The sequence below is a fragment of the Perognathus longimembris genome, chromosome 23 (genome assembly GCF_023159225.1).
Source record: "Perognathus longimembris pacificus isolate PPM17 chromosome 23, ASM2315922v1, whole genome shotgun sequence".
In the NCBI taxonomy this organism is placed as follows: domain Eukaryota; kingdom Metazoa; phylum Chordata; class Mammalia; order Rodentia; family Heteromyidae; genus Perognathus; species Perognathus longimembris.
In genome coordinates, this window is record NC_063183.1 from 11,556,597 (window position 1) to 11,697,984 (window position 141,388).

At 47.9% G+C, this 141,388-nt stretch overlaps 4 protein-coding genes across 6 annotated transcripts; 2 read left to right on the forward strand and 2 right to left on the reverse strand.

Moving 5' to 3' along the window:
* Nucleotides 1-379: 379 nt before the first annotated feature.
* On the forward strand, nt 380-45,747 carry Tekt5 (tektin 5). Its single transcript, XM_048333083.1, has 10 exons — nt 380-946; nt 3,842-3,925; nt 4,633-4,703; nt 10,576-10,719; nt 12,598-12,820; nt 20,784-20,938; nt 21,776-22,115; nt 32,791-32,889; nt 34,636-34,783; nt 45,077-45,747. Exons 1-10 carry the CDS (start codon nt 380-382, stop codon nt 45,745-45,747), a joined length of 2,502 nt encoding a protein of 833 aa, XP_048189040.1.
* Nucleotides 45,016-73,426, forward strand: Emp2 (epithelial membrane protein 2). 2 transcript variants are annotated; one of them, XM_048332591.1, is made up of 6 exons: nt 45,016-45,088; nt 62,807-62,925; nt 64,014-64,104; nt 67,265-67,411; nt 68,489-68,707; nt 71,168-73,426. In XM_048332591.1, exons 2-5 carry the CDS (start codon nt 62,848-62,850, stop codon nt 68,677-68,679), a joined length of 507 nt encoding a protein of 168 aa, XP_048188548.1. In that variant the 5' UTR covers nt 45,016-45,088; nt 62,807-62,847; the 3' UTR covers nt 68,680-68,707; nt 71,168-73,426. The 2 variants fall into 2 exon arrangements, with proteins under 2 accessions (XP_048188548.1, XP_048188547.1); XM_048332590.1 differs by lacking the exon at nt 71,168-73,426 and having other exon boundaries at nt 68,489-68,894.
* A 6,101-nt stretch (nt 73,427-79,527) lies between these two features.
* On the reverse strand, nt 79,528-105,029 carry Atf7ip2 (activating transcription factor 7 interacting protein 2). 2 transcript variants are annotated; one of them, XM_048332801.1, is made up of 10 exons: nt 104,505-105,029; nt 100,062-100,875; nt 98,728-98,852; nt 92,944-93,039; nt 91,348-91,499; nt 89,202-89,272; nt 88,117-88,178; nt 87,273-87,342; nt 81,470-81,555; nt 79,528-80,200 (listed from the first exon to the last, which is right to left on the reverse strand). In XM_048332801.1, the coding sequence occupies exons 2-10, from the start codon at nt 100,870-100,872 to the stop codon at nt 79,781-79,783; spliced, it is 1,893 nt and encodes a 630-aa protein (XP_048188758.1). In that variant the 5' UTR covers nt 100,873-100,875; nt 104,505-105,029; the 3' UTR covers nt 79,528-79,780. The 2 variants fall into 2 exon arrangements, with proteins under 2 accessions (XP_048188758.1, XP_048188760.1); XM_048332803.1 differs by lacking the exon at nt 100,062-100,875 and adding an exon at nt 94,298-94,432 and having other exon boundaries at nt 79,529-80,200.
* A 6,290-nt stretch (nt 105,030-111,319) lies between these two features.
* On the reverse strand, nt 111,320-111,475 carry LOC125341023 (60S ribosomal protein L39-like). The gene has a single exon (XM_048333005.1). It carries the CDS (start codon nt 111,473-111,475, stop codon nt 111,320-111,322), a length of 156 nt encoding a protein of 51 aa, XP_048188962.1.
* Nucleotides 111,476-141,388: the final 29,913 nt, after the last annotated feature.

The following is a 141,388-nucleotide window of genomic DNA, read 5'->3' on the forward strand; positions in this document are numbered from 1 at the left end:
CCTTGGTGGTGTGGTGGTGGTGGTGGTGGTGGTGGTGGTGGTGGTGGTGGTAAACGGGATGGAGTGCCCAAAGGAGGGAGTGCTCAAGTGGTAAAGCTCTTGTCTAGCCAATGTGAGACCCTGCGTTCACCCCCCTGTGCAGGCAGCGAGTCCTTAGTGGCTCCCCTCCCTCCCCAGCCCTGGAGGGACTTTGCTTGGAACAACATGGCCTCAGCTAGCATGTGAGCCGAAGCCGGGCTCAGTCTCTCTCCCAGGCTTTATGACACCAATGCTGAGTCACAGAGGCACAGCTTGCCTTTAAAGTATGGCCTTTCCTCTTGCCCCAGGATGCCTTTGCCCCTTGGGTAGAGTTTTGCCTGTGTGGGGCAGGTGGGGGACGATGGAATTTCTTGGAACCACGCAGACAGCCAGCTACTGTAGCCCCAAGAAACCATGTGGCCAGAGCTCACTGGTCCCTGCCATGCAGGCTCCCCTAATCCAGGAGTGCTACCAACCCTACCACCTCCCCGGGTACCGCTACCTCAATGCCTGGAGACCCAGCGTCTTCTACAAGATCTCCACCACCCAGACGTGCCCCGAAGAGTGCCGCCCGGGTCGGCGCCCCCCCACCATCCTGCCCTCGCTGCGCTCTGCGCTCTTCTGTCGCTACAGCACCCATGACTGGGACCAGTCCAACGACCTGCAGATCCGGGGTGCCGAGGCCTCTCACCTCTGGGCCAATCGGCTGGCCGGGGACACTCTGCGGCTCTTGCAGGACAAGGACCAGCTCACACGCCAGATGCAGGAGGGCACCACCCGGAACCTGAGCCAGAGGCTGTCGGACATCGGCTTCTGGAAGTCCGAGCTATGCTACGAGCTGGATAGGCTTCTGACTGAGAACCAGAGCATGGATAACATCAAGAGGCGGCTCGAGTGTGCCGCTGAGCAAGTGAACTGTCCGCTGCAGGTAAACACGCATGGGGCAGGTGCAGGGGGCCGGCGGGCTGTCCACCACCAGCTGCTCCGGGCATGCGTGGACTGGAGAGCAGCTTGTAGGATGGCATCAGCTAGATCCTCCAGTATGATCTTTTTTTTTTTTTTTAAAGAGGAAGAAAATATATAATCAGAGGCTATTCAGGATACTATCCATGAAATGGAAATTTCCCAGACTGAATTGAAGTGTGTGTGTGTGTGTGTGTGTGTGTGTGTGTGTGTGTGTATTTAGATGTTTCCTCCCTAGGTTTACGTGAGAGTTTAGGGGCTTTCTTTAAACATGGTGAAGCCAGGCATAGTGGTTCATGCCTGTAATCCCAGCTACCCCAGACGTGGAGCGAGGAGAATTGTGATCTGATGACCAAAGTTAGCACCTGACACTCTCTGAAAACATGAACTAAAACCAAAAGGAGTGCAGCATGACCCAAGTAAGAGGCCAGGCCCTTCCATCCCCAGAACACACACACACACACACACACACACACACACACACACAATGGCATATGCTTACTTATTCCTGTACTCGTGTATATGTGTACATAAGACACATAATATGTGTGTATTGTAGTCCTTAGAAAACATACTTAAACATCCTATATATGCCTTTTAATGCACTCCATAGTTTACTTACCGATGACTAGAATGCCAGCTCAGCCAGGACAGTGATTTTGTGTTTAAGACCAGCACATAGGGCTGGGAATATGGCTTAGTGGTAAAGTGCTTGCCTAGCATGCGCAAAGCCCTGGGTTCGATTCCTCATCACCACATATATCGAAAAAGTTGAAAGTGGCACTGTGGCTCAAGAGGTAGAGTGCTAGCCTTGAGCAAAAAGAAGCCAGGGACAGTGCTCAGGCCCTGAGTTCAAGCCCCAGGACTGGCAAAAAAAGACCAGCATACGGCAGCAGTGACCTCATATGTCTGTGCTGGTGGACTCCTGTCTTCCTGCCAGCCTAGGACTGAGTACTGCATCTAGGAATCCCTCAATAAACCGGCACTAAACCAACCCCTTCCTATGACCTATCCTGACACCTGGGCTCTCAGCTCCCAGCTGTCACCTGGGCCCCTTAGGGCTGCTCTGGGCGGCAAGTAGTTGACCTGTGGTCAAGGCTTATGCATTGTGTCCTCTTCTGACGTCAGCCCGGCTCCTGCAACCTTCCTTGATACCGCAAGGGACCATCTCCAAGTTGGAGGCTCTTTCGTCCCGTAGGTGACCGAGCAGCAGGAACATTTAGAAGCAGGTTGGGGTGCGGGGCAGGCAGTGCCACCATGGTTGCTGCTGGCTGCCAGTGAGCAGCCGCTTTTCCCAAACCTGGCCTGTGTTTGCCATGAGCCCATTTGCTGGCACTGGCATAGACTCCAGGCTTCTGGGAGTCCTGCTGAGGAAACGTGTTTCTCTGTGTCTCAGCCCCCTCAGGCTGTGGGGGGCTGCTCTGGGCTCCCCAGAGAGCCTCTGGGGTCCTAAGGACCTGCAGGCCTCCTGTAGCCAGCCCCACGGCTGTTCCTGGTCTGGGCAACCAGGGACATGTCTCTTCTGTGACATGCCTCCCTCTGTCCTGCGCTGCATCTGCAGGTCAGGCTGCCTCTTGAGGCACCGTGGTGACCCCTCCTTCCCAGGCTCTGACTCCCGCTCCCTCCAGCCATGCTCCCCCCAGCAGCCAAATGAGCTCCACTGCCAAATGGATCCTGATATCCCCCCCACTGCCACTAGCTCCAGAATTTAACATCTGTATCCCCGAATTCTTGTACCCCTTCCTGTACCCCCATAGTGCTACTGCTCTAGCTGCATGTTCTCCACTCCAGTCCCAGGGGCTTCCTGTCTGTTCCTCTGATCTCAGGGCCTTTGCATCTGCAACTCCCTCTTCCTGCCTCATTGCACTTCCTGTCTCCTCCTTAGAGAGTCCCTCCTGACCACCCGGTCACCGTGTGTGTGTGTGTGTGTGTGTGTGTGTGTGTGTGTGTATTATATCACAGCCCATGTCATTTTTTTCCCTGTGTGTGTGTGTGCATGCGCGTGCACTTACATGTGTGCTGAGTACCTAAACTCAGGGCCTCTCACTCTTATGTTACTGTTTTTTTTGTTTGTTTGTTTTTTTGCCAGTCAGGGGACTTGAACACAGGGCCTACTGGGCTCTTTTATTCAAGGCTAACACTCTACCACTTGAGCCACAGCACCACTTCCATTTTGTGAGTGTGTGCGTGTGTGTGTGTGAGAGAGAGAGTAGTTAATAGGAGATAAGAGTCTCACAGAGACTTTCCGGCCTGGCTGGTCTTTAACCATGATCCTCAGATCTCAGCCTCCTGAGTAGCTAGGATTACAAATGTGAACGTGTAAGGGGGGCCTGGCCTCTGGTGGTTTCCTTTGTTTTTGTTTTTGCTAAAGGCAAAAAAGGTTGCTCTACCACTTGAGCCACAGCTCCACTTGTGATTTTTGCTGGTTAATTGGAGATCAGAGTTTCATGGTCTTTTCTCCCTGGGACTAACATTGAACTTTGGTCCTCAAATCTCAGCCTCCTGAGCAGCGAGGATTACAGGGGTGAGCCGCCAGTGCCTGGCCACCATGGTGTTTCGCTCCATTTGGTAGTGTGGTTTGGGGAAGGCTGGGGAGATGAGAGCGGTGTGGTCACACAGCTGCATCCCACTGCTCTCCCTGACCCTCCTGCCCTAGTGCATTCCCAGCCATGGAATTCCACACACACCCCCAGAGGGCACAGGAGAGGCGGATGCCCCCCCAAAAGCCCCGAGATGAAGCCCCAGGGTTCCTTGCAGCCAGTTTTCTCCCATTAGACATGACAGCTAAGGTCCATGAGCCACCTGTGCTGGAGTCTGCACACAGCCACAGGGACAACGCGCTTCCCCGCTGCTCCTGCAGGTGGCGCTCGAGTGCCTGTACTTTCGGGAGAAGAGGATTGGGATTGACTTGGTCCATGACAACGTGGAGAAAAACCTCATCAGGGTAAGTGGGGTCCCCAAGCTCGCCCAGCTCAGAGCAGGGAGGGAGGGAGGGCCAGCTGGCCCGAAGTCGCACATGTCACCCCATGGAAAGTTAAGATGTGGGGGAAGCAGGAGAGATGGAGTTGTGGACCTTCACCAGGTGTAATGGTGACTCCGCCACCAGCAAGGCTGCGGCTAGTGCTTATGCAGCTCCTGCAGCATGTCATACCCCTTGCCCTGCATTGCTTAATTTCATGATACAACAATCCTCAAGGGAACACACAGCCCACGGCTCCTGCTAGACTTTCCTTCCATCTGGAAGCATATAAACAATCAGCCAGGCATACCTAGAATCCCTGCACAGTGAGTTTGAGACCTTGTCTCAGAAGCAAAACAAAAGAAACCCAAATCAATGGGGAGGGTGTGGGGGGGGGGGGAGAACAGAGAAAAGAAAGGAAAGGGATGGAAGAGAAGGAAGGGGAGGGGGAAAGGGAGAGGAGAGAAGGGCAAGGAAAGGAAAAAGGGAAGAGAAGAGAAAGAAAGGGAAGGAAAGAGGAGGGAAGGGAGAATGGCGAAGAACCTGCATCCTCCACAACTTCCCTCCTGTGGTGTGATCTTGGGGTCATGGGGCAATCCAGTGTGGGCTGAGCAGGGCTGGCTGTGCTCTGACCTGTGAAGTTTCCACCTGCCAATGTCTGCTCTTTCTGCCATTTTTTTTTTCCATTCCAGGAAGTTGACTTGCTAAAATGTTGCCAAGATCAGATGCGAAATTTAGCTCAAAGAGTCAATGTCCAGATTCGGTAAGGGGGTCTCCCCTCCCCTCCCGCTGGGGTTGATTGGAGGACAGCCCAATGGGTCCCTTTGCCTCTGGGGAGTTCTTTTGGCCGTTGGTGGAGGGGAGAAGAAGAAAGCCTCCATCTCCAGGCCTGGCCCATTGCCGCTTGTGCACATTGCCGTTGGCTCCCTGCACCTCATGTCTCACACAGGGGCCTTGCTTAGTCTGGATCTCCCCCCAGGGGCCCCAGGCCAGCTCTGAACCTGGGGATGTCAGACGGCATGGGGCCATGAGGTGAGGGGCCAGGGCATTCCCGGAGGGAGCTGGTGGACGCCTAGAGCTGGGAGTCTTCAAAAGCAATCCACTTTGTTCTTGGGGGTTGACGTAACTGGTGTGATGACGCCCAGGGGGGCCTCACATAATTAAAGGGAGGCATGGGCCTTTACGGGGCCTCATCCCTGGAGTCAGCTCCACCTGGGCCCGGAGCCCAGTCCTGGCCTCTCAGGCTCTCAGGCCAAGCCACCATGCTGGTTCTTCCTCTCCTCTCACCCTTGACACAGAGGCCCTGGTGGCCAGGCTGCCTTTCCCGCTGCGTGGGGCTCACAGGCCGTGGGCGGGGGCCGGAGGTGTTGGGCAGCCAGCTCCTCAGCTCTGGGCGCCTGATGTCTTGGCCAGAAAGAGCAGTCACCTGCCCTGCCAGGAGCCCAGCTCCTCAGAGGAACCAGGACTGGACAAGAGGGAGTCACCCCACATATGGTGCAGAAAAAGGTGCTATCCTGGAGTCCACAAGGCGAGGGGGAGGGAGTGGCAGAACCCAGCAAAGCAGGGTCAAGGGAGGAGTCACCCCAAAGCAGGGCTGAACAAAGGCACCCCATGGTCCATTGATGACCTGTTTGTGGTCTATAAACTCACTTTAAGAACCTCAAGTACTTGTATTTAAACAAGCCACTGTCAACAAAAAGAGAGCTTCAATAGGCCAGTGTCTTTTCCTGTATTTTCCCTAAAGTTATTGGGGGGGGGGGTGGGGACGGGGGGGGGGGGTCGTTTGTGCTGGTCCTGAGGCCTGGGCCCAGCCCCTTAGCTTTAAGCTCAAGCTTAGCACTCTACTGCTTGAGCCACAGCTCCATTGCCCACTTTTTGCTGGCTAAGTGGGGATTAGAGTCTATAGACTTTCCTGCCTGGGCTGGCTTTGAACCTCAACCCTGAGATCTCAGTGTGTTGAGTAGCTAGGCTTGCCACTGGCACCCAGCAGAAGTTATTGTTCTAAAAACTCACTAGTGGAGCTGGGAATGTAGCTTAGCGGTAGAGTGCTCACCTAGCATGCATGAAGCCCTAAGTTCGATTCCTCAGCACCACATAAACATAAAAAAAGCTGGGGGCTGGGAATATGGCCTAGTGGTAGAGTGCTGGCCTCGTATACATGAAGCCCTGGGTTCAATTCCTCAGCACCACATATACGGAAAAAGCCACTGTGAGCCACTTGAGCACTGTGGCTCAAGTGGCAGAGTGCTAACCTAGAGGAAAAAGAAGCCAGGGACAGTGCTCAGGCCCTCCTGAGTTCAAGCCCCAGGACTAGCAAAAAAACACACACACAAAAAGGTGCTGATTTATTTTAACTGATATAATAAAAAATAATGTACTTACCACCCATGATATGACACACTGTAGAATACGCAGATAAGTGAATTAGCATATGCACTATTTCATTTGTTTATTTTATTTTGCCTTCTGGGCACTTAAGCTCTCTATGACTGTGATACATTATTACTCATTACACCATCTTGCTACAATAGAGCTCTTAAGTATAGTTCTTCTAACCGAAACTTTGTATCTTTTCACCACTCCACCCCTCCCCCCAGGCCCTAGTAACCTCCACTCTTCCAGAAATTAAGCTTTCTTAGGTTCCACATATGAATGCGAATCCTGGGCACTTGAGTTCACTATACCTGTTATATTTAACTTAACATGATGTTTCTTCCTTTTTAAAGGCTGAGTCATATTCCATTGTGTTTTTCCACCACATCTTCTTTATCCATTTATGTTTCAGTGGACACTTAGGATAATTCCATAATGTGGCTGAACACAAGGGTAAGGATGACTCTGACATCCTGATTCTTATTTCCTTTTGGTCTAAATACCCAGTAGTGGCATGACTGGGTCAGGTGGTGGTTCTAGCTTTAATTTTTGTGTTTTTTTGTGTGTGTTTTTTTTGAGGAGGGGGGAGCTTTCATGCTGTTTTCTGTAATGGCTGACCCAACTTCCACTCCTGCCAGTAGTATGCTACAGTGCCCTTTGTTCCACTCCTCATGAGCACTGATTATCTTTCATCTTGATAACAGCATTATACAGGCATGAGGTGATATCTCATTATGGTTTAATGTGATGTTGTGTGTGTTTTTTTCAAGAACCGGTTGGCCATTTGTATATGCCTCCTTTTGAGAAAAGTCTCACCAGAGCCTTTGCCATTTGAAACATTTGGTAACTTTCATGCTTTTAAGCGGTTCTACCTAAGTTTGTGATATGTTTTAGATACTCACCCCTTTCCTGATATATGCTTTACAAATATTTTCTACCATTCTTTAGATTTTTTTTTCTTTTTCTGGTAATGGTTTGCTATGCAGAAACTTTTTAGTTTGCTATAACCTATGTTTTGCTTTTGTTGCCTGTGTTGTCTGAGTCATATTTAAGAAAAACCCATTACTAGTCAGTGCTGGTAGCTCAGACCTGTATAATCCTGGGCATTCAGGAAGCTGCGATCTGGAGGACTGTGGTTTGAGGACAGCCCAGGCAGGCAAGGCGATGACACTCCATTTCCAAAATAACCAGCAAAAAGCAGAGCCAGAGGCATGAATCAAACGGTGACATAACAGTCAAGCAAGTGTACACGGCCTTAAATTTAAACCCTAATGTTTTTTGTTTTTTTAATCACTGCTGGATCAAGCAGTGTCTCCTCACATTTCCTCGAGGGTTTACAGTGTCAGGTTTTTTCCATCTTTGAATCATTGGGAGGTGGTTTTGTGCAAGGTGTGAGGCAGGTTCCCAGGTGTCCTAAAACCCTTTGGGGGGGGTGTAGGGGTAGGTGGGCAGACTTCCCCATTGGGGATACTTTTGTTGGAAAAAATCACTTGACCACTAGTGCATGGGGTTCCTTCTGGGCTCTCCATTTTCTCCTTTCTTTAATAGTGTGTGTGTGTGTGTGTGTGTGTGTGTGTGTGTGTGTGATTTGTTATTTGTGGTAAGAGAGATTGGTTTTCCAGGTGACCACCATACTAGGCACATGGCGCTAGGGTGAGGAGAGGGCAGAGTCTGGGAAGGGGAAAGATTTAGAGCTGACAGAGTGATCGAAGGGAAGCTGAACCCTACCAGAGCCATGCTGGTTCCTGGACCTCCCTCAGAGGGCAAAACAGGAGCTGTGAGGGAGGGGCACTGAGAGAAGTAGAAACAGGAGACAAAGAACTCTGACATGGAGGCACAGAGACAAAGCAGGCCCTGGTGGCTCGCACCTGTCATCCTAGCTACTCAGGAGGCTGAGACCTGAGGATCCCAGTTCAAAGCCAGCCCACACCGGAAAGTCCATGAGACTCTTATCTCCAGTGAACTAGCAAAAAGCTGGAAGTGGTGCTGTGGCTCAAGTGGTAGAGCACGAACTAGCTTTAAATGGAAAAAGCTAAGGGATAACACCTAAGTCCTGAATTAAAGACCTAGTACTGGCACACACACACGCACGCACGCACGTGAACAGGGAGATGGACAGAGATGAGGGGCAGCTGGAGAGAGATGGGTAGCCACAGAGAAAGGCAGAGGGTACTGGGATAGAGGCTGTGGGATGCAAGTGAGGAGAGGGGCACGGATGGACGTGGAGGGAGGAAGGAGTGGGGAGCAGGTGGGGAATCACCCCCTCTGTGGGGAAAAGGCTGGTTTGAGGAGTTGCTGTTGACCAGTGGCCCCTGTCTTGCCATAGGAAGGCAGCACAAGCTGCTGGAGGGGTGGGAGGACCTCAGCGGCCATTAGGCAGGCAGCTCCCTGCCGACCTGCTCAGGCCGCGGCACTGGCAGGGGCTGGGCCATGGGCTCCTGGTTCTCTGGGCCAGCTGCATCATCTGCACGGGGCTGTGTCTTCATTGGGGGGAGGGGCCAAGCGTGGCCCTTGGCCCTGGCTGGACCTGCGATCCTCCTGTACCAAGAAGGGGAGACCAGGCTGCTCCCTGTTTGCAGGGCCTCACAGGCAAGGGCCAGGCAGCAAAGCAGCTGGATTTGGAGCCCCCCCTTCCCCCGCCCCCCACCGCCTTAACTGCTAATGCCAGGACATGTCTGCTTTCCACGCTTTGGACCTCCCCTCATTCCAGTGCAGGATGGGGCCCAATCTCTCCAGGGCTCTCCAGCTTGGAAGACTGGTGGTTCTTCCTGCCCTGACATGACCTCCTACCTCCTACATGCTCTGAGAGGTGGGGACCCAAGCCAGGACTGAATTTCCCCACTCCTGCATCTCTCCCGTCCCTCCCCACACCAGTACACACTTGGGGAGGGGGGAGAGAAGATAAACAAGGGGAAGAGAGAATCAGGCTTTGCTAGAACCAAGAGAGCAAAGACAGTCAGACACAAAGAGATTAGGAAATGCTTCAGCCCCTGTTTGTATGTCTTTGTCAAGGATTAATCTTTTTCAAGGAAAGAAAGAAACAGAAAAGGTTCAGGCTGAGAAGTTTCTGGAGGCCAGAGCTGCTGGCCGGCTAGGCTTTAGTGTCCATTTAACTACTTAGGTCTGAGGTGGGCTTCTATTAATAGATAAGAGTTACTGCTTGCCTTTGAAAACAGGAATGTGATTTTTCCCCCCTTTAAAATGCACTTAGGCTTTAAAGATGATTTGAAAAGGAGGAAAATAACAGTGACTTTGGTATTTGGCAAGAAGTATGCAAGTGGTTGTCAAAAAAGTCTAGAGTTTGGCAAACAGTGGCTTGTCCAAACTTCTCAGCTCAGGTCCCAAGGCCCAAATCCTGGTCCTACCCACTGTCTTCCCACCCAGACTCAGCCTTCACTGGGCCTGGTCCTAGACCCGGCCCTCTCCCTGGCCACACCCACTCACCAGCTCCACCTACTCCCTGGCTCCACCCACTCACCGACACTGCTCCGTGGCTCCACCCACTTCCGGGCTCCACCCACTCACAGGTCCCGCTCCCTGGCCGGGCCTGCCTTAACCATCTGCTTTCCAGTCCCTGAAAACCTGGGGGTTTCTAGTTTGTCTGCTTTTGCACTCGTGGTGACCTCAGCCCTTCACACAGCTCTGAGCACCATGATGTCACAGGCTGGGTTTTACTTATGTTCCGTCCCTTTGTGCTCTGCAGCACCATTCTCCACAATTTGTTTGCGATGTGATTTGGGTTAACCTAGACTTTAGCTAAAGTGCAATTTGGTATCTAAGTCCAGTCAGCCAAGGACAGCTGGAGAGCCGAGTCTGGCCCACTGTCTGTGCTTCTCAAAGTTTTATTGAAGCAAAACTGTGTCCATGCACTTAGGTATCATGTGGGGGAGCTTCTGCGTGACAACAGAGCTCACGTGACACACGGAGCCTGAGATTTGGGCTTCTTGAGCTTTTGCTGTGAACGTTTGCCTATCCCTGTCCTGAAGGCGAGAGTTTGGTTTGGACTGGGGTGGGGGTGGGGTGTGTGCGAGTAGGGGTGGCAGTGGGCACGAGGAGAGAGATGTCAACGTGGAAAGAGGGGCTGACAGCCTCCAGGCATGGGGCTGTCTCTGGATTCCCACTTTCCTGGAAACCCAGAGATTGGCTTGGTTTTGGGGCTTGGCTCTGCACCTCACCCCTGTGGTGTGGCCTTGTGTGTGTGGGGGGGGGGGGGTGGCCCTAGGTTGTTGCTCAGTCTGGGAACAAATCCTTCTCCCGGGCAGGGATAACCGGGACACACAGCACGCCCTGGAGAAGGACATTGAGGACAAGAGCTCAGCCGAGTGCATTGATGAGAAGTGCTACAACCTGAGAAACACATCCGACTCCATCAGTTTCTTCCACGGCATGGAGAAAGTGGATGGCTCGTGAGTACCAGGCCCTCTGCCCCCAGCCCAGTCATGAAAGAGGCAGTGTGGTCTCAGGGGAATTCTCCCTCACAAGCAGCAGCAGCCAAACCTGCTGAATTAGGACTAGAGGGAACTTGCTAGAAGCCTAGGGAAGCCACAGGCTCAAGGGGAAAAGGAGAAGGGATGACTCTGGTGGTCACTTGAGGCAGAGAGTGGGGAGCTAGTCAGCTGGGCTTTCAGAATGCCATCTCTCCATCCTTTGCTCAACATCCAGATTCTAGACACAGAGAGCACGTGACTGACTTGGGGAGAGTCAGGTGGACAATGCTACTTGGCCAGGGTGGGTGGGGCAACAATCTAAACTCAGCAGGGAGGGCCAGCCAGGACTCACAGAGGGGGTGGTTAGGAGAAGGTGGAGTCTGTAGCCACCAGCCTGCCTTCAAATCCTGGCTGCCATGATAGCTGTGGGCAAGTAACATCACCTCTTTGGCCTCCATTTCTGCATGGGGACCATTGGACAGAAGGGATCCCCAAGCCAGGCACCGGCGTCCTGTCATCCTAGCTACTCAGGAGGATGAGATCTGATGACCACAGTTCAAAGCCAGCCCAGGCAGGAAAGTCCACGAGACTCTTAGCTCCAACAAACTACTCAAAACAAAAGCTGGAAGTGGCACTGTGGCTCAAGTGGTCGAGCATTAGTCTTGAGCACAAAGAGGCTCAGGGAAAGTGTGCAGCTCCTGAGTTCCAGCCCCAGGACTGGGGGTAAAAAAGAAAAGAATCCCAGAGATACAGCGAGTGTGGAGGCTGGGTGCGAGAAGCTGCCAGCAGACAGCCTGGCATCAAATAGGAACGCCGGCCTTGGCTGAGTGCCGATCATGTGGCCTCGGTGTTTCATCCTGTGGGTTCTGTCTGTGGCCTGGATCTCTGCAAGGCATGCCACCCACCATGGTGGGCCTCGTTTTCTCATGCTGCAGTTGCAAGTCAGCGGAAGAGGGCTGGACAGCGAGGCACCCTGGGCACAGGCAGGCATGGGGTCTGTGTTGGCTTAGTCCTCCACCCCAGTCTTGCATGTAGACTGGTGCTTGGGATCTATAGGCATGCCACATATGTTCCCTGAATGGAAGAAAGGAGGAAGGGAGACACCGGCCCAGCACTGGGTCACTTTCTAGGTCTCAGAAAATACTGAGGCACTGAGATGAGCCTGTGGGATTTCTGGCAGTGGCAACTTCTGGGGGTCCTCCTCTCTCCAACAAGGTGAAACCCCCACATCATGCACCCCATCTGCATGGGGAGTGTGGGGGGCCCTCCCTTTTCATAAACAGATACCTTCCCAGATATCTGGCAGCCAGGCTGGCTGGCTGCTCTGTCAGGGGCCTTGATGAACTGGGCATCGAGAGCTGCTGTTTGTGGTAACTGAGTTCTCCCCACATCTGTCCATGCTTTGTGTTTGAGGCAAGGCCACATCTGGGCAGATTAAAGAGGATGATCGGTGACTGTGAGGACTGAAGTTGTGTCTATGCATGATGGCTCTCATTGCTGTGGACTAACTGTTGATGATGATGGTGGTGGTGGTGGTGGTGGTGGTGGTGGTGATTGTGATGAAGGTGATGGTGGTGATGACGATGGTGGTGGTGATGCAGATGGTGATGTCAGCTCATGGAGGGCTCTGGGCTGTAGTGTGGCCCGGCACATGATCCTCAGGATCACTGTGTCCCCCTCCACCCCAGGGGAGACATTCGCGGCTGTCCCAGCTAGGTGTGGGGAGGTACTGGCACCCAGTGGGTGGCAGCCATGGCCATAGGTGTCCCCTAGGGCAACGGGATCCCCCACAGTGCCGCACAACCTTCACTTTGCCCTTGAACTTCACAACTTCACCTTGCCCTTGCCCTTTTGCAGGGTCTCAGTGCCTGAGACCTGGACCAAGTTCAGCAACAACAACATCAAACACTCTCAGAACATGCGGGCCAACTCCATCCGGCTGCGTGAGGAGGCCGAGCACTTGTTCGAGAACCTGTCCGATCAGATGTGGAAGCAGTTCACCGACACCAACCTCGCCTTCAACTCCCGCATCTCCGAGGAGACAGACGTGAAGAACAAACTGCAGACCCAGCTGGCAAAGGTCAGTGCTGGGCATCGCCGTGGTCAGTCCATGTGTCCCGGGCATCTGTAGCCAGCAGCAGGGGCTGTCTGCCTCCCTTGCTCACGGACGCAGAGCTCGGTGTGGGGCCACAGCACCCCACAGGCTATCATGGCTTCCAGTGTCCTCCCGCTTAGGGCCTGAGCATGCTGGGGAGCCCCCCCCCCAAACAGCATGGCCCTGAGTGGTCATCCCCACTTGGAAATGTGCCTTTGACTTTCCAAGACTTTCAGTGAAGGGCAGGTGTGGCCAAATGTGAGGTGTCTAGGATGGTTGGATTTGCCCACTGCCTCTTCCTGTTCCCATGGCAATGCACCTCTAGGATGCTGTCTTGTGGGGGTGCACCTCAGGGTGGCGCCGGGATCCTCCTCTGCATAGACTTTGCTCAGCACAGGGGCAGCCTGCATCCTGGCTGCAGGAAGCCATGCTGCCCGCCGGGAGGAAAGGGAGCAAACCATGGTTGCCTGGCTACCTGCCCTCAGAAGTCCGTCTTCCCAGTGAGAGGGACTTAGGGGTGACTATGAGTCTCTCTTTGAAAACATCAGCCCCACTGCTTGGGTGTTTGGGGGGAGATTTAGCAGGTTTGATGGGTGCTAGGGCAGCCTGCATCCACCTACATCAGCCAGGGTATGCAGGAAGCAGAGTAACTTACTCAAGCATGGCAAGGTGTGATCATATTAGGAGGGAAGAAGTGGGGTGAATGAGGGAGAGGTTCCGGGGGGGACCCTCCATGGTGGAAGCAGACAGGCAGGTTGTTGCCTGCAAGAGCAGATGGACAGGGTCCAGAGGCATTCAGAGGAGCAAGCAAGCTGAGAAAACTCAAGGCTCTACGTTCAAATCCAAGTACTGCCTCCAACAAATAAAAAGTAAAAATGGAAGCCAGGTGCTGGTGGCTCACACTTGTCATCCTAGCTACTCAGGAGACAGAGAACTAAGGACTGTGGTTCAAAGCCAGCCTGGTCAGGAAAGTCCATGGGAATCTTATCTCCAATGAGCTGCAGAACACTGGAAGTAGTGTTGTGGCTCAAAGTGGTTGAGTGCTGGCCTTAAGCAGAAAAGCTCAAAGACAGTGCCCAGGCCCTGAGTTCGAGCCCCATAACCACTACCACCAACAAAAGGAGCTTTTGCATAAAAAAGTCTACAGGGAAAAAATGGGTAGGAGTCCTCCTCTCCTCTCCTTGGACTGGAGGCTTTGCCCTCCAGTTAACCTCAGTCCCCAGCATCCCGATTACAGCCCCTTCACACATCCTGCTCTGGCATGCCTGTGTGTGTTAGCACACTTTGCTTTGTGTCTCTGAGGAGATACAGGGAAGAGTTGACACAGACCCCAGAGGGGCTTCGCATGTCACCCTTGAAAGGATGCCTTGGATGCTGAATTTTCTTTGGAGTCTTTTAAACAGTCGTGTAGTATCAGCAAACACGGCCCCCTTTCCTAGGAGGCCTGGGCAGGGAGGCACAGCAGGGCAGTGTCTGGTGGTGGAGGCCCAGCCAGTGATCGAGGTTCCCCCCACCTCCCGCCCTGTGCTATCTGCCCGCCTGCCCTTCTGTTTGGCCAAGGAGGTCTGGAACCCATTGTGCAGTGGGAAATGTGTTTGTGCTTTGCAAGCAGCCGGATCTCTTCCAGCGCTGGGGTGGGCGGCCAAGCTACTGTCGGCTGGCTCTTCAACCAGGACCGGGCCGGGTCCTGGAAGGGCAGCTGCTGCCTGCTCTGTACACACGAGACTGCCCCCAGACACCACGTGTTGAGTGAGCGATGGTAAAAAGCTTCCATCTGTTGGGAGCCAGTGGCTCACCTCTGCCATCCTAGCTATTCAGGAGGTTGAGATAGGAGGATTGCAGTTTAAAGCCAGAAAAGTCCCTATGACTCTTCAATTTTCTACCAGAAGATTTCTCTAGGAAAAAAAAAAAAAAGAAGAAAAAAAAAAGGGATTCCATGCTGTCTGGCCTCTCTTCCGCTCGCTGGCATCTGCCCTGAGCCAGGCATGGGTCTCCTTGGAAACCTCTGGCTCCATGGAGTTTGGAGAACAAAAAAAAAAAAAAAAAAAGTGCACGGCTGCAGAAAGCCTGGAGCAGCCGAGAGCAGGCTGGGAATGCTCAATCCATTCCTCCCGCCACATCCAAACTCTCTTCCTGGCCTTGGATGCCTTCTCTGCTGTCACAAGACGAGACGCAGGCACATAGTTTTACATGGGGCAGATGCCCTGCCAGGAACAGAGCAATCCCTTCAGCAACCCCAGCCAGGAGCAGCACTCTTCTGATGAGCAAGCAAGTAGGCAAGGCTGGTTTTGTCTAAGGCCACCTGACCAGTGCCTTCCTTTTTCTATACACAGCCAGACACCCTAACACCCCTGATGAGGGGTGGGGAGGTGGAGAATCCCCCTTTATGCTATAAATAGAAATTTCTACAAAGAAGAAAAGGGCTGTTAGTCTTGGGCTGGGAGCATGGTTCAAGTGCTAGAGTGCCTGCCTAGCAGGTATGAGGCCCTGAGTTCAAATCCCAGTACTGCCAAAGGGAGGTGTGTGCGTGTGTGTATGCGAGCATTCATCAGTGCAACCCATAGTTCTGAGAGTTTTACTTGGCTAATGAGCCTTTTCCTCCTATAAAGGAGGGCTTACTATCACCCCACTGTAGCCACAGCCCTAGTCCTTTTTGCTTTAATTATTTTTTAGATAGTTTCTGACGCTTTTGCCCAGGGCTGGCCTTGGGTGCTCTCTCTCTCTCTCTCTCTCTCTCTCTCTCTCTCTCTCTCTCTCTCTCGTGTTTTCAGTACTTGGGGGGGCACGTCACACTGTGGAGCTGTGTTGCTATTAGCAGGAACGTAAATGGGGGGGGAGCAGTAGGGAGGGTTGCTTGGGAGGGAAAGGAGAAATAGAAAGGTGGTTGAGATCCAAGGACGTTAAACACACAGTGGAAATGTCAGGGTGACCTCCCCGCCACCACACCCCCCCCCCAATTGGGGGCAGCTTAATAGCTTCTTCTCCAGCTCCTGCTGGAGGGCACAAGGAAGCTAGGACCTATACAATGTGCTTGAGGCTCCTCTTTGGAGGTGGGAAGAACCAGGGCAGAGATCAGAAAAAGGACAGCATTGTAGATGGCACACCCCTCAACCAGGAGGTGCTCAGGGTTTAGAAGGCAGAGTGCTGGCCCTGAGCTGAGGAGTTATTTACTTGCATTTCATTTCTTTCTTTCTTTGTTGGCCAGTCCTGGGCTTGAACTCAGGGCCTGGACGCTGTCCCTGAGCCTTTCTGCTCAAGGCTAGTGCTCTACCACTTGAGCCACAGCGCCACTTATGGCTTTTTCTGTTTATGTGGTGCTGAGGAATCAAACCCAGGGCTTCATGTATGCTAGGCAAGCACTCTACCGCTAAGCCACATTCCCCCCCACCCTCACCCCCCCACCCTGAGTTTCAGTTCTTATAGCCTGGATTCTCCACGGCTCACCAAGGTCTAATACCAGTTCAGAAATCTATAAATATCGTGTGACGTTTTATAGTAATGCAATTGTTGGCTAATGACTCCTTGTCCTTTTCTCTGCCTGGTATTCTTGACAGGGTATTTCTAAATATATGCTTTCGATCCTGCTAAATCAAAGAACTAGTTAGTATTTCGACAGGCATCAGTCACTTTCTTTCTTTCTTTCTTTTGTTTTGTTTCTTCAATCCTTTTAACTTTGGAAAAATTGAGCTGATCAATCCATAAACATCGATGACATATGGTTATCCCCATTCTTCTTCATAAACCTAAAAAAGAAAAAAGCAGGGGGAAGGGAAATGGGGAAGGGGAAAGTTGGGAGAAAGATGAGGGAGGAGGTAACAAGTTGGATTAGAAATGTACTCTGCCTTCTGTATGAAACTATAACCCCTCTGTATATCACTTTGACAATAAAGAAAAAAAAACAAAGCAGAAAAAAAAAGCACTTTCAGCTGGATGGCTGCAGAGGGCTGGGGAGATGGCCTGTCACTGTCACTAGCCTTGTGAGCACCAGCCCTTCCCAGCCCGATGCCTGGGTGCCCGGAGCCGCGACCACCTGGGAGGGGAGTGAGGTGAGCCTGGCTCTCACCCCACCCAGTTCCAGTGGAGTTCCCAGCCAGGGCCAGGGAAGGCAGCCAGGAAGGCAGGGTGGTTGGCCAGACCTTGGTGCTGGCCCCGCCCATAGGGTGACCCCCTGGGCCAATCCCCAGCCGCCCTGACCAGCCTCCAGCCTGCCAGGCTGAGCTACTCTTGGTATCCTCTGCACCTCCCTTTCCTGGGGACAGTAAGATTTCCTGTTCCTCTGCAGGAGTGTGGGGTAGGAGCCTGGTGGTGCCTTGTGGAGAGGTGGGCCCTGCCTGTCTGGAAGGCAGGTTTTGTGCAGGGATTTGTGACGTGTTTGTGGGAGAGACACAAACCCTCGGAATTACTGATTGTGACTGCAAATGTGTATATGTGTGTGTGCGCGCACACACACCCATGTTACCAGCTCTACCACTAAGAGTTCACATAGCCAGCTCAGGTTTTCAAGCCTTCCTTTCATTTTAGCCATAAGGTGAAGGAGGTAGGTGATGAGCCCCGTGGGTATCTCTGAAGGAGCTTCCCAGACAGAGGGCACAACTGGCTCCAGACAGAGGCTCCTGCCCAGGCACCCCAGTGACTCACCCTCCCTAAGTGATTCTGCACTGATATCACCCGTGTTTCTTGGTGCTCCAGGGTAGCGATTTCTTAGTGTCCACTCAGTGGGCACTCTTGGGGACATGCGGGTCCCCAATTGGGTCTTGGTGTGTTGGCTTGCCCCCTTCCTCCGAAAAACCATCAGTGCTCCAGCTTTCGGGACGAGGTGTGTGGCAGGGGCTGGGTCCCCTGGGTGCAGGGGCTGAGGCTTTCTTTCTCTCTTTGTGGTCCTGGAAGGGGGCTGAACCCAGGGCTCCCACCTGTGCTCGGCTACTTGAGCCACACACCCACAGCCCTTTGGTTTGTATTTTTGTTTCAGAGATAGGCTCTCCACACCTTCAGCTGGACTGGCTTTGAACTTGGGGGTTGCCCTGTCTCCACCACCTTGAGAATCTGGGATTCCAGGAGTGCACCCCTGGGCCAGGTGGAGACAAACAGGACCAGCGCTGTGCCTGCTGGGGTCCCAGGGGTAGAGAATCCTGGGGAAGTGCACACCCTTGTGGGCCTGGTGCATTGGTCTGGGGCGTGAACTGTGTTTGGGAAAGCCAGGACGTGCAGCGAGTAAGGGGGAAGGAGTGTGGAAAGTGGAGAAGCAAGGTGGAGCCCAGGCTGGGGCTGGGAAGGGGTGGGTGTGGAGGCTTCCTCGTGACCCCTGTGCCTTCGCCTCCCTCCCCTTCCCGCCTCCCAGTCCCCCCCCCCCCCCCCCAGCTGCCTTCCTCACCTACATTATTTGTCACCTAGACACACAGCTCCCAAACTCACTCTGGGCCACCTCCCCAGCCCATGCGCTACCTGGAGCCTTCATTTCTGTGAGTCCTGCTTTAAAAGGACTTACTCAAGTTAATACATTTATTTAGTTATTTATTTTGTTCCTGTTGGTTGTGGGGCTTGAACTCAGGGCCTGGGCGCTGTCTCTGAGCTTTCATGCTCAAGGCTCCTGCTCTACCACTTTAAGCCACAGCGCCACTTCCAGCTTTGTGGAGATAAGAGTCTCATGCACTTTCCTGTCCAGGCTGGCTTTGAACTGTGATTCTCAGATCTCAGCCTCCTGAGTAGCTAGGATGACAGGTGTGAGCTACTGCACCCATCTAGAAGACAGACTTTATGTCACTTGGATGAATAAATGGAAAACCAACAGCATTTGAGTACAAAGCACAGCCAGAAGGGAAAACAGAGCAAGGGACTGAAGCGCAGTGGGAGCCTGGGGCCTGCAGAAGTCTCTGGATCCCACGGCTGCTTGCAGGGGGTAGAAAGAGGGTTAGGCACCCCCGGAGTGGTGGTGGAAGGCTGGCTCTGTGCTGGGCTCTCCCTGGACCATGTTCAGCAGGTGTGAAGAGGAACTGCCATGGTCACACTCTCATCGTCCTCATCTGTGATAAGGGAGTGTTTCTAGAACCTTCTGTATAGACTTGGTCTGCTATGAATGTGAAATCCCAGAGCAAACACTCGGTGATCGTAGAGGTGTGGCGTGTGCACACATGGGAATTCCAGGCAGAAGTGGGCCCTGCTGGGTGGCAGAGGCCCCACCCGTGGGTCCCATACCATAGGTGCCTAATGAATGACTCCAACCAGAGGCAAAGGGACTTGAACTTCTTAGAGTACCTGTCCCTCCCTATCAAGCTAGGTGCCCTGTGGGCAGGGCAGGGAGGGACAAGTGAACTGCAGGAGGGCAGGGCTGTCCAGCTGTCCCATTGTCCTGTCCCCTGCGGAGTCAACTGCCTAGAACTAGTGCTTGGTGCTAGAGACTCAGTGAGCATGCGTGGACAATTGCAGAAGCTGTGAATGAGTGAGTGTGTGAATGCATGATGAATGGCTGTCTGCCCATCTCCTGGCCTCAGGGACTCTGGGAGTCAGGAGTCCTTGAAGCCAGGTCCCCGGGAGGCTGGCCACACCTTGAGCAGAGGGATGAGGGGTGCAAGAGCAGAGACAGGCAGCTGGTCTCTGCATCATGGGCGGGAGAAGAGCACATGGGAGCTGCCGTGGGTCACCAGGCCTGGATGTGGGTGGGCCACAGGGTACCAGTAGTCACATCTGTAATCCCTGAGCAATGGCCTCCTCTCATACCCCAGGCCACAAGGCTTCCCGAGTGGGCACAGCTGGACCACAGGGTGAGCACTAAGGCCTGCCCAAGCCAAACAAACAGGGGAAGAATTGTACAAAGAAGTGTTCATTTGCCACCTGTAGAAGAGGAGGCACCTGGGGGCTCCCCCATCCCACGTGCCCCTTTCCCCCATTCCCAAGGGGCAGCTTCAGGACGAGATCCTCAGGGTGGCCTCACACGAGGTTAGTGATTCGTGCTTAGGGGACAGTGCTTAGCCAGCACGCGGCCTGTCTGGACCAGCCAGGGGAGGGGCTGACCATTGGGTGAGATGGATTCTAGGGAGCTTTTATGCCTGAGCTGGGCTTGAACCATGATTCTCTAATCTCTACCTCCCAGCTATCAGATAATCTATTTTGGTGTTATTATTGTTTTTTTGGCAGGACTGGGGTCTGAACTTGGGGCTTTGGGCTTGCTGGCCACCGCTCCCCTCCCTTGCAGGTGAATTATAATGTGTTTCTACTGAGCTCACACCTGTGAGGCCTCATGAAGATGGAGTCCATTCTGGGCTGTCTGTCCCCAGCTGTCCTCCTCTTGCCCCTGGCCTGGGGTCCAGATGTGTAACAACCACAGGGCGCAAGGGTGGCATTTCATCAGAAAAAATAAGACTTCTAGGGAGAAATGTTAAAAGTTAGGATGTCGCTGGGTGCCGATGGCTCACGCCTGTCATCCTAGCTACTCAGGAGGCTGGGATGTGAGGATCACAGTGTAAAGTCAGCCGGGGCAGGAAAGTCCATGAGACTCTTATTTCCAATGGAACACCAAAAAGCTGGAAGTGGAGCTGCAGTTCAAGTGGTGGAGAGCTAGCCTTGAGCACAAAAGCTCTCAGAGATAGCACCCAGGCTCTGAGTTCAAGCCCTGGGACTGTGCGCGTACACCCCCCCCCCCCGAATATTTTCTTCCCATCTCTGCCTTTCCCTGTCCTCCCTTCCTTTCCCTTTCCCTTTCCCTCTCCTTTTCCCTTTCCCTTTCTCTTTCCTTCCTTTCCCTTTCCCTTTCCCTCCCCATCCTCTCCTTTACCCTCCCTCCCCTCCCCAACCCTCCCTTCCTTATACCTGTCTGGGTCCCTGCCTGGGGTGGGGGGGAGCAGCACTCTGCAGGTGCTGAAGGCTGGGGAAGGGGGACTATGGTACCAGGCTGACCAGAGCCCTGCTCCAGGCTGCACGGGAGGGCATGGAGTGACCGCCCATGTCTCCACAGACGCTACAGGAGATCTTCCAGACGGAGAACACCATCATGCTGTTGGAGAGAGCCATCATGGCCAAAGAGTGCCCGCTGAAGGTGGCCCAGACGAGGCTGGAGTGCCGGAACCGGCGCCCCAACGTGGAGCTGTGCAGGGACATGGCGCAGTTTAAGTGAGTTTCCCAGTTTCCCAGGGTGTGGGGGGGGGGGGAATCCCTCGGGAGCCTGGGGAGGGAAGGGGGTGGGATCTCAGGAATACCTACAGGCCCTTATGTGTAGAAAATGGACCCCCAATTAAGCCCCTTACTTTTGCCCCCATTCCCACCCCCAAGGCTTAACACTGCCCCTTAGCTTATCCACTCAAGATGGAGCTGTACCCCCTTGAACCGCAACTCCATTTCTGCCTTTTGGCTGGTTAATTGGAGACAGGAGTCTCCTGGACTTCTCTGAATCTCCATCTTCAGATCTCAGCCTCCTGAGTAGCTGGGATCACAGGCGAGAGGCACCGGCCCCTGGCTTCCTTTCTAACGTCCCTGGTGCTGAGGATTGAACTCAGGGCAAGGCCAGCACCCTCGTTTTCCTAATAGACTCTCCTGGGCTGGAGTTGGGATTACAGGCCTGCTCTACCACACACACCCCACCCAAAGACCCGAGGCTGTAGTTGAGGGGTGGAGCACTGGCCTAGGAGATGAGAAGAGCGGGGAGAGGACACAAAATACACAGAAAAGAATTCCTTGGGCGCGTTTGTTCACGCATTTCTCCACTGCACATTTGTACTGGCCACGTTCTCAGGTCTTGGGGGGTACAGACCTGGGAGTGCCCGACCCCCTGTTAGGTTCTCGGTTGAGTTAGCTGGGGAACCACAAGCCTCCTCGTCACACCACCCTGGGTGAGCCCGGCAGCGCCTGTGCCTGTCCAGGGCCCGGGTCCTCCCCCCCCCCCCGGGCCCCCCGCCGGCCCACCCCGCTGGCTGTGGCTCAGCCCGGCTTCTCCTGTGTACCCCGCCCCAGGCTGGTGAACGAGGTGTTCACCATCGACGACACCCTGCAGACCCTGCGGCTGAGGCTGCGGGAGGCGCAGGACACCATGCAGCTGCTGGCCATGACCAGGTCCCGGCTGGAGCACGAGCTGGCCATCAAGGCCAACACGCTGTGCATCGACAAGGAGAAGTGCATGGGCATGCGCAAGACCTTCCCCAGCACGCCGCGCCTGGTGGGCTACACCTGCCCCGCCGTCTGCTCAGGGACCGTCGTCTCGTGCGGCGCCGTCCCCTGCGGCGCGGGCTCCGCCCACTACGGCGCCGGCTCCGCCCCCTGCGCCTGCCACGGCCCGGGCGCCTGCGCATCGCGGGTCTGCTGAAGGCACAGGTGGGAACGCACCGGTGCGACGCGCAGCGTTTCCTCCCATCTTGAGAAAATATATAAAAAGCCAAAATAAGTGTGCCCACGTCGCGTCCCTGAGCTCACTCTTTGGGGCGGCTGGCTTTGGGGGAGGCCCTGGGAGGAGGCGCGGCGAGGGGAGCCAGCCCGCCTGCCCTCTGCCCTCCCTCCCTCCGTTCCTTCCTGCCCTCCCTCCTTCCCTCCATCCTTCCTCCCTCCATCCTTCCTTCCTTCCATCCTCCCTCCCTCCATCCTTCCTCCCCGCCATCCTTCCCTCCATCCTTCCTTCTCTCCCTCCTTCCTTCCCTCAATCCTTCTTCCCTTCCTTCCCTCCCTTCTTCTCCTTTCCTTCTTCCATCCCTCCTTCCTTTTCCGCTTTCTTCCTTCCCATCCTTCCTTTCTTCCCTTCATCCTTCCTTCCCTCCCTCTCTCCCTCCCTCCTTTCCCTCCTTCCCACCATCCCTTCCTTCCTTCCTTCCTTCCTTCCTTCCTTCCTTCCTTCCTTCCTTCCTTCGCTCTCTCACTTCCTCTCTTCCTTCCCTCCCTCCCTCTCACTCCCTCCCTCCTCCAGGACCTAGAGACATAGTTCAGGGGTACAGCATTTTCCTAGCATGATCAAGGCCTGGGTTCCATGTCTACCAACCACCTCAATAAAACAAAACCATAACAGGAGTGTACCCCCAGCAGCTTTTCCTGTGCTCTTTATGCGTGAGCTGTTGTAGATTTACAGATTCGTTGTGAGTTCATGGAGGCCCCTCCTGCCCCTCACTCCGCTTCCTGGAGTGTGAGCATCTTGCAGGGCGCTGGTCAGGTAGGAAGTGAATTTTGATGTGCTGCTGTCAACTACAGCTCGGGGCTGGCTTTGATTTCATTTTCCCGCCACTCAGGCTTTCCTGGCCTGACACTTAGTCTTCCCTCTTTCTTCATCACTTTGACAATTTTTTTTTTTTCTGTGCTAGTCCTGGGTGTTGAACTCATAGGGGTTGGACTCACAACTTTGATCAAGCCCTTAGCTTTTATTGCTCAAGACTACAGTAGCTCTACCACTTGAGCCACAACTCCACTTCCAGCTTTTTGATGATTAATTGTAGATAAAAGGCTTTCCTGCCTGAGCTGGCTTCGAACTGTGATCCTCAGGTCTCAGGCTCCTGGGTAGCTAGAATGACAGGTGTGAGCCTCAGCACCTGGCTGAAAAGCCATCACTCAAGGCAGATCTTGCAGTCCAAAGAGGGTGTGGCGAAGAAAAGCACCTGGGACCTGGAGCCGCCTCTGTGGCCTCAGCGATTGACCAAGAGGATGCCCGTCCAGCCTCAGAGGAGACAGGAAGGCAAATAGTAGAGATTAGGGCTGGAATGTCTACAGAATACCAAATGCCTTTCTTAGTCAGGTAACCCCATGAGACAGGTACCACCCACCCCATCCCACAGCTGGGGAAACAGAGGCACGGAGCACTCACAGTTCATTTTCCCAGTGACACGGCCAGGATGGGCTGGCCCTGGTCCCCCATCCCCAGATGGCTTCTGCCATTGCTCTGACTGCCTGCACCCCGGCCACTGGGGTGACTCCTGCTGGGAGGGAGGCAGCTGCATTCTTCTGCCCAGCCCAGAAATGTCAGCGTCACACAAAGTCCTGGCTGTTTTCTCCCATGATCCCCCATGGCTGTGGACAAGTGTCCCCTCATGCAGGCCAGGGAGGGAGGCAGGTTTGGAGCACACAATCCACATTCCTGAGGACTGCCGTGGTGCCCTTCCTTTCATCTCTGGAAACATACAGAACATTCCTGGTCCCTTCTCTGGGATCACATGACCCCAGAACGTGCCCTGAGCTGGAACTCTCTGTGTCCCTGAGACAAGACCCCCCCACCCCCCACCCAGTGGGGCTTCTTGGCATTCCTGGCGCTCCTCTGGGGGCAGGCTCGGGGGTGGCACTCAGGAGGGTGGAGCCCAGGGGCCCGAAGAGAACATGGGAGAGGCTCTCCCCTCCCCCACCAGTGCCCAGCCCATGCCACATGTGGGGACTCTTGTGTGTGCTGGGAGAGGTGGCCAGGCAGTTGGTGGTCTGGAAATTGAGAGTGGGCTGCACACTGAACTTGGCCTTCCTGCCTTCAGGCTTGTGTGATTTCCTGTTCCCACAGACAGGCCTGGCAGAACCATAGTGTGGCAGGTGAGATGCATATGGTTTGGAACCTAAGCTGCTTGGTCTCAAGTTCAAGTTCCTCTCCCTCACAGAGTCTGGAGGAGGGAAGTGGGGGGGGGACAGCTGTTCCATAGTGCAGATCTCCTTGAGGTGCTGAGAATGCTTCCATACCCCACAAAGCCACTAGAAGCCAGTCACATGACATTTGGATCACACACTTGATAACAGTTACTTTTAGACTGCATGGGTTTCATCTCCATTAGAAAAGAGAGAAGAGCTGCAGGCCCAGCTACTCAGGAGGCTGAGTTCTGAGGCTGGAAGATGGAGGATCAAAGTCAGTCAGTGAGACTCTTTATTTCCAATCAACCATCAAAAAGCTGGAAGTGGAATTGTGGCTCCAGTGGTAGAGCACTATAGCCTTGAGAAAACAACAAGAATAACAACAAAAGCCCCAGGACTGGCACCTAAACAAATGAGTAAATACGTAAATAAAGCCCCTGTCATAGAGATTGCCACACAACTGGCATCTAGGATGTGTGTGCAAGGTCCACCCCCTGCCCACAGTTACCCACAATGGGAACCCCTTCAAGGCCTGGACATCCTAGGACCCCTTTGGAGAAAGGACTCCTCCCCCAGTGCTCTGGAATAGGAGAGGCAGGGAGCATGGTGTTCCCAGGAGGGAAGTGATGGGGAGCCACCACCCTTGGACATCCTGGAGGGATGGAGCCCCCCCCATCCCCATTCCAGTCTGTCCATGTTCACAAGTTCACAGGAGGAGAAAGTCACTTTCCTCTTCACTCCTGCTCTGGTCCCAGCCACCTTCCCGGACGGAGTCCAGGAGTTCTCAATCTAACCACACATGTGATAAGGACACTGGCCAGTGGTGGGTGGACAGTGGTGGCCCATGGAGAACTCAGATGAAGAATGCTGGGGCCCAGACCCTCCCTGTTGTATGCAAATGAGGCTCACCCTGAGGCTCCACCCCCTGACCCCTCACCCCTTGAGTGGCACTTAGGGCAGCACCTGGCCAGCTCTGGTCAACCTGACCCAGCACACAGAGCACTGCCTGCTGGCTCCTCCATGGCCTCCCTCTGCCTGCTAGCCTCTGCAGGGTGGGAGGGGCTGGGGACACCTTGCTTCTTCCCCACTTGCAACCCCGGATTGCACAGGGCATGTGGGCTGTCTGTTCCCCTGAGCTCCCTGTACCCTCTACTGCTCGGCTGTGAGCTAGGGGTGAGGGTCGTCCTAGCCCATTGCTTGGCAATGGAGACAGAAAACAGATTTCTGGGTGCACTGTGCTCTACTCTGTCTGGAGGGGTGAGGAAGGGACTCAGCAGGAGGGGGTTAGCATGGAGCTGGACCTTCCCCTGGGCTCCCCCACTCCCCTGCACCCAGGCCCCACTGGAGGAGGGAGTCGTGGGAGGAGCGGATGCTGCCAGAGCCTGGCATGGGCCTGAGGCTCCATGCACCCCCTGCTAAGTGAGAAATCCTTTCCACACACTAGTAATGGCACACAACCTCTGCGTGGCTCCTCAGCACTTTGGGGGCACCCCCCCCTTGCCCACTTCAACTCTTCTGACACACCTCTCTCTCTCCTCCATCCTCCTGAGCGCCACTGTCCAACCACAGGGCCTTTGCTTGAGCCACTCCCTCCCTCATCCATCCCTGCTTAGCTCCCAGCTCTGCTCCTCCCCACCCCCTCAGGAAAGCCTTGCTTGACAAGATGACAGGTGGCCATCCCTTCCTTCCCTTCCCAGGGTGCAGCCTCCTTTTCCAGTTCTGGAGGCCCAGAGAAAGGAACTCAGTCCCCAGAGCCCAGGTCCCACAGCCTCACAGTGCCTTCTGTGCACTGGAGCCCTTCACGTTGGAGCTGCCTCCCTTCTCCCCTGCTCAGCTGTCTGCCCTGCACCCTTTCTCTCTCTTCCTTGCCCACAACTTCTCATTTGGGGGTATCTGGGGGGGGGGGGGCTGCACTAGCTCATGGTCTCCTGTGTCCCTGATTTCAGACAGCCCGCTTTTCCCCACCAGCCTCTTCCATCATGCCTGTGACATCCCATAGCCCTGGAGGAGGAATGGTGGGGGCTCAGAAGGCAGGAGGAGTTGGGGGACAGGGAGGGAGCCATCCCCTACCCCACCCAGCTCTCCCTGCTCCTGGCTTCCCACCCTACAGGCCTGGCAGTGGCTGAGAAGTTGGCAGGATGCCTGCTGGCCCGGGGGGCGGGGGGAGTTTCCTGTGGAGGGGTGGGTTGGGCGGAGGGTGGGAAGGGGACAGAGAAATCCAGAAGCATCCAGGCCCCACCCAGGCCTGCAGAGAGAGAGCCTGGGTCTGCCTCAGGGTCCTGGCAGGGGTGGGTTTGCAATGGGAAGAAGAGGTGAGAGGTGGAGGGGGGGGGTCGTCCTGCCGTCCCTGGGACCCTGGGGGTTGCAGTCATGTGACAGCCCTGGGGTGGCTGAGGGAGTTTAGGGGGGGGCCCATTGGCCTGTGTTGACACTAAGAACATCTTTACCCAACACCCACGCAGGAAGGCAGCCACCCACCTCCCCTTAAACCCAGCCCCCATGCCAGGCGACCCCCTTTTCTGCAGGAAGCTCTGAGCACCCCAAAGGTTAAAGGGCACTCCATGGGTGACCTCAGGGACAAGGAGGACACAGGGTGACCCCGAGCCCCTGGCACACACAACCTGCAGGGCAAGAGCAGCCCTGAGTCCCTGCCAGCCCCGCCCCCGGAGGGCCCCATGGCCCGCCAAGTGGGTGACTAGAGGCTGGCAAGGGAGAGGGCGGGAGGGCAGGAGGGAGGGTGTGGGCAGGCCGGGACGTGTCCTCCCCTCCGGGAGCTCCCGGGCAGGCCACAGCCAGATTCCCAGACTCAACCTGTTCTCTCCCCTTCCCAAACCTGCCTCCTCCAGGCCTGGGGGGCCCCCAGCCTGGGAACCCCAGCTCCAGGATTTGAAAAGGAAGTGGGGCAGGGCTGCACAAACTAGAAACAGGGTGCATCTGGAGCTCCTCTCTTCCTTGCTGCCCACCCTGGAGATATGGCCGCCTCTGGCTTTCATTCATGCAGAGGCTGGAGTGACACATTTCTGGAACCCTCTGCAGTGGCATGAGGGGCAGGCTCTCCTCCTCCTTGGGGCCCATGCAGGCCCCAAGCTTCAGCAAGCTCCTCAGTGGCGAATTGCCCGCAAGTGGCAGGGCTGGGCTTTGAACTCAGGCACCTGCTGTGAGCCAGCAGCCTGCCTTGATTCCTTTGAGAAGAAAACTGTTCTAAAGAGATTTTATGTCCATGTAATGTGGTGTTTGCACTTACTGTGATGGGAGGGGGCAGCAAAAATGTTTACTCAAGCTGGGCGCTGGTGGCTCACACCTCCAATCTTAACTACTCAGGAGGCTGAGAGCTGAGGATCGTGGTTGGAAGGCAGCCTGGGCCAGAAAAGTTGTGAGAATTTTATCTCCCATGAACCAGAAAAAAGCCAGAAGTGAAACTGTGGCTCAGAGGGTAAGAATGACAGCCTTGAGCACCAGGGACAGCGCCCAGGTCCTGAGTTCAAGCCCCAGGACCTGCACAATAAGAAAGAAAAGAAGGACAGAAGGGAGGGAGGGAGGGAGGGAGGGAGGGAGGGAGGGAGGGAGGGAGGGAGGGAGGGAGGGAGGAAGGAAGGAAGGAAGGAAGGAAGGAAGGAAGGAAGGAAGGAAGGAAGGACAGAAGGAGAGAAAGAAAGCCCTTCAGAAATGGGCTTTACGGTGCATTGCAGGGAGCAGCACACTACACGACGCAAATCTATGTATTTTCATATGTGCACTGTCGTGCAAAGCTCTCCCTCCCACCTCCCCCAGAAAACTAGTTCCGATGCAGAGTCCCAGGCTCTGTTCCCAGGCTCTGACCCGCCAGGCCTTCCACAAGGCCCAGGAACTTGTTTTCTAACAGGCACCTTGCCCATTCCTCAGGGACTGGCTTGTTGACCATCCCTGGACCCCAATACTGGCAAACTGGATGCTGATCTCCTGGGCCCTGAGCGACCACACCCAGGTCGATGGCCAGCGCCTGCCATGCCACACCTGCGTGTGGCCCGGGTTGGCACATGGAGGTTTCCCTGCCTGGCAGCTCTGGGGACTGCTCTGCCCCGCCCTGACGTGAAGAGGCCATGTCCAGGTGGAACCTGTTTGCCTGCTTACCGCACAGGTTTGGATGAAACAAACTTTTGGGGCTGGGATGGCTTCAGAGGAAGAAACTTGGCATTCAGTGCAGCCTAGAGCCTCGCAAGGCGCACCAGCCCCAGCCCGCGACCGCCCGTCGCGTGCCACACATGGTCAAGCGGCTCATCCGAAGAAACCGGGAGCCTCTTGCCTGGGGATGGGATTTGGCCACTGGCTGGAGGGAAGTGCCGCGGTCCTGCCCACCTCTCTAACACCTCTCATGCTGGCTGGCTGTTTGTGCCCTGCCCTAGTCCCATGAAAAGATTACACTCGCTTGCTTGCATGGTGTCCTCATGCCCAAGTCCCACTCATGCCCCATAAAACACCCTGAGGGAGACACTGAAATCAGCCCCTCCAAGATGAGGAAACTGAGGCTCAGAACGCCCCTCCGGGTAGCTTGCTAGCACTCTACCACTTGAGCCACCGTGCCCCTTCTGGCTTTTTCTATTTACATGGTACTGAGGAATTGAACCCAGGGCTACATATATACAAGGCAAGCACTGTACCACTAGGCCACATTCCCAGCCCAAGGTCACTTGCTTTTGCCCAGGGCCCAACTTTGGGTTCTGATTCATCTACTTCCACCTCCAGAGTAGCTGTTCTTACAGTAATGCTCTACTATGGGTGTGCCTGGCTTGGCTTTCAAAACCTGTGGGGTTTTTATGTCCCAGGATGCCGTATTTTAGAAGACTCATGGTCTTCTTTTCATGTTTATTATATGCTATAATGATAATACTTGAGATATGTTGGGTTAAAATACTAAAATTAATTTCACTTTTTTGTGTGTGCTGATGCTAGAACTTGAACTCAGGGCCTGGGTGCTGTCCCTGAGCTTCTTTTGCTCAAGGCTAGTGCTCTACTATTTGAGCCACGGCAACACTTCCAGCTTTTTTGGTGGTTCATTGGCGGTAAGAGCCTCAAAGATTTTCCTGTCTGGGCTGGCTTCAAACCATGATCCTCACATCTCAGCCTCCAGAGTAGCTGGATTAGAGGCATGAGTCATTTGCACCTGGCTTTGGTTTAGTTTTTTTTTTTTTTTTTTTTGGCCAGTCCTGGGCCTTGGACTCAGGGCCTGAGCACTGTCCCTGGCTTCTTCCCGCTCAAGGCTAGCACTCTGCTACTTGAGCCACAGCACCGCTTCTGGCCGTTTTCTGTATATGTGGTGCTGGGGAATCGAACCTAGGGCCTCGTGTATCCGAGGCAGGCACTCTTGCCACTAGGCTATATCCCCAGCCCCTTTGGTTTAGTTTTATTTGTTCATTTAATTCTGAGATTTGGTTTCACTGCCTAGTCCAGGCTGACCTCAGACTCTTGATTCTCTTGCCTATCTGCCTCCCCAGTGCTGGGATTTCAGGTGTGTGCTACCACGCCCATCTTATCTGTTTGTTTCTTTTCTTTAAGGAGCTACTAGAAAATAGAAAGTGACTCATGGGGCTGGCATCATCTTTCCCCTGGGCAGCATCTCCTCTGCTCCCTCTCCAGCAGGCCCTTGAGCAGAGGGACGGAGATTTCACACCGGCCTGCCTTCCGTGCTTTCCCCAGAGCCCTCTATCACTCACCCCTGTGGTGGTAACTAAGGAACCTGTTAGACTGTATTTGTCTCAGAGAGCTGCTGTAACAAGTAGCTATGTTCCGAGCACTGAAGCCAGTGCTGGGACTCGCTCCCCTCCCTGGGGGCCAAGAGCTCCCTGGTGCCCTGGAGACTGACAGGCAAGCAGAGAGAGACCTGTGTTCCAGCCTTGAGCAACAAAAACTCAGGGACACCATCCAGGCCCTGAGTTCAAGCCCCAGGGCCAGCACAAAACAATTAGCTGAGCACTCGTGTCTCATGCCTGTCATTTTATCTATTCAGGAGGTTGAGATCTGAGAACCAGACTTTAAAACTAGCCCTGGCCAAAAAAGCCCAGATGACTCTATCTCCAATTAACCAGCAAAAAAGCAGGACTGGAGATGTGGCTCAAGTGGTATAGAGTGCCATCCCAGAAATCCAATGGAGCCAACGCAAGTCCCTGAGTTCAAATCCTGACAAAGCAAAGAGACAAAAACAATTAAAACAAAATGCGGATATTTCTGTGAATTCCGGGGGAGGAGGCAGAAGTGTGAATTTGCGCAGGAGCTGGCTGGTGGACAAGTCTTCCCACACGCACAGCTCAGCCATGGGTCATTTTGGGGCAGGGGAAACTGAGTTCCAATTTCTCCACTCACAAACATAGGTCTCCACACCGCCGATGGGGGGGCATCTAGAGAAAGGAAGATGTGTCCAAAATGACAGGGGCCACAGAGGTGACACCCCTTGGCTTTCTTCTTTCCACATGAGAACAACGAGTCCCAGAGATGTAGAGTAACCCGTCCAAAGACAACACAGCCAGAAACAACTGGGATTCAAACCCAAGTCATGTGGGCAGGGAGCCGAGATGCCATGTTGGCCCCTGCTTTGCCACACAGACAAGGTCATGTCAGGTGAAGGGACTGAAGTGACCAAGGCCTAGGAGTAGGGGGGCCACTGCTCCCCAAACTCCAAAAGAAGGGGGCTTACAACCCTGGTAGAGAGACCCCCCCCCCCCCGCTCCTGTGGAACTCCAGCGGCTGTTGGCTCCCTCCATCTGCTCCCCCAGGTTCACATAGGTGGGGGCCCAGCACCGGGGCTCGGAAGAATCGAGTCTCGCCTCCCTCCCGGGGGCCCCAGCACACCTTGGGGACTGAGGTTCAGACACGTGACAAGCCAGCATCCCCAACCTGACAGAACCAGAGCCGTCCAGCCATGGGCTCTGGGCCAGGGCTAGGCTGGGGGACGGCCGGGGCTGGGGTCCACTCCGCATACCAAGTGGACATTCCTAAGCCCCCACCCAGAAACCATGGGGCACCCACTTCTGAGGAGTCAAGCCTTGCTCTCTGCCCCTCCTCGCCTCTCGGGGCTGGGAGGGGCAGGGCCGGGCAATCGGAGCTGCCATCTCTTGAATGATGGCCTTGGACAGTAGTGCCACCCCCACCGGTCCTCGGCGCCGCCTGGACGTCTGAGGCCGGCCGGCCCTAAGGCTGTGAGCAGGCCCAGGCTGTCGTCCACCCTGCTCTCGTCTGGCATGCATTCCTCCGGGGCTGGGATCTATCTGCACAAGGCGGAAGCAGATGCCTGCGTGCTGACTCCAGGGTGCTGCAGGGGCAGGTGGGGAGCTGGGCATAACAGCGCCCATCCCCAGCACAGGCTGACCTGGACTGGGGTGCCCGAGGCGTGTGCACCGGCCTCCCTCCTGTGGCTTTGTGGCTCATCTTTGTGGCTGATCATTGCTCAAGCTGGATCCTTATACAGAGGCAGCACTCACCTAGCCACCCCAGGCGTTGTGTGGCACCCAGGGGCCCGCTCCAAGCGTGGAGCCAGCTGTTCCCCAATGTGACCTTGAGAACAAGGTCATCAACTTTGGGTATCAGCCAGCCTCAGCTTTCAATCCTCCTAACATCTCCTCTCATGCTCTTGGGGTGTCTCTGATTTCTCCTTCTGCCACCTGCTAGACAAGACACTGCTCATTTTTGTTCTTTTTTTCAAATTCGCTTTTTAAACAAGTCAACTTATAAAAGTATACATTTATGATGTATGGCACAATGGACTTTTTTTGTTCGTTGTTGATGTTTGAACGCCAGGCCTTGCCCTTGTGAGCCTGGTGCTCTCCCACTTGAGCCACACACAGAGCTTTTTTTTCTAGTTATTATGGAAGATGGAGTCTCAGAGAATTTTTTTTTTTTTTTTTTGCCTGGGGTTGATCTTGAACCTTGATCCTCTGGGTCTCAGCCTCCCCAGTAACTAGGATTATAAGTGTGAGCCACTAGGGTCATATGTTAGGGATATATGTGTGTGTGTGTGTGTGTGTGTGTGTGTGTGTGTGTGTGTGTGTGTGTTAGAACAGCTAAATCTACCTAATTGATTTCACAAAGTTAGTTTGTTTTAGGACTGGGGCTTGAACTTAGTGCCTGAGCACTGTCCCTGAGCTTTTTCACTCAAGGATATCATTCTATCACTTGAGCCACAGTCCACTTTTGGCTTTCTCTTTGTGTTGGAGTTAAGACTTTCATGGACTTTCCTGCCCAGGCTGGCTTCAAACCATGATCTTCAGATTTCAGCCTCCTGAGTAGCTAGAATGACAGGTGTTTGGCCACGGGTACCTGGCTTAACATCCAGGCTTTTAGCAAGCTTTAGGAACACAGTTTAGTGTCTGAGTGTAATGATGCACACCTATAATCCCAGCCCTCGAGAGGCCTGGGGCTTGGAAAGCTGGTTTCCTCCCATGCCCTCTGAGACGAGGCTTGGTTCTGGCTCCTCTCCACAGGCCTGTAGCATCAAAGCCCTCAACCCCCGGGTGGACGTGGTGTGGGTCACCTCTGCGCCCCAGGAGGCCCCCTTGCTCCTCAGCTGTGAGGGTCTGGAGGTCTGGCCCAGCCTGACTTGAAGCTGGCCCCGTTCATTCTCCTCTATTTCCTCCCAAACAAACAGCTTCCCCTTCCAGGAGGGGACGGAGGCCTGGCCAGGGTGGGCAGGGCCGGATTTCTGCCCTGGACACTCCCCGGAGCTGGGAAGGGGGCCAGAGCAAGGGGTCGGGCAGGGTTGGCAGGGCCTGGCTCACCCTGGCCTCCAACCAGGTGGGCCATTTGGGCCCAGCTGTTTGTGCAGGGCACCATTGTGCAAAGTTCTCTCAGTCAGTCAGTCCATCTGTCTGTCTCTTTCTCTGGGCCTGGAACCCAGGGCTTTGTCCCTTGAACCACATTCCCATCCCGAGACCTTTATTTTTTACTCTAGTTATTTTTCAGGTAAGGAGCTTCTGTTTTTGCCAAGGACTGGACTCAGTCTGATCCATTAACCTTCACTTCCTTCATGGCTGGAGTGACAGATGGAAACCACCATGCCCAGATTTTTTTTTAATTGGTTGAGATCGGAGGACTCACTAACTTTTTGCTTACTCAGTTCTCAAATCTCTCATCTCTATCTCTGCCTCCCAAGTAGCTGGGATTACAGGCATGAGCTATAATACCTGAGCTCTCCTCTTTCCTTTTTGGGGGGAGGTTTTTTTTTACACCCCCCCCCCCGCCCTGGTCCCAGGGCTTGAACTTGGAGCCTGGGTGCTGTCCCTGAGCCTCTCTGTGCTCAAGGCTAGCACTCTAGCAGTTGAACTGGAGTGCTACTTCTGGCTTTTTCTGAGTAGTTTATTGGAGATAAGAGTCTCATGGACTTTCCTGCCTAGGCTGACTTTGAACCGTGCTCCTCAGATCTCAGCCTCCTGAGTAGCTAGGATTACAGGCATGAGCTACTGGTGCCCGGTTCTCTTTCCTTTTTGGAATAATGCAATCTAACAGGGGCCGGGCGGTCCTAGGCATTTGACTTTTATCATTCTATTATTGTATTTATAAACTGCTTTGATAATAAGTTTTTAATGACAAATTGAGCCAAGTGTCTGTCATCCAACTCCGGAAACTGAGATCTAAGGATCGAGGTTCAAAGCCAGCTGGAGGCAGAAAAGTCAGTGAGACTCTTATCTCCAATGAATCACCAAAAAGCTGCAAGTGGAGCTGTGGCTCAAGTGGTAGAACACCAGCCTTGAGTGAACGAGATCAGGGACAGCGCCCAGGCCCTGAGTTCAAGCCCAGCAGAGCCACAGAAGTCCTGGGGTAAGGGAGGGATGACTGGGGCAGGGCTCAGAGAACAGGGAAAGGGACACAGAATCGGGGTTGGATGTGGGTGAGCTTGGGGTGCAGTGCACAGCAGCCCCAGTGGTGGCATCCGCTGCCTCATGCCCCGGACCCTCTTCCCACAGTCCATTCTCTTTTGCATTCTCCCCATGCAGATGTGGAAGGGGGCGTCCAGTAAGAGGTTGCTCTTCCCATGGCCAGGAGGTGGGTGATGCCTCTGTGGTCATCTGGGTGGAGAGGGCCGGGTGATGGCCCCTCTGGCGCCCCTGGTAGGGGCTGGGAGGCCCTGCCGAACTCAGAGTCAGCATCGAGCCCCCCTCCAGGCCCAAGTGGGACCCCTGACCTCACTTCCTGCCCCGTGGTCTCTTGTTTCCAGCCACAGTGATATTTTATTTCCCACAAGACAAACTGCTTCTCACCCCAGGACGTTGGCACATGCCGCTGTTCCTTCCACTCAAAAAACAGTCAGCTCCACACCTCCCTTCTCGCAGTGGCTCCTTCTTGTCATTGTAGCTGCCATTGAAGGAGTCCCAAGAGAGGCTTCCCAGGGCCCCAGCAGCCCCTTGCTGACCCGGGCGGTCAAGGGCCCCCACAATTCCAGCTGCATTTTCTTCATCTCCAGCTGGGGATATCTTGCCGGTGGGTTTGTTGACTGGCTCTCATCTGACTCCTCTTGTTTGGCAAAACCCCCGCAAGAGTGCTTTGCCTTCTGTGGCCTCTCTGGGCAGGGCAGAGTCCCTGGCATATGACTGGCACATTCAAAAGGAAAGAGTTTGAATGAATGAACGAATGAATGAATGAGTGGGATGATCGAGTGTGTGTGGCCCCAGGTAAACCTCAGAACTCAGAGTTACCCTGTGGGAGTTCTTTGTCCCGTTTGTAGATGGGGAAACTGAGGCCCAGTGAGAGAAGAAGAGGTCACCCCAGAGCCCCTCCTTCCTTCCCTGAGGACCACACCTGCTCCAATGCCCCTGGGCACAAACTCTGGGTCACCTCCCCCCCATCGAGAGCCTGGGCACATAGCAGGAGCCCCCCGGGCAGGGGGCCCCTCCCCTCCCCCAGCACCTGGGCCTGGGTGGGGAGCAGCCTGCACGGGGGGGACAGGCGCAGGCAAGCCGGGTCATGCCGTGTGCCGTCCTGGATCCTGGCATGTGGGTGGTGTGGGCCAACTGGTCGGGCGAGCGTGGGGCGTGGCCGGCCCTGGTGCCAGGGCGAGGTGGCACTGCGCCCTGCAGAGGGGAGGCCCTCTGGGGCGACACGGGGCCTCTGCCTTGCCAGGAGGGGCGCGCACAGGGCCTGGCTTGGCAGTAGAGGCTGAGAAGCGCCGGAGCTGGACTGTGGCGGTCAGGAATGGAGGGCGAGGACCACTGACATTCGGGTGGGGGGGGGGACAGTGGAAGACCTCACTCTCACCGCCTGAGCTGCAGCCCGCTCAGACCATCGTCCTCCTACCGCCCAGTAGCTGGGACTGCAGATGTGACCCACCCCACTCAGCCCACACGGAAATGTGTGTTAACCTGAAAAAGAAAATCTTAGTGTGTGTGTGGTGGGGGTGGAGGAGGTGGGATGCTGGGAAAGGAACCCAGGGCCTTCCATGCGGGAAGCCTTCACCACGAAGCCACGTCCCCAGTCCTGAGGCGAACTTCTCAGACTCTCCAGCTTGAATGGAAGGAAACCAGGAGAATAAATATCACAAGGCAAAACAATGCGCTTCAACTCTGGATGCTGTCGCTGGCCTGAGGCCTGCAAGCTCTTTCCTAAGAGCAGATATCAGAAGCAGGAGAACTGTGTTGGACTGGGAGCAAAAGCATTGGGTTCTCAGGCTGGGCTGGCTCCCCGACCTGCTGTGTGACCTTGAGTAGGTGAAGCCCCCTCTCTGGGCCAGTTTCTTCCACTTCAGTGTTTTTCCAACTTGCCTGATGTGCTGAGGGGGTGAGTGGAGTGGACCCCAGGGTGAGGGTGGATGGGATGGACCTGCCCTGTTGAATGGCCAGCACCATCTCCCTCCTACTGAGTACTGCTTGCTGGTAGAACTAGGGTGAGCACCCAGGGCGCGCTCTACCCCTTGAGCCATGCCCCAGGCCTTTTGCATTTAGTTGTTGTTTGTTTCAGGCAGGGTCTTGTGCTTTTGCCCTGGTCTGGGTCAATCTGATGCAATCCTCTGAGGAACCTTACAACCTGAGCTCAGTCCTTCAGGTTCCGCCTCATTGTGGGACTGTGGATGAGAGGGGCATTCATTCTAGAATCTTCGAACCACTTCCTGAATGCCCACCCACCTTTCAAATTTAAAAAGCGAATGTCTTCTTCCACAGGCCTTCCCTGGCGATTCTGATTCTCCTCCCTCCTTTTCCCTACCCAGGAACTACAAATCCCTCCCCGAGCCTGCTTGTTTATCTTGCCATGTTTTGATTCCTTTATCGCTGATCTTCCTTGCTTCCTGAGGAGCGGTGGACAGAAAATGGAATTGTCTGTGTGCTTCTTTGCTTCCTATTTCATGCTCCTGCACCAGATTGTCCCCACCCCTCCCTGGTCAGGAACTACGTCACCATCATTCATTACTGTGTCCCCACGGCAGTCCAGCCCTGACAGACCCCTCAACAAACCACTGTCCTGGTAGCACACCCCTGGAATCTCGGCCCTGGGAAGTTTATCCCCAGTGCCTTACCCTGGATGCCCACTTCCCATTGGGAATCCAACAGGATGGGGGTGGAGGACCACAAATAGACCCGGGCTGCGTGCAGAAGGATTTTAATCCACGTAGGGGTAAAATTCCAGAGTTTCCAGGTATAAGGCCTTACGATCAGAAGTCCAGTCTGGCCACCATGGCTGTTGTCCGTGTCCGCCTGCCTGGAAATGGTCAGGAATTCCTGCTGTCTGTCTTTCTGTTTCCAGCTACGGGGCTAGGAGTGCAGTGCATTGAAGCTGGAGGCACAAGATTTCCTAGACAGCTGGACCTTCTATCCAAGCCCCACATGACTCCCCCCCCTTTTTATTTTGCCAGCCCTGGGCTTGAACTCAGGGCCTGAGCACTGTCCCTGGCTTCTTTTTGCTCAAGGATAGCACTCTGCCACTTGAGCCACAGCGCCACTTCTGACCGTTTTCTATATATGTGGTGTTGAGGAATCGAACCCAGGGCTTCATGTACATGAGGCAAGCACTCTACCACTAGGCCATATTCCCAGCCCCACGTGACTCCCTTTCAGGAGAGAGGGGGAAGGTATTTCCACAGTCTTAGAGTGAGACAACTCATGGATAAAAAGATACCCAGCCATCTCAGAAAGAAAAACAAAAGGATAATAAGTAGCACTGTCCAGCATTGTTATTCAGTCCCACAGGACTGGGACATGTTTATGTCCAGAGTCCCAACCAATGTCTGGCACAAAGGAGATTCATACTAAGTATACGTTAAATGGGGGACTGGAAAAATATTATTTCCTTGAGCAATTGTCTGGCAGATGGAAAGGAAAGGAAGGATGCTGTTTTGAAAAGCTAAAAATATTTAGAAAAGTACAAAGGATGTCCTCATAGGCTCCCAGAGCAAGGCTTCCAGGGGCGTGGCCCCCTCTCTCAGGACAGTAATAACAGAAGGGATTTCAAAAAAATATTTCTTGCCTATAATCCTTAGCTATTCAGGAGGCTGAGATCTGAGGATCAAAGTTCGAAGCCAGCCCAGGCAGGAAAGTCTGTGAGACTCTTATCTTCAGTTAAGTACCCCCAAAAGCCAGAAGTAGAGCAGTGGTTCAAGTAGCAGAGCACCAGTCTTAAGCACAAAAGCTCAGGCACAGCGCCCAACCCCTAGGACACACACACACACACACACACACACACACACACACACACACACAGAGAAAATGATCTTCAAGATGGTGATGCATTGTACTCTGTTCTTTTCAGAAGATAGGCCAAGGCAGCCCGCTGTGTTGGGGGCTTCTGGGGGATGGCTGGCTTCTGTGAGCCGCCCTGGCCTCCAGACATGGTGTGGCAAAGATGGCGGTGGTAGAGAGCACCTACTTCCAGTTCTGGTCACCTTTCCACTTCCAGTTATTTTCTTACTTCTGGTTACCTCTTCACTTTCTGTTTACTTTGCCTCTTTCTGTTACCTTCTCAAGGAAATTAAACTCTGGGAGAAAGAGCTCTATGCTCTAGCCTTACAGGGCCAATGCTCTTCCTGAAAACTGGGACCCCCCCCAAGTGAAGCAGGAGGGTTTGGGGTTCACAGTGCCAAATATCTCTGTAATGGGAACACCTCAGCCAGACATCTGTGCTCCTTCTGCGCACAATACAGCTGTTAAAAAATTTTATGGGCTGGGAATGTGGTTTAGTGGGAGAGAATGCTTGCCTAGCATGCATGAAGCCCTGGGTTCAATTCCTCAGTACCACATACATAGAAAAAGCTGGAAGTGGTGCTGTGGCTCAAGTGGTAGAGTGCTAGCCTTGAGCACAGAGAGGCACAGGGAGCCCAGGCCCCGAGTTCAAGCCCTAGGACAGGCAAAAAAAAAAGTATTATGATTATAAAGGTGATGTATAGAGTGGTGACACTTATGAAGTCAGGAAAAGAGTACATTTCCTTTTGGACAATGTAATCCCTTCCCTCACTCTCTCTCTCAGTTTTGCCCTCCTGTCCCCACCCACAAGTTGTATAGTTCAGTTTTACCAGAGTGTCTAGTGATCATAGCACAGTGTGTGTGCGCGCGTGCGTACATGCGTGTGTGTGTGTGTGTGTGTGTGTGTGTGTGTGTGTACCAAGGCTTTAATTCAGGAACTCACATTCTTGTTCTGCTTTCTCGCTCCTGGCTGGTGCTTGCTCTACCACTTGAGCCATGCCTCCAGTCCAGCATTTTCCAGATTAATTAGAGATAGAGTCTTTCAGATTTTTCTGCCTGGGCTGGCTTCTGAGACCCTTCAGGCCTCAGACTCCTGAATAATTAGGATTGCAGGTGTCTGACTGCACTGTATTTGGGATACTTGGTGGCTTTTTCTAGATGCCATGAAAAAGCCCAAGTCAAGACTCTTGCTTGTCACCACAGCTAGTCAGGAGGCAATGACCATGAGGATCAAGGTTCAAGACTGGCCCAGATAAGAAGATGTAGAGACTTCATGTAAACCATAGGCCCAGGGGTGGCAGTGTACACTTGTGATCTCAGCCGCTCAGGCAGTGGAAGTAGGAGGATCGTGTTATCGAGTTAAACATGGGACATGCTACCTGAAAAATAATTAGGAGTAAAAATGGGCTGGGGGCATGGCTCAAGTGGTGGAGTACCTGCCTAGCAAGCACCAAGCCATGGGTCCAAATGCCAGTACCACTAAAAAAGAAAAAAAGCCCAGGATAGTGTGGCTGTAGCACAGAGCTGGGAATTCTGTGCTCACTGTGTTTAATCATTAAACTTCTTGATGACGAGTCAAATGGGTGATATTTGTATTATTAGGGGTTTTTGTTTTGTTTTGTTTTTTACTAATTTTCTAAACTTTGGAAAGAACCACCATGAACGATGAAGGAGCAGAGGCAAATGGCCGTCCCAGCTCCCTCTCATGCTCTGCTCTTCAGATCTAGACACTCCCGCACAGAGGGTTCATTTCTGGGACTCTGTTTTGAAGACAACACTTCCACAGGAAGAGAGTGCTGGAAGCAGGAGCCATGGGGGCATGCAGACGCAGGCAGAGGCAGAGAGGGCTTCCTGAATTCCAATTCTCTTTGCAGGAAGTTCAAGACAGTAGCGTCGAGGCGGAAGAAATGGATCCTAGCCAGGTGCCAGTGGCTCACTCCTGTCATCCTAGCTACTCAGAAAGCTGAGATCTGAAGATCATGGTTCGAAGCCAGCCCAGGCAGAAAAGTCCCTATGCCACTCTTACCTCCAATGAACCACTCAAAAGCCAGAAGTGGCACTGTGGCTCAAAGTGTCAGAGCACTAGCCTTGAGCAAAAGAGCTCAATGACAGTGCCCAGGCCCCAAGTCCAAGTCCCATGACTGAAAAAAAAATGTTGGATCCTGAAGTTGCCTTCCATCCTGAGGAAAAGAAACATGGAGACCCAGGGCTCCCATCTGGATGTTGGGAGACACTGGGGCTCATGTTGTCTCCATCCAGCCCCCACACAGTCTGTGGAGGTAGGGGATGGGAGGAAATGGTCTCCAGAGGTCTCTATGTGTCTGGACATCCTGACCCACATCTGGAGGAGTAGCCAAGAGTCGCTGTTGCTTGGAGAACTTCCAAGGCATTTGTTGCATACCACATCCAGAAATGCAGACAGCTGTAGGGGTAGACACAAAGTCCCTGCCGGATCCTGAAAGATGAAACAGTGGGAGAAGGTAGCATGGGACTTGCTTTGTGAATGAAATGTGAACAGAAATTTTATTTTATTTTGTGCCAATCCTGGGGCTTGAACTCAGGGCCTAGGTGTTGTCCTTGAGCTTTTAGTGCTCTACCACCTTAGCCATAGCTCCACTTTGGGTTGCTGTTGTGTGTGTATTTAACTGGAGAGAAGAATCTCACAGACTTTTCTGCCCTGGATTGGCTTCGAACCACGATCCTCAGATCTCAGTCTCCTGAGTAGCTAGGATGACAGGTGTGAGGCACTGGCCAGCAGAAGCTTCTAGTAGTCAGGAAGTGTGGTTCATCATTTATTGTCCCTCATTCCTGCAAAAACAAATACCCTAGGTGCAGGCCTGTCTGAGCGCCTGTGTCCTGAAGTAAAGAGGAAGGGGCATGGTCCCATCAATCCAACACGATCATCCAGCATAAGAAGTTTGCATCTCTCATCCCCGAGAGCCACTGGTCACCCTTGGTTGGGAAGCAGAGCTTCACACTGGTGATGGACACGAAGATTTATGACTAGGACCTACCCCTGTCCCTCACCAAATCTGAATCATCAAGATTAATTCTATTCTTAGTGTGCATGTTTGTTATCTATTGCTATGTAGCAAATTACCCCATCATTTAGCAGCTTAAAGCAACACACATTTATGATCTCACAGTTTCTGTGGGTCAGGAGTCTGGGCAGGGTTTACTAGGTCCCCTGCCTTCGGGTTTCCAGGTGAGGTGTGGGCTACAGGTGGGGTCTCATCCAAAGGCTTGGCTGGGGAGGGTAGACCCCAGCCTCACAGGACAGTGGCAATCTGGGCCATGAATGGGATGGATCAAAGGCCTCTGCTCCTGGTTGGGGGCTGGGTGGAGCAGAATCTTAGTTCTTTACCATGTGGTAAAGCTCAAAGTTAGTGCTCTACCACTTGGAGTCACAGCCCCACTTCTGGCTCTTTGGTGATTCATTGGAGATAAGGAGTCTCATGGACTTTCTTGGCCCAGACTGGCCAGTGCTCAGATCTCAGCCTCCTACATAGATAGGATTACAGGGTGGGACCCACAGTGCTGATGCTAAGATGGTACTTCTAGCAGCCAGCCATTGCAAGGTGGCAACGAGCCAGAAAGCCTTGCAACAATAAATATGCATTTGTTACTCACCAGCCTGCAGCCTGGCTGGGCTGGGCTGTGACCTGGACTGCGTCAGGTTAACTAGAGGAATGCTATTCCACCTGCCTTTTGTTTTTGTTTCTGGGACTAGTGAGCCACCAGAGGTAGAGTCTGTTCCTGGGAACGGCATGCAAGAGGGCCAACTGCCTGCCAAGCCGATGTCCAGTCTTTGCACGTGTGCTGTCTTTTGACTTCTCATTGGTGGAAGCAGGTCACATGTCCGAGCCTCACCCCCCCCCCACACACACACCTGCATGTGCTGGAGTGAGAGCCCTTAGGACTACTTATACAGGTGGCTGGCATTGGGCATTCAGAGCTCCATCCGACACACCCTCCCTCCCTCCCACGGCATGCTGAAGTTTCAGGCTTATTGCAACACTCAAGACTGCAGATACAGGCAGATATGGGGCAGGTTTCGGAAAGACAGGGGTGTGTTGAGGGAGAAAAAAGAGGTAGGGGATGAATGGGGTGGGTGGGTGGGGCTCAGGGAATAGGGTTTGGAAACGGGAGTGGCTCGGATTGGTGAGGGTTCCCTTTTCGGTTTGGGACACACCCCACCCTAGGGAGGCCCAGCAGCAGGTGGCGGAGGAGAAGGCCACACCTGGTATCACGAGGCAAGAGCAGATTCCCTTTTCTAGTGATGACCCCAGAGAGAATCCTCTAGCTGGCCTGCTTTTAACCCAACAGGGCTTGTTTGGTCCGTGTGTGTGTGTGTGTGTGTGTGTGTGTGTGTGTGTGTGTGATCCTGAGGCTTGGGCCCTGCTCCTGAGCTTTGATTGTTGGTTTTTGTTCAAGGTTAGCATTCTACCACTTGAGCCACAGCTCCACTTCCAGCTTTTTTTTTTTTCCTTTGAGGAGCTTATTAGAGATAAGAGTCTCATAGACTTTCTTGCCCTCCTGGGCTGGCTTCCAACCTTGATCCTCAGATCTCAGCCTCCTGAGTAGCTAGGATGACAGGTGTGAGCCACCGGTGCCCAGCTATCCCTTCTCTGTTTTAGGGAAGCCTTAGGCTACCGGGCGTGCTCAGGTATCAGCATCTGGCTGAAGTTTACAAACACTTTTATTTTGGTTGTGTTTATATTTGTGAGGATATTTCTCTCTTTTCCTTTCTTTCTTTTTATTTTTTATTTTTGAGGGTGGCACTTGTTTTCTGTTTACCTTGGCAAGGGACGGCTTCCTTTTAAATAAATATATTAAACTAAACAAAGTTATTTTCCCTCCTGTGAACACCCCTTCAGGTGGGGTGGGGGTGGTATGGTCAGATGACAGCTTCAGCAAGACTGCTGGCCTTCAGTAGCTGCTAGTTGGGGACAGACAGGAGAAGGGGGTGTTACATAGTAGGTCTGAGTTCCCCTGTATAGAGTCTTTGGGCAGAGTATTTTCATAGCTTCTCTGAATCTCAGTTTCTTCATAAAGGAAGATAAAAGAAGGATTTATTTATTTATTATTTATTCTCTAGCGGTACTGGGATTTGAACTCAACACCTCATACTTGCTAGGCAGCTGCTGTGCCACCTAAGGGCGATTCCTAGATATTTTCTTGCTTTAGATCATTTTTCCAGACAGAGTCATTCCATTCTTGCCAAGAATGGCCTCAACCATAATCTTTCTACCTGTGACAACCGAGTTGCTGGGATTACCGACTTGAACTACGGTGATTGGTTTGTTGTTACATTGAAGGAGGATGTTTGTAAAAATAACTGTCCTAAAGTAAAAGTGCAGATGGCTCATATTCCTAGCTATGAAAGAGGCCAAGATCGGAGGATGGAGGTTGGAAGCCAATCTGGGCAGCAAACTCCATGAGAGTTTCATCTCAAATTAGCCCTTAAAAAGCTGGAAGAGTGCTAGCCTTGAGCACAAAAAGCAAAGGGATAGTGCCAGAGTTCAAGTCCCAGTATGGGTATTCAACAAATGGCAGAAACTTATTTCTCTTCCTGGAAGCTGCTGAGCTCTAAGCCAGCCTTCGTTGAAATGAATTCCTTTCTGACCGCTGCAGCTTGAACTCAGAGCCTTGCACTTGCTCTGCTTCTCACTCTACCGCTTAAGCCATGTCTCCTGCACATTTCTGGCTAATTGGAGATCGAATCTCTCAAGCTGTTCTGCCTGGGCTGGCTTTGAACTACTACCCTTCAGGTGTCAGCCTCTTGAGTAGGATTACAGGTGTAATCTTCCAGTGTTTGAACATCTTCAATGATCACATAATTTAAAAGGACTTTCAGAAGTGGAGCTGTAGCTCAAAGTGGTTAGAGGGCTAGCCTTGAAGGAAAAAGCTCAGAACAGGGCCCAGGCCCTGAGTTCAAGCCCTATACCTCCACACTCCCAAACAATAAAAATACTAGGACCTTAGCAGTCAACTGGGGAAGTTCAGAGGCTGGGAGTTTGGTGAGCCTTTGGGTGGGTGAGGAGGGGTATATTTTGCATCCCCTAAAAATGTCTAGAGCCTCAATAAGATTTTAAAAGATGCTTACCAATTTAGACATGGTGTCCACTCTCCTAGGCTATGGGTGTTTCTTATCAATGGCACAAATCAATTGCCTTGCATTTCTGGCCTGTGCAATGAACACACCCACCTGTTAAAAAAAGATAAAAACAAAAATCAAACGACAACAACAAAAGGCTGCAAGATGTCCTGGCCCTGTTTCAGAATTTCTTGGAATTTTTAAATATGGCCTTGCACACACTGTTCAGAGTTCAAGCTGCCTACTCAGGCCTCTGCTTTCAGATGGGGAAACTGAGGCTGGGAGGAAGGGCATCTCCTAGTCTTTGGATGATGTCAGTCTTCAGGGACAATGACACCAAGGGCCATGGGTTCAAAGGACTTGAGGTGTGTGTAGACTGTTTGGGGACAGCGAAGGCAGTGGCTGGAGAGTCTTGGCCTTGTCCCACGGCCCCGCTCCCCTGCTCCCCGGTCCCAGGGCCAGGCGCACATTTCTGGGGCACTTCCTGTGAGCGGGGCCGGGGTGTGTGATTGGCTTTCCAGCGTCAGAGGTCCTCTCACCATCCCCATTTCCAGAGGGGGAAACTGAATCCAGCGTCTAACAACGCGCTCCCCAAGTTAATCAAAGTACCAGAGAAGGGGCGCTTCTAAAGAGGGGCGCCCGGTTCCCTCACCGCTCATCCGAACGGTGGAGAGGAAGGGAGAAGCCAGGGGGGCAGCTGCAGACACCGCCCCCGCCCCTCCCAGCCCCCCCCCCCACCCCCCGGCTCCACGGGCCTGGCGCTCTTGACCCCGCCCCCAACTCCAGCCCAGCGCGGTGGCGGGCGGGGACCCGGGCGCCGCCTTTCCCGCCCCGGCCCCGCCGCCCGCCCCGCGGCCCGGGGTGCTGACAACAGGAGCAGGGGGCGGGCCCGGGGCGGGCCCGGGGCGGGGCAGGGCGGGCCCGGGGCGGCGGGAGGAGGCGGCCCCGTCCGGGCCCGGACCTTCCACACCGCACAGCGCCGCACCTCGCACCCCGTCCGTCTCCGTCCAGTCGCCCGCGCCGGTGAGTTGGGGCCGGGCGCGGAGCGGGGTTCGGGCGCCGCCAGGGGCAGCGGGGCGCGGCCGCGGCTCTTCGGGGCCCGGAGGGGTCGGGGTGGCAGGCGCTCCGGAGGGGGCGAGGCGCGGGCCGTGCGACGGGGACCCCCGGCGGGCAGGGCTCCCGGGGCGCCTCGCCGGCGCGGCCGCAGGGCCCGCTCCGCCCCGAGGTCCCCCCAGCCGCCCCGGGTCCCCCCTCCGTCCTGGAGTCCTTACCCTCCGTCCGGCGGTTCCCCCACCTCCGTCCGGGGGATCCCGCCTCCGCCGAGGGGGTCCCCACCCCGCCGTCCCGGGATCCCTACCCTCGGTCCCGGGGTCTCACTCCGCCGCCTGGAGTCTCCGGTCCGTCCCGGCCCCCACCCCACCGTCCCCCGACCGCACTCGTCGCCCTCCGCGCCGCCGAGGCGGGCGGGAAAAGTTCGGGGAGGAGCCCGGGCGGTCCCGGCCCCCTCCCAGCCTCCGAGAGTCGCGGGGGCTCTGGGCGTCCGAGCAGCCCCCGCGGATCCGGAATCTCGGCTCGCTGCGCCCCGGCCGGGCCGTGGGGTCCTCGCGGGTGCCCGCGCGGCCCCGGCTCGGCGGCGCCGCCCAGCGGCGGGGAGCGACCTGGGTGATGCCCCGACCCCCTAGGGGCTGGGTGGGTGGGAGGGGGTGGGTGGGGAATCCCACCCGGGGCGCCCAGGGGCGCGGGCGGAGCGGTCCGGGGAAGGGCGGCGCCCCGCTCACGCTCTGCTGGACCGGGAGGGACGGAGTGGCAGGTGCTGGGGCTCGGCTAGGGGGCCGTTGTTTTATTTTTTACTATTTCTTTTCTTCCTGTATTTGTATTTTAAATTTAATTTTGTTGTCAAGGTGACGCACAGAGGGGTTACAGTTACATACGTAAGGTAGTGTGAGTACATTTCTTGTCACACTTGTTATTTTTACTATGTCTTGTGGGTACACTATTTTTTGGTTGGGGAGGATGTTGGAGGTGTGACAGTGCTACTGCTAGACAGTGTTGTGATTGTATTTCATGGCGATTACAGACTTACATACGCAGACATTTATATGCAAATATCAGTAACACATGTAATATATGCATAGTAAAGTGCACATACATGCATATATGGAAACATACATGTTATGTGCATATTTTATATACATACAGAATATATTCAAAATAAATTTATAGCACAGGGGCTGGAAATGTGGCTTAGTGGTAGAGTGCTTGCCTAGCATGCATGAAGCCCTAGGTTTGATTCCTCAGTACCACATACACAGAAAAAGCCCGAAGTGGCGCTGTGGCTCAAGTGGTAAAAGAAGCCAGGGACAGTGCTCAGGCCCTGAGTTCAAGTCCCAGGACTGGCAAAAAATTAAAAATGTATATAGTACATATTACATAATATGTATATTAAAACATATATGTTAAGACATGTACATATGCATTAAAACGCTAACATACATATATATATATATATATATATATATATATGTTTTAATCACCACTTGGGGCAAAAGGAACCTCTCTAGTCCTCTGCACTTCAGCTAGAACCCAGGCACTAGCTTTCTCTTCTCTGGTTCCCCAGATAGGACCAAGGAGGGACAGGATCCCATGAGCAGAGGGTGGCTGAGCGAATGGCCTCCCCGAGCTGGCCCCTCCTTCCTCCTCCTGGTGAGCCCCACCCTGTGCCACTGCCAGCACTCTCCCTGGATGGCAGGTGGGGAAACCCAGGCCTGGGTGCCCGGTCTGTTACTCAAGGTCTCCAAAGTCTAAGTGCGGGCACCAGGCTGTGCACTCTCCCTGCAGGCTCCACCCCCACCTCCAATACCAATTTCTCTTCCTGGAGATGCCTTGGTGGGTTGCAAGTAATGAGGAGGACACTTGTGGGGAAGACCAGGAAAGATGCCCCACAGGGCCTTGGCAGGTCGGTGCCCAGCCCACAGCCCAGGGAGGGCCGTGGGGGTGGCAGGAAGGTGCAGAACCTGTTCTCCCACTGAAGGATTTTGGATTTCTACTGGCTCCACCCCCCACAGGGACAGGGGACTGGGTGGGAGCAGAGAGCAGGGAGAGCAGGCCCTGGACAGGCCCTACCGCTCCAGCCCCCAGCCATCTCTGCCCCTCAGTGGAGGAATTGACATCCACCTGCCATCTGGGAAGGGGAGGTGGTGTGGGAAGTTAGGGAGATGGACCCCACCCACGGAGGAGGACCCCTTCTCAGGCTAGGCACACACACACGCACATGTGTGTGCGTGCACGCACAAGGGCATTTAGTTATGAAGACAAGCCTGGTGTCAGTGGCTCACACCTGTGATCCTGGCTACTCAAGACGCTGAGAACTGAGGATTATGGTGCAAAGCCAGCCCGAGCAGGAAAGTCTGTGAGACTCTTATCTCCAATTAACTACCGAAAAGCTGGAAGCGGAGCTGTGGCTTAGGTGGTAGAGTGCCAGCCTTGAGCAAAATAAAGCTCAGAGACAGTGCCCAGGCCCTGAGATCAAGCCCCAGGACTAACACACACAGACACAACATTATTCATTTGGCCACACAAGTATTTGCACTCTGATTTTTTTTTTTTTTTTTTTTTTTACCTCTTCGGGCTGTCTCCTGTTTTATAGCAGGAGCTAAAACCTCTTGCATTTAGGCACAATTAGGTCAGTTTTCCAGGCCCCAGTGATGGTGACACTCGGGGACAATCGGCTGGTGGTTCAGCCAGGCCTACAAAGCCCTCTGCTCCCCCCCCATACGCTTCTGTACCCTCTGGCCTCTCTTGGGGGAGGGTCCCTAGTGGTGGAGATCAGTGAGGTTCAGGGTTTTGTCAGAGTACACTGGGACAGACATGACAGAGAGGAAGTCTGTCGAGACGAAACTATAAATACCTTTCCAGGCCAATGGGACGGCCTTGGCCCGCCTGGCCATCCAGCCTGGTGTGTTTGGGAGGCCAGGGTTGAGCCACCTCCCGGGGGAGGGGTCAGGGAATTGTGTGTGTTGCAATCTGTGGCCCGTGCCCAGCTCTGTGGCCTAGCGGGGTCAGGCCATCAGCCCCTCCGGGATTACTGTTCCATTCCTGGCACTGGTATTAGAGGGAGGCAGAGGCGGGCAAAGGGGGCTTGTGCAAGAGGGCACGTGTGTGCGTGTAAGCTCGTGTGTGAGAGCATGTTCCCGGGCTTAGGGTAGCGGGTTAACGGCAGTGGCAGCTGGATTGAGGGAAGAGGGTGCTGGCATGGCAGGGGAACCTGGGCTGTCTGTGTTGGCTGTGCTGTTGGCCTGGGCTTGTCCAAGATAGGGTGACATAGGTGCAGGGGGACAGGAGGAAGGAGTCCCCCCACCCACGGCCCCTGGCTCTCTCTGAAGCCCCCCCCCCCCCCAGTTCTCTTTACGCAGGACATTTAGGCGGGAATGGAGAATCTGTGCATCTGGCTCTGGTTAGCACCAGGGCGGGGGGGGGGGGGGGAGTCTAAAAATAACGAGGTAGGGCTGCCATGGTAACTTGACACCCTGGCCACACACACACCCCAAGACCTCCTCTGCATGTCACAGGCCCCTGGGCTTCAGGCAACCTAGCCTGGGTTAGAGCATGCAGGGTACACCCGCTCTGGGAGAACTGGGGGGTGGGGGTGGCTTAGATGAAGTCCCAGGGTTTTTGTTGTTTATATTTATTTTAATAGCGCCAAAGTTTGAACTCAGGGCCTTCTGCTTGCTAGTCCGATTCTCTACCTCTTGAACCACATTTCCAGTCTCCCTTCCAACTTATGTTTCCAGTGGTTATTTTATTTTATTATTTTTTTGCCAGTCCTGGGGCTTAAACTCAGGGCCTAGGCGCTGTCTCTGAGCTTCTTTGTGCTGAAGGCTAGGGCTCTACCAATTGAGCCACAGCACCACTTATAGTTTTTTTCTGAGTGGCTTACTGGAGATCATAATGTCATGAATTAGTTTCTGCCCAGGCTGGCTTCAAACCACTACCCTCATCTCAGCCTCCTGAGGAGCTAGGATTACAGGCGTGAGCTACTGGCGCCCGGCTTGCAGTGGTTATTTTTGAGGTAGGGTCTTGCTTCCTGCCCTTGGCAGCGTCTGGGCAGTCTGCCTATTTTAGGCTTCCAGACAAAGGCAGGGTCACAGAGGTATGCTATCTACCCCCACCCCCACCCCACCAGCTCTAAGTTGAGAAATGGGGAGGGGAGGAAGTCTCTGAAACTTTTCTACCCTGGCTGGCTTCCAGCCACAACCCTTCCAGTCTCGGCCTCCCAGGTAGCTAGGATCACAGCCGTGAGCCACCAAACGTCAAGCTAGGAAGTCTCAATTTGACAGCTAGGGAGGAAGAATGGATTGCATGAAAGTGCACATGGAGCTGGTGGGCAGAGCCAAGGTGTGGAGATCGGGGAAGCTGAAGGAGTTCAGTGACCCAGGAGTGGTCAGCGGGACTCCAGCCTTGGCTGCCCAGGGTGAGGGAGGACCTTTGTGGCACATGGCGATTGTATGGGGGTGCTGGTTCCCCCCACTCACGCCCTAAGGGGCAAAGAATGATGCTTAAGCAGTGGATCCGCTTCCCGCCGTACACAGCTGGCAGTCCCTGGGAAGCCCATGTGAGGCCCGGATGTAGAGCCACGGCCCAGGGAAGCGGGTGCAGAGAGCGGCCCCGCCCTCCCCCTGGTGCAGAGGTGTCCCTGGCGCTCACCCCGCAGCGCCTCTGTTGCTTAATGAGTGGTTGTTGGATGGGGACTTGAATTCCTGGGCCCTCACCTTCCTTGGGAAACTAGATTTCCCTGTGTTTTTAAGGGACGGAGGGAAGAGAGGGGAGGCTCCAGTTCTTACTCTCCACATCCAGGCTACATGCCATCGGCTTCTAGAAGGTTCCGGATAGAGAGCTGAGGGAGGGGACACTAGAGTGATAGTGAGTATTAAGACTGTCCTTAGAAATCCAGGGTGCTAAATAGCTGTCACCAGGCAAGATTGCAAGGGCCCATTGCCAGCTGGCCACTGTCTGAACACAGTTGTTTTCTCAGCAGCAGAGTCTCTCGCCTAAGATGGAAACCTTGTAGTTTCTCTCTCATTCATCTTCTGATGAATGTTTTCCCAAGTGTGCTTTGATTGGTGACGCCCCAGATAAGGGAAGATGGGCAGCCCAACATCAAAAACAAGGAAAAACGAATCGTGTGTTTTCCTTGGCTGGCCTTTGAAAAACATAGGCAAACAGCACAGAACTCTGTAGTGTAGCCAATAGTATCACTTACGGTTCAGCAGAAGTTGATGCCTTGAACTTTAAAATACTTTTTTTAGGTGGTTAAAGAATATAGTTAATAAGGGCTGGGAATAAGGCTTAGCAGTAGAGTGCTTGCCTTGCACGCATGAAGCCCTGGGTTCGATTCCTCAGTACCACATAAACAGAAAAAGCTGCAAGTGGTGCTGTGGCTCAACTGGTAGAGTGCTAGCCTTGAGCAAAAAGAAGCCAGGGATAGTGTTCAGGCCCTGAGTCCAAGCCCCAGGACTGGCAAAAATGTAAGTAAATTAAATAAAATGTTTTTTTAAGGTGGTAAAATAATACAGTTAATAAGCACAGAATGTAGCTAATATACTCGAGTTTGTCGAAAGTCTTACAATAACAGGGCCTAGGATGGATAGATTTTACACTTTCAATGGCAGAACTAATCTGGAGATGCCTGTGAGCCCCCACCCCTGCTCCTCTATTATGAAGAGTCCCTAAATTCAGTTTCAGACCCAGGCCTGCCACTTAGCTCCGGAGGGGAATCCCTTCATCCTTAGTGACCTGCTGGCTGTGCTGAGGATCACAGGAGATGATCTACTGATGTACATGAAAGTGGCTTGAACCAGAGTGAGGCGGCAGGAGGGGCTGGATTCCCCTGCTTTCATCTTGATAAGGGCATTTATTAAACAACCCTGCGCAGTGCGCAGAGCCCCAGTGCACCTCCCGGCCTTCAAAGGAGGTCAGAAGCTCCTGCAGGGAGCATGGTGACTCACATCCAGGGCCCTGAGAGGCTGTTGTAGGAAAGGTGTGGAATGGTGGTGGGCTCGTGTTTCTATAAGCCTGTGGGGCTGGAAATGGGCTTGGAAGGCCCCCGTAGTGGGCTCCTTAGCAGCAACGATTCTAACGAGGAAAATCTAAATATCTATCAGTCAACTGTAGAATCCTTTATGGCAATTCAAAGGAACAAGGTGGTCAGGCGTGGCAGTTCAAGCCTGTAGTCCCAGCATGCAGGGGGCCGAGGTAGGAAAATCATGACATAGCAAGAGTCTTGGGGAAAACAAACAACAACAACAACAAGAACCAGAAAACCCAAACCCACACTAAACAGACAGTCAAAAGGCAAGGTTCATCTCTAGGTACCAGTATGAATGATCTGCTTTGCATTAACTTTTTTTTAAAAAAATGCTCAAAACACTATGCGATAGCTGGGTGCCAGTGGCTCACCCCTGTCCTCCTAGCTACTCAGGAGGCTGAGATCTGAGGATGGCAGTTCACACAGGAGAGTCTGTGATACTCTCCAATTGAGCACTCCCTTAAAATAATAGAAAGTAGAAATACAAAGAAGAAGCTGGCAATGGATCTGTGGCTCAAGTGGTAGAGTGCTAGCCCTGAGCAACAAGACTCTGGGTCCTAAGTTCAAGTCCTAGGACTGGCACAAGCAAAAACAAAAAGACTACAACCCTCTGTGGAAAAGCACCTTGCTTATGTAACCACAGACATTGGTCTGCCAGGAACAGTGACCACCGTGGCCTCGGGGCCCATGTGGAGCGCAGGTTTTCCCAGTCCTGTGTGTCTCCTTTCTGGATTCAGTTATAGGGAACAACACTTGCCAGGTAGACGGGCACCTGTCCTGCAGGTGTTACAGAACTTTTTAAGCTCCCGTGGCTGGCAGGGGAGGATGTGAAGGTGAAGTGCTGGGGTGCACTGCCCGTGTCCCCCTCAAGGGTTGACCTTCATCTCGTGTAGAATCTTGGTCTTTGATGGTGCAGAAGGTTTCTTCGTGATCTTAGTTCCTGTGGGTGTCTGGGTGACACACGAGCTTCCTCCAGGGTGAGCTGGTGGTGGTCTCCGATCTTGGCCGGCATCCCCTCGGCCCCTGCTCCTCCATTCACTCTTATGACTGTGTCATTCAGATCGTCTGTGAGATGGTTTTCTTTGGGTCTGTGGTGGGCCCTCACTGGGGCCTCAGGGGAATGTGTAAAGCATCCAGAAATCCAGATGGACGATTGGGAAGTCCCTGGGCGTTCAGAGACAGTCTGGGTAGTGCTTGCCACCCGCACCTGCCACTGGCTTGCACTGAGGTCCCAGGACCGGTTTCAGTGTCAGTGGGATCCAGATTTTCTCTTCATCCCCATGGCCGCCATCTTGGTCGAGGCCATGGCTATCTTAGCCCGGTTCATCTTTATCTTGGCCCAGGGCGCAGCCACCTTGGCCCAGGTCATCTCCATTCTTGGCCCAGGTCATCTCCACCTTGGTGCAGCCCACCGCCATCCTGGCCCAGACATTCTCTCTTTTCCATGGACCACTGTCCCCACAAGCATTCTGATCTCTGTAGGCACTGAAGGGCCATACAGAGAATCAAAGCAGGCCCCTCACTCCCGCCGCCCACTTGAGGCTCTTCAGTGGTTTCGATTGCTCCTGAAAGCCTTGATGTGGCTCAGCCTTGGCCGGCTGCCACCAGCACAGCCTAGGGAAGGGCCACTCAGTCTCCACCTGGAAGGGTGACCTCAGCCCCTGGGGAGGGTGGGGCTGGGCACAGGCCACCCCAGGTGGTCTTCTCAGGTCCCACGTGGCCATTCTCCCCTTTGGGTGGCTTGCTCCAGTCCACTGGCCTCTCTGGGTTCCTCTAACAGGTCTGTCACTTCCCACTTCTTCTACTTGCTGTCTCCCACCCCACTCCACCCCATCCTCTCTCTGTGCCCTGGGTTCTCTTTCTTTCAGCCTTAAACCATTTTTCCTGGGGAGGTCAGAACCCCCGATTAGGTCACACCTCTAGGGCTGGCAGGCCTGAGACCCCGTGCCTGTGTCTCACAGGGAGCCCAGCCTTCAGCAGGCCCCAAGGGAGGAGGTGCACAAGGGGAACCCAGGCTTTAGGGTATCTGTAAGGATGTAGCTGCTGGGGCCAGGCAGCTGCTCCCCTCCCCCTCTGTAGTTCTGTCAGGGAGAGATGAGGTCAGAGGCCCCCAAAGAAATATAATTATGGGTAACCCCACAAGAGTGGGGTACCCATGCCTGAAGGTATTTGGAGATTATTTCTATAGCATACAACCATGTTCAAGATGGTAACACGTCTGAGTTTGTTTATTTTTTTTAAATATAGCTGTATTTATTTATTTATTTATTTTGCCAGTCCTGGGGCTTGGACTCAGGGCCTGAGCACTGTCCCTGGCTTTCTTTTTGCTCAAGGCTAGCACTCTACCACTTGAGCCACAGAGCCACTTCCGGCTTCTTCTGTTTATGTGGTGCTGAGGAATCGAACCCAGAGCTTTATGCACACAAGGCGAGCACTCTACCGCTAAGCCACATTCCCAGCCCGCCTGAATTTATCTTTAAAAATGCGTTACTTTCTATTTGTTTTCATAGCACCTCCCTCTCCTCTCTCAAGCCAGGCTTGAACTTAGGATCGATTCTCTTGCCTCTGCCTCTGAAATACTGGGATCACAAGTGTATGCCTCCATGCCTGGCCTGAAGTGTGTGACCTCACCATGTATTTTAAAGAAAAACATGGGCAGCCGGTGGTACGGGCTGTGCAGACGGGAAAGGGTGTCCATGGATCCACACAGGCGAGGATGCTGTGGAAACTACGCACTCTGGCTGGGGCAGGGCTGGGTTCAAGGGTCCTGTGGTGGCCGAGGGTAGCCCGCCACCCACACTGTGTTGGGTCAGTTTCCTGATCCCACTGTATAGCCACCCCATAAGAGATAGGGAGTTGAGGGGCTGCCTCTCCTCGCACCATGCCCCCTAACACCTCCAGTTATGCTCCTAGAGAGATATTACGGGGGGGAGGGGCACAGATGCAGGGGCACGTAAGGCATCATTTCCTTCTTAAATCGCCTTCAGTGCTCCCAAGAGGAAATCCTAGTTTGCGGCTAATTTGTCTTTCGCCCACCCCACGTGTGCCATCCTGTTTGCACAGAGAACTAGCAAGAAAAATAGAGGTACAAATAATAGAAATAGAAAGGAAGCCGGCCTTGGCCTCGAGCTGGCAGCCACCGGGATTGCTAGCTAGCTGGAATTTCATAAGGTGAACGTTGCCGTTTTTATTGTGTTTATCTTTCCAGCACCCGCTATTTATGGCGAGTGACAGCGACTTTCCATTTCAGTTGTGTTCTAAGGCTTCCTTTTATAAAAAGGCAAGTTTAAGAAGTGAGTAAGTAGCCAGGTGCTGGCAGCTCACACCTGTCACCCTAGCTACTCAGGAGGCTGAGATCTGAGAATCGTGGCTCCAAGCCAGCCCGGAAAGGAAAGTCAATGAGTCTCTTATCTCTAATTAGCCACCAAAAAAATCCAGAAATGGAGTTTTGGCTCAAGTGGTAGAGTGCCAACCTTGAATGTAAAGGCTACGAGCATGAGGCCCTGAGTTCAAGTCCTAGTCACAGCACAAAATTTTAAGAAGGAAAAAAGTAAGAGACATGATGTGTGAGGGTATGCAGGTGTACCTGCAAACAAGAGAAATGGACAGATTTGGGGAAGTGTCAGACAAGGAGAGTCTTCTGGTGTCATCTCTCCACCCCCCCCCCACAATGCCTGTGTGCACCCCTATGCCTTCCTGGGCTTTACTCGGCAGCTCCACCCGAGAATGCTGGCATAGGAGGAGGCAAGGCCCGGGAGGGGGCAGGCCCAAGGCCAGGTCCTTCCGTGGGACTCAAGGCTTTCCCCTCCCACCTAGCTTTTCCACTCATGAATGGCACTTGAGCCACCTCTCCACTCTTTTTCTGGGGGCGGGGACTTTCCTGTCCAGGCTGACTCTGCACCCAGATCCTCCGCTCTCAGCCTCCTGAGTAGCTAGGATGACAGCTGTGAGCCCAGGGGCTGCCTGTGGCTTCCCGACTGTGAGGATCCTGGGGCCTGGCTGAGTTGCTGGTGAAATGTAGCCAGTAAAAAAGGAAATGGCTGCCCAGCTGATCTCGGGGGAATCAGGAATAGAAGGTGATGGCCTGGGAAAGAACATTCTAGACCTGGTGGGCCAAGGAGGGTAGGGAATACCCTGCACTTGATACTTGCCTCACCCCGGGCACACCTGATCTAAGCCAATGCCACCTTCCTGCTGGGTGCTGGTGGGAATGCTACCTGCCTTCTCTGGGCCTCAGAGTGGGTGTGCTATACTGAGAGATTCTTGGCTGACGGCAGACAGTGGTGTGTGCCGCACAATGGCTGCTGTTGATTGTTCTGCAGCCACACACCAGCAAAACATCCACGCATGTCCTGAGCAGGTGAGACACTGAAGCAAAGGAGGCTCTCAGTCAAATCAGCAGCAGCACCATCTCCTCTGTATCAGTCAGCTCTTGCTGTGTAACAAACCTCCCCAGAAGGGGACAGCGTAAACAGAAAACAGGTGGCGTTCATGATTCTGCCGGTGGGCCCGGCTGGGCCAGGTTGGGGTCTGTGGTCAACTGGTAGCTGATTGGTCTTTGCTGAAGAAAAGTTTCTGTGCCTCCAGATCCCCCACCCCCATTTTCGTTTTGCATGGGTTATTGTTGAGGTAGGGTCTCACTTTGTACCTCACTTTGGGCCATCCTGCACTGCAGTCTTCCTATTGGTGCTTCCTGGACTTAACTTCCCCCCGCTGGCTTCCCGCCTTGATTCTCAAGATCTCAGCCTCCTGATGAGCCAGGGTTGCAGATGTGAGTTGGGTCTGGTGGCTTCTTTGGTGCACACAGCTCTTGGTTCAGATCCCAGCTTCACTGAGATGTTGAGCAAGTCGCCTAACCTCTCTGGGCCGTCAAACGGGGCTCGTTACAGTGTCTGCGCCAGTGTTTGGGTGCGTGGCTAGTGTGCACGAAGAGGTTTGAACAGTGTTCTGGCACATTCGAGGCAGTAAATACTGGCAGTGCAATACTGCTGTTGATGTCATTATTCTTTTGGAGACGGGCTCATCCTCTGCGGCTCTTGCCTTGGATCCCTCCCAAATTCCACTGTCCCGCCGGCGGCCATTTCCGGACAGAGTCAGATATTGATTCTATGCCCAGAGAGTCCCTGCTACCCTGTGCACAGAGCTGAGCCACCCCCAGGGCACCCAGGGCACCACCACCGGCGCCTGGAGCTTCCCAGAGGGCTGAGAGGCAGGCCCCAGGGCCGGAGGCCCAGCCGACCTCCACCAAAGCCACTGTCCTCCAGAGTGCCTGGCCCTGGCCGCTAGGGCTCGGAGCACCCGCTGTAGCAGAGGCCCCGGCGTGGTGCCAAAAGCATGGTCTGGCCCTGGCTCGCCAGCGTGCCAGTCCCTGGGTCAGCCAGGGTGAGGAAGGGCGGCTGGAGGGGCTCCCCCAGAGCCCCCCACCTCAGGGTGGTTCCTGTGCCTTCCATTCTGGGATGAGGCTCCGGCCCATCCTGCCTGCAGGACTCGAGGGTGGAGGGTGGGAATGGCGCCCAGAGGATGGAGTGGTCATCTGGATGGGGACAGAGGGCTTTCCGGTTCATTTTGGCGTCTGAAGAGGGGCCGGGCTCCCTACTCTGTCCCCCATCAGCCACTGATGAGATGCCCCTCCACTCATGACTGAATGTGGAGTCTGGGGGTGGAAGTCCGTGAGTCACCCGCAGGATTTTGGCTGTGGTTTTCTTTCGGCCCTAAGCCTGTGGGTGGAAAGGGCAGAGCAGAAAAATGCCTGGGTTTGGAGTGGGAACAGGGAAGGGGGTTGAGTGTGAGCCCTGCACACCCCGGCGAGTCACCCCAAGCCTGTTTTATGTAGGAGAGGAGGACTGGGGTCCTTCACTCTGGCAGCTTGAAGTCGGCACAGGAGCTGCCATCGAAAGCAAGCCGGGCTTCTGTCCTGCCAGGCTTGGCTCTCACGCGCTGGGATGACCTCCAGGGCCTTCCCCCAAGCGGCTGCTGTCGTTCCTCCACGCCCTGGAGGGCCGGAAGCCCGGGGTGGAATTTGCTGGTGTTCACGGAGGAATGCCATGCCTGCACAGCGCCCTCCCTGCCCCGTGCCAGCCGCAGCTGCTGAGGCTGCACATCAGAGCTCCGGGAGGGAAGGGCAGGGCAGGAGCTCGCGCTCTGGGCAAAGACACAGTCCGTGTAACGTGGGCTTTGCAGCTGGGGTTCCACAATAGAAGGCTCGGAGTGGCACATCAAGGAAGTTGAAGAAGAACATAGAGGGAAATGCTGTGTGGTGGAATCACGCCGGTCATCCTACCTACTCGGGAGCCTGCAGTCGGGGGACTGCAGTTTGAGGCCAAGCCTGGGCAGACACATGGAGACTTTCCTTTTTCTTCCAATTAACCAGTGGAAAGCTGGAAGCAGAGGTGTGGCTCAAGGGGTAGAGTGCCAGCCTTGAGTGAAAAAGGTTAAGGAAGGTGCTTAGGCCCTGAGTTCAAGCCCCAGGACCAGGGGAGGAAAACAAAGGAAAAGGAAGATGGATAAGAGATGGAGCCAGAGACGGCAAAATGCTAGAAAGCACAAAAGAAAGGAAAAGAAAAGCGATTAGGGCATACCACAGTAATAGGGGTGTTTCTCAAGGAGAAGTGTGCAGCTGAGATGGTGGCGTGAGAGCAACCCTCTTCCCTGCGCGGGGGAGCGAGTCAGGAGGTGAAGCCTATGCGTGCTCTTCGAAGGGATCTGTGTTTGTAAATTTCTTTTTTTCTTTTTTTTGCCAGTCCTGGGCCTTGGACTCAGGGCCTGAGCACTGTCCCTGGCTTCTTTTTGCTCAAGGCTAGCACTCTGCCACTTGAGCCACAGCGCCACTTCTGGCCATTTTCTATATATGTGGTGCTGGGGAATCGAACCCAGGGTTTCATGTATACAAGACAAGCGCTCTTGCCACTAGGCCATATTCCAAGGGGATCTGTGTTTGTGTTGCTCATGGAAGCAGTGCTGGAAAGGGGCAGGGACTTTGGGGGAAGTGGTCATGGAGCAGGGGGAAGATTGTCACTGTTCTTCTAGATGGTTCTCCTGCTGCAGCCCAAAGGGGGATTGGCGTGTGGTGGGAAGGCAGGATGCCGGTTCAGTCCTGGCCTGGTGCCTGCTTCCCTGTGGGGCTGGGCCAGGCTTTGGCCCTCGCAGGCCTCAGCTCCCACCTTGATAGTCAGACCTTCGAGTTTTCTATAGGCCTGCATATAGTTCTGCATGTTCTAGAAAGGTGACAGCTTTCTGGGCAGTGGGCATGGCAGGGAGGAGAGGGGAGGATGGACAGTAAACCAAGGGACAAGTGAGATGGCCTTCACCCAGCTCAAGTCCTCCCCGGAAAAGGAAGCAGAGGGCCTGAAGTGGTCCAAGCACCTTCTCTGAGGAGGGGATGTGTGCATGAGACCCATGGTGCTGGGGAATGCCATGGTGGGTGGGGGAGACAGCGAGGGGAAGGGGATGGTGAGGGAGAGGGGACAGCAAGCAGGAGAGGGTGAGGGAGGAAGCAAGCTAGTCCAGGAAACTGTGTTCCAGGAGACATGGCCAATCTGGAAGCCTGCAGTATCAGCATCCAGTATGATATTTTGTGTGTGTGCCGGTCCTGGAACTTGAACGCAGGGCCTGGGCGCTGGTCCTGAGCCTTTTCCACTGAAGGCTAGCATACTCCCGCTTGAAACACAGTTCTACTTAAGTTTTTTTTTTTTTTTTTTGGTGGTTAATTGGAGATAAGAACAAGGTAGATTTAAGTGCACAGGGAAATAATGCTTTCTGGAGGATTAATATTAAGTGAGAAAAGCTAAGTTGGAGGATGGAGATTAGATCTCAAATCCTACAGATGGAAGAGCAAAGTGTTGCACTAGGGCATCACAATGGACGTGAGCTCACCAATCCAGAAAGTGAACAATAAGTACCTCCTCCAATCAGGAGCAAAGGAGGGAGTAAGGGGCGGGGCATAAGGACAGAAGTGCTACTCTAGTGCCAGTCCCTCCATACAGAAACAAGAGGAGTAGGGACTAAGTGTTCCTCTCACAAATATCTCTGGGAGGGTGCACAGGGAACCTATTATAAGAGTGGTGGCTGCTGAGCTCTAGTGGCTCACACCTGTTATCCTAGCTACTTAGGAGGCTGAGATCTGAGGATCATGGTTCTAAGCCAGCCCAGGCAGAAAGGTCCATAAGACTCTTATCTCCAATAAACTACTCAGAAAAAAGTGGAAGTGGCACTGTGGCTCAAGTTGTAGAATGCTAGCCTTGAGCATAAAGAAGCTCAGGGATAGTGCCTAGGCCCTGAGTTCAAGCTCCAGGGCCAGTGGGGGGAAGAAGAGGGGAGGTTGCCCCTAGTAAGAAGACTGGGAGGCTGGCATCAAAGAAAGGAGATTTGTATAGCAATTCAGGAGCAAAGGGTTATTTTACTCCCTTCTAAAGATGTGTGGCATTTCCTCTACTTACAATTTCCTCCTGTATGTGTGTGTTTGTGGGGGATCACCAGCAATACTGTGGGATCATAAGTTCTAGCACTGATTGCCCTGATTTGTTTTGTTTTGTTTTGTTTTTTCCCGGTCCTGGGGCTTGGACTCAGGGCCTGAGCACTGTCCCTGAGCTTCTTTTGCTCAAGGCTAGTACTCTGCCACTTGAGCCACAGCACCACTTCTGGGTTTTTTGGGTTTTTTTCTGTTTATGTGGTACTGAGGAATCAAACCCAGGGCTTCGTGCATGCTAAGGTAAGCGCTCTACCACTGAGTCACATTCCCTGCCGTGTTTTGTTTTTGTTTTCCCCCCTTGCTGGAGATCTGAACATATGCTAAATAGATGACATCTATGTCTCTCTTCCCCAAGTTCAAAACAATCCATAGCTACCCTTGCCTGTCCCCAGCCCTTTGTCTTATGCTCGGTGCAAGACCTGACTTGACTGACCCCAGCTCCTGCTTCTCTGCAGGAACCTCACTCGGATGTCTCAATTTCCAGCTGCAATCACTTCCCGGGGTTAAAGCAGTGACACCAGACGTCATGCACTGGCGAATCACTTTTTCAGGACTTTTCCTAAGGCCAAGATCTACCTCTTTATTTACATATGATTTTTCTTAAATGACTGACTCTAAAACATTGATACATTTGTTTAAAAAGGCTATTTTATGCCACGGCTACAAATGGCATTAACTTACCTTAAGAAGAAGAAAGTACCTTATAAGCATAATCAACCCAGAACAGTGTTGTTAAATTCCAGCTGCGGGTGGAGGCATGGTTCCGCAGCTGCTTAAGTAGCACAAGGTCCTGAGATCGAACCCTGGTACTGAGCAGGATAAACTGAGGAAAATGACACCTGCTGAACACAAGTCAGAAACATGGCATTTAGAAACACAGCAGGCACTATCTTTGCCTCAAAGAGACACAGCAGGATGCATGCCTTCCTGAGAGGTGCCTTTCTCACCCTGAGAATTAACATTTGTCTGGAAGGATGTATGCCTTCCTGAGAGAAATGCTGCTTCCAAACCTAAGCAAACTCCTACCCCAAACCCGGATAACAGGGTGCCTTCCTTAGCTCAAGACTAAGGGTCTGTTTGGTGGCAGGATGCATTCTTACCTGGAAAGAATGCCCCAAACATCCAGAAACTCAGAAAATAACACCAGGAGTGTTTAGAGCAAAGATAAGGGGTTGGGGATTTAGCTCATGAAGAGCAGCTCTGGGGGGGGGGGGGGGGGAAGCAAAGATAATACACCTTTCTTTGCATAACTTTACCCTACAAATACCCATAATAGCCAAGAAGCTAGATGTCTCTCTCCTCAAGAGCACCCACCCTGTTAGAGTGTGCCCCTTCTCCTTTCTGCTGGTCTGTTTGCCTGCTTGCTTACTTACTCAATAAAGCCCTGCCAAGTTTTCTTACCATAGTGACTTGTCCAGAAATTCTTATTCTGCCATTGAAGTCAAGGACCCTAAGTGAAGGGTCCTTACTTTTAGAGGGAAACTTCAAAAACCTTTACCTGCATCTAGTGACAGTTTCAAAAAATCAATTCCATCCACAATCTACAGCTTAACCAAGCTCTCCCTCTTCTTTTTGTGTGCACATGGGATTTGGGTGGGGTGTGGAGAAAGGCTCATGTTAGTGACAGACTAGCACCAAAATGGTGGCTTATTTAGTTCATCAGAAAGGTTGGGAGGGGCTGTTCTCACTAGGTGAGCAGTCAGTTGTGGGGTTTGAACTCTGGGCCTGGGCGCTGCCCCAAGCTCTACAGGCTCAAGGCTAGTGCTCTATCACTTCCAGTTTTCTGGTGATTCATTGGAGATAAGAGTCTCACGGACTTTTCCTGCCTGGGCTGGCCTTGAACTGTGATCCTCAGATCTCAGCCTCCTGAGTAGCTGGGATCACAGGCATGAGCCACCGGCTGCCTTGTAATATTTGACTGTGATGCTTTCTAGTAAGGTTTGGTTTTGTGTCCCTGGGCACTGGTGTTATCTGATGCGAAGCCGGGGTGGCTCTGCCCATCGGGGCCTGATGAACTTGGCCCTTTGGCATGACAGCTGGCACGGAAGCATCGTGGCATTTCAGTGTGGTTTGCGAGCCGCTTTACAAGTGGGCAGCAATGCAAGTGTTTGGAGGCACGATAGCAATGGAGAATGACACAGGCCTACACAAAGGGGAGCTTGTGCCGTCAAAGGAATTGGAAGAATCTCTGGGCTGGGAAGAATCACTGGGAGGCTTGTCAGGGTGACGCACGGAATCGCCTTGGGGCGTCCCAGACTGAATTCCCCAGCCACACAGTTCCATGGGTGCTTCCCGACGAGCAAGCCTCCATCAGTGGGAGGGGAAGGGAGGCCAGTGAGGAGAAGGGGTGGAGGGTTTTGTGTAAGACATTCTCACTAGAGAGGGAGAGGACACATCAAATACAAGTTGGCCAGACATTCTACCGAACAAATGATCAAGACACTTCAATCATGCCACTGTCTTGAAAAAAAACAAAGGCAGAGCCAGGGGCTGGTGGCTCACCCCTGTCATCCTAGCTACTCAGGAGGCTGAGATCTGAGGATTGAGGCTTGAAGCCAGCCTGGGCAGGAAAGTCTATGAGACTTATTTTCAGAAAAAGGCAGAAGTGGCGCTATGGCTCATGTGGTAGAGTGCTAGCCTTGAGCACAAAGAGGCTCAGGGACAATGCCCAGGCCTAGAGTTCAAGCCCCAGGACTGGCAAAAACAAAACAAAAAACCTACATATAAGAAAACAAAGGCAGGGCTGGGAATGTGGCTTAGTGGTAGAGTACTGGCCTAGCATGCATGAAGCCCTGGGTTCGATTCCTCAGCACCACACACATAGAGAAAGCTGGAAGTGGCGCTGTGGCATAAGAGGTAGAGTGTCAGCCTTGAGCAAAAAGAAGCCAGGGACAGTACCCAAGTCCCAAGCCCCAGGACTGGCCAAAACAAACAAACAAGCAAAACAAAGGCAGATTGAGGGACCCTTCCACATTAAAGGGCACTGAAAAGACTCCATAAGAAGCTGTTGGATGGCTCAGATCCTGGGCCAGAAGCAAAGGAAGTTTTGCAGCACGTGGTTAGGATAAGCTGGGGAAATGTGAGTAGAGACCTTGAGCGGGTAGAACTCCATTGTGTTTCCTTTCTTTCTGCTTTGAATTTTGCTCTGTGGGTCACATGTCTGACTTGGTGTCCTTGTCACCCTCTTCAGCACAGCCCTCTCCAGCCCCGGGCCCACCCCGCCCCGTGACCATGTTGGTGCTTCTGGTCTTTATCATCATCTTCCACATCACCTCCTCAGCCCTGCTGTTCATAGCCACCATCGACAATGTAAGTCCCTCTTCCTGCAGACCACCGGGGAGCCCAGAGACAGGGGTGTCTGGAACATGCTGGAATCTTCCACGTTCAGGTTGGGATGGCAGGTTTGGGAGGACATGGGCCTTTGTCTGCTCCCCGTGGGTTCCTTCCTGGAGCTTGGTGGGCAGGCATCCCACCAAGAAACCCTTTGAGGATGGGGTGACAGCCCTGGGCTGGGTAATTGGTGGTGGCAGGGCCCTCCTGGGCGTCACACGTGGCTTAGCCCTATCTGTGGGTTGTTGTTGTTACTGCTTTGCCCACTAGGTGTCAGCACTTCCACCCATGCTCCGGCAACTAGCAATGTCCTCAGACATTGTCGGCTGTCCTAGGAGCAAATTTCCCTGCACTGAGGGCCGTGGCCTGAGATTTCCCCCCTCCTCCACTCCCAGCTAGAAGCCCATGTGGCTTCCTCCCCCTACCCATGCCCTCCCTGGCAGAGCTCGTGCTTGAGACTGTACAGACTCTCAGCAGTAGGGAAAGAAACGTGTTAACCATCTCTTTATGGGCGCTTCTCTAATCCTAAGTCCTCATTTCAATCCTCAACACTTCAGACTAAAGAGCTAGCTATTTAAAAGGAAAGTCTGTGCAACTCTCATCTCCAACCAACCACCAAAAAGCAGGAAATGGAGCTGTGGCTCAAGTGGTAGAGCACAGCCTTGAGTAGAAAAGCTAAAGTAAGGGACAGTGCCCAGGCCCTGAGTTCAAACCCCAGTACTGGCACATACACACACACAGGAAGGGCCTAAATTGGGATCTACCCATCTCTATTTCCTGAGGGTCTGGGATTACAGGTGTGTACTGCCACTCCTGGCCCTGACCACTATGCATCATTATCATTGCCTCACCTTACCCATGTGTGAGAGGACACTAGCCATCTCTGCAGATAGACAACCCGGTGTCCCCTAGATCCTGGTAGGTAGGTCCCAAAGCCCTAACTTAGCCACTTCACCAAGATCCTCAGGGCTGCAGGCTGCAGCCGGAGACCCTCTTCCCGCCATGAGGACTTGGTGTGGGCATCACTAACCGACAGCCTTCCTCTCTGTTTCCGTTTCTGGGTACAGGCCTGGTGGGTAGGAGAAGGCTTCTCTGCCGATGTCTGGAGAGTGTGCAGAAATGACTCGAATTGTACAGAAATCAATGATTCCTTCTCAGGTGAGTGAGTCCTTCTCAGAGCATGGGCGCTGTACTCAGGCCTGCTGGCTGTGCCCAGGGCCTCTGCACAGGGACACCAAGAGCTACCATACCCATGCACCAGGCAGGCTAAGCTGGGCTCCGCTCTTGTGTCTCCACCCCATTTCCTCCGCCTCAGCCCCTGCCCAGGGTTTTCTCCTCACTGCCCAGGCCCCGCCTCCATGCTGCTTTCCATCCGGTCATCTCCCTGCCATCGGGGGCTAAGCCATCCGATGTCCTGGAAGCTCAGTGTGCTCAGCTGAGACCAGAGCTGTAAAGTCCTCATTAAGTGAATCAAACCTACTTGTAGGACCTTTGTGGATGCAGAAAACCCTGCTGTTTCTTTTCTTTTTCTTTAGTAGTGGGCACTGAACTCAGGGCCTCATGCATGCTAAACTCATCCTCAACCATGCCATCCCCAAGCCCTGTGAAAACGAACAACTATAACCTTGACAAAAGCTAGGTATAGTAGCGCACATTTGTAATCTCAGTTGAGAAACTGATGTGAGATGTTGTTCAGGGTCCTGGGTGTGTCTGCTAAAATGAGTGCTGTGCAGCTAGACCTGGTATTCCAGAGCTACAGTGAGTTTGTTCTCAGGATTGCGTCCCACAGGTTAGGCTCAATAGACATATGCTCAAAATGGTTTACCCGATACGCAAATATAGAGGCATCCTATGTGCTTGTTTCTATTTGTTTGGCAAAATTGACAATGTATTTGGGGAGCACAGGGCTCTCACTCTCGGGGTCCCAGGCTTTCTCCCCATGTCTTCACCAGCATCAAGTCACATATACTGAGTTTTTGTTTTCCTGTGTGTGGGGGTGACCCCTGTGTACACCCATGACCTCACAGGACTGTGGGCCCCACTGTATGACAGGAAAGCTTTGTTACCCCCAATCACCCAGCCAGAAGTGACAGATGGAGCCAGGATGCCATTGAAATGGGACCAACTGAGGACTGACTGCCCTGGGCATGTGGTACAGTCAGTGCCACCTCCTCTTGGTTTTTGTTTTTCTGTTGTTGTTGTTGGTTTTTTTTTTCAGTACGGGAGTTTGAACTGGGGCCTTGTGCTTGCCAGGCAGGCACTTTGCTACTTGAGCCACACCCCCAGCCCTATCTCACGCTAAGCCCTGGTCATGGGAACAGCCACATTTCTGTGCTCTGTGGGGACCTTTGTTGGCGTCTGTACCCCATTCCCATTACCCCTGGGGGTTATGAACTTGTGTCCTCCCCCCCCCCCTTTTTTTTTAAGTACTAAAGGGTTGAATGCAGGGTTTAAGCTTCCTTTTGCATTGGTTACTTTTAAAGTAGGGTCTCCCTTTATACCCTGGAGTGTGTGATCCTCCTATCTGTACTCAGTGGTGTGATGGGGGATGCCCTGAGCGGTTGTGCTGCCCAAGCTGGGATAACCTTTAGTTGAGATGGAATCTTGGAAACTTTTTTGTTGTTGTTCAGGTTCTGGGGCTTGAATTCAGGGCTTGGGCACAGTCCTTGAGCTTTTTTAGTCAAGGCTAATGCTCTACCGCTTGAGCCACAGCTCCACTTCAAAGTCTTTTGGGTAGTGAGTTGGAGATAAGAGTCTCATGGACTTTTCTGCCTAGACTGGCTTTGAACCGCAATCCGTATATCTCAGCTCCCTGAGTATCAAGGACTACAGGTGTGAGCCACCATGCAAGATGGAATCTTGCAAACTTTTATACCCAAGCTGGCCTTGGATGGTGATTCTTCCATCTCCACCTCTCAAGGATTTAGGATTATAGGCTGCAGCCACCATGCCTGGCTATGTTTGTTATTTTCCTTTAAAATTAGGAAGCAAGCTGAGCCCATTCTGAGGGTGGTCCCTGAGCTAAGAGTGGTTCTGACATTTATAAAAAAAAAAGTTGCTAAGCCAAAAAGCAAAGACCAGGTGACAAGAAACTGGATGGTCTGCGAGCCTGAGGTATTTCCTGTCTGTCCCTTTCCTTTTCTATCATAAGTAACAAGCCAATGTCACTTCCAAATAAAAGCAGGGAAGATTTACAAAGTACTCTACTAGGACTAACGGTGTGGCTCGGTGGTGGAACACCTGCTTAGCAAGCATGAGGCCCAGAGTTCAAACCCCAGTTTTGCAACACAAAACAAAATTTGACAAAAGCTCAAGGCAGGCACTGGTGTGGCTCGTGCCTATTATAATCCTAGCTACCCAAGAGACTGAGATCCGGGGATTATGATTCAAAGTCAGCCCAGGAAGGAAAGTCCATGAGACTCTAATCTCCAATTAACCACCAGAAAACTGGAAGTGGAACTGTGGCTCAAAGTGGTAGAGCACTAGCCTTGAGCACAAAAGCTTAGAGACAGCACCCAGGCCCTGAGATCAAGCCCACAACTGATCAAAAACAAACCCCAACAACAGCAAACCCAAAAAGCTCGGAAAATCAAATGTTGGCCAGACATGCATCCCTCTCAATGTCTCTTGGCTCCTTCTGCGGTGAAAACAAAATACAAACAACCAAATCCCAGATTACGAGGGGTAAGAGTGATGGAGGGAATTTGCTTGAGGTACATTGCATGCATGTGTGGAAATGGCACAATAAAACTCCACCTTTGCACAGTGAATGGAGGCTAAAAAATTTAAAAAAAAAAAAAAAAAAAAAGGCCAGCCCAGTTGGGCACCAGGGGCTCACCTGCAATTTTACTTAAGGGTCCTTGAGACACTTACCTCCAATAACTGGCAAAAAGGTGGAAGTGGAGCTGTGGCTCAAGTGGTAGAGTGCCAGCCTTGAATGAAAACCGATGGCGCAGTGCCCAGGCCCTGAGTTCAAGCCTCAGTACTGGCACAGATTTTTTTCTTTGAAGCCCCCTGTCCCTGAGCCAGGCATGTCTCCATGACCTGAAGCAGGAAGAGCACTGGACAGGGAATCCTTTCTCCACCCATCTTTTGGTCAAGTTAAGGATCCTCCCTTTGAAAAGGGGTTGAGGACTACCCGCTCCCATGTGCTTCTAGAGAGAGGGGATCTGGAAGATTCCTTGGCTGTTCTTATCCTCAGTGTTCAGACTGCAGCCCGAACCCTGGCTCCTTGGCCCAGTCACCCCCAAGCTGGGCCTCCCCAGGCCCCCCGCCGGCACAGGTAGCCATCCTCAGCCTTGCCTCTCTCCACCCGCAGAATACGCCACGCTGCAGGCCGTGCAGGCCTCCATGATCCTCTCCACCATCCTGAGCTGCATCGCCTTCCTCATCTTCCTGCTCCAGCTCTTCCGCCTCAAGCAGGGAGAGAGATTCGTTTTAACCTCAATCATCCAGCTCATGTCGTGTAAGTGGGGTGCCAGCTCACAAGAGAAGCCGCCTGGGGTTGGGCCGTGTGCGCTTGGTATACTGGGGATATTTGGGTTGAGGTGGGAGTCTAGGGGCTGGAGGCTTGGGGTGGGGGTTGGGGGGACCCCAGGGAAGCTGGGCCAGGCCAGGGAAGCTGGGGTGTGGAGATGAGCCAGGGTGATCGTCTGGGACCCCAGAGGCTGTGGAGATGAGCCATCCACAGGCTTTCGGCTGGTTGGTGGCAGAGATGCCCACAGGCCCGGCCCACGAAGGGCATAGATTGTAGCGAGGCTGACCTCAGAGGAAGGCCATGTCGCCACACAACCATTTGTTGTTACAAATGGCCAGAGAAGCTCTGGGGTCCTCTATGTACAGAAGCTGCCGGTCCCCCAGGGCAAGACAGGCTTCCACCTCGTGCCACTACTGCTGTCTGTGCGTGCTGGCACTGGCCATGCTTAGTGCGGGCACTTGTGCTACAGAGCAGACAATATCCAACGGTGGATGAACTGAACTGTTCAGACAATTGCCACTTTCACACAATCAATAGCTTGTCCATGACACTGAGGCATTCCTACTCTTTCTATCCTCCTGTAACCTCCAAGTATCAGTGGTGGCACGCTCCACCCCTGCCCCATGATTCCAAGAGTGCTGCAGCAGCTCCATACCTTCTAGCTTAAACCTGACAGTACCTAAAGCAGTAAGTTGGGGAAAGGAAAACACTGGAAAATAAACAAACAGAACCCTCAACTTTCTCCTCTCTTATCTTTTTTCTGGGAATAATACTTTTCACAGAGTGGTATTTCCACAGCCAGAACTGGCCACACAGCCAGACCCACACAATGTAGTACTTAAAGAGGGCTGGAAAACTACAGCTCACAGGCCAAATGTAGCCAGTCGCATGGGTTGTGTAAATAAAGTTTTATTGAAACACAGCCACCTCCATTTGTCTATGGCTGCTGTGGTATTCCAGCCGGAGAGCTGAGTTGTCTTGGGCTGCAGCCATAAGCCCTGGGCTGTGTGGGGTGCTCTGTGATCCCCTGTGACTTACCTGAACCCCCGGGTTTGTTTCTGACAGGTCTGTGTGTCATGATTGGGGCTTCCATTTATACAGACCGGCGCCAGGACTTTCACAACAACAACTATGGCTATTATGGCTCCCTGATGGCGGAAGGCTACTACGGCTACTCCTTCATCCTGGCCTGGGTGGCCTTCGCCTTCACCTTCCTCAGTGGCCTCATGTACCTGGTCCTGAGGAAGCGCAAATAGAGCTGCGGGCGCCGCCCGTCTCCCTGCAGTAGGCATTCGCATCCACCTAACCATGTTGTATATAATCTGTGTGTGTGTGTGCGCGCGCGCGTGTGTGTGGGTTTTTTCTAGCAAACATATCGTTTCCTTTAAAAGTAAAAAAAAAAGATTAAAAAAAACAAAAAAAAAAACAAAAAAAACCTCACCCCCTCCAAAAAACACCCCAACAACAAAAACCAAAGCAATGAGCAAGAGGGGAATTCTTGCATTCTTGAGATCACAAGATAGACCATGAATGCTGGCTGTCCTCAGTTCTTGCCCACCAGAAAGTCTCAACAAGACAAAGGCAAAATCTGGAAATCGGTTAGCAGGATGCTTCTTGCCCATGCGGGGTAATGGCGGGCTGTGTGGGAATGTGATAAGAGCCCCGGCTCTGGGCCCCCACCAAGCCCCTGCTCCCTTACCCTCCCCTTCCCAAACCTCTGGTCAACAGGGAAGGTGGGGGCGAGGGGTAGGGTTCACAGGTGCAGCCAACCCTGGCATGGTGTCTAACGGTGGACCAGAACCCAGGGGGGCAGATCACCATTCCCCTTTGTGGGCTGTCTTCTAGGGGACTGTGATCTTTAAGCTGAGGGTCAGATTTAGGCGAAGTTTTCAAAAGTAGCTCCTTAGAGTGTTGATTCTAAAATCTCCCATTTGGGCCAGTCCCCAGACTCCCAGAATCTGCATTTCCTCTGACCATGCTTCCATACATTCAAGTTGGGGATCACAGACCCTGAGCCTTGGGGTGGGGGTGGGGCTATCCCATAAGCTTTAGCTGTCTTGTGTCAAGATGGCCCCCTCTGCAAGCCACAGCTGCACTTCACCGGCTCTTGTTCCTGCTCTTTCCTGGGTGTTTACATCTGGGCCACCCATACCCCACAATAAGGCCATGTGCCTCCAAACAGAACGGCTTGGAGTGGCCTTTCTCTTCCTGCCTTGCATGCTAGGCTAGCTGCCTCTACCAACCCCTGCCTTCTAGAGCCTCATAGGTTCCCTCCCTCCATCCCATCTACTGTTCATTCATTCATTCACAAATCAACATAAACCATGGCATGTTTGCCCATGGCAGGCACAGGGGATACGTTCCCAAGACCATCTTTCCCCACAAGGCTCACAGTCTAATGGAGGGAACGGACTAGAAACCAATGAGAAGGCAGAGCTGCGGTGGGAGGGAGCATGCTTTAGTCTTGCCCATGGGGCACTGAGTACAGCCTAAATATAGCTCTGCTCAGCTCTGACAGATGGCATTTACCAGGTCTGTTTCCTACCTGAGATCACTTCAGTGGAGACACCCCCCGCTCCCCTTCCCGCAAACATACACCAAGCCATGGTCCTTGAGCTTTAGTGGGCATGAGGTCACTCAGGAGAATGTGTTTTGAGACCCTCCTGAGAAGGAGGGTTGTGTCTCTACTTACATTCGTTTCTTTCTTGCTTGCTTGCTTGCCAGTCCTGGGGCTTGGACTCAGGGCCTGAGCACTGTCCCTGGCTTCCTTTTTGCTCAAGGCTAGCACTCTGCCACTTGAGCCACAGCGCCACTTCTGGCCATTTTCTGTATATGTGGTGCTGGGGAATCGAACCCAGGGCTTCATGTATATGAGGCAAACACTCATGCCATTCGGCCATATCCCCAGCCCCCTACTTACATTCTTTGATACTTGACCTGCATATAAAAGCGAGTGATCTGCCTTCACCGCAGTTCCATTGGAGAGTCATTCATTCATTCATTCATTCATTCATTGGTTTTCAACAAATAGTAATGAATGCTTACCATGTGCTGGGCATTGTAGGGAGACCTGAAAGTAGAAGGCAAATGTAGACATCTTCCCTGCCATCCTGGAGTTTGTGGGTTCTAAGATAGGAAGGCCCCTGGCTCAGTATAGAGTGACATGGAGCCAGAGACAGGGCAGTTGGCCACCTGGGGGAAGACTGTCAGCAGTCATGTGATGGGCAAGAATGAATTACAGCTGGGCGCTGAGGGTTCACACCTGTCATCCTAGCTACTCAGGAGGCTGAGATCTGAGGAACCTGGTTGGTTGTAAGCCAGCCCAGGTAGATTAGCTTTTTTTTCTTTAATTAACCAGCAAACATTTCAGAAGTGGAGCAGTAGTTCAGGTGGTAGAGCACCAGCCTTGAGTAAAAAAGCTAAAGGACAATGCCCAGGCCCTGAGTTCAAGCCCTGGTACTGGCACAAAACATGCACTGAAGTGTGAATCACATACTTAGGGAAATGCTGTGAGGGCTTCGGGAGGAAGGTGTGGGGGGGGGGGGAGCTTCTCTATAATGTTCTGACAGTCAGTGGAGGAAAAGGAAACACCTTAGAGCCAACCAGAGCTATGGGAAGTCTGGGGTTACAGGAGTGCCTGCAAGGTGTTGGATTCAATGGGAATGACCCAGATGACCCAGTGGGGTTTTCCTGGCTAGCTGCCAGTGTGTCCAGCAACAGTGCCCACATCTGTCTGTCATGCAGGCTTTTGAGACAGGAGAGAAACCTCTGCTGTGACAAGCATTTGGGAACCTGGAAAAGAGACACTGGTGTAAGACAGGAAGCATCTGGCAGATCCTCAAGGAAACACAATCAGCCCAGGCTTGTGGTCATCACCAGCTACCCAAGGTCATCTACAAGGTTAGCGAAGGCATCCAAGAAGCAAGTGTTAGGACCAAATCTGTTATTGTATCTGAGGGAACTGTAGTTTGCATATCTTATGTGACTTAAAAAAAATAAAGTACTGTAATTCATGGGGGGAGGGGTGAGACGGAGTCAGACTAACTTGTTTGTTTTGCATTAAAATGATTCTGGGTTTCTGTTGAAATGTGTTTGGAGAATGCTTAGTAGGTTGCTCTGCACAAACATGTGTGCACAGATATGAATTCGGGAAAATTACAGAACTCTTGTCCTCATACCCTGCTGCATTGTATGTAGACAGGCTGACGTCCTACGATTCTCTGTAAATCTCACTCAGAACACAGCCACCTTGGGGAGCTAGGGTCAGCAAAATCTGCCCTAGTGGAGAATTAAATGTACAGGTTACTGGCCACGCAGCAAGTGACACCATTTTTTTTTTTTTATTTTTGCAAATCAGAAAAGGCCATAGTGGTTAAGGAAATGGCTACAGAAAGGCTGAGAGGTTAATGATCAAATAAAAATAACCTTTGAGGACAAAGGTGATTTTATGGTAGATGCTTTCTACTTAAATATCTTTAAGATAGTCCATTTGCTATGTTTCATGTTATCTGAAACTGTGTGAAAGATAAAATATAAAACCAAATGGCCCAGAGGGACAGAGTCCTGTGTTCCCCACCAGGATGGAGGGGTGGGAGGCTGCCAGTCCCCTCATCAAGAGGCTGGGTGGGGCTCAGTGATTAAGCGTTTGCCTAAGATCCTCAGTACTGAGAATAAGATAAAACATGTATAATACCATATGCTTCTCTCAGAAGGCCAGCTGGTATAGTTACACAAACTCCCACTGAAGGCATGGCTCAAGTGGTAAAGCATTTACTTAGTAAAATAATAAAGATTTGTAAATCAAGGTAAGAATCCAAAGCTACCGAGATTAATGGAAGTCTAGTGGAGAGATCACATTAGACGGAGGTATTCACTCAACACATTTCTGCGTTGGCAGAACAGTACTGTGAACGCCGAACATTTCAATGGCACAAAAATGAAAGAGGCACTTTTGCCACCCGGTGGCCATTTGTCCAAATTGTTCGTTTAGGTTTGGAGATGAGAAATTGCAGTTGCTGAATTGCCCTTAAAGACAGTGCTCCATCCCCCTCAACAGTTGGGTCATGTTCCCTTGACTTGGATCTCAAATACATACATTTCTGCCTTAACTAAAGTCTCGATCAGAAACAAAGCTACTTGGCTTGGCCAGATACAAACTCCTATCTCCTTGCTCACTGCCATTATGGTGTGTGTGTGTGTGTGTGTGTGTGTGTGTGTGTGTGTGTGTGTGTGTGTGTGTGTATTCCTAGGCTGACCTGAAATTCACTATGTAGCCCAACCTGGCCTCAAACTTGAGATCCCCTGTCTCAGCCTCTCAAGTGCTGGGATTATAGATATGAACCACCACATCTGGCTCTTGTGTACTTTTTACTTGCTCATCTCTGGTGGACCCCAGGACCCCACTAAATTGGTCAAGAGGACAGGGACTAGATTATAGTTGTAATTCTATACATTAGTGATTGGGTCAATATCTGCCCATAGTATATGTCCCCTAGTTCATCGATGGGAGAATCTATGAATGAAGAATCCACTGTGAAAATGTAGTAGGTGGATGGAAATAAAGTGTTGGGTTGTTTGAGCTGTGTATCTGTTATGCCAGATATCTCTTAACTACTAATTCCCTCTACATCTTGAGCTATCATCCAGTTTACCAAGTTTAGACTCCTCATTGGTCAGAGCGATAACCACTGCCTGGGAATTTACCAAATCAGGTGTATACAGTCTATTGGTCCAAAATAAGACCTCTAATCTGTCTAAACTAATAATTTATCCCCTAAGTCTTTGGGCTTGCTACCCTAGAGTCTCAGTAAATGAGTAAGATATGGGTACATGTTATTGGCTAATGATGGAGGTGATAGACAAAATGTTTGAGCCCAAAGGAAACTGACTTCAACCTAATTAATTCAGCTCCTAGCATGGTCAGCTTGGCTTTGGGCCTTTTGATCAATTTGAGATATCAGAAAGTGGCCAGACGGCTAAGAATGTGGCTTAGCGGTAGAGTGCTTGCCTAGCATGTATGAAACCCTGGGCTCAATTCCTCAGCACCACATAAACAGAAAAAGCCAGACGTGGCTCTGTGGCTCAAGTGGTAGAGTGCTAGGCTTGAGTAAAAGAAGCTCAGGACAGTGCCCATACCCTGAGTTCAAGCCCCAGGGCTGGCAAAAAAAAAAAAAAAAAGTGGCAAGATGTGGTGTCAGTGTCTCACACATGTAACCCTGGCTCCTCAGGAGGCTGAGATCTGAGGATCGAAGTTTGAAGTGAATCTGAGGAAAGTCCATGACTTTTTTTGTCAGTCATGTTGCTTGGACAAGGACTTTTCTGCCTGGTCTGGCTTCGAACCCTGATCCCAAGATCTCAGCCACCTGAGTAGCTAGGATTATAGGCTGAGAGACCGGTGCCTGGCTCTTTGCTCTTCTCTCCAATAAACTACTTAGGAAAAGCCAGAGGTGGCCCTGTGGCTCAAGTGGTAGAGTACTAGGCACAAAGAGGCTTAGGGACAGTGCCTTGTACCTCAGTTCATGACCCAGGACTGGCAAAAAAAAATTTTTTTTTAAAGAGAAGAATAAAAGTAGGCCCTAACCTTGCAAAACTGCATCCAGCTCCTGGTATTGCTGTGCATTCCTTGGCATTTGGTTTCTGTCTTCACATTGCCACCTGTTCTTCTCTGTCTCTTTTCCATGTGTCTCTTTGAACGCGTGTCATCACTTCTAGGGTTCAAGTGAAAACCCAAGGATTTTGAGATCCTTATTGCCTCTGCATAGGAGACCCTTTCCCCAAATAAGGGCACTTGCAGTTTTTGAATGCAGTCCTATCTTTCAGAGGCAAGGGCAAATTCCACCTATAACACAGGCTGCAGATTCAGCCAGAGAGTCATGTACTTTGTAAAATAGTTGAACCTTTTTTTTTTTTTTTGCCCTGGGGCTTGAACTCAGGGCCTGAGCACTGTCCCTGGCTTCTTTTTGTTCAAGGCTAGCACTCGGGCAACTTGAGCCACAGAGCCACTTCTGGCCTTTTCTGTATATGTGATGCTGAGGAATCGAACCTATGGCTTCATGTATATGAGGCAAGCACTCTTGCCACTAGGCCATATTCCTAGCCCAATAGTTGAACTTTTTGATGGTCACTTAGATTTCCAGTTTCTATCTCAGCAACTCAGCCATCCTCAGTGGAGTCTCTTCCATCTCTGTAAGTCTGAAGTCTGCATGGTTGGAGTCCAGTATCACCACCAGGTGGCAGCCAAGAACCAGGACCTAAATGGCTGGGACTTGAGACACAGTAGTCTTAGCTTCTGAACCCAGATCCTCCAAGTTCCCCAGAAAGAACATAGAGTCAATTCAGCCTTGCTTGGGCTCTGGTAGTGACCTGCTTCAAGTCCAGTAAGTAGGTCTGGGTATAACAACAATTCACATTGACTGTCTAAGCCTTTAGATAGTATATACCTGCTCTTTTTACCTGCCTGGATCTTTTTCTCCACTTTTGGGGTAGCAGGACCTGTACTTATTGGGGGAACTCCTACATTTTACACAATTCTGGTGAGAATGTAGATCACATTACAAGGACCCCTTAGTAAGTTACTGTCTCAAAGACAGACAAAGGAGAGAGTCACAAGAGAACCTACATTTTTAAAAGTACTCACACATTGTTGCCCTGTCATTCCAAAAAAGTATTCTAAAGAGACTGCCCAGTGCAGTGCTGGGGATGGGACCCAGAGCCTCATGCATCGTGTATGCTAGGCACGCACTCTGCCAACCATTGTTTTCTTCAGACTGAGTTTCCCTATAAAGTAGCTCAGGCTAAACTCAAACTCACAATCCTCTGTCCTCTGACTCCCAAGGCGGACCAGGTAGGTCTTCCTTTCTGAGTTAGTCAGTGTATCTTCTAGAAATACTTAACACACTTGCTTGTGGGCCAGTAAGGCTCACTGATACAATCTGCATTTTGTGGGCTGGGGATGTGGCCTTGGTTCGATTCCCCAGCACCACATATACAGAAAATGGCTAGAAGTGGCGCTGCGGCTCAAGTGGCAGAGTGCTAGCCTTGAGCAAAAAGAAGCCAGGGACAGTGCTCAGGCCCTGAATCCAAGGCCCAGGACTGGCAAAAAAAAAAAAAATAAATAAAAATCTGCATTTTGTTCAGTTTTGAGCAGCTGTCTCTAGCATAGGCCGAAAGTAATTCTTCATTACTAACAATCCTGGGTGGATTATAAAAGGAACTAACTTCACTGGGATCTTATTATCTAAACCTTTGGAATGTTCAAATGTAGCCCAGATATGTCCCCAAATTATTTCTAGACCTAAGTTTTAAAAAAGCTAAAAATGGTAAGAGAAAACCATCAAGGATGACTCTAATTACGATGGTTAAATCTAACTGGTCCAAGACAAGCTGTGGCTTTTTGGTCTGATCCATGTCCCATTTCTTTCTTTTTAAAAGAAAATATTATTTTAAAAAGGAGTTTCAACTCTACAAGTCAGGTTATGAGCATACATGCTGAAGGCATGGAACACGTGGTAGAGCACCAGCCAATGAATGAAGGAATGAGATCAAGGGTTTGGGATCCAGCTGGGAATATGGCTGGCCTCATGGTAAAGTGCTTGCCTTGCATACATGAAGCCCTGAGTTTGATTCTTCAGCACCACATGTGGTGCTGCAGCTCAAGTGGCCGAGTGCTAGCCTTGAGCAAAAAGAAGCCAGGGACAGTGCTCAGGCCCTGAGTTCAAGCCCCAGGACTGGCAAAAGGGAAAAAAAAAGAGTATGAGTATAATGCATGCAATCAATGTCACATGTGTCCCATTTCTTAAGAGAGCCACTCATGGGGAAAAGCAGCTCAGGTGTGTCTTCAGGTAAGGAAGAGGCAGAATAACAGAAATGTGATTATTACTTACCACATGATGACCACATAGCTGACAAAATCCAAGGTGAGCAGGTACTCAGCAAGTGAAGGACCTATGGGACCAAACCCTCTGAGGTCTCGGACTCTCCCTTACCTGGAGTTCTGGCTGGTGGATTTCAAGTTCCCCCGTGTCACAAAGCACAAGTGCAGTCTGTGCGGGGTGGGAGACACAGATTGTATCTGGCTCTCCGTGGGAAGGTGCTTACAGAAAGCAGAGGTATTGGACAGGGTGGGTTGCATGAGGCATTGTGAGAACTTGAACAGTGTCAAGGGTGACTTGAACACTGCTTCTGGTATGAGAAAAGTCCAATTTATGTTAAAATGGGCACCAAGGCAACATAGCTATAGAACCTACTATATGCAATGGTTGTCCCATGACCCTGGGATGGGGGAGGTCATGGAAAAGATCTGATTGGGAAGCACCAACCACTTAGGATGTTCAAAGACCTCACCAATAAAAAGTCACTTTCCAGTCAGGTGCTGATGGCTCACATCTGTAATTCTAGCTTCCTAAGAGGCTGAGATTTAAAGGGAACAGTTCAAAGCCATACTGGGCAGGAAAGTTCCTGAGACTCTAATTACCAATTAACCACCAGAAAACAAGGAGTGGCACTGTAACTCAAAATGGTAGAATACTAGCCTTAAGCAAAGTAATTTAGGGACAGCACCCAGGCTGAGTTCAATCTTCATGACCAACAACAAAGTCATTTTCTGGGGCTGGTAATATGACCTAGTGGTAAAGTGCTCGCCTCATATGCATGAGCCCTGGTTCAATTCCTCAGCACCACATACATAAAGCCGGAAGTGGCTCTGTGGCTCAAGTGGTAGATTGCTAGCCTTGAGCAAAAGGAAGCCAGGGCTATGCTCAGGGCCTGAGTTCAAGCAACCAGGACTGGCAAAACAAAACAAAACAAAAGACAACCCAAAAAGTAATTTTCCATGTCAGGCACTGGTGGCTCAGGACTGTAATCCTAGCTACTAAGATCTAAGGATCAAAGTCAGCCTGAGCAGCCAATGAGACTCCCATAAATAAAAAACAGAAGTAAAGCTGTGGCTCAAGTAGCTGAGCACTAGTATTGAATACAAAAGCTTAGAGACAGTCAGTGCCCAGGCCCCGAGATCAAGTCTCAGGACTGGCACACACAACCACAAAAGTCACCTTCGGGAGGGGGCCATGAGGGACAAGGTAACAAACAGTACAAGAAATGTATCCAATGCCCAACGTATGAAACTCTAACCTCTCTGTACATCAGTTTGATAATAAAAATTTGAGAAAAAAAAAAAGTCACCTTCAAAACACCTGACTGATAAGCCATGAGAGGTTTGTTCTGATTGGCTGTCTCATGCCTCATTTACATAGGGGCAATCAGAAAACAGCTCAGGATATATTAAAACACACACACACACACACACACACACACACACACACACACACACACACACACAAAACTAAACCCTAGACTCATCCAGTGGGGGCTGTCAGGGGATAAAGCAGCAGCAGCCTTTGTGAAGAACGTCTCACCCCCACCACATAGTTTTTCCAAGGTTGAGTCTCTAGATTTCTTAGAGCATGGGCCACGAGCTTTTCTCAGTAAGTTCAATATTGGTTCATCAGTCAGTGTGCTGGTTGCTTAATGGAGATAAAGGGGGCATTTCATAGGGCAATGTTAATCCTCTGAGCTGTGTGGCAAAACTGTCCTGGGGTCTGCTTGATTTGTGAGCATCTTGTTCCTGCCCCTCTATGTGGCAAGAAACCTTTATGCCCTTTAAGCCACCCTGAGAGGGGTCTGCTTCCCATCAGCCTGTCACCATAATGTGGGGCCTGGGAGCACCTTCGCCTGAGCCCGGGACAATGGTCCTGGCTCACTGGGGACAAGGGATTCATGCTGGTGATATGTGTCATACCCTTGGTCCATTGTTGGGGTCTTACCTGCCCTATTCTGTGCTGGAAGGTACCATGCTGGCCCTGAAATGGTACCTCAGTGGGCAAGTCTCCTCATCCAGATGCAGCTTCACACCTGGCTCTTTTAAAAGTAATGTTTTAGAAAGACACAGGAGACTGGCAAAAATAACAGCTTTTATTTATGACAAGATGTAGAGGCATTCACAAAATACCAAGGGAAAATCATTTCCTGTTCATTTTTAAAATCTCAGATCCTTCTCTTTGTACCAGGAAAGAATCCCTCATCCAAACAATCTTTTCATTTAGTTTTCTCAACATTCTAGCTATTTGCTGTCCACAAACTTTGTTTCCCTTGGACCTTTACAACTTATCAAGTTTCTGTTCACACGCCCTGGCTTGGGTCATGTGTACTTACTTCAGTGTTCCCGAGGGAAGGGCCTTGTGTAATATTCATCCACTAAGACCCTCTTAGTGTGCTATGTTTGCTGATAATGCTGACATCGGGGAAATTTGCAAAGGGTAGCATTCTGCAAATTAAACCCTTAAATCTTAAGGAGGATAATTCCACAAATGAAACAGCAGGCTAGACAATGTTTTTATGACACAATATTTTTATGTGCACAGCACACCATGTTTAACACATTTTATACATAACCATATAGACAAATCCTCCAGACTATTTTCTAAGATGATTGTCATAACCAACAAGTAAAAGAAAAAAGCAAGGTGGGGGGGACGGGAGTCGGGGGTGGGAGGGAAAGTGGAAGAAAATGAGGGAGGGGGTAAAACTGTTCAACAAGAAATGTACTCATTACCTTACATATGTAACTGTAACCCCTCTGTACAGCACCTTTACAATAATATTAAATTAATTTTTAAAAAAGCAAAATAAATAAAGAGAAAGGGCCCAAATCCATAGGCCACTTAGAACTGAAACAGAATAGGAAGACATTTGCATGAATCTTGCTGAAGATGTGCTCCAGGCATGCTCTGGCCTCAGTAAAGGGTTGACTCTATTACTTTTTTGGGGTAGAAAGGCATGTGTTTATGGGACTTGAACTCAGGGCCGGGGACCTGTCCCTTGGCTTTTTCATGCAAGGCTAGCACTCTTACCACTTGAGCTATATGGCTCTACTTGGTGATTTTGGGGTGGTAAATCAGTCTCACAGACTTTCCTGCCCAAGCTAGTTTCCAATTTTGTTCCCCAGACCTCAGCCTCATGAGAAGCTAGCATTACAGGTGTGAGTGATAGGTGCCTGGCGATTAAGAAGTATATATGAGCAACAACAACAACAACAAAAACCTGACCCCAATCAGGTCACATAAGCAGAAGAATATACCTTAGCAACATGGTTCACGATCATGGATGCTTGAGAACATATACACTGTAAAACATACTGGATGTAAATTAGAAGTTCATGAAACTACAAGTCACTTACAATATGGGTAGGAAAACTACCTCCATAAAAGGGTTCGGTCTGAACTGGCCCTGCAAAATAGCGAGCAGTGTCAAAGCAACATTGTAAACAAATATGAGCAAACGAAACAACATGGAATACACAGCCTAAAGACTTTTAAGGGTTTTAGAAAGCCCAGAAATGCATTTTATATCACAAAATGGTCCATATCGCCCAAAAATATCTTTTGACTGCACAGTAAAGTAGTATTTTTTGGAAACAAAAAACTGAGATAAAGTGCAGGCCATTGGGAGAGGTAAAGCTTTAATTTCTCCAATTTTCTTCCAATTCAGCTGACTATTGGCGTTCTCATGGCACAGGAAGAGGTGGTAGCTCTCCACGGGAGCACACTTGGGGTTGATCTTGCTGATATTCCAGGTCAGGGCAATGCCCAGGGGTCTCAGCACCCACTTCACCTTCAGCTCAGCCTTTTGGGGAGGAAGTGTGTCGCGGCTCTTGTCCACCAGCTCAGGGAGTGGTAGTGGTGCTTCTGGGAGAGGTGGCAGGTGCTCAAAGGAATCAACACTCTAAAAGCATATTTGTGAAGAGGTTTAGCAGGCTCATTGGGTGGGTCCTCAGTAGTCCATCACAGTAGTTACAAATCTCTAGTTGTTATTTTGCAGCCTTTTTAGAGAAATTTTTAAAAGGCTATTCAAGAGCCTATGAGGCTGAATGCATGAGGATCGGACCGTAAAAGTGAAGATTTCTATAGTGTAGAATATCGCTAATCTAGAATGTGGTCAAGTCTTAGACATTTAAGATAGATGTCCCATTCATTTCAAAATGGTCAGGGCTTAAGCAGCCATTTTCTTTCACCCTCATCAACAATAGCTATTACTTTTAAAAATGAAATTTCTTAATTTGTCAGATGAGAAATGTGTTTGTTTTAATTTCTGTAGCTTCTGGAAAATTTAACTGAGTTATTTCGTGTGTGAAGAAGTAGAATCATAAGAGTACATTTTGAATGTCATTAAGGCTATGTGCCCCGGGGCTCATGCCTGTAATCCAAACTACACAGGAGGCTGAGTTCTAAGGATTGTAGTTTGAAGCCAGCCTGAGAAAGAAGGTCTGTGAGTCTCTTATTTTTACCTCAACTACCAAAAAAAGCTCGAAGTAGAGACAGAGCTCAAGAGGTAGAGGGGCTGGGAATATGGCCTAGTGGCAAGAGTGCTTGCCTCCTACACATGAAGCTCTCGGTTCGACTCCCCAGCACCACATATATGGAAAACGGCCAGAAGGGGCACTGTGGCTCAGGTAGCAGAGTGCTGGCCTTGAGCGGGAAGAAGCCAGGGACAGTGCTCAGGCCCTGAGTCCAAGGCCCAGGACTGGCCAAAAAAAAAAGAGGTAGAGTGCTAGTCTTGAGTACAAAAGCTCAGGGACAGTAGCCTGGCCCATATTTCAAGCTCCAAGACTGGCAAAAATAAAAGCTAAAATGTGACCCAAATGATTTTCAAGTTTGATCATGATGCATTCATTGATCCAACTAGAAAAAAAGGTAGCTGGTAGCTCATGCTTATAATCCTAGCTATTCAGGAGGCTGAGCTATGAGGATTGAGGTTCAAAGCCAGTCTGGGCAGAAAAGTCCATGAGACTGTACTCGAGAATTAATCACAAAAAGAGCCAGAAGTGGAGCTGTGGCTCAAGTGGTAGATGCTAGGCTTGAGCAAAAGAAGCTCAGGGGCAGTGCTCAATTCCCTGAGTTCAAGTTCTAGAACCAACACAGGAAAAAAAAGTATAACAGTCCCTTCCCACTCAATTCAGAATGAAAATCCTAGATACAGCGTTCTCATCAGTACCTCGGTTCCATTTGTGGCCACTGGTGCGTTTTCTTCTGAGTTTGAAACTGGTTTGTGAGAAGACTCCACGGTGACTGCTGGAATTTCTGTGATGACACACACAAAAGTTTAAGAAAAACTTAGGGCTTGGTGGGGTATGGAGGTGGTGTTAGTACTTGCCTACCACAAAGAGGCCCTATGTCTGATTTCCAGTACTGAAAATAAACCACAAGTAAGCATCGCTTAGAATTAAAACCATAAAGTCATTATTATGCAGGAGAGACCAGGGTAAAGTGAAGCATCGGAAATGTAGCTAGGAATCCAGAGACACAATATTAATGAATACATTCTCTCAGAAGGTGCAACAGTTAGCAACAAGAAAAAAAATAGATCAGCTATCTCCCAACTGACCTTGCCTACCAGTCTGGGTGATTAGTATACTCCAAGACTGAGCAAAGAAAGTAAGATCCTGATTCTCGAAAAGTGACTCTGCAGGGCAGTGTTTTTTAAGAAAAAACATTTATCTCGAAGATGAATGTCTTGAATGGGCTAACTTTGCAATGGCTGGGCCTGATTAATAAAACAGTATAACAATAGGATGATGAGGTGCCAGGTTTTTGTTTGGGGGTGGGGGGAGGCACTTACTGTAAAGAGAATTTTAACCCAATCCCAACCTATTTTGTCCCTGTAATGGGGTCTAAGGGGAGGGGGGAATCCCCCTTCCCTCCAAGAGTCTACCACTCAGAGACAGTCTCAAGTAAAAAGATGGATTTATTGGGCAAGTTCCAGATGGACGGGTCCCAGGTTTCAGAAAAACACAAAACAGGACAGAGACATAGAGACTTACTTCCAGAAGATTTCTAAGTACCAACAAACCAATTCGGCTCCAATGGAGAGCTGAATTGGGACACCATGGGGATGAGACAAGAAGCACAAGACGAGAACATGGAGACACATGGCAAGACATGATGAAGCCTGAGTTGGACTGCCCCTAAATAGGATCAGGTCAGGGGGCTGGGTCACAGGAAGCTCCCAGTCCCAAGCACTTGACTGACAGGTTCAGTGACCCACAGGATATGTGCCCACCCCAGTCTCTTGGGATTCAGGAACTCCCATTATCTGGGGATGGGACTTCCCTTCCTGTAGGAATCCAGGCTCAAGACAAGATGCAAGATACTACCTGCCATGTGGCCAATATCAAGAATGGGCATGCAGCCATGTCTGGGTTCTGTACTATCTTTCAGTCTTTGCTTTGCTTTTTACTAATAAATTGTCTGGGTCTCTGCCTTGGCATATCCCTAAATTCCTTTCTGTGACCACATCAAGAACTCAGTATGAGGCAGAGGCAGAGGACTCTTCCCTGTTAAAGAGCTCCTCCCTGGAGCACCAACCCTTACTGATTAGGGAACAATTGCCACTTTGAAGAGTTTTGTGTAAAGGGTCTGAGTGGGGAGGTTTCCCCATCCCTCCAAGAGTCCACCACTCAGACACAGTCTCAAATAAAAAGATGGATTCATTGGGGAAGTAAAAAGTATAGTGACTGGCCAGGGTCACCGCTAAGACTCAGGAGCTGAGAGCCCAGACTCAGGAGCTGGGACCGTGTGCCCCGGGCCATGCTCTGGGTTGGGTTATAAAGGCAAATACCACATGGTCAAGCGTGCCACACACGCCAATGGCCAATGAGGTTACAACACTTACAGTGCACACCAGGTGACACGCAGGTGGCCAATGGAGTTACAATCTGCCTCATAGCAACTGTTTGAACCTACTTATCATGTTAAGTTAGACTTGGCGGGGCTCACATGATGCAGGTGGATACGCCTACTCAGGGAAGGGCACAGGTTTAACCTTGAGTGTTTCATTACTCAAGTGGTCAAGCAGTTTACACAATCTTATCACAGCCAAGGGGAACTTCCCTGGATAGGATGGGGAGATCTTAGTGAAGATGGAGTTGGCTTCTGCTCTCTTTAACTAATCTGAGATGGAGTCAATCTGACACCCCTCAACAGCCAAAGATGGCGCTGGCCAGATCTGACCTCCATATTACAGTTTGGTGAACTTGATAAGCACAGATCAATAAAACATTTGGAGGTAGGCTTTCTAGAATATTTAGTTACATCACTTACTATGCAAAGGACATAAAATGGGTTTTACCACTTACAAGCCATGCATGCTAAAACTGCAACTGTCACACAGGAAGCCCAAACATAACACTCCCTTTCCTTAACCACTCCCAGTGTATTGTTGTCAAACACAGCTGCCCCCTATAGCTTCCTCTCTCCCTCAGCTTCCTCTCAAGTTTCCTTCCTCCCCTCTCCCTTTTAAGTCTATTGTGTGTCCAACTATACAATCAAATGACTTAAATCTGTTATAATTGAACAGGTCCTTAGTCATTTCATACTAGTTAATTCAAACTAAATTTATGAAATAATCTGCAGTGTTACCATCATGTAAGGTCATAAAAGCAACCTCCTTTGAATTTTCAATTTTAAGCAACCTCTTTTGAATTTTCAATTTTAATACAAAAACTGAAGGAAACCTAATTTCCTGTAAGTAGCATTCCTTTTTAACGTAGCAAATCAGCAGGCCCTTGTCAAGTTCAAACAGGCCAAGACTCAACTCTGTGGTGACAAACAGGATTCTTGTCCCCACTCAGTGGTATTTATCATAGCTTTGGTGATAGCAATGTTTTGGAAATGCTCCCCAGCTTTTATCCTCCTTCGCACAAAAATCATATCAGCCCATCTTAGCTGGTATTTTGTTGTTGTTGTTCTTGGCCAGGGGTCTGGGCTCTGTTCTACAGCTCTTTGCTCAAGGCTAGCAATCTACCAATTGGAATTTCAGTGTCATTTCCAGTTTTCTGGTGGTTCATTGGAGATGAGTCTCACAGACTTACCAGCCCTGGCTGGCTTTGAACTGTGATCCTTAGATCTCAGCTTCCTGAGCAGATAGGATTACACGCATGAGCTACAAGTGCTTGGCTGTGTGTGTGTGTATATATATATATATATATATATATATATATATATATATTATATTTTTTTTTTTGGCCAGTCCTAGGCCGTGAACTCAGGGCCTGAGCACTGTCCCTGGCTTCTTTTTTGCTCAAGGCTAGCACTCTGCCACTTGAGCCACAGCGCCACTTCTCGCCATTTTCTGTATATGTGGTGCTGAGGAATCGAACCCAGGGCCTCAAGTATATGAGGCAAGCACTCTTGCCACTAAGCCATATTCCCAGCCCCTTGGCTGTATATTCTTAAACAGTAGCTTGTACCCCGTTATTTCAGGGCCCTACTAAACTGTTAGGTGACAGCTGTGGCCTCTAGTTTCACACCTTAACCCTTTGGTGTTTTGACCTTTACATCGTTGCTGCATGTATATGAACAGGTAATTTTGTGTTTCTGATGTATTTAAATCACCTATGTAGACACAGTTTACATATAGTAAAATATGCCTAAATGTATTTGAAGTTCACAACTGAGTTCTGACAGATGTATATAGTTGTGAAACCACCACTAAAAGCAAGACACAATATTATCACCCAAAGTTGTTGATGGCACTTGAGATTAAACTCAAGGCCTTGAACTTTTTAGACAAGTGCTTTACCACTTTAGCCACTCCCACAGTAGTTTCTTTTTTAAGGTAGGATCTCATGTTTTTGCCTGTGCCAACGTTAGACCTTCACCTCTCAAGAAACTGGATTTATAAGTAACACTACTCTTGGCTTTAGGTTTTTCCAACAGTTGAATAGCATACATAGTTGTATAAGTAAGTCTGACTGATATTCTACCCCTTCTATAATATGTTCCATTAATCACACTATTATTCTCTCCTCTTTCAGTAGTGTTTGATGGGCTTCCCTAAACCTTCACAAACATACACAATGCCTTCCGTTTTCTTCACACCCCCAGTACCCTCTCCTTTTCACCTCCGGACCTCAATTGGTCCTTTCCCAGTGTCCCTGTTAACCTTAGGTCCCATTATTATCACCACCACTATTTTAGGTATGAATTCCACATATTACCAAAAGCATGCTCTTTTGAATTATTATTATCAGCTCTTGCCTTATTTCCTAGGCACGTGGAGTCCTACTTGGAAAAAATAGTTTTATCTATCACAGTGTTGTGTTTTCCTCTAGTAGTTTCCTTTCTAATCATTAAGATCTCTCATTCAGGGAATGGTGATCAATGTGTTTATTTGTGTGCATGACTGTAGAACAATGCAACCTATTGAAAAAAAAAATTTTTTTTTTTTGCTGGTCTTGGGGTTGAACTCAGGGCCTGAGCACTGTGCCTGGCTTCTTTTTGCTCAAGGCTAACACTCTACCACTTGAGCCACAGCACCACTAATGGCTTTTTCTATATATGTGTTGCTAAGGAATCGAACCCAGGGCTGCATGTATACCACCAGGTGAGCACTTTACCACTAAGCCATTGTCCCAGCCCCTATATTGAAATTTTTGAAAAGGTCAGTATCTTGATAGTGATATATTTTACTGTGGAATGTCACAGTGAAATAGTCTTATATTATTTTTATTTTGGATTGATTTTTACACAGGGTAAGAGATAGGGTCTTATAAGTGTAGATTTCTAGCATCATTTGATTGGTTTTGAGTTTTTATATATTCACTAAGTAAATGAGTATAGTAGCCGTCTTCCTTGTTCTATCTAATGGAACAGTAAGAGGAAAATTAGTGCTAGTATTTTAAAGGTCTAGTCGAATAGGGCAGTGAATTTATGTGGTTCTCAGTTCTTGTCAGAAGACTATTACTGCTTTGATATCATCACCTGTGATCTATCCATTAAGTGGTTAATATCCTTTAGGTTCAATTTTGACAGATCAAATGCATCTAGAAATGTGTCTATTTCTTCTGTAATTTCAGGTTTATTATAATGTATATTTTAAAGCATTCCCTAATGACTCTCTGCATTTCATTTGTGCTTGTTATATCTCATTTTTCATACTTAACTTCATACTTACTATTTTTTATTGAATTCAGGGGCTTATCTCATTTTTCTTGTATTTGCTAAGACCTGTTTTATGGCCTAAAATACAATCTGTCTTGGAGAAAAGTTCTATGTGGGCCATGTAGGAAAATGTGTATTATCCAACCACTGAATGAAATATTATGATGTCTATTGAATCTATTTGTTCTATCCTGTGGTATAACTTAATTCTAAAATTTCTAACAAGTTAAGAGTTTAGTATTGGGGCTGGGAATGTGGCTCAGTAGTAGAATGCTAGCCTAGCATGCATGAAGCCCCGTGTTCAATTCCTTAGCACCATGTAAACTTTGAACTGCGATCCTTAGATCTCATCCTCCTGAGAAGCTAGGATTATAGGTAGAAGCCACTGGTGCCCAACTTATATAACCTATTTATAAGGAAGTACACATTACTGGTTGCCAGGGGTTAAGGACCAGGAGCAGGAGCTGGTGGGTGGGCATAAAAGGGAAGTGTGAGGGAGCTTGTGGAAATGGAGTAGCTTTGCACTTTGTGGGGGAAGTCACATGAATCCATATGCACCTCACACACTTTGGCTTCAAAAATGAGATCAGTGAATCTTAAGTTTTACCCAGCCCTTTTTCTTAAAAATGAGATTCTTTTTTTTTTTGGCCAGTCCTTGGCCTTGGACTCAGGGCCTGAGCACTGTCCCTGGTTTCTTCTTGCTCAAGGCTAGCACTCTGCCACTTGAGCCACAGCGCCACTTCTGGCCATTTTCTGCATATGTGGTGCTGGGGAATCGAACCCAGGGCTTCATGTATACGAGGCAAGCACTCTTGCCACTAGGCCATATCCCTAGCCCCAAAAATGAGATTCTTTACCTGTGTTGGTGCTGAACAGGTCTTCTGTTGTCAAGTCAATAACAAAACCAAGCTTCCTCTTCTTCACAGCCTAAACAGTTGTAAAACCAAAAACAAAACAACTTGGGTTGGACTGAATAGAAGAAAATGTTTTTTAAAAATAAAACATGGGGCTGGGAATATGGCCTAGTGGCAAGAGTGCTTGCCTCGTATACATGAAGCCCTGGGTTCGATTCCCCAGCACCACATATATAGAAATTGGCCAGAAGTGGCACTATGGCTCAAGTGGCAGAGTGCTAGCCTTGAGCAAAAAAAGAAGCCAGGGACAGTGCTCAGGCCGAGTCCAAGGCCCAGGACTGGCAAAAGAAAAAAAAAAAAAAAAAAAAAAAGAACACATTTAACTTTTAACTTTGTTGTTCAGTCAGTGCTGAGCCTGAAACGCAGAGCCTTGTGAAGGGGACCCATTCTTTATCATTGAGCTACCCCCTCCAAGCTCTAAATGGGACATTTAGAAGCTAGAATTGTTCATTCTTTTTTGGTTCTTATAGCTTAATTGAATACTATGATGGGAGAGAAGCTCTTAAAATTACTTCAGAGCTTCTGAATAGGCAACAAAGACTCTTAATGGATCTGGTACACAAGTGTGGTTGGGAAATATATTTGTCAGCGGTGTGGCTTTCAGTGTGCACGCTGGCTAGGAACTTGGAACTACTCCACTGTGTCCACAGGAGACACCAAACTCCATTTTCAGGAAACCCAGCCAGGGAATGAATGATGAAACTAAGTCATTCACATGCATTAATACCACAGATCCTGGTTCTAACATATTCAAATGAGCAATATTCAAAAAGCCATTGTTACGCACCCTAACTTGAATTTCATCATTAGATGAGTTGCTGGAATTGTCTGATGTAATTTTAGTAATATCTGAAAGAAAATTATTAAAATATGAATATATTTGGAAAAATTACTGAGCTATTAAATATTTATGGACTTCAGAATATATGGATGCTGAGACACAGTCACAATGGGGATGCTAATTAGCTGTTGATTGCATATCTGAAATGACTTTTGATATTTCAGAATTTGACAGTGTAGTATAAAAGTTAACTTGATTTTGTTTAATTTTCCATGTTTTTGAAAATTTATCTGAAAATTATTTTAGCATTTGAACAAAATAAGCTTGGAAATATATGTCCTTAGTCAAGGTAGCCTTCAAATGAACTGTCTTGCCTTCCTCCTGGGTCCAGCAGGAGGCCACCCATTGTGTTTGCTTTTACCTTTTTGATTTCAAACTATGGAGACAACTAAAGCTACTCTGTTAAGTACAAAGCTTCCTGAAATTAAGGTCCAAATCTTCTAATACAGTTAAAACATGAAATGAAAATAGGGAATTTTAGCTAAGAAAATCTGGGCCAAGCAAGATGATGACTTTAAAACAGAGGAAACAGAGGACTAGAACTGTAAAGTTTAAACAAACAGAAGTAATGAACACACTTTTAGGTCTGAAATAAGAGTGCATTATATCCTCAGGCTGGCCCTGGTGGCACCTATCTCTAATTCCTCAGGAAGCAGAGGTGGTGGCACCTATCTCTAATTCCTCAGGAAGCAGAGGTGGGATGCTAGATCCCTTTGCTTCCTCCTAAAAAAGATAACTGGTAGACAAAACAAACCACCACTACCACCAAGGCCAGAGCAAATAAGTAAAAACAATGGGCATGCAAGCCATTATGCAAATAACCCACAAAACAATTATACAAAACAATAGACAAGAAAGATTATAAATATATAAAACACAAATTTAAAAGAGAATGTCAATTATATTATGGTATCATTTCTTTAGGTGTACGTATAAGATGGAACATAGGAGTGGACTTTGCATTTTAAAAAGATATTCACCGTTTAAGATTTCTAATTTGATAAGGTCTTATTCTAATTAACTTAAGATACCTGTTGGATCTGATGTAACTGGAGTTGTTAAATTAGGACTCTCCACAGAAATCAATGTAACGTCATTGTTACTAAAACGATAAAAAAAATCAAAAACAAAAATAAACTAAACATGCAATATCAAGCCTAAACATGCAATTAGTGGTTAGAATTTTTCTTAAGTCAGCATTTCATAACATGTTTTAATTACCATTTTGTTTAATTGAAATTTTTTTTCCTTGCTGGTCCTAGGGCTTAAAAGTCCCGGCCTGGGCATTGTCCCTGTGCTTTTTTTTTGGCCAGTCCTGGGGCTTGGACTCAGGGCCTGAGCACTGTCCCTGGCTTCTTTTTGCTCAAGGCTAGCACTCTGCCACTTGAGCCACAGCGCCACTTCTGGCCATTTTCTGTATATGTGGTGCTGGGGAATTGAACCCAGGGCCTCATGTATACGAGGCAGGCACTCTTGCCACTAGGCCATATCCCCAACCCGTCCCTGTGCTTTTTTGCTCGAGGTGAGTGCTCTATACCATGTAAGCAACAGCTTCAATTCTAGCTTTTTTTTTTTTTGCCATACTTTCCTGCTCAGGCTGGTTTTGAACCTCAGATTTCAGCCTCCTGAGTAGCTTATAGGCCTGAACCACGGGTACTCAGTTCCTATTTCTTCTTTACTAATACTTTAAGTTTTAGCTGGTACTAACGTCTGAACCCAAAGCTTAGCAATTGCTTGGTATGCTTATGCTTGATGCTCTACCACTTGAGCCACAATTCCTATCTGGCTTTTGGAGATGGAGTCTCAAGGACCTTCCTTTCTTCCAGCCTTCTGCATTCTTGTATCTCTTATTCTTGTTTTCTCTTCTTCTTCTTCGGTTTTTTTTAGGTCTGAGCTGGAGACTTAGCTCCATACCTGATGCTTTCACTCACTGGCTAGCATTCTACCAAGAGAGCCATTCTTCCAATCCTTATAGGGCTGGTTACTTCTTTTCTCTTTTTTTAGGTGGGACTCAAACTTAGTATTGTGAGGTCTCAAACAAGGGCATAGAATGCAGGTTCTGTTTTCTTATTTGTTTTGTTTTTGTTGCCAGTCTTGGGGTGTGGACTCAGGGCCTGAGCACTGTCCCTGGCTTCTTTTTGCTCAAGGCTAGCACTCTACCACTTGAGCCACAGCGCTGCTTCTGGCTTTTATCTACATATGTGGTGCTGAGGAATCGAACCCAGGGCTTCATGTATACGAGGCAAGCACTCTACCATAGGCCATATTCCCAGCCCCGCAGGTTCTGTTTTCTTAAAGTAGATTTGTCCATATGTAGCTCCATAGGACACATTTGTCTATAAAGTGTTATTTTTAAAGGTCTTCACTTTTTCACCTTGATCACCAGAATGTTGTTTTCAATTCTATAACTTCATGTTTGAGAATGTGCTATATATATATATATGCCTACAAAGATTACAAAGTGCTACAAAGACTCACAGAGATCTGACTCTGGCCTTCACCACAGCAGCCTTCTTCAGAGCAGCTTCCAGCCTCAGAACCCATACAGGAACCTCATTATCATGGAGTGATCAGGGAAGCTTGTGAAGAGTCAACACTGAGTATGAGAACCCCACATACCAAGCATCATCTGTGAATGCACAGATGTGAAACAGTTCTCCATCATCTTACTATATCCTGAGTATGAACAGCAATTAGGGCGAGGAAAGGTAGTATTATTTCATTCACTTACTTTTGCTTCTGCATTTTTTTCTTTTTAAAACTTGAGCTGTAATGGAACACATAAAAAGTTAAGTAAGACTTTTAAGTAACTAGTCCCAAACATTTTAGACCAACATTATAGATTAGAAACTTTACAAACCACTAGACAACTAAGTTAACCTGTTCACTACAATTTGAAAACACCGTGATACTCCTTTAGTTCAACATGAAAGGAACTGAGTGTTTCATTAATCATTATTTACCAGATGTGGGAAGTACTGAAACAAGAAACCCATGACCTGACCCATTCACACTGTTTACAGCGTTAGAGAACCAATTGTTTTCCTTCACAAGGAAGCAAAACTTGCTTATGTGAAGATGAACTGTTCAGCTATTTTATGCTTCATTGAGAAATGCTTCTATTTAGAATATATGTTTAGATTTTTTAAACTTACGCATTTTAGCAGAAATACCTACCTTTTGGGAACAAATTCAATATAATCTGGTGATGAACTCATCGTTCCACTTGCTTTAACAGGTGCACAGTTCACGGAAGTTGTTGTTCCTTCATTTGGATCATCAACTGACTTCTGATTCTTACCCAAAGTCATGGTGTCTGCATTTGAAGTCTATTAAATGCATGAGGGAAAAGCAGTTGAGTGGAGGGTAAAATTAGTTCTATGTAAAATTTCACAAAGAAAATATTCTCAAGGGCTGGGAATATGGCCTAGTAGCAAGAGTGCTTGCCCCATATACATGAGGCCCTGGGTTCAATTCCCCAGCACCATGTATATAGAAAATGGCCAGTAGTGGTGCTGTGGTTCAAGTGGCAGAGTGCTAGCCTTGAGCAAAAAGAAGCCAGGGACAGTGCTCAGGTCCTGAGTTCAAGGCCAAGGACAAAAACGAAGAAAATATTCTCAAAATATTCTTGCCTATGTATGCCAAAATATTAAATTATAGTCTATAAATTATGTGTATTTATATGTACATCTAAAATTTTATGTATTTATTATGGATGATGAGCATTGCAATTTCTCTGCCAAAATGAATTTCGATGAACAACAAGGTAACAACAACTTCCTAGTTTTCATGAGAAGGAAGAAAAATACACACCCACATCATTAGGAAACATTTTATTTATATTAATGTAATTTTTAGGAACTAGAAAATAACATGTCAGATACTGATGGCTCATGCCTGTAATCACAGTGACTTAGAAGGCTGATATCAGGACTGTGGTTCAATGCTAGCCAGCACAGACAAATATGAGAGACTATTTTCTCTAACCACCAAAAAGCGAGAAATGGAGCTATGAATCAAGTGCTAAGTGCCAGCCTTAAGTGAAAAAGCTAAGGGACAATGCCCAGGCCCTGAGTTCAAACCCAAGTTATCAGAGCCCCCCCCCCCAACAAACTCCAAACCAACAACAAAAATTTTTTTTACTTAAGTTACACTTCAAATAAAGACCAAAAATAAATCTAATTGCCAACACATTCTACCTGGTGAACTTGTTGGAAATTGTGGTTGAAACATTTAGTTCACACTTATAGCACTTAAAATATATGTATATATTAACCAATTTATAAGAATGGACTGATAGTACAACTACTAGATAGCATTAACAATAAGGTACGGGGCTGGGGATATAGCCTAGTGGCAAGAGTGCCTGCCTCGGATACATGAGGCCCTAGGTTCGATTCCCCAGCACCACATATACAGAAAACGGCCAGAAGCGGCACTGTGGCTCAAGTGGCAGAGTGCTAGCCTTGAGCGGGAAGAAGCCAGGGACAGTGCTCAGGCCCTGAGTCCAAGGCCCAGGACTGGCCAAAAAAAAAAAACAAAAACAAAAACAAAAAACAATAAGGTAGACACACTAAGGCAGAATTCTGGAATGCTATATATTCAATGAGCATATTTTATCTGAAAAATATGTTAAAACATTGGGAAGAAATGTACATGTAGCATATGGTAATATACAATAAATAATATATAGTAAAATATATATTCCTTATAGATTCTCTCCTAGTCTAGCAAGATATTCATCTTTTATAATCCTACTTAAAAGTCACCAACCGTATGTGCTGTATTACTGGACAAAGACTCTGGTTCCAGACAATTTATTTGACATAATATTGTTTTAATATGTCTTTTTAATCGTGATATTTTCTCCTGGAATAAAGAAAAATTTAAATATCAAACCATAGTACTAAAGAAACAGATACAGGGAAAATAATTTGCCAAAAAAATCTTGCAATACTTAGGCATCTACTCAGTAAAAAACCTCAAGTGCTCAGTTGATGCACTTTTTTCCTGACTATTTCAATGTACAGATAGCTACAGAACCTGCAGGTATGGAGGAGTGACGACATAAGCAAAAAGATTTAAAAGCAGATTTGTGCTTGCATGATATTCAAGGGTGGAAAAGACTAGGATGTCATGTACACACGAAGTAGGCAGAGACAGGAGGATTAAAAGTTCAAGGCCCATGGGCTGGGAATATGGCCTAGTGGTAAAGTGCTTGCCTGGTATACATGAAGCCCTGGGTTTGATTCCTCAGCACCACATATGTAGAAAAAGCTGGAAGTGGCGCTATGGCTTAAGTGGTAGAGTGCTATAGCCTTGAGCAAAAAAAAAAGAAGCCAGGGACAGTGCTCAGGCCCTGAGTCCAAGCCCCAGGACTGGCAAAAAAAAAAAAAAAAAGAGTTCAAGGCCATCCTGGACTAAATAGTGAAACAAAGAAAAAAGTTTTTAAAACTTTATTTGGTGCCAATTCTGGGTCTCGAACTCAGGTGCTTTCCTTTAGTCTTTCACTCAAGGCTAGTGATCTACCACTTGAACCATGCTCCCACTTCTGGCTTTTTGTGGTTAATTGGAGAAAGGAATCTAACTGGGACTTTTCTGCCCAGCTGGCTTCAAACCTCTATCCTCAGATCTTGGCCTTCTGAGTAGCTAGGATGACAGGTGTGAGTCACCAGTCCCCAGCTGTGAAAAACTCCTAACAGCAACTGGCAAGTAGCCCCAGAAGAGTAAAATAAAAAAATTTCCCAGAGTACTTGGAATAGGTTACTGCTGCTCTAATAAAATATACATTAAAATTGAAAAGAAACTATCACCATGCTGAGCTGATCAATTGACCTAGAATTTTTAACAGTTCTAAGAGTATTACTCATGAGACAGTATTGCTAACATTAATAAACTCTATTCTCAATGTAGACTTAAATTAGGCCTGTACCCAGGCATCAAATTTGGATGTTCCTTTTACTGCTTGTTATTTTTAACATAAGACATCACCAGATTCTACTTTTATTGGAATCCAAGTGGTGCTAAGGATTAGACTCAGGGTTTTGTGCAATTCAGGCAAGCATTGTAATACTGAGCTATATCCCGGACCCCAAATTTAATTTTTAAAACAAAATTAGAAACTTACGAAGAGTTCAACAGCTAATGCTTCATGTTTATTCCTGCACTGTGTCTTCCCAATTCGTTCATTCAATTCATTCAATTTGCTATCAAATAGTTTGTAATCTATACTATGTACCTCCTGTCGAATCATATGTCTGACCTAGAATTATTAAAAACAAAATAAAACATTTCCAGGTTTTAATTTTGAAAGCAATTTTACTTCCTACTTTAAAAAAATAGCTCTTTTCTGAATTTTCTATGAGAAAATATACATTACTTTGTCTGTGTTTATTTATATTACTATATATCAGTACGTTTTAGAATGAGAAAATCAATAGCAGAACACACCCAATATTTATATAGACAAGTTACAAATGAAATGTATTCTGACTGCTTTAGCTTTTTAACAGTTCAAATTGATTGTTCCATAATGTTATATAACTATGAGATTACATTACATCTCTATTTTTTAATGACCGTAATTGAAAGCTAGTTTTTCATAGAAGAAAAAAAAAAAACCTCCCCTTCTCTGAAAAAGAGCCTGGTGCAAATGGATGATCTGCAGTTAATGAAACACATCACAAAATTTGAGACCTACCATCGACAAACTACATGGTCTTTGAGAAGTCACAATTCAGGCTTTTTCCCCTGTCCACTGATTGGTAGAGGATCAATAAATGTTTGCTGCATGATGATACCTAATTTTTGTGCCAGTCCTAGAGCTTCTAAGCATGGTGCTTTTCCCAGACTTTTGCGCTCAAGACTAGTGCTCTACCACTTGAGCCAGAGCTCTACTTCTGTCTCGTTTTGTAATTCAATAGAGATTCAGAATGTCAGACTTTCCTACCTAGCTGGCTTCAAACCGTGATCCTTAGATCTCAGCTTACTGAGTAGCTAGCATTACAGGCGTAAGCCACCAGGGTCTGGTTTATAATTTTTTTTTTAAATAACAAGGTGATAATATGAAACAGCTGCATAAAAGTGAAAAGCAGTGGGCACTGGTGGCTCATGCCTATAATGCTAGCTACTCAGGAGGCTGATTTAAGGATGGGGATTCAAAGTCAACTCAGGCAGAAAAATCTTGTAAGACTCTTATAACCAATAAATTACTCTACAAAAACCAGAAGTGATGCTGCGGTACAGTGCTAGTCTTGAACAAAAAGAAGCTCAAAGATAGAGCCCACACCCAGAGTTCAAGCCCCAAAATGGACAAGAAATGGGAAGCACTTAATTGATACAAAGGAAATAAGTATGCAATACAATCACCATTACTTGCATCATTTTTAGAGGGTGGCTTGGTTATACTACCATGGAAAGAAGCCAGGCACAAGTACACAGTGACTGATGCTGTCTGGTTTAAGGCATGCTGTTTTAACAGATTATCAGTTACTACATGAAAAATTAATGTCATTTCATTATCCGGCTTTTTAAAAGTAGAATAGCTCACTTTAAGGAAGCATAATTAATCTCAGTGCCCATTGGTACATACAATTCTGCTGAGCCACATATTCAGAAACACTACTTTTCACTGTGTGTACTCTTCAGCAAGCAACATTCATAGGTAGGCTTTAGTTACTAATCACATGTGTAATCATACACGTCAGGTCTTTATGAGTAATAATGTCTTCTTGCATCTATCTTGTTTTATGTCACTCAAATTTGGAAAACAGTTCTTAATGATTCTAAGGGCTGGACGTTTTCCAACTCTAACAGGAATTACAAGGGAAGGAAAAGCAAGCTATTTAGTTAGGAAAAGGGAATAGCTAACATTCAAGCTGTCTGTGAAGAGTACACAGTAGGCTTCTGGGAGGGAAGAGTAAGCAAAGATAAAATGCATTCATTAAACTCATAGGGAAAGTACTATTTTCTGTGAGTCAAATGAGATCAATTATTTTGAGGCATACAATATTATTGGAAACTTTGAATTTTCTATGCCAGCACAATTACTATATTCAAAGACAAGAGTAAATTTTGGATCATAACTTATTTCTAATGTAGCCACTGGGAATAAGACAGAGCTGGAATCCTATTTCAAAGACAGCATCATGCTTAGACTTGAGCCACATTTCTAGAATCACTTCCCTGCAAGAAATAGAATAATTACAAACTTTGTAAAGGTGAACACATATTCATAGGATACTTAACCGGAATGCTGTTTCAGGACATAGCAGTGGCTTTTGTTTCTAAAACATATAGAATCATTTGGATTGGGAAATCTTGATCTCTTACAGTTCCCGAGACAAATAATGTCTTTCAGAGGTGGTGTTTAGTCATGAAGTTGTAACAGGTTTTGATTACAGATATTCTACTAGAATTGTTGATTCACACTGCAATTTAGAATTGGAATCAACTCTTATATGGAGACTGAAGAAGAGTAAGATGAAACTGGGCAAAAAACAGGAAGTACATGTGATGATACTATAAAGCTGTATGTCAGATAATGCAACATATACTAATGTTGGTTTAGGAATTGGAGAAAGTAAAAGGAAATGTAGCAGGACTTTGCAATGGACATCAGGGTTGCATAAGTATATAAAACCATCAACTGAGGAACCCTTCTCCATTGTTGGTGGGAGTGCAAATTAGTACAACCACTTTGGAGAACAGTATGGAGGTTTCTCAAAAAGCTCAACATAGACCTACCCTATGACCCAGCCATACCACTCCTAGGCATCTATCCTCAACAGCAAACACCAAGATATCAAAAAGACATTTGCAGTTCCATGTTTATCGCTGTACAATTCACAATAGCCAAAATATGGAAACCCAGATGCCCCTCCACAGATGAATGGATCAAAAAAATATGGTACCTATACACAATGGAATACTACATAGCGATTAGAAATGGTGAAATATTGGTATTCGCAGGGAAATGGTCAGAACTTGAACAAATAATGTTGAGTGAGACAAGCCTAGAACACAGAAAACAAAGGGGCATGATCTTCCTGATATATGACTGTTAAGGCGAGACAGTAGAGACCAGGTCCGTGAAACCAAAAACGTCTTGTCAAATGGTTTTTCCCACAGGTGTAGGTAAGCGACCCTACATTATGTATCCAGAACCAAACTACTACTCAACATATAAAGGTCAAAAATAGACCACTCAGTGGATCACAATAGCTCAAAAGCTATGTATGTACATTCATATTAAGACTATTGTTGACATATTGTCTGTCAACATTACATTTAAAGCCCTACGTGAATTTTCTTTGGCATAGGCCACGTGGCTACTGTATATGTTCTTGGTACAGTGTAATATATATATTTTTTATATATATAAATATAATTATATATATTATATAATATATATATATTTATGTCTACCTGACCTAGCGAAAGGAAAAAAAAACAGGGTGTAAGATATCACAAGAAATGTACACACTGCCCTACTATGTAACTGTACCCCTTTTGCACAACACCTTGTCAAAAATTTAATTAATAAATAAATTATTTTTTTAAAAAAACCATCAACAATTGGGATGAGGTCTACAGACAGAGCCAAACATTAAAAGCAAAGCTCAAGGTCCTTCAGTTAATCACACAGCATTAGAACACTGACTCAAAAGGCCCATTTCTTTCTACAATAGGACTCTACCTACACATGATTACCTTGGTTACAGTCTGGGATCATTTTCAAGAAACTAGACATGTTTTAGTAATATAACTAATTCACAAAATTCAGTTTTCACATACCAGGATTGCATCAAGTCAATCATCTGTACTATGTCACTATAAAGAAGCTAGCTAATTTCTCATATTTTTTTACTTATCAAAACTAAATGTCTGTTGCCCCATTCGTAAGGAAATGGAAGGACTTGGAGAAAATTATACTAAGTGAAGTGAGCCAGACTCAAAGAAACATGGACTCTATGGTCTCCCTCACAGGGAATAATTAGCACAGGTTTAGGCTAGTCACAGCAGAGGATCACAAGAGCCCAATAGCTATGCCCTTATGAACACATAAGATGATGCTAAGTGAAATGAACTCCATGTTATGGAAATGACTGTTATATCACTGTTGTAATTACTTTCAACATGTGATGTGAAACCCTAGCTTCTATTATTGATGACCCTCTTGTATCCCCTTCCTGTGGTTGTACCGCCACTATCTCTGTATCTTATCTGAGTACATTGGTAACCATGTATACCGGTATTATAACTAGGAATCTGAAAGGGAATACCAAAATCGAGAGACACAAGGTAAAAAGACAAACGACTACAAAATCAATACTTGCAAAAGTGTTTGGTGTAAATCAACTGAGCAACTCATGGGGAAAAGAGAAAGGGGAAGGGGGGAGGGAAGAATGAGGGAGGAGGTAACAAACAGTACAAGAAATGTATCCAATGCCTAAAGTATGAAACTAACCTATCTGTACATCAGTTTGACAACAAAAATTAAAAAACAAAACAAAAACTAAATGTCTGAAAGCAAGTATTTAAGCCCCATCAATTTACCAGTTCTAGTATTGCTGTTTGCTTTTCCAGAGCCACACAAGCATTTCCATTAATTGGCTCTGAAGTTTTCATGTGCTTCACATTTTCTTTGTTTTCTGAAAACATCCTCTTCTTTTGATTATGGCCTGGAGGAGATAAAGATCAGCAATAAGATTCCTTCTAAAGAAGGAAACAGGAATTCTCTTAATTTATGGCTCCACTAAATAAACAGATAAGCCAAGTATGTGACAGTAGTGTTTTCTTAAAAAACACATAAGTATGTATCTGCATAAAAACAGTCCCTCAAATTACCTCTTAAATGAAACTATCTTAGGGAACATTCTGGTGGCAGATACCCCCTCTTTTCATAATTTTTGCATAATACATAATAGCTGAATATGGTGATGCATACTTAGAACCTCAGTACTTGAGAAGCAGATGCAGGAGGACTTAGATTGGGACAGTCGTAGAGTCATTTCAAAAAATCAAAAGAAAAAAATAACCCACAAATTCTCTACTTTCGTATTCTTATAAAGTTATTTGGACAGGCCACTATCTTCTTTTTTTTTTTTTAAGAAGCATAACTTTATTTTATTTTATTGCCAGTCCTGGGCCTTGGACTCAGGGCCTGAGCACTGTCCCTGGCTTCTCTTTGCTAAAGGTTAGCACTCTGCCACTTGAGCCACAGCACCACTTCTGGCTGTTTTCTATATATGTGGTGCTGGGGAATCGAACCCAGGGCTTCATGTATGTGAGGCAAGCGCTCTTGCCACTAGGCCCTATTTCCAGCCCCTAGGCCACTATCTTTTTAATAGGTAATCTTACCATTTTTAAGGAATTTGAAATTTATGTTGTTCAATGATGACTTTGTAGATGAAACAAAATCCTACAAAATTGATATTTTCTACATCAGGGGTCAGGGATCTTTTTGAGATGGGCCATTGGGATACTTATAATATCATCTGAGGGCTATACAAAATTATCCCTATAGGCAGATGAGCCTTGAGTAGCCAGTGAGAAGCACTGATTTCTGTCCTATCAACCAAATGATTTTGAGGGCCTTACCTGTCAAATCCACTTCAATAGCAAATATAAATACCTTACTTTAATGAAATTTACCACTGAAGTGGTAAAGTACTAGCCTTGAGTCAAAAAGCCAAATGAGTTCAAGCCCTGGAGCCTCACCCCACACACTACACCACTACCACCACCAGCAATCCACACCAAAATATTTTGAGGTAATTATTGTCATCTTTTACTGTCCTGTGGTACATTCCTTACTTGTAGAGCCCTCAAAATTTCCCAAAGGAAATGGACTTTTAATTTCACCAACAGATGCAAATGTATATACTTACTGTTAGTACAAACAGTGTCAAGTGATGCGTGCTGCTTGGAGTCTGCACATTTACAATCTGAATTGCTGACAGGATGGGGTTTACAGGGTTCCTCAGTTTTCAAGTTGGTAGCAGCATAGTTGCTGGTGCTGACTGAATTGACCAGATTAGGCGTTTCCTCAGCAGGCACAAAACAGGAATCTACACTTAAAATGCCAGTTTGTCTTTTCTCATGAGACTTTGATTTGGAGTTTCTTTTTAAATTGGAAATAATTTTATCATTTCTCTCACTCTCCAAGGTGTTTTGAACAACACCACTCAATACAGCAGTAGATCTTTTATTATAATTCTCTTCATATTCAAAGATGGATTTTGTTCCATTTGCCTGGTATTTACAATGAGTTTCAGGCATTTCCTGTGAATCTTTTGTCTCCTGTACAGATAATTTGCTGAGAGAATCTATTGCTTTTCTTGGCTTTTGATACAGACAAGTAACTTGGGCATCAACATTTTCCAATCTCATTTCTGAATCAGTCATTTCTTCTAATGGTTGTATACTTTTAGGGTGTACAACATTTTTCTGTGAAAATACTAATTTTTTGTTAGAATCCAATGAGAAACTACCATGTGCACAATGTCTGTATTTGCTATTTATAACCACAGTATTTACATTCTGATCACCACTTGGACCATTACTCCCCATAGTTGTCTTCAGAGTGTCAATATTTCTTGACTTATTCAGGATCTCTATTTGCTTCCGGCAACTTACAGGCATTGTTTTTTTTGCTTTTAATATCTTCTGTTTAATTTTACCTGGATTTGCCATCTTCATATCCTAGAATTTAAGATATGGCACTTAAATGTACTTCTTCACTGAATTAAAGTTATTTATTTACAGGTAGGCATCAATAGTTCATACCTATAAACCAAGCTACTCAGGAGGCTGAGATCTAAGAAAGTTAGTTTGGGTAAAAAAGTTGAGTTTGGGTAAGAAAGTCTGTGAGGCTATAACCATCAATTAGCAAAAACAAAAACAAAAACAAAAAACCCCAAAATATTAAGTTTCCTATGTTCATAATGTCTGTACAGAGCATAACATTTTTCTACAAACAGTAGCTCTTTTTTTTTAAGCTTTCTTAATGGCCAAGTTTCCAGAATTAGTTAGTACAGGAAGAATTACCACTTGTCAGGAATATTATGAAAGCATGAAGGCATACAACATATCAGATCAAAGAGCATGCCAGTTTAATAACATTTACATATTTAAACTCTTCCATTATTTCTAGAATTTAAGATTAGAGAAAAATAATTTGGTGTTCATTATTCCGCATTCATATTGCCTTTGCTCTGAATCACAAGTAGGTAAAAAGCTTTGAAAGACATATTGCCAGATTAAAAAGGAGTAAGTCAACAGAACTACTTACTGTATACTACATTTGATAATCAGTTTTCTATCCACGTACAAAACCTTTACAAAACTCAAAGAAAGATTCTAAAAGTTAAGACGCCAATAACCTATCTAAAACTACCCAAATAATCTCTTTATTTCATACTTGACTCTTTTATTGTATACTTTTTATTTAAAAAAAAATCACTTGATAAGAAACATTTGCAGGTTTTTTTAAGACCCAAAGCTGAGATGAATACTCAACAGGTCAAAACAGTGTTCGTTAAATGATCACACCTTCAACTAATCAAGGAAGTCTAGTAATTCTAAACGATATTCTATGTAGTTAATTGCGTCACAATTGCTTTCTTGCCAATCCTGTTTCTTTTTCTTACTGCATTCACTAAAAACTCCAGTATGATGACTTCTCCATATCTGAGATGCATACTCCCATTTTTTTTTCTGTGTTTGTACTGGGAATAAACTCAACCCTTAGAATTTTTGCTCAGCTTTTGTGCTCATGGCTGGTGATCTACGTCTTGAGCCATACCTCCAGTATAGCTTTTTGTTTAGAAATTTTCTATTCATGTTCTTTCCTGCCTGGGCTGGCTTCCATTTGTGATCCTCAGATCTCTCAGCCTCCTGAGTGGAAGGATTCTTTCTTTTTGTGACAATCCTGGGGCTTGAACAAAGGGCCGAGGTGCTGTCACTAGCTCTTTCTAGCTCTACCACTTCTAGTTTTTTGGTGGTGAGTTGAGATGGAAAAGTCTCATGGACTTTCCTGCTCAGTCTGGCTTTGAACCATGGTCTTTAGATCACAGCCTTCTAAGTAGAATTATAGGTATGAGACATTTATGTATGGATGACATATAAGTTTTAAATTGCAAGTGATTCTGAGAGTCACAATTAGACCATGTGCTCTCCAACTGAATCTTTCTTGGGATAAGGAGTATCCTTAGTCCCATGTGCCTGCACTATGATTGATCTGATAAGATTCTTAGAAACCATATGGGTTAAGGGATGTCATATTGGTTTGTGCATGTGTGTGCGGACGTGTGCATGCTGGTATGGGAGCTTGAATTCACAATCACTTGGCTTTTTCGTTCAAACCTCACTTTGTACCAATCCTGGGGCTTGAACTCAGGGCATGGATGCCGTCTGCACTTTTGCACTCAAGGCTAGAGCTCTCCACATGAGCCACACATCCACTTCTAGCTTTTTGGTAGTTAATTGGAGGTAAGGGAGTTTCATGGGCTTTCCTGCCTGGCTGGCTTCAAATTGCAATTCCCCTATCTCAGCCTCCTAAGTAGCTAGGATTACAGGTATGAGACACTTGCACCTGGCTGAATTTTTTTTTAAATTTTTTATTGTCAAAGTCATGTACGGGGGGGTAACAGTTACATACATAAGGTAGTACATCTTTTTTTTTTTTCTTTTCTTTTTTTTTTTTTTTTTTGCCAGTCCCGGGGCATGGGACTAAGGGCCTGAGCACTGTCCCTGGCTTCTTTTTTGCTCAAGGGTAGAACTCTACCACTTGAGCCACAACACCACTTCTGGCTTTTTTCTACATAAGTGGTGCTGAGGAATAGAACCCAGGGCTTATACAAGGCGAGCACTTTGCCACTAGGCCAGACTCCCAGCCCTGAATTTTTAAATAGATATAACTGTTTGTACTTTGTTTACCCTTTTCTGTTAATTTTATTCTTCAATTTCAGATTTATCAGCATAAATTTCTTTTGTAGTAGTCTCTATGCATACAACTGACAGTGTTGCTTTTCTTTTTTCATAGTTCTCCAAGCACTTATTCTTTGCTTTGTTAGCTTAGTATTACAGTGTTCCATTTCATCATTCCTTTCCATTTTGGTTTTGACTTGTTCTTGTTCAAGTGTTGAGATAAAAGCCTGTTTTTCTCTTTTCAGGACCCTTAATTCAGGGCCTTGTGCTTGTTCCACTTGCTTTTACAGCTGGTGCTCTGCTACTTGAACCATTCTTCCAGCCTGGTTTTTTGCTACTTATTTTTAGAGATGGAGTCACATATATTTTTCTGCCCAAGCTGGCTTCAAACTGAGATCCTCCAGATCTCAGTACTTAGGATTACAGAGACAAGTGCCTTAACAGGTAATGGATGGTCAACAAAATGATAGAAACTTTTTAGAGACCCATTTGTGCCTGGTAAAGGTTAATCCCAGGAACACGAATCATTCCGTGGACTAACAGCAGCATTATATTAACACTAGAACATTGCTGTTACATAAACAAAGTTTAAGTACTAGTAAAAAGTGAGTAAAAATGTTCCTAAAGAAATACAGATGTTGCCTGCCAGACTCTTCAATGCCTACTGACAATTACCTTAAACTAATTTCAGCAACTTATTTTCTAAAAATGTTTCTAAATACACTTCCACATCCATTCATTCATTTAAATACTAAGAACTGAAATCAGAGCCATATAGATTCCAGACAAGCCCTCTACCAATTGAGTTATATCCCCAACTCTTGTTTCTGTTGTATGTTTTTATCTATGATAACCTGTGAATTGAACCCAGGGCCTAAAACATGGTAGAGGAAGGCACTTTACCACTGGACTCACACTCCAACCCTTTATTTTATAGGACTGGGCTAGATCCCAATCAGTAGCTGGGATGGTCTTTCTTACACAGTATTTTGTACTGGAACTATCAATCTAACCTTACTCTTCCCAGAATTGATTGCAGATAGTACACATTATCATTTCCTCCACCATTAGTCTCCTCTCTTAGCAGGGCGCCAGTGCCTCCCACCTGTAATACTAGCTACTCAGGAAGCTGAGATCTGAGGATCTGCCATCCCAAGCCAATCCGGGCTGGAAAGTCCTGAGACTCTATCTGCAATAGCCATCAGAAAACCAGAAGTGGTGCTGTGGCTCTAAGTGGTAGAGCGGTAGCCCTGAGCAGAAGAGGTCAGGGACAATGCCTAGGCCCTGAGTTCAAGCCCTAGGACCAAGAGAAAAAGATCCTCTCTAGTAATTCTTCCAATGGGAGAATCACCATTGGGAGCCAACTTGGGCAAAAGTTCAAGTTGGGTATTAGAGGCACACACCTGAAATTCCAGTAGTAAAGAAATCCTGTGGTACTGAAGTCTGAAGGCACAGGGTGGATAAAACAAGTAGAACAGAATAATTCAAGATGAATTTTGATTGCAGAAGTCCCTAGACCACATACATTTCCAATAATGCACTTCTTATGTGCATTTCTGTTATGACAAAACTCAATTTTGTGTCCACATGGTCTGTACATATCTGCAGATAATAGGAAGAATTAAGTAGATTAGTATGAAGTTGGATTCCACCAACAGTCCTAACAGTAAGCAAGCTAAGATGAAAGGCATAGCTCACAATAACTGAATTTAGTGTACATACTTGGTGCTTCATTCAGATGCTTCACTTTTGTGTTCTCAATAGGTTGCTTGTTATATAAATCATCCAGGTTTCTTCTGCAAATAAGAATGTCACAGGCCACTAGGTAGCTACAAGTACAAGATCCTAATGAAAAGTTTTAAGAACCTGGTGTCTCATGCTTATAACCCTGGCCACTCAGGAGGCTGAGATCTGAGGATCAGTTTGAAGCGAGCATTGGCAGAAAAATCTGTGAGACTCTTACCTCCAATTAACCAGCAAAAAACCTGAAGTGGAGCTGTACTCAAGTGGCAGGGTGCCAGGCTTGAGTGGAAACAAGCATGTGAAAGTGTGAGGTTCTGAGTTCAAGTTCCAGTACTGGTACAACAAAACAAAACAGTTCCAGTCTAGAATAAGTCTACTTACATTGATGTCAAATTCCCTAACTACTTAATCAGGATAAACGATAGGGCAAATATTGAATGCACCTCTGCGTAGATTACCCTTGTGGAGATGATGTTAATGGAATTTGAGAACAGGAAGGCAAAGCATTGTTAAAGAGATGGTTTATACAAGTCCAGAACTCAATACCTTCCGGACTGTGCAAGCCATGGATACTGACATGACATGGCAAAGCAGAAGGGCTCGTTCTTTCCTCTGCTGTGCCCCACGGTTGAATTTGATCCCACAAACTGCACGAACAAGAAAGAAATGAGTTTCTGTTGCATATTTTAAAAATGACCACCTAAGTAATGGGTTCAATTGCAGTGTCCCTAAACCCGGCCTCTTCACAGAGGTGCATGGATATATGCGCTACCACTTTCCCAGATTACTTCTTAGCGGGGTAAGGGGTCTGACCCTAGGGTTTCCGCGTGAGCTGCACCCCTAGGACCACACTCCCAGCCTTGAATTACCAAAAGTATCCTAAGTACCTCTCTGATAACACCACTGCCCGCCAGAAAGGGCCAGGGCAGCCAGCGAGGTTCTCCCGGGTGGGGGCCCGGTTCGAGGAGGTCTCTGAGGTGGGGAACCGTTCCCGGGGGCCTCCGGAGTAGGGGCCCGCTCACGGAGTTTCCGGGCTGGGGACCCGGTCGCGGGAGTCTCCGGGTGAGGAATCCGTTCGCGGGCGTGTCCGGGCTGGGGACCCAGTCGCGGAAGTCTCCGGGTGAGGAAACCGTTCGCGGGGGTGTCCGAGGTGAGGACCCGATCACGGGGGTGTCCGGGGTGGGGACCCGGTCGCCGGGGTGCGCGTCCCGCCGCCGGGGTGTCCGGAGTGGGGGCCTCGCTGCGACGGACCCCCGCCAACGTTCCTCCGACCCCTCGGGAACGACCCCGCGGGCCCGCTTCCCGTCACAGCCAGACTCCTCGCCGCGGAGCTCGGTCTCCACTCTCCCGCCCCGCGGCCCCGCGTACCTGCGCCAGCCGCAACAGCCACCGCCGCCCCGTTCGGCCCTGGGTCGAGCTCCTTAGCCGGACAAAAGGACCCTCCGGGCCCGGCCGCCCGAGGTGAATCTCCCTGTGCTCACCCCCACCGCGGGCGCGGGACCAATGGCAGCGCGAGCTGGCGGCAGCGCAGCCAATCGGAAGTCTGCGTGCGGAGTGGGCGGGGAGAGGCGCGGCGCCGAGTAGAAGCCTACTGCGGGCGCGGGGCTCCAGCCCGCACTTGGCCCTTAGGCGCCGCCGCGGGCCAATGGCCCCCAGTCTCCAGCCGGCGCCCGGGACCGGCACCTCGAAATGGAACTCAGCGGATTAAGACACTGGTTTTCACTACTGAGCCGTTCCCTTAGAAGTTTCCAGGTCCGGGCACCCCGAGGTGTCCCTGCGGCCACCCGTGCACCGACGAGTGGTCACCATCGACACCCTCTCCCCCCCCCCCCCCCCCCCCGCCGCCTCCAGAAACTTAAAGAAACTAAGAGCAGCTGGAGCCTCGGCCCTGACCGGATAGCAAATGGCGGTTTTGGCGGTTGGTTGGGGTGGGGGTGGGGGTGGGGGACAAAGAGGGGGAGGGGCAGCTCAGCCACGCCTCCAGCTTTTTTTTTTTTTTTTGCTGGATGATTGGAGATGGAAATTTCCAGACTCTTCTGCCTAGGCAGGGTTTGGATTGCCAGGGTTGCAGCAAGGGGCCTCCCGGCTCTGCTTGCCCTGCTTATTTTTCAGTCACTGAATGTCCAGCTGTGCCTGGATTTGGGTCCTCCTCCCTACACCGCCTGCCACGGCTGGGTCACGGGTTTTCCACTTTGTTGGAATGTGAGTCTCCAGAACTTTTTCTTTTCCAGGGCTAGGCTGGAGCTATGTTCCTCCCCATCTTGGATTACAGGTATGAGCCAGCAGTGCCTTCCCTCGCCTCCCATGTTTCTTTTTTTTTTTTTTTTGTGCCAGTCCTTGGGGCTTGAACTCAGGACCTGGGCCCTGCCCCTGAATGAGCTTCTTTTGCTCAAGGCTAGCCCTCTGCCACTTGAGCCACAGCACCACTTCTGGCTTTTTCTGTGTATGTGGTATTGAGGAATCAAACTCAGGGCTTCATGCATGCTAGGAGACTCCGCACACTACCGCTAAGCTCCATTCCCAGCCCCCATTTTGAGTACAATTGAAAGGTATATACAGGGTTGCTTAAGAAGGGGATGTAGGGCTGGGAATATGGCCTAGTGGCAAAAAGTGCTTGCCTCGTATACATGAAGCCCTGGGTTCGATTCCCCAGCACCACATATATAGAAAATGGCCAGAAGTGTTGCTGTGGCTCAAGTGGTAGAGTGCTAGCCTTGAGCAAAAAGGAAGCCAGGGACAGTGCTCAGGCCGAGCTCAAGCTCCAGGACTGGCAAAATAAAAAGGGGGAGGGGGCGGGAATGTAGGTATTGGTAAATTGAAGCCAGATAAGGAAACTGGACTTAATTCAGTCTTCAATGAGTAATTTGCCCTTTGGCTGTGTTGTGTGTATTTAGAGTAATGTAGTGTCTTTATCTATAATAATGTCTTTAATAATAATTATTATTTACCAAGATAGCATTACTGCTCACCAAGACTGTCATGAGCAATAGTTTTCACTTCTACATTTGAAGTTGGGCAATCTGTGTTCAGACTGGCTGGGTCACTTATTGGCCACTTACTCTGGAATAAATTAGATCACTTTTCAGTCATAATGATCTTGTTACACACCCTCGAGTCCTTGAAACCTCTGCCAGAAGGAATAGCTGGAGACACTGATGCAAAAGCAAAAGCTTTATTTTAATGCCGAAGCACGGGAAGTCCATGTGAGAGTTGGGAAAACACTTCTGAAGGTTCCAGAGTACTGGCAGTTTCCCTCTATTCTACCCTCTTTCTGCCCAGTCTTGTGGTCATGGGAAGGAAATTCCTGTGCTTATGTGCTTCTTCCTGTGCTGTAATGTCTCAACTTAGTTCCCCATCCAGGAGTGTGGATTTTATTCTAACATTTAATTAAGACTTACTTTTGAGAAAGTTTTTTTCAGGCACACATCCTACTTTAAAGAAGTCCCAATTGTGCCCTAACCTTGGGGTAAACTTCCAAGCATTCTTTTTCATGTTGGAGGCGACTAACAACACAGTCTTTACTGGGTTTGTTTCTTTTTGTTGTTGTTTTTTAATGTGCGGAGGCAGATATTTTGTTCAAACTCTATCCTAAGCCTGGCCTCTAACTCACAATCTTTATGTATCAAGCTCTTGAATGGCTTATGAACATTGTTAAGAGCAGTAATTTGGGCTGGGAATATGACCTAATGGTAGAGTGCTTGCCTCCCATACATGAAGCCCTGGGTTTGATTCCTCATCACCACATATATAGAAAAAGCTAGAAGTGGCGCTGTGGCTCAAGTGGTAGTGTTAGCTGTGAGCAAGAAGAAGCCAGGGACAGTGCTCAGGCCCTGAGTTCAAGCCCCAGGACTAACAAAAAAAAAAAAAAAAGAGCAGTAATTCATTGTTTAGGTACTATGTGAAACTATACAGGTACAAGTACTTACAAGAATGCTTGACCCATATTGTTTCATAAAACTTTATTTTTCAGTCCTGGAGCTCGTACTTAAGGCCTGAGCACTGTCCCTGGCTTTTTTTCCCCTCAAGGCTAGCACTCCATACCTCTTGAGCCATAGCACCACGTCTGGCTTTTCTGTTTATTTGGTGCTGAACAATCAAATCCAGGGCTTCATGCATGCCAGGCAAGCAGTCTGCCACTAAGCCATATTCCCAGGCCCATAAAACTTGTTTTTACAACTACTTTTAGAAATACTAATTCTATTTCTTTTTTTCTATTTTCTGGGGCTTGGACTCAGGGTCTGAGCACTGCCCTGGCTTCTTTTTGCTCAAGGCTAACACTCTGCCACTTGAGCCACAGCACCACTCTGGCTGTTTTCTATATATGCTATATATGTGGTGCTGAGGAATCGAACCTAGGGCTTCATGTATACCAGGCAAGCACTCTTGCCACTAGGCCATATTCACAGCCCTAGAAATACTAATTCTATTTCTATTGCCTGGCACAATGGATGCTCCTTCTGAAGTTCATAAAATGAAAATGAACTGGTCCACAAAGCTTTTCAACATACTACTTACTGTATAACTTTCTCCAATACACATCAAAACAAAAACAAAAAAAAACTTTGGGTTTTTTTTGGGGGGAGAATGTACTGGAGTTTGGAGTTAGGGCTTCAATTTGCTAGGTTTGCTTGATTGACTGGCACTTTACCACTTGAGCCATGCCTTCAGTCCAGAAGTGAGTTTGAGAGCAGGAAAAATTATAAATAACATAATCACTAATGAGTTCACCATTATAGGACCAGTATCAGGATAAATGTGTTTTTCAAAGTTTAATCACTGTGGTTAAATTTTGTGTTAAGTAAGTTGACAAGACTGTTGCCCATGTGTTTGGACATGATTATGGATACTTCTATGAAGGAGTGTACAATGGATGTATCCTCAATAATGCAGGTCAGTCTTGGCACTTAATTCAGGGCATTAAGGACAAGAGTTTTCCCAGGGTAAAAGGAGTTCTGCTTCCAAATTATTTTCTCCAAGATTCTATGCTACCACTGTTGCCCAATGGATCTCGTTTGTGTTGTTTGGAGTCAGGATCTTTCTTTATAGCCACGTTGACCTCAAATTTGCAATTCCTCCTGCTCTAACAGTGGTAATCAGTATGACCATCAGAGCCTCCCCAGTGCTGGGATTATAGCCTAGCCCTATCCTTAAACACAGATCTACTAGGACACTTAATATTGGACTTACTATGTTACCATGCTGATCTCTGAAATATAGTAAGATAATGGTTCATGTTAACTGTTTTGTGTTATGCTAAGCAGATGGTAGTTATCAGAATTACTTGTCATGAAATGCCTGGTGGATTGTATCGAAACAGAAAAAATAGCTTAAAAAATTGCCTCTGGAGGACTTCTTGTGCAGACAGATAAAAGGCTTGCTCATCTCATGTGATCAGTTGGTTAAGTATTTTATTGGAACAGTCATGCTTATTCATGCATTATTATCTGCAGCTGCTTTTGTGTTATAATGACAGAGTTGAATGGTTGTAATGGGGACCATAGACCAAAGCCTTTTACAAAGAAGCCAGCCAATCCCTGAAGATCATGCTGGGCTGGTGCTGCCACTGGCAATAACTAGGAAAATAAATTGCAAAGACCACACAGGCATTACAGAGCCATCAAAGATATGAAGGTTTAATTACAGAGAAGGGGAAAAAATCCAGAAGTGTATTCAAACAGCTAAGAGGTTACACTTTTTGTCATTTGTTCATTGGGGACTGAATCCCCAATGGTTGGATATGCTGCTGCACACCTGTATGCACAACTATGTAGGTGGATGCAAAAGCAGGAGGATTCTGTCTCAAAAAATGATCTCTCAAAAACAAAATATAAACAAAAGGGCTAGGGCATGGCTCAAATGGTATAGAGTATTTGTCTAGAATGCCAAAGGCCCTGAGTTCAACTCCCCCTCCCCTAGTACCACACACACTAAAAAACAAAGGGAACAAAGATTTGAAAATTTGGTTGTTGGTCCAAGAGAAATCACCCAATATTAGTAGTTATGTTAAATTGTAGGGACAAGACTTTGTGGAGGCTTGAATGCTCTCAAATTGAAAATTTCCTTCTTAAAACATCTGTTAGCTATATGTAAGTAGTTCACACCTATAACCCTGGAACTCAGAGGGCTGAAACAAAAGGACTGTAAGTTTGAGGTCAGCCTGGGCTTCATAACAAGATGAGGATATTCTTCAGTGATACATCACTTGCCTGGATATACAAGTCCACAGATTTAAAGCCAAAAGACCACAAAATAAACAATGAACAGCAGCAACAACCCCCCCATTGTTATATATTTTAGCACACAACTAAATTTTCTTTCAAACAAAACTTTTCACATTTATTACTGAATCAACCTATTAGAGCATGGCACAGAAACAGAACTATTAACAACAGAACATGTTCAGCTATCAAGACAGTGATGAAATATTCCTCTTTATATGACAAGATGATATGTGTGCCATCTCTTCTGCAATTCCTTACAGACCAAGCTTGGTTCGTCTCCAGTGTCTCCTCTTGGAGTTGTATCTGATTTTGTTACCAGTTTTCATTTGAATCCACTGTGGAATGGGACGATTTTGCTTTTGCTTCTTGGCCAAGAAACGCTTGATTTTGAAAGTCTTGTGAGAAGACATGCTGAGGAATGAACTCAGAGGAGAGTGCCAAAAATTTATCTAGTTATAAAATGAAAACAAGATGATAGAGGTGATTAACAGAAAACAGCCAAATGACGCAAGGCAACTAATGAAGCAGAAATTGGAATTAAAGATGATTAGGTTAAAAATAACTATACTTGTGGTCAAGGGAATATAGGGCAAATGGCAACAAGAATATCTTGTAAAAACCAGAAAACATCAGAGGATTTGAATACATTAAAATTTTTTTTCAACTACATTTCTGGGTATAGCTTAATGGTACAGGGCATGCTTACTAGCATGCTTAAGACCTTTCTCAGTATACACACACACACGCACACAATACATTACAAAAATAAGTACCGTGAGCTGGGCACAGTGATCTGTTAGCTCAGTTTTAGCAACTTGGGAGGTTTTGAGCCAGAAGAATTAATTGATCTGATTTTATTACCATCCAAGGAAACCTGGCAAGGCCTTGTCTCAAAAAAATAAAACAAAACACAAGCCAGATGCTAGTGGCATAACTACCATCGTAGGTACTCAGGAGGCTGCGATCTGAAGATGGTGGTTCAAAGCCACACCTGGCAGGATAGTCTGTGAGGCTCATTAACCACCAAAAAGATACAGTGGAGCTGTGTCTCATGTGATGGGGCATATGTCTTGAGCATAGAAGCTAAAGGATAGCACTCTGGCCTTGAGTTTAAGCTCCAGTACCACCTCACATACACAGAACTTTGGTTGAGAAATATTTAGCTTGACCAAAACACAAAACTAATTTTAGTTATGCAATGGATCAATGTAATTTGAATGATTTAGAGAAGCAACCATATCTGAGAGGGTAATTGTTTCTCTGGTTCCAACTAAAATAGATTCATTACCAAAAATAATTAATGGTGTTCTTGGCAACTAAACTTTAAAAAGATAATTGAAGACAGGAAAACGGAGAGTTGCGTATTTATTATCTGTATCACAAAAGTATTTTCACTGGGCTGGGGATATGGCCTAGTGGCAAGAGTGCTTGCCTCGTTTACACGAAGCCCTGGGTTCAATTCCCCAGCACCACATATACAGAAAATGGCCAGAAGTGGCGCTGTGGCTCAAGTGGCAGAGTGCTAGCCTTGAGCAAAAATAAGCCAGGGACAGGGCTCAGGCCCTGAGTCCAAGGCCCAGGACTGGCCAAAAAAAGAGCAAAAGTATTTTCACTCATACACTGAACTCAAGATCCATTTCACCTTTTCAAAGAAGGATCTGAAAAAGCCAGGAGATGGTGACAAATGTAATATAGACAACTCCCATGTCTCACTTAAATTAACCCAGAACATCTCACATTCAAAAGGAGAAATTAAATTTCATCTTCATTTTTGACAGAACTAGGGCTTGAATTTGGAGTTTCACTTGCTACTACTTGAGCCATTCCTTCGGCTTTTAAACATTACTTCATAAATGGAAGGGTATGCTAGTGTTCATGGACACTTTTTTTTTTTTGCCAGTCCTGAGGCTTGAAGTCAGGGCCTATACACTGTCCCTGAGCTTCTTTTGCTCAAGGCTAGCACTCTACCACTTGATCCACTGCACCACTTCTAGCTTTTCTGTTTATGTGGTACTGAGGAATCGAACCCAGGGCTTCATGTATGTGAGGCAAGCACTCTATCACATTCCCAGCTCTGGTTTTACTTTTAAAGGTAATCTTTATCTGTATACAGTTTTTCTAGAATCGTTATACAGAAGCATATTTATTACAACTGAGAACATACAAATATAAATGTATAATGTACTAATTGAAAGGCCAGGGCTGGGAATATGGCCTAGTGGTAGAATTCTCCCCTTGTATACATGAAGCCCTAGGTTCAATTCCACAGCACCACATATATAGAAAAAAATTTCAGAAGTGGCGCTGTGGCTCAAGTGGTAGACTGCTAGCCTTGAGCAAAAAGAAGCCAGGGACAGTGCTCAGACCCTGAGTTCAAGTCCCAGCACTGGCAAAAAACAAAACAAAAAAAACCCCAAAACTGAAAGACCATTTCATAACTAAATGTACCCATACAACTGGGGGTTATTGCTCGGCTGCACATAATTTGCCTGGCATGCATGAGGGTCTGGATTCTGTCTATCCCCAGAATGGTGCAACTGTAAAGGAAAAAAACAACAAAAAAACAAGGAATGCCTGTAATTCCAGCATAACACTCTGAAGTCAGAGGCAGGAGGATCTCAATCTAGACGAAGTTGAACTATTTGGCTAACTTATTGCAACAACAAAAGCCATCAGTATTCTTTTTTTGTTTGTTTTTTTAAATCAGTATTCTTTAGTTCCCACTCATTTCTGGTTGTGCAACCTTTTTTACTTCTCCATCCACACAATACACTACCCTGAATCTTCTGTATTTAGTCCTTTGTCTGAGAGACCCATGTAGATTAATTAGAAAAAAAGTTCTTTTGGCTCAGACAGGTTCTGGGGAATGGGAAGTAGAGAAGGATCCTGAATCACAAATATCTACCCTTTATAAAATGGGGGGGGGGGGGGCTGGGTTAGTGAGCTAGGCAAGGTGGGAACAGGTATATAGTCTCAGCCCATAGGAAGGAGGAGCCAGGGAGGAAGAATGAGGGGGAAAGTGAGATAAGAGGATAAAAGGAAAGGAATGTAGGAGAAGGGGTGGAAGAAAGGAGGCAGTGAAGGGAAGAGGCGGAGGGTAGGGGAAGGGAACAGAGAGGAGAGAGGGGGATGGTAGGAAAGAGGGAAAGAGGGGGAGGGGAGGAAGGGAAGGAGGAGGGAGGGGAGGAAGTGAAGTGAAAGGAAAATAAAGGCAACACAATCTCACAGAATAAAAAGATTTTAACCAAGTCTACTTATTTAAGAACTACCAAAAAAAAAAAATCAGATGCCAGTAACTAAGAGGAAGCTCAAGGATTTATTGCGAAATAGTGCTTTCTTACCTCCGCGGGGCAGTGACTAAGGTTCCGAGGACTCCAACTATGTGGTGTGGGCAACTCCAACCCGGCCTGGCTGGTTTTGCTGCAGAAGGGGAATGCGTGGTCTTGTGGGAACGGCCAAGAGGGAGGCCTTGGCCTCCGTGATGAGCCGAGTCCCGGGCTGACTCCCAGGCCTGCAACCGCGGGGACCCCCACACCCCGCCACGACAGCCCCCTGAGTTCAGACCCCACTCACCCGGACCACGGGGGACCCGCTCACACCAAGCAGAAAGACGCAGAGACAACAATGGCGGCCACCGGAAGTGCCGTTGGACCACGCTGCCGCTAACACAGCGCAAATACCCGGATGAATCCGACCCACGGTGCGAGCGCGCAGGCGCACAAGCACGTGGCCACCGGAAGTCAGGCAGCTGCAAAGAAGGGGCCGCGCAAGTAGGCAGACTGAGGGAAGCACTCCCCGCCCAGACTCCAGGATTGGCCCTTGAGGTAAATGCTGGGTTTAATTTGATGAGCCTGAAATGCAGCCCTGGGAACTCCAATTAATCAGCAAGCAAGAAAGGTGTGGCCCAGCTGGTAAAGCCTTACAAGTGCAGTGCCCAGAGTTCAAACCCCAGTATAGGCCAGTCAATCCATCAAGCAGTCAATAAGTATTTGAGAGCTGAAGTCTCAGCTCCCGTGGTAGAACAATTGCCTATTATGCAAGAAGACCTAGGTTCCATCTTCACTGCCTAAATAAACCATAATTAAGGATGAAAATCAATACATATAGAAAAAAGTCTGGGGCTGGGGATATGGCCTAGTGGCAAAAGTGCCTCGTATACATGAGGCCCTGGGTTCAATTCCCCAGCACCACATATACAGAAAATGGCCAGAAGTGTCGCCGTAGCTCAAGTGGTAGAGTGCTAGCCTTGAGCAAAAAGAAGCCAGGGACAGTGCTCAGGCCCTGAGTCCGAGCCCAGGACTGGCCAAAAAAAAAGAAAAAAGTCTGGAGGGGGGGGGGTGGGAGAGGGGCGTGGTTAATTGGAGATAAGAGTCATTTTCTTTCTTTCTTTTTTTTTTTTTTTTTTTGCCAGTCCTGGGGCTTGAACTCTGGGCCACTGGCTTTGAGCCACAGCGCCACTTCTGGCCTTGTGTATATATGTGATGTTGAGGAATCGAACTAGGGCTTCATGTATACGAGGCAAGCACTCTTGCCATTTGGCATATTCCCAGCCCAAGATAAGAGTCTTTTGGACTTACCTGCTCAGGCTGGTTTCAAAATTCATTTGTCACCTGTCAGCCTCCTGAGCAGCTAGGATTACAGGCATGAGCCACCTGCACCTGGCCGGCTCCATGGCTCTATGCCTCAATGTATTTATAGTTGACAATGTTGAGTGCTGTCTTAGAAATAACTGGAATATTTTATATGTTCTCAAATAAATGGTGTCTGTTAAAAGTAGAGGTAGTGATAAAATATATTTTGTAAAGTTTTGTTAAAATTCACATGCAGGGTTGTTTAGTTGGGAGTAGTCAGGCCATTCTACCTCAACCCAAACATACACATTGTGTTTGTGCAGTTGTTCCAAAAGAGGAAACACAAACAGGAAAAGCTCTATTCCAGTGAGGTGGTTGTTAGGGAAGAAAAACTCTCATCTTTTAAGTTAATTTACTGTATATTTACTAGTGCGTACAGAGGACACAGTCCCTGCTTCACAACATCAAGTTTTTTCTAGGTGTTAAATAGGTGGCTTATGTATAACCGAAGTACAGATTTTAAGCGACTGTGATTTTCATATTTTGAGGTAAATTTTCTAAGAAAAGTTGTTTTCTGACACTTTGAGCATTATAGAACAGAACATTGTTTTTGCTTTTTTCTTTTTGGTGTTGTATATGAGGTCTGCTTAGCCAAGGTAGCTCCATTTTGAGGCACTGCCCAGGATTTTGCTAAACATCAGCTCAAAACAGAAAAATCCCTTTCTCTTCTCACCCCACCAGCTGTTAGTCAACCTAACACCTTACTTGATCACCTGCACCTCAACAGGTAACATCCTTTGCCCAAGAGACTTCAGGCTATATCTTCTTACCCGCATAGGAACCGTGAACCTGTACAAACCCCTCCTCACCTCTAGGCAGGGGCACAAGTGAGCAGCTAAGCTCCTCTCTCTTTTATCACCTATTTGCCTGCCCCAATAAAACCCTTCAGTCTATAAGCAGCTGTGGGCTCTACTTCTTTGCTACAGGCCCACTTCGTGGGCTTTTCTCCCTAATAAACCTGTGCTGGTGCTGGTGTTGAAGCACCTTCTTGCCTATCTTCTGCACTTTTGGGGTTCTATCACTGGAATCGAAAGCCCCATGCATATTAGGCAAATACCATTGAACTACAGCCCTAACCAATTACATACCATATAAAGAACTGGAGGAAAGGAGCTTGAATCATCCCAACATAACAAAATAAGTTGGAAATGCTAATTGTCCTGCTGATAACAGTACACACGGATACATGTATTGAGATATCACAGCATATTGCAAAAAAAAAAATAAGAATCAAATTAACAAAACCCACTTTGAAAATGGTGGCTCATGTATGACAAGAAAAAGGTTAGTAGTCTAATACATTTTGTGTTAAGCTCATAGGAAACATTCTGTTCTGAAAAACAACTTGAAGTGAAATTCTTAAAAATCCCTTTTAAGTGTTAGGCTGGTATTGTTGATGACAAAAGGGAAAAAGGAAGGATTTGAATGCCAGAATGTTTCCATTTAGAAGACACAGGATGATTATAAGAATTTGTTTTGTCTGTGCCATTTATTCAATGCGGCTATGTGTATCAGAGAACAAGCTTAAAATCCCTATTTGAAACACCAAGTTTTGCTGGCCATTTAGAAGTGCATACCAGATTAGAGACTGTAAAATAGAACTCTTTCAAATATCTTCTTCTGTTCACTCCTAGGCATGATTGTTTTGGAAGTAGATTTGTTCAGCCTCAGGGCTGTAAATATATGTAAGCTTACTGGGCTGATGGGGACAGGGAAGGAATTGCAGAGGGAAGAGTTCCGTTGGATTGGGCGACTCTGCATTGGGTAACCATTGTTCCCTCAGGTTACTGGTCACTAGAGAACAAATGTCCTAATAAAGGCAATAAAAGGAAACCTTTTGAAATGTGTGTGAGTTTTTGTTTGCTTAAGTTTACAGGGATGGCTGTCTTCACTCATTACATGAGTTTCTAGTCTTAGTTGTTAAAATGGTGAAGAGAGAAATTAAAGGCTGAAAAGGGGTTCTTTGCAAATTGCTCCATAGCAAGACAGTTGTAGATTATGAATATATATATGCACATATGTGAAGTAGAGTGGGGGTTCGCTACAATGAAACAGGGTCCCGCCCCCCAAGGGAGGGGATTCCTGGTTCCCCCAAGTGTCCACCACACAGTCTCCAGCTACAAGGTGACAAAAAGACAGTTTTATTGGGGAAGTAAAAAGTGAACAAAAAGTGAACCGACCGGCCTTGGTCGCAGCCCGGACTTGGGAGCCGAAATTGCCGACCACCTGTGCAGGATCAGGGCCCAGACTCGGGAGCTGGGACCGCCCGCACGTGTGCAGCCCAGACTCGGGAGCTGGAACCGCACACACCTGTGCAGCCCAGACTCGGGAGCTGGGACCGCCCGCACGTGTGCAGCCCAGACTCGGGAGCTGGGACCGCACACACCTGTGCAGCCCAAACTCAGGAGCTGGGACCGCACACACCTGTGCAGCCCAGACTCGGGAGCTGGGACCGCGTGTCCGTGTGGCCTTCCAGCCTGGTTATAAGGCAAACATCACAGACAAACTTGTCACACGCAGGTGACCAATGAAGATACAATACTTACAGAGCATGCTAGGCCGCACACAGGTGGCCAGTAGAGTTACAGTCTGTCTCATAATATCTATTTGAACTAACCTATCATTCTATGCCTACTCATAGCAGGTTCCCTTGAAGCTCCCAGGCCTCAGGTAGTCAATTTACATAACTTAACATAGTAAAGGGGAGCTTCCCTGAATAGGGTGGGGGGAGGGCTTAGTGGAGATGGAGTTGGCTTCTGCTCTTATCTGAGCTGGAGTCAACCTGAAGTCCCTCCACAGTTAATGATGGCACTGGGCAGATCTGGCCTCTCTATTACAATATGTATGTCTTGTATTTGTTGTGGATAAAACTCATTTATTTTATAATACCTAAACATCTTGATATCTTGTGATGACAAAGTAGAGCTATGAACTAGCCATTTTGTAATTTTTTTTTTCAGTACTTTGGTTTGAACTCAGGATTTTCCAGTTACTAGAGAGGTACTCTACTGTTTGAGTCACATCTCTAGCCTGTGTGTTTTGACACTGGGTCTCATAGTATAGCCCAGGCTCAACTTCCATTCCTCCTAGTCTCCAGAGTGATGGGATTACAGTTGTCTGCTACCACATCTAGCTGTAACTATTGTAAATATGTTTTGCTTTAGTGTGTAGCAGTACATGGGTTTGAATTCAGGGTCTTGTGCTAAATAATTTGAGCCATGCTTCTTGTATTTAGGTTATTTTTTATTTAGTGGTCTTGCTTTTTGGTCAGGGGATCTCTATGACTTTTATGTATGCCTCCGTGTATGTAGCTGGATTATAGAGGCACATACTGCAATACCTGGCTCTTTTTTCCCCATCGTGATACTATCTCACTAAATTTTCTTGGTCTGGCCTCAAACTGAAATCTTTTTGTTGTTGTTGTTGGTGGTGGTGGTGGTAGTTGTGGAGCTTGGACTCATGGTCTGGGTGCTGTCCCTGAGCTCTTTTGCTCAAGGCTAGCACTCTACCATTTTGAGCCACAGCATCACTTCTGGTTTTCTGGTGATTAGTTGGAGACAATAATCTCATGGATTTTCCTGCCTTGGCTGCCTTTGAACTGCAATCCTCAGGTCTCAGTCTCTTGACTAGCTAGGATTATAGGTGTGAGCTACTAGTCATTGCCAGGCTTCCAACCAAAATCTTGATCTCTGCTTCCTGAGTAGTTGGAATTTTAGGCATGAGCCATTATGACTGACTGTAAATATGTTTTTTTTTAATATATACTAGGACATCTTTAATGTAGAATTGTTAAAGTGCCTCTGAGAAGTCAATGTCAGAACTTGTACATTGTATTCTGACATTCTTGCTTACATATTTAGATTCTGATGAGAATTATTATGTGTGTTGGACCCGGGTAACTGCAGCTGTAGTCAGGACACGGGGGATGCAGAAGCAAGTGGACCAATGCACATTTTGTTTCAGGAGGGCCAGGGTTTATATACTGTTTTAGGGGTAAGGTCAAGTAAAGTTCAAACAGAAATTATACATCATAAGATAAGACTTATCTAAACATGGTTACATCTGCCAATACATTATAGGATTAGACTGGTCAAGGCAAGGCTACATTTATCTCCTAATTGCTTGTTTATGCTGAGTTAACTATCTTAGCCATAAAACTCCCCACACACAGAAAAACCCCCTCCTCATGTAACTGTGTACATAAATCTTCCAAGGACCCCTCTTATCGGGGGAGGAATTCTCATGATCAATTGGTTTCTTTCAGCCATCAAACACAGAAATTCCTTAATGGAGGTGTGCCCCCATTGGCCTGTTAGTTTGCTAATAAGGCTTCAGAAAGTTAGTGCTGAGGCTGAGTCCACCACAGGTCAGAGAATCATTCTCCCACATATGTGCATCTTTATTATTAACTCAATAGAAACATACTTTGCTGGTAATACAGTCAATAATGAATTCTCTTACAAGCATTGTATTTCCGGTACACAATAGCTTCAAGTCTCATTTAATATTGAGCATAGAGAATGTGGTTGTTTGTTTTGTTTTTTTGAGCTCTTCAGCTCAAGGCTAGCACTCTACCATTTGAGCCACAGCACCACTTCTGGTTTTCAGGTGGTTAATTGGAGATAAGAGTCTCGTGGACTTTCCTGCCGGGGATGGCTTTGAGCCACTATCCTCAGATCTCAGCTTCCTGAGTAGCTAGGATTACAGGTGTGAGCCACCAGCACCCAGCGAATGTGGTCTTTAATTGCAATTCTCCCAATACATTACCTAGAGTTCTGTTCCTACTTTTATCTTTCATTGTAAGTTTTTTTGTCCTTCAGAAAGGTAAGATTACATTTTTGGAGTTGTGACAGTATAATTTTTGGTTATGAAAATTTTCATTGCTTCTGAACTTTGAAATGATAAATATTTCCTGACTAGGATGTGTGAAGAAGCATGCAATGATTCCAGTCACATCAAAATGTTTGCTTTAGTATACATAGACATACCAGGACCTAGAATCACACACTGAACCATGAAGTCCTTGTGGTTGTGTTCTTTGCTTCTTGTGTTTTTCACTTTTCTGTAATGCCCTGATGGTTCCTCATTGTGCTTTGTGACTTTATAACAAGTGCTTAGAGGCTGCTGTTGCTGAAAAGACTGGTGTTCCTTGGTCCACAGTCATCTAGAAGCAGAAGGAAAGCATGACTTCCCTCCTTCCATTTTGTATCTGTCTCCTTTGCTCTGAGCCATTCTCTTCTGCAGTCACCTTGGATTTCAAGACTGACAGGATTGAGCCACAGCATCTTTATGACAAAGAACCAAAAGTACCCCCAGGCTTCCCCCCCCCCCCAAAATGAGGGTAAAGATGAAGCTGCATCCTGGAGCAGGAGGAAGCATCTCCTGGGGCTCAAGTGATGACAAGAATGACTTTTCTAGAACCCTTCACATAACCAGAACTGAGATATTAATCAACTAGGCCACACTTTGCCTGTGACTGCTCAGTTATGCATAACTCTTTCCTGCCCCCAGTTCTTCCTCTATTTCAGTCTAAAGCTTATGTCAGCATCGCAGAGATGGGATGAAATGCTTGCTCTCCTTTTTCCCATGGTGTGCTGACTAATAAACCTTTCTCAGTTGGCTGCTGGTGGCTCATGCCTGAAATCTTAGCTACTCAGGAGGCTGAGATCTGAGAAACACAGTTCAAAGCCAGCCAGTCTGTGAGACTCTTATCTCCAATGAACTACCACAAAGGCCAGAAGTGAGCTGTGGTTCAAGTGTTAGAGTGCTGGCGTTGAGCAAAAAAAAACTCCCACAGGCCGGTTGCTGGTGGCTAACACCTGTAATCCTTGCTACTCAGGAGGCTGAGATCTGAGGATCTTGGTGCAAAGCCAGCCCAGGCAGGAAAGTCAGTGAGACTCTTATCTCCAGTTAACCACCAGAAAACTGGAAGTGGCACTGTGGCTCAAGTGGTAGAGCACTATCCTTGAGCTGAAGAGCTCAGAGACAGCACCCAGGCCCAGAGTTCAAGCCCCACGACTGATTTTAAAAAAAGAGGAGGAGGAGTGGGGGGAGGGGGAGCCTTACAGTCAGTGTCCAGGCCCTGAATTTAAGTCCTAGGATAAGCACAAACAAAAACAATTTTCTATGGCTTTCACCACAATTTATCTCTTTAATAAGCATATTGAGACAAGTGGCCAGACCTGACATACTGGAACCTATATAGTTGGAGGGTTACAACTTCAAAAAGTTGTACCAGAGGCCATGTAATTATTCACTGTCATTCTGTGGGAGACCATTTGTTGTTGGTTGACATTTTAATGTATGTTTTCCTTTAAGGTCCAGTGCATTCTTTAATAGGGCTGTTTACAGTTCTTGGTGGGGTTTCTGAGGTCAGAGCACTCTGTGCAGGAATAATCATAACAGTTAGTGGAAATACGTTTGGACATTTTTAGCATCTTACCTGCTGTCTCCATATTTCATCATCTTTTATTAAAGAAGAACCAGTCCTCCAGATTTTCCAAGCTGTAGAACATGCAGAAAAGTGATAGTATTTGTCATACACATTGAGATAATAGGGAAAAATTTAATAACCTCTCTAAGTACTCAGTTGGAACAAACCTTTGTTATTAAAAAAAAAATTAACAAACTGAGCTCCAATGGCTCATACCTATAATCCTAGATACTCAGGAGGCTGAGATCTGAGGATCAAGGTTTGAAGCCAGCCCAAGTAGAAAAGTCTATCAGACTCTTATCACCAAATAAACAACAAAAAGGCAGAAGTGGAGGTGTGGCTCAAGTCATATATGAATGACTTGCCTCTTCCCTGCAGGCCCATTCTTTCTATGTATCCAAAGATGGAATATGAAGAATTGACACCCCTCCCTCCCCCCCCCCCCCACACACCCTATAGTCCCAGGAGCATACTGGCACCAAGCAAAACCCCAGGTATGGGGGACCTGCTTTGATGTGCAGGTAATGCAATTTACCTAAGCCCAGCTGTAAACAGTCCATTATGGGCCCAACGGAAAAGCCCCCAACTTCCTAGACCTAGGGTCTTTTTCCTTTGCTTAACCTCTGCTTCCTTGCTCCTGATTCCAAATTCACCCCTTGTGCAGCCTCCAAACCAGAGGGAATATTTGTGCCCCTCAGTGGCAATAAACATTCTTCACCTGTTGACAATCCAATCCTTGATGAAGTCTGGCTTATTCCTTTTCCTTTCTCCTCCATTTTCCTAACAATAGGAGGAATTTTATTTTATTTTATTTTATTTTATTTTGAAAAAGGCCCACGGAATAGGCCCTAAATTCAAGCCCCCAAAATGGCACCAAAAAATTAACAAGAGAAAAACAGTTTATTAATGTAGATGACACATATTCCTGGGAAATACCTGGAGAACATGTAGTTCTCAGAAGAGATAGCTTTGGATGACAGTTTACATATCCTTCACAATGAAGAGCAGTTCATTTTAGAGAAGCTATGAGACAAAGGAAAAAGGGCATTTTTGTTTCTAGAGAGTAACTTGGGGAAAGGTTTGTTAATGAAAGTGCACATAAGTCCTACCTTCATCCCCCATGCAGTTCTCAGAAAAAAGAAGTGTCTCCCTGTGGTTGCCTGCTCTGTCTCTTAAGGACTCTTAGTTGTCCATTTGTCTGTCGTTAGTAGATTAATTGCATACTAAAATGGGCTAGGAATGTACTTCCTTCTCTCAGTTTCCCGTCTCCCCCCTTTCTCCCCCTTCCCACTACCTGAGTGGAGATGAGGACTCTTTTCCCTAGGATGGAGTGGTAGTGAGGATGGTAAAGATTGGCTGAGTGCAAAAGGATAAGTACATGAGTGACAATAGCAGAGGCATCACAGCTATCCTGGGAGCTAGGGTTAAGGAAGGTGATGCAGTGAAGGTTTGGGTGGGAGCTGTTGAATATGTAATCTCGAGTGTCCTGGAGGTGTTGATCAAGTGTTTGAGGAGGTTATCTAGGAGGGTTCTGGATCCTTGCGTTTGTGTAAAAATGCAGATCTAAGCCAGGCACTGGTAGCTACTCAGGAGGCTAAGAGCTGATGATCTCAGTTTGAAGCCAGCCCAGGCAGAAAAGTTCAGAAGACTCTTATCTCCAATAAATTGCTCAGAAAAAGCCAGAAGTAGCTCTGTGGCTCAAGTGGTAGAGCTAACCTTGAGAAAAAGAAGCTCAGTGATAGAACCCAGACCCTAAGATCAAGCCATAGGACCGGCAAAAAAAAAAAAAAAAAAAAAGGCAGATCTAGCAGACAAAGATCAGAGACTTGTTTTGTATTAGTAACATTATGTGAGATTGACAGGTGGCCTCCAGCTGATGGGAGGTGTTGTAAAAGAAAACATAAGTAGAAGTTGAAAAGGGAAATTTGTACTGGTGAGATGGCCTGTAAGATTCTATAGAGCTATAGTTCTTATGGGAGAGAGAGGAGGTCCAAGGGTTCAAGTACGAGGCTGTGGAAGGAACATCAGCAGAGGTCCTCTGATATGGCCGATGAATGACCATAGAGACAGAGGCATACATAGGTTAGGAGCAAGAGGAGGCTCTGTGTGGACCTAAAGGAAATGCTATCCTGTTCATCAAGAGGAAGCTCCAACGAATAATCACAGTGAGGAAAAAGGAGAAACAAAGAATTCGTTTTTGTCCATTTGTCCACTGGAAAGGGAATGCAGTGTATGAGCCTATCCCCAAGATTAGAAGGAGGAGTTCTGATTTAATTGATGACCAATGCATGGGTGAAAAAGTGAGATGGGTCGAGGGCTGGTGGCTCATACCTGTCATCCTAGCTTAGGAGACTGAGATCTGAGGATCACAGTTCCATGTCAGCCCAGTCCATGAGACTCTTATATCCAATTAAACATTAAAAAAAAAAACAACAACCCAGAAGTGGCACTGTGACTCAAAGTGGTAGATTGCTAGCCTTGTGTAAAAAGAGCTCAGGGACAGTGTCTAGGACTCAAGTTCAAGCTCTATGACTGACAAAAAAAGGAAAGATGAGATGAGTCTTGTGGGAAGAGATGAATATTTAGATGTGGAGGATGAGGAGGTGACTTTGAAAGCCTCTGTAGGATTTTGGGAGGATTGGCCAAAATGTATTTCTAGTGGAATATGGTGCACTCAGTATGTTAACCTCTTGATTTAAGCTGTGTTGTGTATGATTTAAATTACTTGATGTGGCCCCTGCCATTTTGGGCTTAGTGGTGTTGAGAAGTAAGTGTTCTAGACCTAATCCCCTGGCTAAGTGGCAGGATTGCATTCCAAAGCCAGTCAGGGCAGAAAAACCAATTCTTATTCTTATTTCTTATTCTATTTCTTATTTCTAGTTAACTAGCAAAAAGCCAGAGGTGGAGAGGAGTGGCTCAAGTGATAGAAAGCAAGGCTTGAGCTGAAAAAGGCCAAGCCAGAGTGCAAGGCCCTGAGTTCAAGCACCAATACTGGCCCCCATAAGGAAAAAAAAAAAAAAAGAATATTTGATTTAAGTGAACATGACTTTGGGAAAGGCAAAGAAAGGTATAGAATGTTGTAACTATGGCTCCTGATTCTGTTCCACTTTCTAGACAATATCCCACAGGCCAGAGAATATTGCAGGCTCCCCTGAACTTTTTCCAAGCATCTTTCCACTTTTGAATTTCCGTGTTCATCTCTGCATTCTCCAATTTTAGCAAGATCATATTAAATCACTTTGACCAGAATCCCTCACATTGACCACCCTCACTGTCTGTGGTATTGTGAAATATAGTCCTATGCCTCTTAATGACATTTCAGTCACTAGGACTTATCAGGGATCCAAGGTGGCCCTTTGAAGGGAAGGACCTCACCCAATAGGTTCTTGACTTCATTGAGGAAAAGAATTCCTGGATGAGTCACAGACTGACAAAGTTTTTAGTGCCTAAAGCAAGCACAGGACAGAATATACTCAAGGCAGAGAAATACCGCCCTTTTCTTAAGAACATGTATATATTCCCTAGCAGTAGTAGAAGTCCTACCTCTTATTAGTCTCTAACTTGTATGAGTTTCTGCATTCCAGTCATATAGATTTGTGTGTGCATATGTGTGTTTGTGTGTATGTGCACATGCGTGCACACACACGTACGCACCTGGGGCTTGAATTCAGAGCCTAGGCACTGACCCTGAGCGTTTTTGCTCAAAGTGAGTGTTCTACCACTTGAGCCACAGCTCATTTCTGCCTTTTTGGTGGTTAGTTGGAGATAAGAGTCTCATAGAATTTCCTTCCCAGGCTGGCTTTGAATAGTGATCCTCAGATCTCACCCTCCTGATTAGGTAGGATTATAGGTGTGAGCCATTGGCCCTTGGCTTGAACTGGGGTTTTTAGTTATTTGTTGTGACAACCCTCCTGGATTGTGTCTTATGTTCTTGAAGCCATTGAGTATGAGAATCCCAGAAACAGTCTTCTAATTGACATAATTGACACATGACTGTATTTGAGGGTCTTGCCATGTGCTTCTTCCTTAGAGATGTTTTCCTAGTGCTCAGGAACCATTGATCTTCTATTTTAGGGTTTTAAGAGTCAAAAGGGGAAAAAAAAAAGCAGTGAGGGTAGTGTGTAGAAAATATCTTTGTAGTTTGTTCCAGAAAACAGGAAACACCCTTAAGTATTTTTAGTAAGCAAATTTATATGTGCAAGTCTTTGTTTTTATTCTCAAAACATCCTTTCCTTTTCCACGTTTCCAGTTCTAACTTGCCTCAACTCAACTTTCACAACTGTTGTCTGACTGACAGAACTAAAGAATTCCTACTGTCTAATGATATCAGAGCCATCACATTGCTGTGGCACACTGACTGCATGTTGTGCATGCTGAACATTTGCTATCATGTACACAGGATGCATGCTGTCATGCATGCTGAACTATTACAAGTCAGTGGTGATGATGCTAGAAACAAACCAGCCGCACTTCCAGTCATTTGAAAGTACAGTGGGTGCAACCATGATACTTGAGCATAAATGATTATGTCTATTTTCTTTTTGTTAGCATACAGTATGCCATGTTACTAGCTACATACATCTCACATCATTTTCCCCTCAGTGCTGAAGATCAAGCCTAGGGCTTGGCATATGTTAGGCAAGTGTTCTATAGTTGAATCATACCCCAGTATTCAGTCATTTATCTTGTCTTATAATTGTTTCATTCTCTTAATCTCATTTTTTAGGGGAACAGAGGTTTACTGGGGGGCAGCGGGGTCTCAGCCAGCATACTGTGCAGTTCCTTGTGCTTCCTCTTGTCATGGATGTGCATCCCCACCCTTTTCTTGATGACCTTGAGTGCCTGCTTGCCCTTGGACTCCTTGAGACGCTCCATGTGTGGTATGCCGCTCGTTCCTCCTGCATCATGTCCCACATGAGGTGCCCTGGGGCGGCAGCTGTGCCTTGGCTTGCTCATGTTCCTGGTCACTTCGTGGCCCTTGCTGAGGCCCATGGCCATGGGGAAGTGCAGAGCTGGTGCTGCTCTTCTCCAATGGCTGCTGTTGCAGAAGGGCGGGTACCCCATGGAACTCTGGCATATCTACTCCAGGCTGGAGAGGTGAGCTAGCTCATTCTTTTTTTTTTTTAAATATAATTTTATTGTTGTTATTGAAGTGTTCAAAGGGGTCACCAGTTCTTAATCTCATTCTTTATCTCACGTTGTCTTGTTTAGCATGGCCTTTGGAGCCATATATACACACACACAGATGCACACACATGCACACACATGTACACATTCTGTATAGTTTTGATGTGCAGTGGACTACACCATCTAGGTTTGTGTAGGCATACTTTATGATGTTGACACATTAATGAAATTGCCTATTGACAGACACATACCACACATCATGAGCAGCTAAGTGAGGAAGGCTCCATTGGTGACATTCCTGTACTGACAGAGGAGAAAGCTGTGGTACCTTAAACACAGTTATTACACCTTCAAAGTTGTTCTTTCTACTTCTTCTAAAAACTAGAGTCTTGGCTCACATCTGTAGTTCCAGCTACTCAGGAGGCTGAGATCTGAGGATTGCAGTTCCAAGCCAGCCTGGGGCAGGAAAGCCCATGAGAATCTTATCTCCAGTTAACCACCAGAAATCTGGAAGTGGTGCTGTGGCTCAAAGTGGTAAAGTGCTAGCCTTGAGCACAAAGAGACTTGGGGACAGTGCCTAGGCCCTGAGTTCAAGCCCCACCACCAACCAAAAATAAAAATAAAAACTAGAGTCCTAGGTCAATGACTAAGGGTCCTAACATGGCAGGTCCAGCTCTTTCCCCCAAAGAAAGAAAGCAAAAGAAGTGGTTAAAACAAAACAAAACAGGAAAGGATTGTAATTAAAATAGCTGTTTGATGAGGACCAAGATGAGGACCAAGTGTTTGAGTCCATTTTTCTGGCACCAACAAGAGCTTTCTAGAGCTTTAAGTAAAAAGATGAAGAATCAGGGCAAGGGTGGAGGTGTGCAGAAATAAGCTGTTTTGTTCACACAACACAGTCTGAGGTCCAGGTGGCAATTATCTCAGTCCTGCTTCCACAAGGTGACTGCTGAAGTCCTTATCCCACGAGGGGACAATCTGATTCCCAAGAGATGTAAGCTCCTATGTGCAGGATTGTCTCCTCCTTGCAGGAGAGATCTGCAAGGGGCCTGGAAGGGGCCTGCTGTTTCTGGAATCCAAGGTGACTGCAGGTTTGGGACAATGAATAGAGACTTCTGGGTGCCATTTTTTTTTTTTCATGAACAGTCTGTTCCTGAAAACACTGACAGTAAAATATCTCAGCTACACTGTCTCTGTGCTTCCAGGTTTGAAGAGGAACGGGAAAGGTTAGGTTCCACCAGTTTTAAGACACACACTCTTTAAATGATTTAGCATGCAGAATTAAGCAAAAGTCTTATCCAAAGCAAAGGACACAACTATAAAATGAAGTTAGTGGCCAGGCTTCCTTCCTGCTTATAGTTACCCTTTGGGCCCAAGTGAAGAAGTTGCAATTTTTCAGCAAAAACAGTTTCTGAGTATCTGTTACATAGTTTTGGGCAAACCTTTTGGAGGAATTTGGGAGGAACCAGCCAAGGTCATCAAGTTGCTCTAACTTCTTTTAGATAACCTTGAATAAACTTGGTTCATTGTAACGAAGAAGAATATGTTTTGTGTTCTCCATCTTTCCTTTTTTTTTTCTTAGTGCTGTGGATCAAACACAAGATATCACATTTACTAGGCAAATGCTTTACCACTAGCTACATTTCTAGCCATGCACTGTCTTTCCCTTTGAACATGCTCTCTAGGACTTCACACTGAGCATGAATAGAAATGTACCCTCCCATATATGTGCTTTTCTGTATGACTATCTATGGGATAAGCACCCTGAAGAAAATGTCTGTGCTGCCTTTGTTTAGGGAGAACTTCATTTTGCAAATAAACCTAGTACTCTCCATATTTGCAGCAAGTAATAGTTCCGATGTCTTCTGCTTGTGCTAATTGCGTTTACACTCACCAAGAGGAGAACTCATTGCATTCAGTCCCAGTATCTCAGTGTTTTTTCCTGTAGTTAAATGGCTGCATAGGAGAAGCTGAGTTCGTTATTCCCATGTTCTCTGAAGGTCTGATTAAGCTCTTCATCTGCATCATTCACTAGATGATGTCAGATTCTCTCAACTTTGTTAGTCAAGAATGCAGTTAGAAGCCAGTGACTCATGACTATAATCCTAGCTACTAAGGAGGCTGAGATCTAAGGATCTCAGTTCAAAGCCCAGGTCTGTGAGACTCTTGTCTCCAGTTAACCACCAGAAAGCTGGAAGTGGCACTGTGGTTTAAGTGGTAGAGTACTAGCCTTGAGCACAGAGAAGCTCAGGGACAGTGCTCTCTCTGTAATGGGGTCCCCCCAAGGGATAGGACCACAATATAATGGGCTCTGAGGGTGGGGGGATTTCCCATCCCTCCAAGAGTCTACCACTCAGAGACAGTCTCAAGTAAAAAGATGGATTTATTGGGGAAGTAAAAGGTATACTGACCGACCAGGGTCATAGCCCAGACTCGGGAACTGGAATCCCATGCCCCGGGCCACGCTTGGGGTTGGGTTATAAAGGCAAACACCACATGATCAAGCCTGCCACACGCAGGTGGCCAATGAGGTTACAACACTTACAGGTAGCCAATGGAGTTACAATCTGCCTCATAGCAACTGTTTGAACCAACTTATCATGTTAGTTAGACTTGGCAGGGCTCACATGATGCAGGCGGATATGCCTATTCAGGGGAAGGGCACAGGTTTAACCTTGAGCTTTCCACTACTCAGGTGGTCAAGCAGTTTACACAATCTCATCACAGTGAAGAGGAACCTCCCTGGATAGGGTGGGGGAGATCTTAGTGAAGACGGAGTCAGTTTCTGCTTTCTTTAACTAATCTGAGATGGAGTCAATCTGACACCCCTCAACAGCCAATGATGGCACTGGCTAGTGTTGTGCCAAGTCGCAAGACCACCACCAAGAGGACCACCAAGACTCAGACATTCCGAAATGCAATAGCAAGGCAAGACTTTATTCAAGTGGGGCCACTGACGCAGCAGAGGTTAGGAGCCAGTCTCGAGCTGCGATTACACAGGGCTTATAAAGGCAAAAAACAAAGTTACAACAATCAGGTGTTCAAGCAAGCAAGATTAGGACACAGGTACAAATCTGATTGGCTCAGGGCTCGAGGCATTCTGGGGGCAGTTAAGAGTTAAGCATTCCCAGTGGTTAGAGTTCTAGACCGACTGGGCCCTAATGGGCTTGTCCTGGGTCTGCTCACAGGGCCTGCTTATCTCAGGTTCGCGTGGTAAAGTGGGGTTCACGTGGTAAAATGGGGTTCACGTGGTAAAATAGGGCCTGACTTCAAAGTCTGGCACTTCAGTAGATTTGACCTCCATATTACAGCTCAGCCCTTGAGTTCAGGCAGAGAGAGAGAGAGAGAGAGAGAGAGAGAGAGAGAGAGATTGGGTTGGTTGTGGGAGCAATGAGGTCAATCAGGCTTTGCTCCCCATGGCTTCTAAAGGGCTTTGGGCCTGCACTTTCCAAGGATGAAGATTTACCTGGTTCAGTATATTAATATAACCTTGAGTCATGTATGAATACACTACGTTAGGTAACCCTGCATGTAGCCTTGAGACTGGGTGCCACATGCTTGGTCTTGTGTGGCGCATACTTGACATCTATATTCTAAAAACCCTATTAAAGTATTTAGACTAATAGAGTACTGAACTAATTTGCAGTAGTGTAGAGGTTTGTACATAGTTACGTCTCTAAGCTACAATCTGTGGAATCATGCTGTTACTTTTCATTTTAGAACTTGTATAAAAGGAGTATTTTCAAATGCCTAATGCCACTTTTGTCTAGACTGTGTATAAACAGGCATCACTGAAGGACAGAAGAAAAAGCAGTGGGGTGATACCACTATGAACAGTGAGCTTCCAGGGAGGATGGGGGTGGGGATGGGGGTGCTGCTGCTGGTAGGCAGAATGATGCTGGCACTGCTGTGTGGTCTCTGAGCCTCTGCTGGAATGGGCCACCCTCTGTGATGTGTGCCTGCCATGTTCATCTACCACAAGGCGGGGAAGTCTGGATTCCAGGAGTGAACCAGCACCACAAGAAACTATTTTGCCTATGTAGTGGTGGTAAGGGTGGCAAAGGGAAGAGCTGGTGTTCTGGATGCATACAAACAGAGCCAGTCATTTGAGAGGAGCTTGTAATATGGAGGTCAGATCTGGCCAGTGCCATCATTGGCTGTTGAGGGGTGTCAGATTGACCCCATCTCAGATTAGTTAAAGAGAGCAGAAGCTGACTCCATCTTCACTAAGATCTCCCTGCCCCTGAGCCTCAGTGCTGGGAATGTGCCCTGTCTGCTCAGAATCCAGGGAAGTTCCCCTTCACTGTGATGAGATTGTGTAAACTGCTTGACCACCTGAGTAGTGGAAAGCTCAAAGTTAAACCTGTGCCCTCCCCTGAGTAGGCATATCCACCTGCATCATGTGAGCCCCACCAAATCGGAGCGCCAAGTCTATCTAAAATGATAGGTTGATTCAAACAGTTGCTATGAGGCAGATTGTAACTCCATTGGCCACCTGCGTGTGACCTGACATTCTCTGTAAGTGTTGTAACCTCATTGGCCACCTGCGTGTGGCAGGCTTGACCATGTGGTATTTGCCTTTATAACCCACACCGTCCCAGCTCCCGAGTCTGGGCTATGGCCCTGGGCCAGACAGCCTGCTTTTTATGGTCTCAGTTTCAGCTCTCAAGTCTGGGCCCTGACCCTGGCCAGTCAGCTTACTTTTTACTTCCCCAATAAACCCATTTTCTTACTTGAGACTTTCTCTGAGTGGTGGACTCTTGGAGGGACAGGGAATCTCCTCCCTTCGACCTCATTACAGAGCTAAAGCATGCAAGCGAAGGAGGTAGGTTTCTCTACTGCCATGTAGGGAAACATCTTATTGGAAATATCCAAATAATTACTTGAGACAAAAACTGGAAATAGCTGTAGCAAGGAAAAACTCAGAAAGCCATAGATATGAACATTTTCAAGCCAACCTCATGGAGATATTCTCTGAAGATTAAGAATTTGATGTCTTAATTTCCTAGGTTGTTTTTTTTTTCCTGTATGTCATAGTGCTTTAACCCAGGGGCATGGGTGCTGTCCCTGAGTTTGTCTGCTCAAGGCTAGGGCTCTACCACTTTGAGCCACAGCACTACTTCCAGTTTTATGGTGGTTAATTGAAAATTAGAGTCTCACAGACTTCCCTGCCTGGTCTGGCTTTGAACCGTGATCCTCACGTCACAGTCTCCTGAGTAGTTAGGCTTACAGGTATGAGCCCCTGGTGCTTGTCTCCCTGTTTATTGTAGTATAAAAGAAATTTCAAACTCAGTGCCAGTGTCTCACTCCTGTAATATTAGGTGTTTAGGAAGCTGTGATATGAGGATCTCTGTTCAAAACTAGCCTGAGCAGAAAAGTCCATGAGACTTCCATGTCTTCTTTGTATTATCCAATTTTAGTAGGAATCTTGCTAAATCAGTTTATCCAGAATCCCTGTCTTGATACTGGATGGTGTTCCTCATGTTCCACTATTTTCCCATGAGGGAGCGAACCACCCTGCCCAGCCTGCCTCAGGAATCCTGTTGGGTCAGTCCAATGAGAACTCCTTTCTACCCGATGTCTCCTCCCTTCCACTTACCCCCACCCTGATTGTCCTTGAGCTGATTTCTACATTCAGACTCTTTTGCTTGATTGCGATAGTTCCTGAGTCTAATCTGGCTTTGCCACTTTACTGTCTGGCTCAGGTTTTCTTTTGACAAAGTTAAATGAGTTAATTTATGAAAGCACTTAGAATAGTACTGGCACACAGTAAGCTTTAATATAGAAGACTTTTGCATCAGTTTCCCAAGTGATGGGAACAAAGATACATGCTTGCTATGCAGGTCTAAGAAGCAGCCACAGATGTAGCTCAGGTCTTCTAGCACCCAGCCCCCTCTTCCCCCAAATTACTCCTTCCTGGTCATTCAGACTTGCCTTGACCGCCTTTCCTAGTTCAAGGTCTCTGTTTTCTATCCTGGCGCAGGCTGTGCATATTTACTTCTGCTCTTGTAACAATTTCTCTTTCCCAAAGACATGTGATGGTTTTTACCTCCTTATTTCTCTTTCAAGGCCCTTTATCTGCTCTATTCCCTTTTCCCCAAGGCCAACCACATTTGTTATCCTCATACATGTGCTTGTTATCCACGTTCCCTGGGCAGAGCAGCTGGCCTCTAAATAAAATAGCTCAATTCTCAAGTAGCTTTCAGGAAAGAAAGAGGGTGACAGAAGTGGGGCTCTGAAAAAGATTGAGGCTGAAGAGCCTCCTGATAAAGCTTTGTAATGTGGAGTTACATGGGAAGCCACAGGGCTTTCATTGTGGCTGATTGGGTCACAGATTTTTCTTCAATCCCAAAGTTGTCCACCATCTCCCTCCATATACATGCATTGGTAGCTATAGGTATATTTGCCCAGAGAAATCAGAATGAACAGAAATTGATCATTCTGTCCATGGTCAGAACTCAGTTCCAGAGTTTCTGTGGAAATTTCCTGTAATGAAACAAAAATCTTGGCCTTGACATAGAAATTCATTAGTGACCATTTCAAATGCAATCTGTAGAAAGATATTCCAAACTCTACAGGATCCAGGCTGGGAGTATAGGAGTATAGTTTAGTGATAGAGCATTGTGCTTAGCACGCAGGAAGCCCTGGGTTCAGTCCCCAGCAACAAACAAACAAGCCAAGATGAGCACCAGAGGACAAAGCCACTAAGAGAGTGGCAGCCTTTCCTGTTGGCCACTGGCACCAGGACTCTTTTTTTTTTTTTTTTTTTTATTATCAATTGAACATAAATTTTTTTTTTTTTTTACAAGGTGCTGTGCAAAGAGGGTGCAGTTACATAGTAGGGCATTGTGTACATTTCTTGTGATATCTTACAACCTGTTTTCCCATCCCTTGTCTAGGTCAGGTAGACCCATATGCAGTATACAATGTATCAAGCACATATACAGTGTTCACAGACTTGGTCTCTACTGTCTCTCCATCTCCCTTTGTTAACAGTCATATATCAGGGAGATCATGCCCCTTTGTTTTCTGTGTTCTAGGCTTGTCTCACTCAACATTATTTGTTCGAGTTCTGACCATTTCCCTGCAAATAACAATATTTCACCATTCCTAATCGCTATGTAGTATTCCATTGTGTATAAGTACCATATTTTTTGGATCCATTCATCTGTGGAGGGGCATCTGGGTTGTTTCCAAATTTTGGCTATTGTGAATTGTGCTGCGATAAACATGGAAGTACAAATGTCCTTTTGATATCTTGGGTTTTGCTGTTTAGGATAGATGCCTAGGAGTGGTATGGCTGGGTCATAGGGTAGGTCTATATTGAGCTTTTTGAGAAACCTCCATACTGTTCTCCAAAGTGGCTGTACTAATTTGCACTCCCACCAACAATGGAGAAGGGTTCCTCTTTCCCCACAGCCCCTCCAGCATTTGTTGTTTCCTGAGTTCAGAGTATAGGCCATTCTAACTGGGGTGAGGTGGTATCTCAGGGTTGTTTTTATTTGCATTTCCTTTACTAGCAGGGATGTTGAGCATTTCCTCATGTGTTTCTTTGCCATTTTTATATCTTCTCTTGTGAAGTCTCTCTTTAGCTCTTTTGCCCATTTCCTAATAGGTTTATTGGGCTTGGAGGGGCTTAGTTTTTTGAGTTCTCTGTAGATGACAGATATCAGGCCTTTGTCTGTTGCTGTGCTGGTAAATATCCTTTCCCATATCGTTGGCTGTCTTTCTATTTTGGTGGCTATGACCTTAGCTGTGCAGAAACTTTTTAATTTGTAGTAGTCCCATTTGTTGAGTCTTTCCCCTATTTGTTGTGCGCCTGGGACTCTATTCAGGAAGTTCCTTCCTGTGCCTATAAGTTCTAGTGTCTTTCCTACTCTGTCCTTCAGTAGTTTCAAGGATTCAGGTCTGATGTTGAGGTCCTTGATCCATTTTGAGTTGATCTTGGTGCATGGTGATAGGCTTGGGTCTACTTTGAGTTTTCTGCATATGGCTGCCCAGTCCTCCCAGCACCAGTAGTTGAAGAGGCTATGTTTATTCCATTGTATGTCTTTAGCTCCTTTGTCGAATATCAGTTGGCTGTAAGAGTGCGGTTTTATTTCTGGGTCTTCAATTCTAATCCACTGGTCTTCCGATCTGTTTTTATACCAATACCATGCTGTTTTTGTTATGATGGCCTTGTAGTAGAGCTTGAAGTCTGGTATGGTGATACCTCCTGCACTATGTTTTTTGCCTAGAATTGCTTTGGCTATTCTAGGTTTTTTGCTGTTCCATATGAACTTATGGATTGGTTTCTCTATTTCAGTGAAGAATGTGGCTGGGATTTTGATAGGTATTGCATTGAATTTGTATAACAATTTGGGCAGTATGGCCATTTTCACTATATTGATTCTGCCTACCCATGAGCATGGGAGGTCTTTCCATCTCCTTGTGTCTTCTTTGATTTCCCTTATTAGATTTTTGTAGTTTTCATTGAATAGGTCCGTCACGTCCTTGGTTAAGTTGATCCCTAGGTACTTTATTCTTTTTTTGGCTACTGTAAATGGAATCGTTTCCATAATTTCCTTTTCTGTTTGTCTATTGCTGGTGTACAGAAAAGCTGCTGACTTTTGTGGATTGATTTTGTATCCTGCTACTTTGCCAAATTGGTTTATTAGATGTAGGAGTTTGGGTACTGAGTTTTTTGGGTCCTTGAGATATAAGATCATGTCGTCTGCGAATAGGGATAACTTGATTTCTTCCTTGCCGATGTGGATCCCTTTGATGTCCTCCTCTTGCCTTATTGCTATGGCTAGGGATTCCAGTACTATGTTGAACAGAAGTGGGGAGAGTGGGCATCCTTGTCTTGTTCCTGTGTTTAGGGGGAATGATTTAAGTTTCTCTCCATTTAATATGATATTAGCAGTTGGTCTGTTGTATATGGCTTTTATTGTTTTGAGGAATGTTCCATCTATTCCTGTTCTCTCCAAAGCTTTTAATAGGTATGGATGTTGTATTTTGTCAAAGGCTTTTTGGGCATCGACTGAGATAACAATGTGATTCTTGATTTTAGTTCTGTTTATGTGGTGAATTACATTGATTGATTTACGGATGTTGAACCATCCTTGTGACTGAGGGATGAAGCCTACTTGGTCATGATGTATGATATTCTTGATCACTTTCTGGATCCTGTTAGCTAATATTTTATTGAGGAGCTTTGCATCTGTGTTCATTAGTGATATTGGTCTGTAGTTCTCTTTTTTTGTTGGATCTTTGCCTGGTTTGGGGATGAGTATGATATTAGCTTCGTAGAATGAGTTCGGGATTTTTCCCTCCGTTTCTATTTCGCGGAAGAGTTTGAGGAGTATTGGAATTAGCTCCTCACTAAAGGTTTTGTAGAATTCATTGGTGAATCCATCTGGGCCTGGGCTTTTCTTAGTAGGGAGGTTCTTGATTACCTCCTGTATCTCACCGTAAGTTATTGGTTTATTTAGTTGATTTATTTCTTCTTGGTTCAGTTTGGGCAGTTTGTACTTCTCTAAGAATTGATCCATTTCTGTAAAATTATTGTTTTTTGTTGAGTAGAGGTTTTGGAAATAGCTCCTTATGATTGTTTGAATATCGTGTGTATTTGTTGTAATTTTTCCTGTGGAGTCCCTGATTTTACGTATATGAGTCTCTTCTCTTCTTTTTTTTGTGAGTCTTGCAAGGGGTCTGTCAATTTTGTTTATTTTCTCAAAGAACCAGCTTTTAGTCTTATTTATTTGTTGAATGGTCTTTCTATTTTCAATCAGATTTATCTCTTCTTTAATCTTTGTAATCTCTCCCCTCCTAGTCGTTTTAGATTCTGTCATTTCTTGTTTCTCCAGTTGTTTTAGTTTCATCGTGAGGGTATTCACCTGCTCTGCTTCCATTCTTTTAATGTGGGTACTGAGTGCAATGATCTTGCCCCTCAGTACTGCCTTAGCTGTGTCCCATAGGTTTCTTTGTGATGTGTTTTCTTTGTCATTGTGGCTTATGAATTCGTTGATTTCATCTTTAATTTGATCTGTGGCCCAAGTGTTGGATAGCAGCGTGGGGTTTAGCCTCCAAGAGTGTGTATAGGCTCTGTGGTATCCTTTGTTGTTGAGGGTTACCTTTAATCCACTGTGATCAGATATAATACATGGGATGATGTCAATTCTTTTGTATTTGCTGAGGTTCTTTGTGTGGGCTATGACGTGGTCTATTTTGGAATATGATCCATGGGCTGCTGAAAAGAAGGTGTATTGGGTCTCTGTAGGGTGGAAGGTTCTATATAGGTCTGTTAGATCCATTTGGGCAATGGTGTTATTTAGGTCCTCAGCTCCCTTACTAATCCTCTGGGTGTTGGATCTGTCTCTTGGAGAGAGAGGAGTATTAAAGTCACCCACTATGATTGTGTTTGCATCTATCTTGCTCTGTAATTCTGTGAGAATTTGCTTGACATATGTCGGGCCTCTTTTGTTCGGTGAGTATACATTTATCACCGTGATGTCTTGATTCTGGATTTTTCCTTGTATCAATATGTAGTGTCCTTCTTTGTCTTTTTGAGTGGACTTTAAAGAGAAATCCAGCTTGTCTGAGATCAGGATGGCTACACCTGCCGTTTTGGTGGGTGCATTTGCTTGGTAGATCTTGCTCCATCCTTTCATTCGAAGCCTGTTTTTGTCCCTTGCTGTAAGGTGGGTCTCTTGTAGACAACAGATGTCAACTTTTTGCTTGCGGATCCATTCTGCCAGTCTGCTCCTCTTGATCGGGGAGTTTAAGCCATTTATATTTAAAGAGATCAAGGATAAGGGTGTTTTTTCTCCTTCCATTTTCTTGTTGGGCTGTTTTTTCCTGTTGTTTTTTTTTTTTCTTCTTGTCTTTAGTGAGCTTGTGTTTCTGCTGGACTTTGGCTATTGAAGTTTCTTTCTGAATCTGTCTGTGTGTCTTTTACGATCTCTGTTGGGTGGGCTTCCCCTCTTAATATTCGCTGTAGGGCTGGTTTTTTATTCACATACTCCTTTAGCTCCTCTTTGGTGTGGAAAGATCTGGTTCTCCCTTCGAATGTGAACTCCAGTTTCGCTGGATATTTGATCCGAGGTTGTAAATTGTTATTCTGAAGTACTTGGATGGTGTTCTTCCACTCACTTCGAGCTTGGTAAGTTTGTGTGGATAAGTCGGATGTTATTCGAATCCTCTTCCCATTGAAAAAAGTTTCCTTCTTCGCTTTGGCTGAATTCAGAATTTGCTCTTTAATCTTGAGGTCTGTAGTCTTGAATATTATGTGCCTTGGGGTGGTTTTCCTGGGGTCTGGCCTGCCAGGTGTCCTATAGGCTTCGGTTACCTGGATGGGGTCCCCTGTGAGATTGGGGAAGTTTTCTGCAATAACTTTATTGAGAACATGATTAAGCCCTCTGCTCTGATATTCGGCTCCTTCTTCTATTCCAATTATACGCAGATTATATCTCTTGTCTTTGTCCATTAGTTCCTGGAGTAATCTTCCCTGAAGCTTCACCTTTTCTTGGAGTGTGGTCATTTTCTGGTTGTTGTCAGCTGCTTCATCGTCCAGGCGAGAGATTCTGGATTCCATATGGTCCACTCTTTGTGTTATGGTTTCAATTGCGGAGTTTATGGATGTCAGAGAGCTATTCATGGTTGTCATATCAGCTCTGATCGTGGAAATTTCTTCCTTTAAAGAGTTGTATTTTAAATCTATTTTTTCATGCATTTCAATTCTCAGGGTGTGGAGATTTTCTTTAAAGGCGGCTTGCATTGTATCCATTTTTGCTTCCATTTCTTTAAACGAGGCTTGCATTGTATCCAGTTTTGCTTCCATTTCTTTCTTGGCTTCCTGGGTGTCCTTCCAGATTTCCGCTCTAAACTCCTGGAATTGTTTTCTGATTTCATTTCTGACGGTTTCGATCATTCCTGTTAACATGTCCTCATTTGCTTTTTTATTCTCCATCTCCTCTCCAGTCGTGCTGCTTTTTGGAGCTGGCGAGTTGGCTTGTCCTTTGATGAACTGAGTTATGTTTCTTTGTGATTTGCGCATCTGGAAGTCTGTGTAGTTCTTCCCTCCCTTCTGTGTAGGCGTGTCTGCGTCAGCAGGTGCTGTCGCTGTGGCCCCGCCCACCAGTGCAGGGCACGCCTATCAGAGCGGGCGCTTTCGCCGGGGCCCCGCCCTCCTGTGCACTGTGAGTCCCCTACAACAGGCACTTAAGTGGGGTCTGCCTCCCAGAGCGAGCCCTGGGTTGTTGGGTTGTGCTTGCGCCCTCCCGCGAGTCCGTTGGGGGGGGGAAGCAGTATGTGTGGGGCCCAGTGGGATCGACTGTCCGGGTGTGGCTTGGCACCCTCAGACCTCGCCTCCGCTTCGAGGAGGGGGAACGAGATCAGGCTCAGGTGACCCTGCTGGGCTGGTATTGCCCACCAGCGCCTGTGATTTTAGTTGTAAGAGTCCGCAAGGTCTAGGCGCCTCGGGTGGGGCTTGCCCTGCCGGCCGTCCCTGGCCCCTGTTGGGAAGGGGACGGGGCCGGTTCTGCCAGTTCAGGAACCTTTGGGGGCTTGGGGCTGTTCCGCCCTTCCCCTGCTAGACTGGCTTCCCAGTGCCTGCTGGGAGCTTCCCGCCTGATTTGGGGAATCTTTGTTCCCACGGGAGTGGGGAGGGGGAGGGAGGGAGATATATCGTCTTTGTCGGGCTTGGGTCTCCCGTTGGGGGAAGGGATTATGGGGGACTCACTTTTGCTGCTTTGTGTGCGTGTCCCGCACCGCCGTTGGCCCTTCAGGGGTTGGCGAAGTGTCGTGGTGGCTCCCCCGTTCCCTCTTTCTGCCGCGCTGGGTTCCCTTGTCCGAATCCGGTGTGGACCCGAACTTCTCGTCGCTGCTGGGTGTGTCTTGGTCCGCACCCTGCTTTGTGTCCGTGGGGTCTCCCGCTATATGGATTCTGCGCTCCTGGCAACCTGTCTGCCGATGGCCGGGTTTCCCTTTCCCAGCCTGACCCTGTTTGGGCCAGGGCCGGCTGGTGGGGGGAGGGTGCCCCGATTAATCTCCGGCTCCGTGTAGGTTTTCGGTTCTTCTTTTTTGCTCCTTTTTGTTTTCCTGCGTTTCTCCACTGCTTCTGGATGCTGGTTTTGCTGGGTTCTTGGTGGAGTGTTGGGTGTTGGAGTTCCCAGCTCGCTATTCAGTTGGTGCGAGTCGGGGTGCCTCCCTATTGTCTCGGCGCCATCTTTCCCTAGCCACCAGGACTCTTTTTAATTGACACCTGACATGTTAATACCTTTTGCTACAACCCAGGTATTTTATTTTATTTTTTATTTTTTGGCCAGTCCTGGGGCTTGAACTCAGGGCCTGAGCACTGTCCCTAGCTTCTTTTTGCTCAAGGCTAGCACTCTGCCACTTGAGCCACAGCGCCACTTCTGGCCATTTTCTGTATATGTGGTGCTGGGGAATTGAACCCAGTGCCTCATGTATATGAGGCAGGCACTCTTGCCACTAGGCCATATCCCCAGCCCCCAGGTATTTTCTAATTGGCCATGGGCTTCCTTTCCTGTCTTTACAGTACCTATAAAATCCCTTCCTCCTGGGCCAGTGGGGATCTTCCTGTCTTGCTGCTCCTCAAGACAGGCTTCTCTGCTAAGTCCCTAGAAAACTGAGTTTCCTACAAGCCTCGATTTGTCTGTTTCTTTCTTCTATCTCAATTGGCAGCCTGTTTTTGTAAACTAGGCTTTCCCGAAACACTGTCTATCATCTTACCCCTGTCAACAGACAACAAAAAGCATGTTTCTCCTTTGAGTTTTCTGCTCCCCGAGTATGCCTTTTCATGTTCATTGACTTTGAACAATATAGCCATTTTTTCAAAATGTTGGAGGCCATTGTCTTAATAGTTCAGGGTCCTCGGAAAGCTCCTTATTCTTGGGAGCAGAGCATGAAGCCTCTTTCTAATTATAGTCTTTCTGAATTCCTTGTCCTTTCCTTTAAATAAAGTGTCTAGCCATATGCTCCCTGAGTAGTATTCTAAGTTTTATATCTTGCTTCATTTTCTTCAGGATCTGTCAGTGTCAGAGCTTTTTTACAGCATTACCGTAAAAATGTACCAAATTTTGGTTGAGAAAACTGGCTTTTCTGAAGAGAAGGCGATTTTTAAAAGAGGT

What these genes read in the sequence shown, in the direction of transcription:
- Atf7ip2 (XM_048332801.1), bottom strand. Translation starts at nt 100,872, where the DNA reads ATGAAGATGGCAAATCCAGGTAAAATTAAACAGAAGATATTAAAAGCA. An exon ending in TGACACTGTTTGTACTAACA is followed by an intron (nt 98,853 to 100,061) that starts GTAAGTATATAC and finishes TATCTCCTCCAG; the next exon opens with GCCATAATCAAAAGAAGAGG. An exon ending in AGTTACATCAGATCCAACAG is followed by an intron (nt 88,179 to 89,201) that starts GTATCTTAAGTT and finishes ATTTTCTTTCAG; the next exon opens with ATATTACTAAAATTACATCA.
- LOC125341023 (XM_048333005.1), bottom strand. Translation starts at nt 111,475, where the DNA reads ATGTCTTCTCACAAGACTTTCAAAATCAAGCGTTTCTTGGCCAAGAAG.
- Tekt5 (XM_048333083.1), top strand. Translation starts at nt 380, where the DNA reads ATGGAATTTCTTGGAACCACGCAGACAGCCAGCTACTGTAGCCCCAAG. An exon ending in AAGTGAACTGTCCGCTGCAG is followed by an intron (nt 947 to 3,841) that starts GTAAACACGCAT and finishes CTGCTCCTGCAG; the next exon opens with GTGGCGCTCGAGTGCCTGTA. An exon ending in ATGGAGAAAGTGGATGGCTC is followed by an intron (nt 10,720 to 12,597) that starts GTGAGTACCAGG and finishes GCCCTTTTGCAG; the next exon opens with GGTCTCAGTGCCTGAGACCT.
- Emp2 (XM_048332591.1), top strand. Translation starts at nt 62,848, where the DNA reads ATGTTGGTGCTTCTGGTCTTTATCATCATCTTCCACATCACCTCCTCA. An exon ending in AATCAATGATTCCTTCTCAG is followed by an intron (nt 64,105 to 67,264) that starts GTGAGTGAGTCC and finishes CTCCACCCGCAG; the next exon opens with AATACGCCACGCTGCAGGCC. An exon ending in AATCATCCAGCTCATGTCGT is followed by an intron (nt 67,412 to 68,488) that starts GTAAGTGGGGTG and finishes TGTTTCTGACAG; the next exon opens with GTCTGTGTGTCATGATTGGG.